At 45.2% G+C, this 143,060-nt stretch overlaps 6 protein-coding genes across 11 annotated transcripts in view; 4 read left to right on the top strand and 2 right to left on the bottom strand.

The window, feature by feature from the left end:
- Positions 1-23,500: 23,500 nt before the first annotated feature.
- junbb (JunB proto-oncogene, AP-1 transcription factor subunit b) lies at positions 23,501-25,471 on the top strand. The gene has a single exon (XM_072675146.1). It carries the CDS (start codon positions 23,870-23,872, stop codon positions 24,971-24,973), a length of 1,104 nt encoding a protein of 367 aa, XP_072531247.1. The 5' UTR covers positions 23,501-23,869; the 3' UTR covers positions 24,974-25,471.
- A 9,101-nt stretch (positions 25,472-34,572) lies between these two features.
- Positions 34,573-48,215, bottom strand: rtbdn (retbindin). Of its 2 annotated transcripts, XM_072674531.1 has the most exons (7): positions 48,044-48,215; positions 47,681-47,785; positions 45,951-46,167; positions 45,478-45,574; positions 43,808-43,936; positions 43,039-43,135; positions 34,573-37,447 (listed from the first exon to the last, which is right to left on the bottom strand). In XM_072674531.1, the coding sequence occupies exons 3-7, from the start codon at positions 46,105-46,107 to the stop codon at positions 37,112-37,114; spliced, it is 816 nt and encodes a 271-aa protein (XP_072530632.1). In that variant the 5' UTR covers positions 46,108-46,167; positions 47,681-47,785; positions 48,044-48,215; the 3' UTR covers positions 34,573-37,111. The 2 variants fall into 2 exon arrangements, with proteins under 2 accessions (XP_072530632.1, XP_072530634.1); XM_072674533.1 differs by lacking the exon at positions 47,681-47,785.
- Positions 48,216-66,794: 18,579 nt separating this feature from the next.
- mast1b (microtubule associated serine/threonine kinase 1b) lies at positions 66,795-108,455 on the top strand. Of its 3 annotated transcripts, XM_072675144.1 has the most exons (27): positions 66,795-66,930; positions 77,978-78,009; positions 83,587-83,675; positions 84,993-85,068; positions 85,981-86,050; positions 88,279-88,439; positions 89,230-89,305; positions 89,431-89,640; positions 90,726-90,827; positions 91,404-91,536; positions 91,635-91,702; positions 92,864-92,940; positions 93,093-93,301; positions 95,097-95,235; positions 96,081-96,213; positions 96,893-97,058; positions 97,675-97,776; positions 97,953-98,075; positions 98,198-98,307; positions 99,114-99,268; positions 99,464-99,711; positions 99,796-100,008; positions 100,183-100,412; positions 100,926-101,048; positions 101,142-101,278; positions 101,422-101,609; positions 101,743-108,455. In XM_072675144.1, exons 1-27 carry the CDS (start codon positions 66,892-66,894, stop codon positions 103,410-103,412), a joined length of 5,079 nt encoding a protein of 1,692 aa, XP_072531245.1. In that variant the 5' UTR covers positions 66,795-66,891; the 3' UTR covers positions 103,413-108,455. The 3 variants fall into 3 exon arrangements, with proteins under 3 accessions (XP_072531245.1, XP_072531244.1, XP_072531243.1); XM_072675143.1 differs by having other exon boundaries at positions 77,981-78,009; positions 99,464-100,008; XM_072675142.1 differs by having other exon boundaries at positions 99,464-100,008.
- A 905-nt stretch (positions 108,456-109,360) lies between these two features.
- Positions 109,361-127,912, top strand: LOC140551634 (cysteine protease atg4da-like). 3 transcript variants are annotated; one of them, XR_011979273.1, is made up of 13 exons: positions 109,361-109,451; positions 110,495-110,627; positions 112,383-112,610; positions 113,436-113,519; positions 113,652-113,825; positions 114,808-115,108; positions 115,198-115,259; positions 115,911-116,038; positions 116,808-116,886; positions 117,114-117,190; positions 117,677-117,796; positions 118,295-119,304; positions 127,889-127,912. XR_011979273.1 is itself a non-coding variant. In XM_072675141.1 (12 exons), the coding sequence occupies exons 3-12, from the start codon at positions 112,418-112,420 to the stop codon at positions 118,466-118,468; spliced, it is 1,392 nt and encodes a 463-aa protein (XP_072531242.1). In that variant the 5' UTR covers positions 109,361-109,451; positions 110,495-110,619; positions 112,383-112,417; the 3' UTR covers positions 118,469-122,115. The 3 variants fall into 3 exon arrangements, 2 of the variants coding, with proteins under 2 accessions (XP_072531242.1, XP_072531241.1); XM_072675141.1 differs by lacking the exon at positions 127,889-127,912 and having other exon boundaries at positions 110,495-110,619; positions 118,295-122,115; XM_072675140.1 differs by lacking the exon at positions 127,889-127,912 and having other exon boundaries at positions 118,295-122,115.
- Positions 123,441-126,303, bottom strand: LOC140551157 (galactosylceramide sulfotransferase). Its single transcript, XM_072674530.1, has 3 exons — positions 126,185-126,303; positions 125,214-125,507; positions 123,441-124,356 (listed from the first exon to the last, which is right to left on the bottom strand). The coding sequence occupies exons 1-3, from the start codon at positions 126,301-126,303 to the stop codon at positions 123,441-123,443; spliced, it is 1,329 nt and encodes a 442-aa protein (XP_072530631.1).
- A 14,040-nt stretch (positions 127,913-141,952) lies between the features above and the next one.
- The window catches only part of evplb (envoplakin b), a 19,632-nt gene continuing 18,524 nt past the window's right edge, over positions 141,953-143,060 (top strand). Inside the window, exon 1 of the mRNA XM_072675139.1 lies at positions 141,953-142,041. Coding sequence (XP_072531240.1) covers positions 142,007-142,041 — 35 coding nt within the window. The 5' untranslated portion in view covers positions 141,953-142,006. The remainder of the gene's footprint in view (positions 142,042-143,060) is intronic.

Below are 143,060 nucleotides of genomic sequence, written 5' to 3'. Positions count from 1 at the left end.
TGTGTAACAGTGTCTGCTAAACAAGGTTCCTTTGGTGCCAACCACAAACATCTGGTATAAGCAGGTTTCACTGCCTGATGTCACGGCGCTGGACTGATCACATCTTCCTCTCTTACTGCACTGATGTTTATCTCATACACTACATATCCAAAAGTTTGTGGACACCCCTGTAGAGAAGAAGTGCTGCCAATAGAATAGGACTCTCTGGAGCGGATAGCAAACATTAACCTATTGGCACCATGCTGCCTAATGCCAGGCATGGGCTAGAGGGAGTATAAAGCCCCCCAGCATTGAGAAGCTGTGGAGCAGTGGAAGAACTGTGCTCTCTGGAATGATGGATGGTGGTGGAGCTCCATCCAGTACTTTTGTGATGAGGTGCTCAGTTACTCCAACAAAAGCAGGATCAACTCTTTTTAATAGCCTTGATTTCAGAAGAAGCAATGAATGAGCAGGCGTCCCAATACTTTTGTCCACGTTGTGTAGCTTATTGTGGGACTCGAATAAGGACTCACTTTGGGCTCCATTTGCTTCAGATGTAGCTGTTGATTCGTTTGGTAAAAACACCGCATTTTGTACTGTAATTGGTGTGAAAGGTGCTACGGACCGCTGTCTGGACAGAAGGACCAAATTTGGGCCATAGCCCTGAACCGAAACCCTTTAGTTAGATGGTTTAGACTTTCTGACCAATTTCATGAAGTTGAGCTTGAGTTATCGTCACCCTTTAAGTCCTTAAACCCTGTACATAAGCCCACACTTCAGGTCTTACCCCTCAAAACTGCAGTTTCATTGACCCTAAGATAGAACCCTGTGGGACTCAGGGTAGTGCAAGAGTGTGCTAGAGTGCCCTAGAGTGCAGGTGCATCACCTGGCCAGGTGAGCAGTATGGGCCCATCAGATGACCCTTGTGACCCCTGGCTACTGGGTGGGAGCTGGTTAAGAGGGCAAAGCTTGACTGTTGCCAACTAACGAGCAGTACCCCCCCCCCCAAATATTGACCTTAATGACCCTTAATGAACCTTAATACATTTGATGTATTAATACTAATGTATTAATTAATACAATGAACCTTAATATATTTGACATTCATTCATTTCCCCCCAACACACACCAACACACCCACACAACCTCACCCCGTCAATCACCCACTCTCAGAATCCCCCACTCCTCCAGAACAGGTGGAGACCCGAGGCCTTTTGGACTCATCTCACTGACTTCCCTGATCTGAGGAGACACCTCACTCCTACATACTCAAACCTACCATGAGAATGTGTGTGTGTTTGAGTGCGTGTGTGTGTGTGTGTGTGTGTGTGTGTGTGGTTAAACATTTCTGGCATAGCTGATCTGCGCTGAATCAATTCCTGGAGTCATTTCAAACCTCTCTTCCCAGGCTTTGGTCTTCAGAGGTGCTTTTTAACGCCAGTCAGAGGGCAGGGAGAACTGGGATGAGCGGATTAGTCTGTACGAGTGTGTGTGAGTGTGTTTGAGAGTGTGTGTTTTTGTACTCCTTTGGTGGAGCTCTTTGGATCTGGCCATGGTGATCTTCACCACTCACTTCAACAATCGAGAGCAAACCTGATGTGCTGCACCTGACTCTAATTCTACATATTTGAAGTAGTAGACAATAAATGTTGACAAAAGTATTTGGACACTTGCTCTTCATTTGATGTTTCTTCCAAAATCAAGGGTATAAAAAGAGTGTATCTTGCTTTTGTTGGAGTAACTGTCTCTACTATCCAGGGAGAAAGCCTTATGGCTAGATTTTGGAGTAGAGCATTGCTATAAGGATTGGATGGAGCACCATCCATCATTCCAGAGAACACAGTTCTTCCACTGCTCCACAGCTCCTCAATGCTGGGGGGCTTTTACACCTCTCTAGTCCACGTCTGGCAGCATGGTTCCAATAGGTTGATGTTTAACATCTGTGTGTGTGTGTGTGTGCATTTGCACATCTATGTCAGCAATGGATGCAACTTAAAGTAGTGAAATGTGCATTCACTACAAAGGGTGTCCACAAACATTTGGACATATAGTGTAAGGATTTCCTGGGTCATCCCAGTTTTTTCACATGACTGTATATAGGAGAGCATACACAGGACCCCGACAAGCTATAAAAACAAACGTGTGTGTGTGTGTTAAAGTATGTAGAGTATATAGGCCCTGCTGTTTGATGCACTGCTGGTGTTATCTGAGCCAGGTGAGCGATGTGTGTAGGAGTGTGTGTGTGTGTATCCTACTGCATTCCAAAGTCTTTTGGAGATACAAGCCAACGAAGGATAAAAGTGAACGAGTGTGTGTGTGTGTGTGTGTGTGAGAGAGAGAGAGAGAGAGAGGAACTTCAAAGCTAGTGAGGAATGTCTTTAAGAGGAGCTCTCCAAAGACCACATCAAACAAGAGGAGACAAAAAGTAGGGGCAGGGAAAAGTGTGTGTGTGTGTGTGTGTGTGTGTGTGTGTGTGGTATCAAAACACTGCCTCTCAAAGCCACATGTAGTTTACTAATCCCTGCAGTGCCAGTTGAGGAAAAAAGCCTGTCAACTCAAATATAGAACTCACAGTGTGTGTGTGTGTGCGTGTGTGTGTGTGTGTGTGTGGACCCTCGAACACCCAGAGTGCTCTTGAACTCGCCAGCTGAGAAAGACAGACTCTGAGGGAGGGCTTGCAGCCCACACACACAAATACACACAGCATTCCTGCCAATGAACCCAATCACACACACACACACACACACACACACACACAACCAGCAAATACACAGCATTCTATATCACAGCACTTTATCTGTGTGTGTGTGTTTCTGAGCTATTGATTGGTTGTTGGTGTATACCTGTATGCCTGGGTTTAAAATATCCCCACCTTTACCTTTTCCACCTGATGTACACACACACACACACACACACACACACACACACACACACACTGCTCCACCGTACCAGCTCTGTTTATCTGCTCAAGAATTTCCAAGCATGTCTGCAGACTCCAGGTCTTATCAACCCACTCTGCCATACACTTTCAGTTCACCGCCCACACACGGGCACCACGGGGGGCCGCCGAGGCCAGGATGTTGAGTCCAGAGGGCTTCAAGTAGGCCTGGAAAAAGCACTCACTCAATCAATCAATCAATCAATCAAACTTTATTTATGTAGCACTATACATACAATGCTGGGGGGCTTTATACCCCTCTAGCCCACGCCTGACGCTATCCATGGTGCCAACAGGTTGACGTTTAGTTAACTGCTCCAGAGAGTCCTATTCTATTGGCAGTACTTCTCTACAGGGACTACGCTGTGTGTGTGTGTGTGTGTGTGTGCATTTGCACATCTGTGTCAGCAATGGGTGAAGCTTAAAGTAGCTGAATGTGTATTACCTCTCCTGAATGCAGAGCCGGCCCTAAGGCATACTCGAATTAGGCGTCTGTTTAGGGCCCCGATGCCACCAGGGGGCCCCCAAGAGCACCAAGATATTGTGATAAAAAATACATATTTTAAAAATAATTTATTTTCATAGCTGGCTCAGCAAAACTAGGTTAATCAATTCCTGCTGTTGGCGATGAAGGCCCCGGCGCTTCAGCGTATTGCGCAATATCTATCTCCCTATGAAATAATGAATCATCTGGTGCTGAGGTGGTGGGGGGGGTGGGGGGGGGAATCTGTGTAGGGCCCCATTAAGGCTGCCCTTGCTTGTGCCGGGCCTGCCTGAAAGGGTCAATCTAAGGTTCTTGAGTTAGGTGCCGTTATGTCTGCTGGTCCTTGCCCTCTGTGGGTCGGCCCTTCTGTCCACCGATCTGCCTGCTGACCTTCCTCTGGACCTTTGAGGCACCTTTGTTTCCCAGAGTGCAGTGTGAGTTGCTGTACCTACAGGCTGCTTAATCTGTAAAACCTATGTATAAGATAAGGACTCTGGGGGAGTTCCTCATGGTGCCGTTCTCGGGCCAGTTTAGTTTCACTGAATGCCTCGCTGCCTCACTGTCTTCAAGGATATTGAGGATAGCGACGTAGGGGGCAGCTTTCTGTGCTTTTGTGTGGCTCTGTCTGCCTGTCCGCCTGTCCGTCTGCTGACCTTCCTCTGGACCTGCCGTGTTCCTGACCACTGGACCTCTGCAGATTGTGCATTGTCTCCCGGTATCCTTCCTGTCTGTTTGCCTCGATCTGTCTGCCTCTCTGTCATACGGTCTCTGGCACTGGTTCGGCCCGTCTGTCCGTCCCTTTTCTGTGTCTGGGAATCTGGGAATCTGCCTCTGGGGATACCCTCATTTCCTGGCTTCTGCTTCTGATTCCTAACTTCCTGACATGCTGTGTTAATGCTCTCTCTCTCTCTCTCTCTCTCTCTCTCTCTCTTGCTCTCGCGCTCTCGCTCTCTATGTGACCCCTTTCTCCCCCAGTACTTTCTCTTTCTCTTGGGTTCTTCAGGGGTTCTTTAGTAAAACGACTTGTTCCATATATATACAGCACCATGACAACCCAAAGATCCAGCCCTCTGCCTGGTGGCAAACCTTTAGATGGTTCTTGAGAACCTGTAGAGGGTTCTTGGGAGCCAGACGCTGGTGAAGAAGGCTGTTCAGTGGAGTCTGCACAGGGTTTCACACCGTGTAAAACAGCAGATGACACTGATAACTGACCTCAGAAACGAAACCAAGCCTAAACAACCGGGCCTGCTAAGAAGACGGTCTGAGATGTTCTTAGGAGGATACGTGCAGTGGTTTCCTAAATAAGGTTAATCTGAGTCCACATCAGCTGCAGTTACTAATTCAGTGCCGTGCTGCTTCCCGTCCTTTAGACGAAACAGTATCACAAGAAGTAACTAGCCTACTGATCGGTCACTTATGGTGACAGACAATTTGATTGACTGGTGGAGCCGGTGCTGCTTCTGTGAAACTGTGGGTTTCATATGTGCGGTATGCTAATAGGTTCATGGGGAAGGCCTACTTTAGACCACAGTTTAAAAATGACAGGTTCTTCAAAGGGTTGCCATAAATTACCACTTTTTTATAGAAGGTTTTTAAAGATTAGTGTTCCTCAATAGAAACTTAAATGGCCCAAGAACAGCACCATGAGGAACTCCCCTTCAAGTCCTTTAGAAATGACAGCAGCTTTAGAGATTACACCGCTGTAGGTACTTTCATGTCCAGTTATTAATTTTTTCACACATATTCAATTTACAATTTTGAAAAACAAAAAACAAAACAAAAGTGGTTCTTTTATGGCATCACTTAAAGAACCCTTTGAAGCACCTTTATCGTTCAGAGTGCAGTGTAAGTTATTCTTCCAACCCTGCGAAGGACTCATAAGGGAGTTCCTCATGGTGCCGTTCTCAGGCCATTTAGTTCCACTGAGGAACACAAATCATTGACACACAAGGCCAGCGGGTGATGAAATCATCAAAAACTGACATTTCTTCTATGGAACAAACAACTTCAGGGAAACGGCTTCACTGCCTTCGAGGACACTGAGGTGCTGACGCGTTTGGAGAGCACCCTTTTCATCAGACCACGTTTGTTCATGGTAGAGGCGGCAGACGAGTCAAAGCTGCTTTGGTGGTGATCAGGAACGTCTGCCAGGACATCAAAAAAATTAGGGACGTAAGAGCAGCTTTCTGTGTATCACAACACCTTTCATGTTTCTAGAGATTTCATTGAAGAAAAAAAAACCTACAAAGACGTCTTCCGGGGAGAGATACGATGTGACAGCCACGCTCATGTCTGACCACAACATCCTGCTGAAACCGCCGCAGCACAGGAAGCTGCTTTAGTACCTAAGCCATGAATGAGGGGGTATGAATGTGGCCTAATATGAATATTTATGAATATTTCACGTATTTAATAAGAAATTGGTGAATCAGCTCTCTCTCTCTTTTTTGTCCTTTAATCATTCTTAGCTGTAAGTCCAAAAAACAGGCTCTATTAATTAGTTGTGACTTATATATAAACTAAGTTTATAGGGATATATACTATATGGACAAAAGTATTGGGACACAGCTCTTAACCACTGAATTCCTGCATGCCACAGGTGTATAAAATCGAGCCCCTAGTCCTGCAGTCTGCCTTTCTTACACACATCAGTGAAAGAATGGGAGGTTCTTAAGAGCTCACTGAACTCCAGCGTGGTTCTGTATGTAATAGGAGACACCGCTGCACCAACAACAACAAGTCAGCTGGTGAAATCTCATCCCAAAGCTCTTCCACCCCCGTATCCGAACCCCACTGCATGACGGATCTGGGGTTGGAAGTTCAGGTCGGCTCAGGGGCAGATGCAGGCCATAAAAGTTGAGCGAGGTAAGATTAACGGCTGTCATTAGAGACCAGCGATCTCTGAGCTGACCAATTACACACAGGTGCTCATTAAGGCTCATTAAAGATATGCTCTGATGTGGTCTGACAGGCCAGCCAGCTGCTCTGGGACTGTAGGTGATATGAGCAGAGGGGAGAGTAGAGAGGAGAGTTGCACACCGGAGGAGCGCAGGTATAGTTATAGTTCTCATGAGACAGTTACTCCAATAAAGCAGGTGTCCCAATACTTTTGTCCATTTAGCTTATCTGTATATCCATGTTAATGCCGATGGGTTTAGAATGGGATGTCAGAAAAGCTCCTGTAGATGTAATAAGTAAGTGTCCCAATACTTTTGTACTTTTGCTTTTTGTAAAGCAATTGGTGGCTAATCTGTCATGCAAGACCTTCAGTCCTGCTCCTGAAAGCCTAACCAATGGGAGAGCTCGCTTGGCTGGGGCTGTAGGTGTGCAGCCTCTTGTTGTGTTCCACTGCATTTAGCATGATCCTTAAACTGCTGCTATAAGCAACAGTTGGATTAACGAGGATAATGATCTGCTGAGGTTTTGGGCGGCGGCGGTACGCGCTGAACCGTTTGCAGCGTCCTGTATTGAGTTGACTTTGGCTCGCTTTAATCGCATGTCTCCTCGCTCACGTCTTTGATGGGCGACTGTGTGCAACAGTCACGCCTTCACGCCTTCACTGGAGCACATCTGAAAGAGTGAATCTCTGAGAAGACACAAATGACTTGGTGCTCTTTAGATTACTCAGGACATACCTAGGAAGAGCCTCAGTTGCACACACACCTCTCCCCCTACAGACGCCACAAAAAACGGGTTTGAAGAAGAGCCAATTTTCTTAGTATTTACAGTTTTGCTGCAGCGGCTTAAAAACAGTTCCTGTACAGTGCAGACAGACAGATAGATAGACAGATAGACAGATATATAGACAGACAGATAGATAGATAGACAGATAGACAGACAGACAGACAGACAGATAGATAGACAGACAGACAGACAGACAGACAGATAGATAGATAGACAGACAGACAGACAGATAGATAGATAGATAGATAGACAGATATATAGACAGACAGATAGACAGACAGACAGATAGACAGACAGACATCTAAATACATGAATAGTTAAATAGCTAGATGGCGTGCTAGTCTTATGGCCTGGGAGTGCAGCATCGTTACATGTAGAACCTTTTCTGTTCACTATAACAGTGTTCTGGATAGCGACCCAACGCTAGGTGGTCCTGGAGGAAGACTAATGTAGTCTACTGCATGTTTGCATGTGTATCATTATGCTTGTGTGTGTGTGTGTGTTTTGTGACTTTCTGACTTGCCATTGATTGACTATTTCTGTTCTCTGTCTTTGCCTGAGCTTCTGAACATCTGGCAGGACATCAGTCAGCTCTAAAGAGGTGAGATCAATGAGAGAGAGAGGAAGAGAAGGAGCGCGAGAGGAAGAGAGAGAGAGACAGAGAGAGGAAGAGGAGTCAGGGCATTTTTGGTAGCTGTGTTTACGCTCCTTTAATCACACCCTTAAACTGCATTTCAGAGCTGGAGCACGGTCAGATCTGCTGGAGGGCCGGCCCATGCTCAATACACTGCTACGGCTGCTAAAAGCAGCGGTCAGGTGAGTTCTGCTCGTTTACCGAGAGCTCGGACCACTTCACGAAGGAGGAAAGGGAAAATCCGCAGAGCCCGAGCGCATAAACAGCCTGTGTGAACAGGGCGGAACAGGGCCGCCCTCTGCGTGATTAAGCAAATACACATAACTGACTGAAAGCTGTAATTAGGCCATAATTCACTGCAATTATGCTGATCATCACAACCCTCGTCGTGATAGGCCGCTCTTTCTCTCCGGCCCAAAAACGTGCATAACCCAAAAGTCGAAGAGCCTGAAGCGCAATGACTAAGCATCAAAAAGGCACCAATCTGTCCATGGAGCTAGCCACACTAATAGATCCAATAACAGGACAAAAGTATTGGGACACCTGCTCAAGAGAGTTTCTCCTGCTTTTGTTGGAGTAACTGTCCAGCTCCAGCTGTCCAGGTGTCCAGCTCCTCAATGCTGGGGGGCTTCATACCTGGCATTAGGCAGCATGGTTCCAATAGGTTGGCATGTTTGTCCTATTCTATTAGCAGTACTTCTCTACAGGGACTAGACTAGCTGCGTCACAAATAGGCGCTTAAACTTAAAGTAACTGAATGCATTCATTAGAAGGGGTGTCCACAAACATTTGGACATGTAGTGATGGGTGGAAGGGTGGATGGATGAAGCTTTATTGAGGTGAGATCAATGAAAAGGAAATATGCAAAGGCCTCGGTTAAAGCCACTGGGGCACCGGCGCTCCCTTCTCTGCAGTGAAGCAGCAAGCTGTGCTGCAAGTGTAGCGACCCAACCAAACCACAAGTGTCTGTATGTGTGTGAGTGAGTGTGTGTGTGTGTGTGTGTGTGGTGGCTGATACCGAGAGAGAGAGAGGAGGAAAAGAAAGAGAGAGTGAGAGTCTGTGAGTGCCTGGGCGTGTGTCTCTGTGGCTGAGGCGGTCTGGGCGTTTCTAGGCCTGTGTGATGTGAGTTAGCCTGTTTTGTCTAGTGTAGAGTTTTATTTACCGGTCTTTCCAGTCCTGCTTTGCATTCACTCTAAGCCCGTCTCACAGGTCTTGCTCACAAAATATTTTACTGGCCACTTTATTAGAAACACTCTATACTGTCACATTCTGGACGTATAAACCCGGAGGAAAAGTGCTTGGGCCCCCAATTATTGCCGCTAGCTCTCATTGTCTCATTAGTGACTCAGAGGCCATGGAAATTCATTTGAACAGTCATTTGAGATTAAGTGTTAATACACTATATGGACAAAAGTATTGGGACGCCTACACATTCCACCTACTGGAGCTTTTATATAACATCCCATTCTAAACCCATAGGCATTATTAATCTGGAGCTGGACCCGCTTTGCTCTAAGCTCTACCAGCAGCAGCAGCAGGTCTGGAGCTCTGCTGCAGTTACTGAGTCAGTTGGAGACTTTTCTGCACTCTGCTCTGAGCTCAGCACTCGGCTCTGACCCCGCTCTGTAACTTTACGTGGTCTGACAGACACTCGGTGGCTGAGCTGCTCTCTGTGAGCTGTTCCTCCTAAACTCTTCCACTGTTCAATAATAACACCACTCACAGCTGATGGAGGAAGATCTAGGAGGGAGGAAATTTCACCAGCTGACTTGTTGTTGTTGGTGCAGCGGCGTCTCCTATTACATACAGAACCACGCTGGAGTTCAGTGAGCTCTTCAGAACCTCCCGTTCTTTCACTAATGTGTGGAAGAAAGGCTGACAGCAGGTCATGGGGCCTCCATGGGCATTTATGAACTTTGGGTGCCCATGACCCTGTCGCTGCTTCACCAGTTGTCCAATCTTGGAGCACTTTTGGTAGGTGCTGACCACTGCATACCGGGAACACTCCACAAGACCTGCGTGATGTTTGGAGATCTTCTGACCCAGCTTGACTTGCCCAGCCATCACAGATTCCTACGCTTTAGCATCGTTCCTGCTTCAACATCAATATCTATATATATATATATATATACACCAGTATAGCAGACTGAGGAACTGGTACTTGGTTCCTACTGTAAATTCTTTCGCTTGCACGGTTCAGCTGTTCAGCTGTACGCTAGTGAAATCCATCAGCAACAACCTTACACGGCCAATTTAACAGCCATTACTGCCAAAAGCGTGAGTGTGAAATCAGCCCTGCAGCCCTGTGTAGTGGCTTCCTGAGCAGTGCTTTAAGTAAACTGTGTTAATTCTTTACAGTAATTGCAGTGCTAAACGCAGACCGCAGACTGCGCTCCAGTGGAATACGGCTCAGCAGTTCCCACTGGGAGGCTCCTAAGCTCTATTCAGGCCACTGCGGCAGCCGTCCGTGATGACGTCTGGAAAACCATCTGAAACCTAAAGAAAAAGGGGTTCTTCCAGGGTTCTTTAGTAAGGGCTTTATGTAGATGGTTTCCAACAGAACCAAGACCAAGAGCAGTCAAAGATGTATCCGAATGATACAATTTTTACAGAACTGAAAAGTTGGAAGGAGAAGAGATGAGAAGAAAAGAGAAGAGAAGAGAAGAGAAGAGAGGAGAGGAGAAGAGAAGAGAGGAGAAGAGAGGAGAGGAGAAGAGAGGAGAGGAGAAGAGAGGAGAAGAGAAGAGAGGAGAAGAGAAGAGAGGAGAAGAGAAGAGAAGAGAAGAGAAGAGAGGAGAAGAGAGGAGAGGAGAAGAGAAGAGAGGAGAAGAGAAGAGAGGAGAAGAGAAGAGAGGAGAGGAGAGGAGAAGAGAAGAGAAGAGAAGAGAGGAGAGGAGAGGAGAAGAGAAGAGAAGAGAAGAGAAGAGAAGAGAGGAGAGGAGAGGAGAAGAGAAGAGAAGAGAAGAGAGGAGAAGAGAAGAGAGGAGAGGTCAGAAGAGAAGAGAAGAGAGGAGAAGAGAAGAGAAGAGAGGAGAGGAGAGGAGAGGAGAAGAGAGGAGAAGAGAAGAGAAAAGAAGAGAGGAGAAGAGAAGAGAAGAGAGGAGAAGAGATCAGAAGTAAACCAGTGTTTGTGAGAGCAGAGAGTCTATGTAAAGTTCTGACCCGTGGAAAAGAGCAAGGCATCGTTTTTCACACAGTAAGAAAAGCTAAAGTGCCTGTAGACAGTAGGAGCAGCTGACGCTGTGTGGGAATGACTGCACTACTCCAACCGTCAGTAGGCAGGATGGCAGGGATGCAAATGTGTGAGAGTGTGTGTGTGAGTGTGTGTGTGAGTGTGTCAGGTGGCATCATATCGCTGCAGCCTGGAGGTGTTGTTGATGTTTGTTTTAACACGCAGAGCTTCACTCTGGGGAAGATTGTGTCTGAACATGTAGACGAGAGAAGCTCCCTCTGAAACACAGAGCTGAAGACATCTCTCTCTCTCTCTCTCTCTCTCTCTCTCTCCCCCTCTCTCTCCTGTGTCTCTCTCCCCCCGCAGGCGCAGAGAAAGCTGCATAGCTGTAGTTTTTCCAGGTCACTAACAAATTCTCCAGTCGGAGGCCTGACTTTGTATATCCTCACACTCACTTCCTGCGGGCCTGCAGTAGTTTCCAGTGTGTGTGTGTGTGTGTGTGTGTGTGTGTGTGTGTGTGTGTGATCTCATCAGCTCTGTGGCTATGTGGTAACAGCGGTCAGATGTTAGTTTACCTTAGCTCTCTGCGTGCCCGTCGTCTGCTCCTGTGACTCGACGTTTACTCATCCCCTCATCACCTTAGCTCGGGGATTGCCGTGACGACGTGCGCCAAGACTGTGACCCCTCTCTTCCCCTCCCAGCTGTGGAAGGGATTCTCTGGCAAGTCCGTTTCCATGACAACCCTAATCCTGAATGCTTAGCTGGCAAGCTTGGCAACCCAGAGTGCGAGAGAGAGAGAGATGAGTTCAGGAGGTCAGTGAGAAGAGAAGAGATGAGAAGAAAAGAGAAGAGAAGAGAAGAGAAGAGAAGAAAAGAGAAGAGAAGAGAAGAGAAGAGAAGAGAAGAGAGGAGAAGAGAAGAGAAGAGAAGAGAGGAGAAGAAAAGAGAAGAGAAGAGAAGAGAAGAGAAGAGAAGAGAAGAGAGGAGAAGAGAAGAGAAGAGAAGAGAGGAGAGGAGAGGAGAGGAGAGAAGAAAAGAGAAGAGAAGAGAAGAAAAGAGAAGAGAGGAGAAGAGAGGAGAGGAGAAGAGAAGAGAGAAAAGAGGAGAAGAGAAGAGAGGAGAGGAGAGGAGAGGAGAAGAGAAGAGAGGAGAGGAGAGGAGAGGAGAGGAGAAGAGAAGAGAGGAGAGGAGAGGAGAGGAGAGGAGAGGAGAAGAGAAGAGAAGAAAAGAGAAGAGAAGAAAAGAGAAGAGAAGAGAGGAGAGGAGAAGAGAAGAGAGAAAAGAGGAGAAGAGAAGAGATGAGAAGAAAAGAGAAGAGAAGAGAGGAGAGGAGAGGAGAGGAGAAGAGAAGAGAAGAGAGGAGAGGAGAAGAGAGGAGAAGAGAAGAGAAGAGAAGAGAAGAGAGGAGAGGAGAGGAGAAGAGAAGAGAAGAGAAGAAGAGAGAAGAGAGGAGAGGAGAGGAGAGGAGAGGAGATGAGACGAAAAGAGAAGAGAAGAAGAGAAGAGAAGAGAAGAGAGGAGAGGAGAGGAGAAGAGAAGAGAGGAGAAGAGAGGAGAGGAAAGGAGAGGAGAAGAGAGGAGAGGAGAAGAGAAGAGAAGAGAAGAGTAGAGAAGAGAAGAGAAGAGAAGAGAGGAGAGGAGAGGAGAGGAGAGGAGATGAGACGAAAAGAGAAGAGAAGAGAAGAGAGGAGAGGAGAGGAGAGGAGATGAGACGAAAAGAGAAGAGAAGAGAGAAGAAGAGAAGAGAAGAGAAGAGAGGAGAGGAGAGGAGAGGAGAGGAGAGGAGAAGAGAGGAGAGGAGAAGAGAAGAGAAGAGAGGAGAAGAGAGGAGAGGAAAGGAGAGGAGAGGAGAGGAGAGGAGAAGAAAAGAGAAGAGAAGAGAAGAGAGGAGAGGAGAGGAGAAGAGAAGAGTAGAGAAGAAAAGAGAAGAGAAGAGAAGAGAGGAGAGGAGAGGAGAGGAGAAGAGAAGAGTAGAGAAGAAAAGAGAAGAGAAGAGAAGAGAGGAGAGGAGAGGAGAGGAGATGAGACGAAAAGAGAAGAGAAGAGAGGAGAAGAGAAGAGAGGAGAGGAGAGGAGAGGAGAGGAGAAAAAGAAGACATACAAATGTTCACTGCTAATCCTGGCCTGCTTTCGGGCTGAGCCTGACGTCCAGGTGGCAGAGTGATTATGGGCTCTGATCTTTTTAATAGAGCCTGGGCAGCTGTGAGAACAGCACACTTGTGAGCACATCGGTTTGAAAGGGAAATGACTCTGTGCTTAATTCCATCATAAAACCGCCATAAAACTCTGTCTGCCTCTGGAGTTCATTTTTAAAAGAACATTCTGTAGCATTTTACCTTAAAACAGCAGCTTTAGAATCTGATGCTGACGCTCCACTGACTGGAACAGGGAGAACGGCGTCTCCGTCATTCCCACTCTGGGCCGGAACGCTGCTGCTGCTACTACACTATGAAGCTTTGGCGGTGGAGCTGCAGGAGGAGAACCTCTCTCCAGAACTGTCAGGACAACGCTGCAGAACCCATAGAGTCACATTAGTGTATAATCCTGTAGTATTACTCTACCACCTCTACAGCCCACATGCTGCTCTACAAGCTCTCAGCTTGTCCAGAAATGCACGTGTACAGCTGCCTAAAGCATGATTTGTCAGCCATGAGCTACAGATCAGCCAGTCAGTCTAAACTGCTTTTTGGAGGGACACAACTGATCTATCATCTTGGTGGTCACCATGGCAATGCAGCAGTGGCTGGGTTGAGTGTATATGGCCTGCCAATGGTCAATTAAACAGTAGATAAGGGCCTTGAATAATCACACACTCACCTCAATCCATGTGGAGGTGTTCAGTGAAATCAAATAGACTTTTTTATGTGGTTTCTGACACTGCAGGACTGTGCAACGTCTCTGTCAGGGGAGGAGGGAAACATGCAGGACAACCTGACCTGCATGACCGGCTGACCTGTGTTAGGAAATAACCCTCACAGACAGGCGCGACACGGTTGGGAAAGTAATGTGGCTGGAGTGGGACACTTTTATTACCTGGTTTGAAGTGCAAAGGGGCATATTTTAGAACCCAGACATGGACAGATGGGCTTAAACACAGACAGACGGACATGAACGCAGACAGAAATGCATCATAAGCAAAGAATGCCTACATGCTCCCTCTCCATATGACTCGCAGATCCTCGGGGGAAAGTGGCGGCCTTATAGTGGCACGGAAATCAAGCCACAACTGGTGTCAAGTGCTTCTGAGGCTTCTGCACTCGATGATGGAAAGTGTGTGTCTGGCCAGAAGTGTCCAAAACGGAAAGAATATGTTAGCTAGCCACAGGAGCGCCATCATCATCATCATCATCATCAACACTGCGTATACAGCTCACTTCACTGGTGGGTTCGGATAGTAAATACAGCAGCTGTATTTGTGCTGTAGTCATGGTGATTACGCTGTAAAGAAATCAGAGCTGGTGCCAATAAACAACAGCCTGGTCAGATCGGGCTGGTTAAGATGGTTAATCTGGTTGACCAGTTTAGCGCTAGTCCAGCATAGGGTCTACAAGTATGACCTACCCGACCTGACAAAGCTGGACAACCAGCATGACCAGCATGACCAGCATGACCACGCTGGTCACCTGGCATGACCAAGCATCATGAGCAGCATAACCAGCATCACCAAGGTAGTCGAGCAGCATGACCAGTGTGACCAGCATGAACAAGCTGGTTGAGTGGCTTACCAACCTGGTCAACTAGCATGACCAGCGTGACCAAGCTAGTCCACCAGCGTGACCATGCAGCATAACCAGCATGACCAGTTGAGTAGCAGAAAGACAGAGATGGTTGACCAGTTGGACCAGCATGACCAAGCTGGTCGACTAGTATGACCATGACTAGCATGACCAAGCATCATGAGCAGCATAACCAACATCACCAAGGAGGTCGAGCAGCATGACCAGCATGACCAGCATGACCACACTGGTCAACCAGCATGACCAGCAAGAACAAGCTGGTTGACTAGCTCACCAAGCTGGTCAACTAGCATGACCATGAACAGCGTAACCAGCATCACCAAGGTTTTTAGCCTCTTCTATTTTGAGGCAGCCAACGTATTCAATCATACCAAATCTCAGCACCGTCAGGGCAGCTCGGGGTAACGTAACAGCCGGAGACAGAAAGCACGGCAAACAAAGCACAGAGCTGGGAATAGTCTCCAGTGCCATTATGTCTCATCAAGCACTGTGCAGTTAGCGCTGCGCTAATCAATCAGCGCTAGCGTGATGCTAATCGCCCTGTTTGCGGGGTCGCGGTCAGGACTTCAGAGCTATTAGAGCCTTGAGCGGCTGATGGATGGATGTATTTCTGTCCTCTCTCTGACCACAGTGGCATGAGAGCTCCCATTATGTCGGATGAAGTCAACCAGCCTGGTCAAGAGGTGACTCAGTGAGCGGTCAAGTGACCTCTTCACATTTCGCTCCAGATCTGTTCTCAGTTTGCTTGTTTACATCTTCTAGCTGAGGCGTCTTTCTCTCACCCTGTCTGCTCCAGGCTTTCTCTCTTTGTTCGGCTATGTCAGAGATTCCCAACCCTAGTCTGGGATCCACAACAAGTAGCTAGTTTGGGATGTTGAGGTGGGACAGCAGACGATTTCAGAATCATGTATTTAATCAAGCTTCGATTTGACTGCATCGATTTCCATTACCTGGAATTCTCTTCTTTCACTTCTATATGTCTCTCTCTCTCTCTCTCTCTCTCTCTCTCTTTCTCTCTCTCTCTCTCACACACACACACACACAGTGACATGAGTAGTGACATGCAACATGCAGTGGATGCTCTATAATGGGAATCATGTGGGGTTACATCACTAAACGCTTAACCTAACCCTAACCTAAACCCAACCATAACCTAACCCTGAACTGAACAAACACTTAAACTTAGCCTAATCCTTACCCTAACCTTAACCATAGCCTAACCTAAACCTAACCATAACCTAACCCTAAACTTAACCTAACCTTTACTCTAAACATAACTTATCCCTTACCCTAACCATAACCTATGCTTAACCATTACCATGACCTAAACCTAACCTAACCATAACCTAAACCCAACCATAGCTTAACCCTAAACGTAACCCTAATCTAACCCTAAACATAACCATAACCCTAAACTTAACCATAACCCTAACCCTAAACTTAACCATAACCCTAACCCTAAACTTAACCATAATATAACCCTAAACATAACCCTAACCCTAAATTTAACCATAACCTAAACCAAACCATAACCTAACCATAAACTTAACCCTAACCCTTACCCTAAACTTAACCATAACCTAAACTTGACCATAACCTAAACCAAACCATAACCTAACCATAAACTTAACCCTAACCCTTACCCTAAACTTAACCATAACCTAAACTTGACCATAACCTAAACCAAACCATAACCTAACCCTAAACTTAACCCTAACCCTTACCCTAAGCTTAACCATAACCTAAACTTGACCATAACCTAAACATGACCCTAAACTTAACCATAACCTAAACTTAACCCTAATCTATCCCTAAACCTAACCATAACCTAACCCTAAACTTAACTATAACTTGCACTTATCTTAACCCTTACCATAAACTTAACTTAACCACAACCTAACTTAACCCTAAACTTAACCCTTACCCTAATCGTCATTGAACTGTAACCTGAACCCAACCAGAGTAGACTGTGAAATCAGACGTTTCCGTTCATTCATTAATTTGCATCGCTTTTGTGCCGCAACGGCTGAAATCTTCATATTTCCAGACTAACCTGCTAACCTTCCAGACCTAACTACTGACATAATGTGAAGAATTTCCTGATATGACCCGGAATCAAATCTGTTTGAACACTGAAGACTGAAGTCATTCTGGAGATGAAACAAGGTTTTTGCATTGAAATAAATGTTCTATATTTAATAAATATACCATTCAAATACGTGTTCTATATTTAACCACCCTGTTCTTCCTCTTCTCCTCTCATTCCCTCGGCCTCCTTATTCCTGGCCTCTGGCTCTGCCTCGCTTTCTGCTGACTGTAGGGGAAACGTGTTGACAAGTCCTGGTCCCCCTCGCCTCCCTTCTTCTGTCCCTCTTTTCTGCTGACTATAGTAGAAGTCTCAAGACACTGAGGGTCATCTACAAGTCCCCCCTCGCCCCCTCCACCTCCCTGACACCGAAGCCAAATGTGAGTCAGCCACCACGTGGCCAATCCGAGGCTTGTTTTCCAGCGGAGCGGGACATCATACAGACGCTGTGGAGTGAAGGAGACACAATGGCAGGCCTATCTGTGAGAAGGAGATACAATAGGCAGTCTGTGCGAAGGTGTTGTTGAGCATGTGCGGCTATGCGGAGGTGCTGTTAGGGCACGCAGGCCTCTCCGACAGCAGGCTGGGAAAAAAAAAACATGCAATCAGGATGACGGAAATCACTGCAGGACTGCTTTTAGAGGAATAAGCTCCTGGTAAAATGGATGAGGCAAACATCTGATGGAGCTCTGGGTGAGCTCAGCTGATTCCGGGCTGGCTGTGGTATTGCTACAGCTGCTGGGAGATTAAAGGGGAAATTCCACTGAACAGCATTTCTCCATAATTGACCGGTGAAGATGTGAACATAGGCGTCCAGTGTGGGGTTTGGTCTGAAACGCTTAGTTTAGAGAAATCTACTCCTCTCCGAACTATTCACAGTGGTGGTGAATGGAACCAGGTATCTGAAGAGGCCTTTGTACCTCTACAAGCTGCCTCGCGACATGTTGGTGTCACATGAGGAGGGTTACACACACGCTGTCTAGTGTTTAAGACCTTAAAACACTGTTTTGTGGAAGTTTTGAGATGACGTTAGAGCCGAAAATGTGTTTTTATCACTGATTGGTGGAGGGACACATGCAGGGAGTGGTGTAACAAAATAGTGCCGAGAGAAAATGTAATTTTTTTAGAGTTGCCACTATTTTACCATCAACAGTATTTCATATACAGCTCTGGGGACATGCATATGTTCACCGGTGGTGGGTTTGGTTAGTAAATAAAATGACTCGTAACATGAAATTACCAGTTACACAAACTGGACAAAAGTATTGAGACACCTGCTCATTCATTCAGTCATTCATTATTCGGTCTGAAATTAAGGGTATTAAAAAGAGCTGATCCCTCTTTTGGTTGGAGGTCTACTGTCCAGGCAAGAAGACTGGCTTTCTACTAGAAGTTGGAGGAGCATTGCTGTGAGGATTTGATTGCATTGACTGTGGTCAAGAGCGTTAGTGAGGTCAGGATGTTCTCTCATCCTAAACGTATTGGGTGAAGCACCAACCATCATTCCAGAGAACACAGCGTGAGCTAGATGGGTGTTAATGTCCCCCAGCAGTGGAACAGTGACGACGGAGCTTCATCCAATACTTTAGGGACATGAGCTGAAGTAGCAGAACTAACATAACTACCATGCTGCTGAATGCAATCAAATCCTTTTCTTAGCAATGGTGCAACATCTAGTGTAAGGCTTTCCCAGAGGAGTAGAGGCTGTCACTGCAGCAGGGAAGGCCAGCCTGCCTATTAGTACCTTTGATTTGAGAAGACGTGCAGGAGGAGCAGGTGTCCACATACTTTTGGCCACACAGAAAAAGAAAAAAAAAGGTGAGAGAGAGAGAGTACTGGTATTAGGTTCAGTAGATCTTTATACTAGATGCAGATCAGGTTTCATGTCCACACACACACACATACACACACACACACACACACACACACACAAAACAAGTTCTTGTTCAAAGAGCTGGGTTCAGCACTTTGATCACACTCTGTCTCTTTATCCACGCTGTTGCAACTTCGAGGAACACCCACATGGTGTTTGTTTCAATAGCCTTGAACTCCAAATATGCACACACACACACACACACACACACACTTACGGTAAGTGTCTACCACCTGGGGGAATGTGTCTCTCAGGTGCTAATGCAGGTAACACTGTGTTCTTGCTGGCTCGTGTCCATATGACCTCAGCCGTGAAAATCAACATGTGCCAAGACAAATTCCACCCAGAGTGCTCCTGCTCACACACACACACACACACACACACACACACACACACGCACACGCACACACACACTAGTTACACATGCTGGGTATACTAGGTATACTACATGGACAAAAGTATTGGGACACCTGCTCATTCATTGCTTCTTCCTTCTAAAATCAAGAGTATTAAAAAGAGCTGATCCTGCTTTTGTTGGAGGAACTATCTTTACTGTCCAGGGCAGAAGGCTTTCTATTGGTCTTTGTAGGGAAATTGCTGTGAGGCTTTGATTGCATTCGACGATGATTGATGATCATGACCACCTCATCCCCAGCTCCCAAACTCATCCCAAAAATATTGGCCACGCCCATCTCTAGCTCACACCTGGCATTAGGCATGGTGGCAATAGGTTGGACAGTAGTGGGCCCCTGGTTCGAATCCTGATCACGCTGCAAGCCATCGGCAGCCAGGGCCCAGAGAGAGCGCAATTGGGCGCAATTGGGCCTTGCTCTCTCTAGGGTGGGTAGAGGCGCTCCCTTCAACCCCCCCCCCCCCAATCACTCTAGAATGGCCCGTGACTGGCCCGTCACTGGCATCTGCTAGCTGGTGCGTCGGAGCCGGGTATACAGCGTTTCCTTCCTTACACTAGATGTTGCACCATTGCTGAGAAAAGGATTTGATTGCATTCAGCCTCAGAAAAGGAGCAGCATGGCAGTTAGGTTCTGATGTTAGATTATTAGTTGGGACAGTAGAGACAGTAAAGATAAGCAATAACATTGGTGTATTTTATTGCACTGCATTTTGTTGCCATGTTATAAAGCGATAAGCCGCTCAAGGCCGTGCGGTACAGTGATTTTACCACTGCCCTAATCGACACCTTTCCTTATCACAGTAGGAATGTCCCACTGCAGACCTGAACCCTTCCCACATAGGTCATCGGCATTAGGTCGAAAGTCATGTTGACTTGAACGAAACACCAAGAACCGCATGTGCCTGTGACTGCAGGTTTAGCTGTAAACAACATAGGGGGAACGTCCTTGGCACAGATGTGACCTGAATGTGGCCTACACACAGGCCCTGATCCATTACATCCACCCACACGTACAGTGTTACCCTAACAAGTGTTACTATAACCATTTGGGACACAGTCCACCTCTCTAGGCCTGCCATCCAGCCTGCCTGTCTGCTTCAGCAGGTGTTCTCTTACCCATCACTGGAGCCGCAGTGGGGTATAGTTTTACAGGCCTATCTCATGGCATAAAGAGCAGCTGCTTCAACAAGCACGGCCCAAGACACCCACAAGCCTATTTTACATTAAAGGAGCCACAGAAGGCATCTACTAAGTATCTAGGCGGTTATTTGATGTATAAATAGTAAGAATGTGATTTTGTTTGGGCTGACGCGATATGGACAAAAGTATTGGGACGCCTGCTCATTGATTGTTTCTTCTGAAATTAAGGGTATTTAATGAGTTAATCTTGCTTATGTTTGAGGTAATTGTCTCGACTGTCCAGAGAGGATGACTTTTACTAGACTCTGAAGCTTTTTGCTGTAAGGATTTGATTGCTTCAAGCAACAATAGCACAGAATGTTCTAATGATCACCACCCCAACTCATCCCAGCTCCACCACCATCCATCATTCCAGAGAACACTGTTCTTCCACTGCTCCACAGCTCCACAGCTCAATGCTGCTGGGGAGCTTTATACCCCCCTCTACTATCCCACGCCTGGCATAAGGCAGCATGGTGCCAATAGGTTCATGTTTATTTATCTGCTCCAGAGAGTCCTATTCTATTGGCAGTACTTCCTCTCTACAGGCACTAGACAAGCTGTATGTGCGTGTGCCAAATGCATTCATTAGAAGGGGTGTCCACAAACATTTGGACATCTTCCTGCCTGTAATGTCAGGAGGCTAGGTTCCCATAGCGACCCGTATTCCCATAACCTGTCTGGAGTCTGGAGGTGATGAGATAGGGTGTAAATCTAAGGAGTCAAGACTGTGATGTAACAGTTTGGGGGTTTTGGGATTGGCCTGTTTTCCAGCTCTGTTTCCATGTACTTCTATGTACCGAACGTTTATTATGTTATGGTTTATATTATGGTTCCTTAAATCTACGGTGTGATTCTGAGGTGTTTGGACTAATAAACACTGACTGATACTTTGTGAGAACGGGGTGTTGTTCTCTCACTGCAAACAGATGTGTAAACATCTGTTGTTTCACAGGTGCATCGCCTGCCTGGGCCTTTTTTAACTCGTCTTGCCGGAGGTATACAGCGTGGGCACCTTCAAAAAACACAACTACAAAGTTTTCCAGCTGCAGAAAAACACTGACCCATATGGCTAGACCCGTAAAGATAAATGACCCCCCCCCCCACCCCCCCACCCCTCCTCAGAAACAAAACAAACTCAGGGTGGCAGATGAGTCAGGTAGCCGATGAAAGCAACACCGTAGAGCACACACACACACACACACACACACACACACTTGGCTCTGCTTTAAACCAAACGGGTCTGGCGAACGCAGCTCAAACGCTGGAGCCGGCCTTTGAAGAGAAAGGAGATACACTGAGAGTTAAAGCCTCTTTCTTTTCTTCGGAGCTGGATCCGATTTAAACCCAAACCCTCTGCATGTGTGGTAGGCTGCAGTGGGCAATTACGCCCCCTCTGGCCAGGATCAGGTTCACTCTGACTTATGTAAGAGGTGAAGAAGAGGTGAGTGATGACTTGGGCTACTGAACACACTGATTATCAGCTGCAATACTGACAACACCCCGGACTGTCCCTGTCACTGCACTACACATTAATCCACATCATCTTCACAGGACTGGACTACAGATATAGATCAGTCTAGAACTCGTCTCAATATTAAGCTTAAACCCAGGTTCAACTGCTGCATCATGGCCGTTGTCCTGCTGAGGGCTCAAACAAGAGTTTAGAATAAAGACAATAATGTTAAAAAAAGCATACATGCAAATTGTCTTATTATACAAATATTTATATAAAATAATAATTTAGAAAATCAAAATAATACATGTATGACAAATACAATAATAATAATGATATATAATAATAATAAGAAGAAGAAGAAGATGGCTATTTCTTGTGGTTAAAAATATAAATAATATTTGTTTTTATAACTGGTTAATAATCCTACTACTACTCCTACTATTAACATGAATAACAATGGTTGTTATGGTTAATGTTGTGGTTAATTTTTACTGAACAAAAGCAACAACAACAATAATAATAAAAGTAGTAGCAGTAATAATAATAATAATAATAATAATAATAGATGTTCTTTCCTATAGTTAAAAATAAATGTATTGTATGTAAATATTATGTTTTTATAACTGCAAAACTACTGTTGCAATTATTTTTATTTTTTATTAATAATAGTTATTATTTTACTTACTATTTTAATTTTACTTAATTTTACTTTTTATTTTATTATTTTAATAAAAATAGTAATTTATTTTGGTTTCAAATATGCAGTGGTTAATAATGCTACCACTTATACTAATACAACTACTATTAATAATAACAGTTATTGTTACGGTTATGGTCAATAATAATAATAATAATAATAATAATAATAATACCAAACCAGCTGTACTCCTGAACAACTTCTCCTTATTTTCTGGAGACAAAAAAATACCATGTATTGTTAATGTACATTAATATATATATATATATATATATATATATATATATATATATATATATATATATATATATATATATATATTGGCTCTGGCTCTAGGTTCCCGTGCTGGAGGGATGTGTGCGGGAATGCAGTGAACACCAACCGGCCTGCAGCAGCCTGAGAACCCTCTCACTGAAGAGCTGCTCGGCGGGGGGCGGGGCTTCCCGCTTTTCCCACGAAAAGGAACCGCTACGTCACTGTGCCCATATTTGGACTGCACGTTTCCGACAGGAACTGCCTGTCATGTAGTGTAGCGCTAGAAGTGACCATAGAAATAGCCATAACACTACATTTCTCTACATTTCTCTCTCTCTTTTTTTGTTTTTAAACACAGACGGGTTGATTGTGAAACCTGGACGCGCTGACCGCACTGTGACAGGTTTGACTGGACAGTGTTAATACTGGGGTCTACTTTATGCTCTGTGTCACTGTGTCAGGGAGAAGTTGGCTAGAGGTCACTGGTTGCTGGTTATGATAAGATTTATTATAATAAAATGTTTTCATATCTGGGTTTATTCATGACTTTATTTATTATTATTATTATTAATATTATTTAACATTCTTATTATCATCTTACTATCACATAATTAGCTAGGTCAGGGCTTTACGTTATGTAAATCAGTGGTAAAGGCTGAATAGAAAGTGCCCTGTGCGCATTATTATGCCCACTTCTTTTGGGGGAGCCTCGCAGCCTCGCAGCCTCGCAGCCTCTCGGCCTCTTCACGCCCAGGGGGCTTGTTTACAGTCCCAGTAGTTCCCGGCAATAGCGTCATAGCGCGTCACCGGCGGGGGCGTGGCCGCCTGTCACTGAGAGCGTTCATCCAATCAAAGCAGTTCCTCGCCCTGCGCTCGGAGTCCTGGGGTATAAAAGGGAAAGTGGCGGCCAGGATACGAATCCATACAACACAACAGCGGACTGAGTAAAGTCCCGGGCCAGCTGCTGGTTTCACTCGCCTGACTTTAAGCCCCAGCTCTTCTTCTGCACAGGCTGAAGTTTGTTTTTAAGGGAGAGGATTTTTGGAGACGCTTTGAGGAGTGTTTCATCTGAACCTTCTCCTCCTGCTGTGCTTTTATTTTGAAATCCGGACGTTTCTGCTGTACCTGCCGCTGAAGGAGCACCAACTTTATTTGTATTATTATTATTAATTATTTTTATTATTATTATTATTATTTTTAAGGACGTTTTAAGACCCTCGGTCGCTGTCAGGACCGTTTCCCAGCAAGCAGGTAACCAGCAGCTAGTGTTTATTAACGAATGTCCACAAAAATGGAGCAGCCGTTTTACCACGACGACTCTTTCCTGCTGGGCTACGGCCACTCGGACGCCGCGCTGCACGACTACAAGCTCCAGAAGCAGGCGATGGGCCTGAGCCTGGCCGAGCCGTACCGGAGCCTCAAGGCTGAGCAGCAGTATCCTGCAGGCGTGAGCTCGGACGCCGCGTCCCTCAAGCTCGCCTCGCCCGAGCTGGAGCGGCTCATCATCCAGAACAGCAACGGCGTGATCACCAGCCCGACCCCGGGCCAGTACCTCTACGGCCGGGGCATCACCGACGAGCAGGAGGGCTTCGCGGAGGGCTTCGTGAAGGCGCTGGACGAGCTGCACAAGATGCACCAGCACCCCCCGCCCAACGTGTCGATTGGTGCCGGGGGCGTGACGACATGCTCGGCTTCGGCCGCTGCTGCTGCCGCCGCTGCTGCTGCCGCTGCTGCCTCCGTCTTCGGCTCCTCCCTGCAGCCCGAGCCGCCTATCTACACCACGCTGAACGCGTACTGCCCCACGCCTAGCCTCTCCACCCCCTCCTCCGCCTCTTCCTCCGCCTCCTCCGCGTATCCCTCCGCCACCATTAGCTACCTACCGCCACACGTCCAGCACCAGCACCACCACCAGCACCACCACCAGCAGCAGCAGCAGCACCAGCACCACCAGCAGCAGGCGCCAGCGGAAGCGACGTCAGCGCACGCCTTCCAGAACCTTCTACCGGGGGCGACGGGGGTCCACCCGCACCGCTTCTCGGCTCTCAAGGAGGAACCGCAGACCGTGCCGGAGATGCACACCACCACCAGCAGCGAGCACAGCTCGCCGCCCATGTCGCCCATCGACCTGGAGAGCCAGGAGCGCATCAAGGCGGAGCGGAAGCGCCTCCGGAACCGCCTGGCGGCCACCAAGTGCCGGCGGCGAAAGCTGGAGCGCATCGCCCGGCTCGAGGACCGCGTCAAGGTCCTCAAGTCGGACAACGCGGGGCTGTCGAGCACTGCGTCCGTGCTCCGCGAGCAGGTGGCCCAGCTCAAGCAGAAAGTGCTCAGACACGTCAGCAGCGGCTGTCAGCTCATGCTGACCAGCAAGATGGAGGCGTTTTGAAGATGCGCGAGCTCCACACTGAAGAAAACGTCACGACAAATAGACACACAAAACACTGGACATTTCGTTGTCTGTGGCATCCCGAATGGCACTGGGACGATTTTTTAAAAAAAGTATTCTACTGACGTGCAGGGACTTTTATGAGCGAAATGAATGGTACTTCCTGTTGCCGCGAGCCGTGAAAGCCGTGAAACACGGAGCGAGCTGCAGCCCCAGAGGCGAGGACGCACGGCCGCTCGGGGACTGTGTGAACAGGCCAGTAGCCTACTCCATGTCGATAACACACTTTCTGGTATCAAAGGGAGACGTTTTGGGTGTTCGTAGCCTTTATATGTAAATGCATCTGATTATTGTCATGCAATACAGCATTCCTCTTAAATGTGTAAATTATTTTTTTTGTGTCAGTCAGGTTGATCCTGACTCATGTTAACAAATGTCATATGTTTACACTTTTTTATTTGTGCGCTGTTTTATTTAAGTAAAAAAATTGAAATCGAAGCGAGTGTTTTTCTATTTCTTCGTCCCTGTAAACAACTTCCGGCGTTACGTAACTAGGCCGCGTCTCAAACGGAGGCTACGCGCTCTATACGTAGCTAGTGCACTACAGCGTTACGTAGGAAGATAGCGGCTTCTACGTGCACGCAGTGCTGTCACAGCATAACAACATTTATAGGACCACAAGGATTATTTAACACGATTTGGCGCTGTAGTGGAGCCGTACTTTCAGGGCGTGATGTGCACTACATAGGGAGCACGGCGCTGTTTGGGATGTAGCCATAAGCTGGAGCTGGAACTGTCATTTGAAAGCAAAACAGTGTTCGTCATATTTCATAAACGTTTCCATAATGAAAGTAGGTTATGAATCCTGACACACACACACACTCTCACACACACTCTCTCTCACACACACACACCTGTTTCCAGGTTTAGCTAGGCCCCGTACTGATTTCATATTGGCCCAAGTTCAGCAGACCCTTCTACGCCACTGACGCTTGAGTGTGAGGTGTTTTTTTTTTTTCTCTACCTACGTAAGAGCAGCATGGCCATATGTGGGCATTTTATGGGCTCGTACGTCACATCCAGGTAATTTCACTGAGAAACACCCCCCCCTCCTTCCACCTACATTCTGCTCTTGCTTTGCTCCAAAGGACTCAGTGAGGATCAATAGGGCTGGAAAACAGCGAGGTGGGCTGTTTTAGGCCTAACACCACCTTGTGTGTGTTTTTTTTTTTTTTTTCTCTCCACAGTCTATAAAAACGGCATAAAGGAAACTCTTGAGCTTTGGAGAGAGAAGGTGTGAGCAGAGTTGGTCTGTGGTTGTTTTTCAGTGTAAGTGAATCATCCCCTTCACCAGAAACGTCCCAATATGTAAAACACGTGATTGTAGATGGTGGGGGTTCACAAAAGCCACCTCTGAAGGCCTGCGGTGATCAAATCAGGCGTTATGAGGGACCAGAGATGTGTAGAGTAGTAGTAGCCTAGTCCACATTATAAGGTTTAAAAAATAGTATATATATATATAATACATAATTAAATAATTGATCATTTTGTAGATCAGCCCAAATGACCCACTCACACATATAAATATACATAGAGCCTAACAGCTCTGACTCCACAAGGCCCCGACAGCAAGTCCTGTAAGTTGGGTGCGGTGGGTGGGGCCTAAGGCGACCATGACCCTGAAAAGCCCACAGTATGGTAAGTTGGTTGGTCCCTATGGCCATGCTGCAAGCTCCACCAGCTTAGTGAAACTAGTGAACCATTCTGCCAACCAAGCTTGTTGACTGGCATGAGCACCTTCACCACACTGGTCCACCAGTATGACCAGCTTGAAGAAAGCGGTCAGCCAGCACTAGTCAAAAAAAAACTAGTCAGTCAGTATGACCAAGCTTGGTCAGCCTCGCCATGCTGGTCCAGCAGTGTGACCAGCTTGGTCAAGCTGGTGATGCTGACAGACCTGCTAATGAGAATGTGCTTGTTTACCAGCATCATGGGCAGCTTAGAGCAGCGCTGACCTTCGAGTGTGTGTGCTCAGGTGTGAGGGGGCTTACCAGACTCTTGTTTGTCCTTTCAAATGAGCCAAACGAGATACAGTAAATATGAAGATCAAATAAAAAGGTGTGAACTGGTTTCGTCATTCATGGTCTGAGTGTGACGTGTGTCAAAGTTCAAAAGTTTGCGGACACCTCTCATTCTAATGAATGCATTCTGCTACTTTAAGTGGCACCTATTTCTGACAAAGCTGTGCAAATGCACATCCATACACACACACACACACACACACACACAGCTTGTCTAGTCCCTTTAGAGAAGTACTGCCAATAGAATAGGACTATCTGCAGCAGATCAACAACATGACCCTATCGGCACATAAAGCTGCCTAATAATGCCAGGTATGGGCTAGAGGGGGGTATAAAGGTATATAGGAGGTGGGGTGGTGATCATCCACTTGTCGCTGAATGCAATCAAATCCTCACAGCAGTGCTCTAGTAGGAAGCGAATATATAAAGTTTAGAGACAGTTACTCCAGCAAAAGGTGTCCCATTACTTTTGTCCACATTGTGCTCACGCACGTTGCTCGTCGCTCATAATCGATTGGACATGCAGGCTGTCAGCAGCTAACGGGAGCGAGTTTCCACGTGCAGGGAAATGACGAGGAGCCTTTGGAATGTCGGCAGCGTGGGCGGGTCAGCGTGCAGGCGCGCGTGGGCGTTCTGGCGTTCTGCTGGGGAGAATGGCACGAGGGGAGGGAAAACAGACGCGTCAGCCTGCAAACATGCGCGCGGGGACCCCACTTCAAAGGGGCTTAGAACCTCGAATTCAAATTCAAATTCAAATAGTTCAAGGCGTTTTTTTTTTTGTTGTTGTTCCACGAGCTGAGGCGCGAGCTGGCGTAACGGATCTGAGAGGCATTAGCAGATGTTTCCAGCCTGAGATAATCTGGCTGTCAGGGCCCTCAGCGCTGAATGGGTGGCGTGCCCCTCTCTGGAGAAGGGAGCGGGGATTTTCCAGACGTTGAGAGGGTTGTTAGAAAGCCCACTCAGCCCAGCCAGAGCTGTCCACCTGGCCTCTGACAGAAGTCCCACTTCACCCACAGCAACCCACTTCACAGCGCCGCTCTCCGAGGCCTGTTGGAGAGCAAGCTGTAGGCCTTGCCCACCAATTTGGGGTTTTTATCTGCTCTGTTTTCCACCCCTTGTTATTTTCAGTGTGTGTGTGTGAGTGTGTGTGTGTGGAAATGTCTCACACCCTCCCACTTCTGCGCCTCTATTCCAGTGGTGGACAAAAATGCAAGGCGACACCTGTGCATAGCAATAGACTCACATGATCAGCCATAACATTAAAAGTGAGGCCTGTCAAGCAAGTGGCACCTCACCCACCCCCAACTCCACCCAACTCATCCCATTCAAAAGTACTGGATGGAGCTCCACCGCCATCCATCATTCCGGAGAACACAGTTCCTCCACAGCTCCTCAATGCTGGGGGGCTTCATACCCCTCCTCTAGCCCACGCCTGGTGCTTATCTGCTCTAGTGAGTCCTATTCTATTGGCAGAAAGAGCCCAGAGCGCTCGGAGGAGGCAGCAGCTGGCAGATGCACGTGACGGCCAGCGTCACTCTGAAGTGTCTCTCAGCATCACTCCAGTTGTGCTCTCCCAGGCTCCGGCTGCTGAAGGCAGGCAGTGTTACCCGGGATGCAATCCAGCAATCCTTGGGTCATAGTGGCAGCAGCTAAGGTAGTTAGGTCCAAGGTGTTTTGGCAGCACAAGAGGGGGATGGGGGGTCTCCACTGTCTTAAAGGGGCACTCCGGCCAAAACAGGAAACCTCACCTCTACTACATATGTGGTAAGCATGCCCACTCTCCTCCTACAGCACTGCCACTGTGCTGTCTAGAGTGAGAGTTTCCAGTTTGAAGACCAGGAAACCCCCTTCTGATGAGGTGCATGAAACAGTTGAGAAAGTTCAAGCTCTTTAAGGTGGAGATTGGGTGGAGCTCAGACTGCTTGTATTGGCGTTCTTCCACTAGCTTCAAGGGATTACTTCAAAGGATCCTTAGAGAATCTATCCTGCTCTCGTTGGAGTGACTCTACTGTCTCTGCTGTCTAGGAACTGATTGCATTGCATGTTGGATGATGATCACCACCACCCCACCTCATCCATCCCCAACTCCACCCAACTCATCCCATTCAACAGTACTGGATGGAGCTCCACCACCATCCATCATTCCAGAGAACACAGTTCCTCCACTGCTCCACAGCTCCTCACAGCTGTAAGTAGCTGAATGCATTCATTAGAAGTGGTGTCCACAAATATATGGACATATTGAGTGTCCGATGTTTAGTTTTGGACTAGCTTTATAACCGATAGAAGAGAGAGGGGGGGGGGGGGTCACATCCTGTCTAAAGGTGGTTTTAATATTAATATATAGCCACTGCTTCCTGTTCTAGATACACGTTCTAGAACACCTCACAGAACGTCAGTGTAACCTTCTTTGGCAAAGAAAGAGGCCTCAGATGGGTCCAAAACTGGAGCTGGAGCCATCTGGGCCTGTTTGCTTCAGCAGAAAGCCTGGGGTCATATTCACACAAACAGAACGTGGGCTCTGGAGCGGCATTACGCCAGTACACACACACACACACACACACACACACTCACACACACACACACACACACACACACACACTCACATGGGGATTGTCTATGATGCTGTTGATGACGACAGAGTGTGATAGTGGGCACATTTCCCCCACTCACTGTTTTGCATTCAAAGCAGTTTGGCCTCTCTCTCTCTCTCTCTCTCTCTCTCTCTCTCTTTCTCTCCAACCCACATTCTGCTCTTCTCTCACTCTCCCACCTCTGTCTCTCTCTCTCTCTCTCTCTCTCTCTCTGTCTCTCTCTCTCTCTCTCTCCATCCAACCTGCCGCTCTCATCCTCTCTCTCTCTCCTTCTCTCTCTCTCTCTCTCTCTCTCTCTCTTCATCCAACCTGCCGCTCTCATCCTCTCTCTCTCTCCTTCTCTCTCTCTCTCTCTCTCTCTCTCTCTCTCTCCATCCAACCTGCCGCTCTCATCCTCTCTCTCTCTCTCTCTCTCTCTCTCCATCCAACCTGCCGCTCTCCTCCTCTCTCTCTCTCTCTCTCTCTCTCTCTCTCTCTCTCTGTCTCTCTCTCTCTCTGCATCCAACCTGCCGCTCTCCTCCTCTCTCTCTCTCTCTCTCTCTCTCTCTCTCTCTCTCTCTCTCTCTCTCTCTCCATCCAACCTGCCGCTCTCCTCCTCTCTCTCTCTCCTTCTCTCTCTCTCTCTCTCTCTCTCTCTCTCTCTCTCTCTCTCCATCCAACCTGCCGCTCTCTTCCTCTCTCTCTCTCTCTCTCTCTCTCTCTCTCTCTCTCTCTCTCTCTTTCCCTCTCTCCATCCAACCTGCCGCTCTCCTCCTCTCTCTCTCTCCTTCTCTCTCTCTCTCTCTCTCTCTCTCTCTCCATCCAACCTGCCGCTCTCCTCCTCTCTCTCTCTCCTTCTCTCTCTCTCTCTCTCTCTCTCTCTCTCTCCCGCATCCCCCTTCTTAACTTCATGAATATTCCGCCTACTCTCCCCATCCTGCTTCAAAAGCTGCAGAGTAGGATTTTCAAGCTCAACTCCGATCAAAAAAAACAAGCTCCAGCACACGAGAGGAGGAGGAGGAGGAGGAGGAGGAGGAAGAGGAGGAGGAAGAGGAGGAGGGATTTCAAATGGAATAAACTTCGTGACTTTAACGCACATCAGGATCCCATGACCCAGCTGCTATCTGCCCAGCTAACATGCCCATGTAGGGCCTGTATGGGGAGCTCAATTGGAAATTAGAGCGTTTTTGGGGTCCTCGGGTTGCAAGTTGACCCCACATATGGATGCCCACCGGTGTTCCACCAGGGTCAGTGATGGGACCATGAAGGATTTAACATGGGCCCCATCTGGGCTGGCCTAGATGGGACCCATGTAAGACAGTTGGCCCTTTTGGGTAGTGTGCAAATGTACAAAATCACACAAGCTCATACCCACCTAAAGCCCACCTGGAGCCCACCTGAAGCCCACCTGGAGCCCACCTGGACCTGCCGGGTCACTATCTGCCTGTAGCAGGATGGAAGTCGTAGACATTAAAGCACTGAATGCCTCCTTTTACTGTTTGGGAATAAAACCAATGCTCAGGGTCACACACTCGAAGACAGTGGTCAGAAAGCCTTAGTGTGAGCCAACAGCGCCATCTAGCGGCACATTTCTCAAACTGCATAAACAGTAATGAACAGTAATTACACTGTGACGTCACATATATGATATATTAGCACAAGATTTGGACTATCTTGCTGTACTACACTCGAAAACTGTCCAAATGTTTGTGGACACCCCTTCAAATGAATGCATTCAGCTACTTGAAGCTGCACTCTTTGCTGACACCGATGTGCAAATCTACACACAGCTTGTCTAGTCCCTGTAGAGAAGATGTGCTGCCAATAGAATAGGACTCTCTGGAGCAGATGAACATCATGACCCTATTGGCACCATGCTGCCCAATACTAGGCCTGGTCTAGAGGGGTATGATGCTGGGGGGCAGCAGCACTGAGCTGTGGAGCAGTGGAAGAACTGTGCTCTTGGGGATTTGGGGGCGGGTGAGTTGTTGCCAAATGCAATCAGACACTCACAGCAACCACAAGAGGGCAGTGTGAGGATAATCACCCGAGTCCGAGCACACTATTAACACTGTGTTAACTGAGCACAGTCATGAACACAGCACTGAGTACTGAACACACGAGCGGTTTGTGTGTTTATTCTTTTTGTGTTTATTAATGTTTTTGTGTTTATTAATGTTTGTGTGTTTATTAATGTTTTTTGTGTGTATCATTTTTTTGTGTGTTTATTAATGTTTTGTGTTTTTATTAAAGTTTTTGTGTGTGTGTTCATTAATGTTTTGTGTGTTTATTAAGTTTTGTGTGTTTATTCTTTTTGTGTTTATTAATGTTTTTATGTTTATTAATGTTTTTATGTTTATTAATGTTTGTGTGTTTATTAATGTTTTTATGTTTATTAATGTTTTTATGTTTATTAATGTTTTGTGTGTGTTTATTAATGTTTTTGTGTTTATTAATGTTTTTGTGTTTATTAATGTTTTGTGTTTATTAATGTTTTGTGTTTTTATTAAAGTTTTTGTGTGTGTGTTCATTAATGTTTTTGTGTTTATTAATGTTTTTTGTGTGTTTATTAAGTTTTGTGTGTTTATTCTTTTTTGTGTGTGTTTATTCTTTTTGTGTTTATTAATGTTTTTATGTTTATTAATGTTTTTATGTTTATTAATGTTTTGTGTGTGTTTATTAATGTTTTTATGTTTATTAATGTTTTTATGTTTATTAATGTTTTGTGTGTGTTTATTAATGTTTTTATGTTTATTAATGTTTTGTGTGTGTTTATTAATGTTTTTATGTTTATTAATGTTTTTGTGTTTATTAATGTTTTTGTGTGTTTATTCTTTTTTGTGTGTGTTTATTAATGTTTTATTGTTTTTATTAATGTTTGTTTTGGTGTGTGTTTATTAATGTTTGTTTTGGTGTGTGTTTATTAATGTTTTATTGTGTTTATTAATGTTTGTTTTGGTGTGTGTTTATTCATGTTTGTTTTGGTGTGTGTTTAGAATTATTATAATTATAATTATAATTATAAATGATTTTCTACCTGCTTCTGCTTTTGCCAGAAGATGTCAGTGCATTCCAGTTTTAAAGTAGAATGAATGATAATTTATTCAGTATTCAGTAGTATTAGCCAACATACATATTATATATAGCCATTTAAACAACAAATCACACTAATGGATTAACAGTTAATAATAAATAGCTGTAATACACTGTAGATCTTTCTGTGCATGTCCTCCCTGTAGTTATGCACTTAAAAAGTTAATTATATATTAAATATATATATGAATACTTTTGTTTTTATGGATATTAAGGAGATATGCACGTTTCCTCAGCAGCCAAACAACTGAATAGAGTCATCACTAAATCAAGGTACCATAAATTATTAAGATTAAAGTCCTCATCCTCTACTCCACCAAATTTCCCTCCATCACCCTCCATCTCCACTGATAATAGCACATAAAAAGCTCTCGGCAGCTCTTAGCTTGTGTTCGTACAGCGTACAGTGTTTGTGTACTCGGAGAATAACACAGACGCTGATGCCACGAAAGGTCAAACTCCTCTGATTGACGTGTGTCAAAGCCAGGCAAGGTGACAGACACGCCAGCCCTCATCACTGGGCCAAGGAGGAGAAGGGAGGGAGCAGGGGGGAGGAAGGGGGGGGGGTGTTTGACTAAAAAATTGATTATGTGTCAACATTAAAGGCTTCATATCGTACCGAGGTGCACTACTTAGCCCTAAGGCTACGTTCACATTACATTACAAGTCTGATTAATCAGTTCTGATTCTGATTGTAAGTGACTTGCAGGTGTACTGCATGAAATCTGATCCGACCGTTCAGGTCCATGTCATGTCATGCCCTCAAATCGGATGCATATCTGATCTAGGAGCATGTGTGAAAGGCCATGTTTGGACTGCTGGCAAATCGGATGTATTTCTCAAATCAGATCTGAGGAGATGACTGTCCGCACTGTTATTTGCAAGTGATTAGATTAGATTTGTGTGTCTGGTCATCACAACAAACAACAAATCTGCATGGGTGGCCGTGGTAACGACATAGGCGCCAATGAGCTGCGGAAGCAGGAGAGGTCGATGGAGGTCGCTCTGGATTTGTGGTGTTGTAAGTAAAGCAAAAAAATAAATAAAAAATCCGATCTGAGCGTCCAGACTGAGGCACATCGGTACAAATCTGATTGTAATCGCATTTCAAACCATCTGCTAATGTGGTTTGGATCTAATCGGATTTGGGCTGGCAGTCTGAACATAGTCAAAGTGACTCAAATCTGATTTGATTGAGATTAGATTAGACATGTTCACAAGGCCCTGAGACAAAAAAAAAATCAGATCTGTGTCTGATCTAATCAGATCTACCTTTAGCCAAAGACATCAGATTTGAGTCACTTTGTGTCTTGAATGAACCTATTGAAATTGCTTTGGACAAAAGTATTGGGACACCTGCTCGTTCAGTGCTGAACTGCTGAAATCAAGGGTATTAGAAAGAGTTTCTGCAGCTTTTGTTGGAGTAACTGTCTCTGCTGTCCAGAGAGGAGAATTGCTGTGAGGATTTGATTGCATTCAGCGGCAATAGCGTTAGTGAGGTCACCACCCCACCTCATCCTCAACTCCCCAGCTCAGCTCAATTTAAGTACTGGATGGAGCACCACCATCAATCATTCCAGAGATGACAGTTCTTCCACTGCTCCACAGCTCAATGCCCACGCCTGGCATTAGGCCAATAGGATCATGTTGATCTGCTCCAGGGAGTCCTATTCTATTGGCAGTAATTCTTCTGTACAGCGACTAGACAAGCTGTGTGTATTTGCACATCGGTGTCAGCAACAGGCGCAACTGAAAGTTGCTAAATGCTTTCATTAGAAGGGGTGTCCATAAATATTTGGACATATAGTGCACCGAGGACTGCAGGACCATCTTGAATAAACCACAAGACGCATTAGAAACACAGTGTTTATTCAGGGAGTCGAGGATACAGCAGTCCAGCAAAGTGTTCACATTCAGATTAAACAGGCATGCTTTGAGTCTGTCCACAGGATGTCCACTCAGGTCCATGACCACAGTCTGGCTGGACTGCATTTAAACCTGCACTGTGACAGAGCCGCCAACACAGACACACTCAAGACTCCCAGCATGCTCCCAGATCATCTCCATCGTCTTAAAGGAATGTTTCAGCAAAGAGTCAAACGTATCCCAGTTTACACGTACCTCGCTCCTGCACCACCAGCCAGGTCATGGTTGGCCTCCTAATGTTGCTTCTTTAGTTTTGCGCTAGGAAAATAAAGCTAATGCAGCTAACAAACACCCAGGGGTTTACTGAGGTGCTGCCGACTTGTTGTGGTTTAGGGTTCAGTATTATAGACTTCCTGTGAACGTGTGGCTATATTTACATTGAAGGCCTTTAGCAGATGCTCCTCTCCAGAGCCGCTTACTGAGGAGCTTCACTGTGATTTCACTCTGATTAACTCTGATTACACTGCCATCAGGTACGCAGGGGTCCATTCTTGGCTTTGTGGACCACCGAAGCGGGCAGCAGCCACAGGAAGCCAGTGTTTAGAGAGCGCAGCAGAGGAGCTGAACATGGCTGAGCTTAGAAACGTCCCTAGGAGACTCCAACACCCTCTCTGTGCACCGTCAACCACATCAAGAAAGGCCTGGTTTGAGGTGGTTCGAGGCCTCAGAGACAGTTTTTGTGACTACTGGCTTCTAGTGTTGGTTAGCGACATTAGCCTCGCAGCTCCACAGCTCCCCCGGCTAGATCTGGGGTACGTTGCTTTTCGATTTAGTGAAATATTCCTTTAATGTTTTGTAGCATAACCTTGAATTTTCAACACTACAACAGTTACAACATTGTGTTACAAACGTTCAGGCTCCGCCCTCACTCTGAAAAGCCGAACCTGTGGCATGGAGATACATGGCTATACTAGATTAGCACAATATTAAGACACTGACATCATGCATTGAGAGACTGAGAGGCTAGAGGAGACATTTGCACCTACCGGTTTGTGCTTTAGGACAACGCCATCCATCGCAACGCCTCCTCTATTTGTTACATTACTGCTATTCAACGTTTAGACAACCACAACCACAAAGCTGCTACTGATGTTAATTACCAATAAACGAGCCACGTATTTGGTGGGCGTACTACACTTCAGCATCCATTGCTGTAGGCATTGACTAGAGGTCAATGAGGCCTTCAGGTCCACAGGTTGGGCTATCCCGGATACAGCCAGCCAGTAATATCACTGGTCCTATAATGCATAGAAATGTAGCAGATCAGGATATACAGTGATCTATATAGAGTAGAGTAGAGTGGATGTACAGCAGTAGTGCTGCTAAATGCGTGAATATGGAGCAGACACCTTATAGCTGTAGTGAATGATTCCATTATGCTAACTGGTAATGCTAATTTGCCTTCTATTTATGGTTAGCAACATTAGCATTCTTAACAGATTGGCTCCTTTAAATGGCCTAAGATGCAGATGACTTGAGCAGTAGTGTCAGTGAGGCCATGATATGCCAAGGGCTGTTGTGAACTCTCTATTAGTCGTTTAGTTGGAAACTAAAGGATAAGATGAGAAACTAGAACAGTCCAATCAGAACACTTTTCTCCATAATATATTAAGGATGCGAGCTAAGATAGCTTTCCTATTGGTTAGGACTTCAGGAGCAGGGCTGAAGGCCATACACCTCACTATAATCACCAGCATAACTGGGAACTGCTAAAGGAATCAACCAATGGGCAAATCTGATTCAGTGAGGAGAACAACATCACTCTAGGTGTCTTGGAGGTTCTAGATACGGGTTGTAAATGTGAGCGGTAGTGTGAGCAGTCAGCTGCTAGAAACAGAGAACAGCATTGCTAAGAATGTCGCTATAAAAATGCTACATGCTAGCTCAGATATCCGTAACAGACCTCGGACAAAACCAAAGGGAGGTCTGTTACAAGCTTCAGGTGTCTGCGTTTAATCCAACAGTGGCCAAAAACGTTCACCAGCGGTAGCTTAGCTGTAACATACTGTTAGAACTCACATGAGGTGCTAGCAGAGATTAGCATTTCCAGTGAATATCTGGTGTTTTTTGATATTTGATATGTGAGGCCCTACTGAACTGAAGGCCTAGCTATTTTTACATTTAAATGGTTGTCCAAAAAGCTTTGTCAAATTTCAGATTACTTTCTATTGGTCCATTAATTATAAACATTCAATCGGTTCCTGAAGGGTTCTTGGGCTAAACATTTTTATGGGTTTTAAAATAGTTCTTCAATCTTGTACATTGTTTAATGGCGTTGCTCCAAAGAAACCGTATAACCACCTTTATGTATTAAGAGTGAATGTACTGTAAAGGGCAGCTGGCTTTTGTTTATGGTGTAAAACAGCAAAAAAAGATGGAAAAAGAAAAGCAATGATACGCAGGGCAGGGGTACATCAGCCCAGGATTGGGGTCCTCTGCTCGTGATCCAGAACCAGCAAACGTTTCTAGAAGCCGCTGCCGCTGCCCTCCGTGTCGTGGACGGGGACTGAGCGCTTACGCAGCACTGAATTAGCGGTACCACTCCGGGCCTGCGGGGGTGCCACGGCAGCGTGGCCGCAGGGGGCCCGGTACTGGGGCAGACCGCTTTTGGTGGTGTCCAGCTCATCTGGGTTGTCCTTCTGCGCTCTCAGGGCGGCGATGACGTCGCGGTCTGAAGGGCTGAGGGTCAAACAGCCACAGCCGTGACCTTCGACCCCGTCCTCCTCCCCGGCCTCGTCCTCCACTGTCATGAAGGCATCGCCCCAGAGACTCTCACACAGGTCCCGCCCGTGCTGGTACATCTGCCAGTTACACAAACACATACTAGCATTAGAATCATTAGAAGGAAAGTTCTGATACACGGGATTAGCTTAGTGCTAACAGTTTATCACTGCTGTAAATTTAGCCCGCGCTCTTACAGTGTCTGATTCTGAGCTTCAGATAAAACGGATAATACAGAATATCAGAATTTCTGATCTTCAGAGATCCCACCAAGCATACGGACGTTGTTTTTTGGACCTTTATTTAGCCCAAAGTCCGGATTAGTCCATCCGATTTGGTCCAAGGTTCGGACCATACTTAGACCTAATTAAGTCTAATTGTGACCTCATTTAGATTAGCTGAAAATGTTGTGTATAAACTTTACAAACTCAAACAAAACATATAAAAACAACAACATATACACATACATGCTAATGTCAACATTAGCTTCCGATAAAACACACAGAACATCTTTAATGAGCTACAGAGATGCGTTTAATCTAGAACATCCTGAACATGTTGAACAAGCACACCCGCATTAGCTTAGCGCTAGCTATGCTAATGTCTGTTACTGCGATTGCTCCCAGTCTGTGATTCCAAGCTTCAGATAAAACATACAGAACGTCTTTTCTAAGCGTCAGAGGTGTCTGTTTATCTAGAACATCCTAAAATTAAAAACTGACACCCGCATTAGCTAACAGTGCTAACAGTGGCAGTGAATTTACCACAGCTTTGTACAGTGTGTGATTCTAAACTTCAGATAAAACATACATTTTGTTACAAGCTACGGAAGTGTGTTTAATCTAGAACTGCCAGAAAGTGTTGTGAAAAAATACACTGCTTTTAGCTCAGCGCTAACGCTGGACTACTGTTGTAATGTTATATTCACCTGTTTTTTACAGTGTCTGATTTCTATGCTAATGTCTGATACGAGCTTCAGATAAAACACACAGAACATCTTTAATAAGCTTCAGAGATGTGTTTAATCTAGTACCCCAGCACTAGCTTAGCGCTAACGGTGGGTTAGCGCTCTTTACAGCGTGCAATTCATCGTCAGTGCTCATCAGTAATGCCAGTAAACAGGTAACGACCAGCGTCGTAAACAGTCCATCTGTGCTGCATTTGGGGTCATCAGACGGACAGCAGTGACCAACCCACTGGCATTTTAGCTACCGCTTCGAGCTGTCGACCGAAACGGACGACTGTGGCGCAGATTTACACCAAACAGACCCGAGCTCGCTGGCAGCAGGTCAGAGTTTGGGTCTTTTGGGTCTTTTGGGCTTTTTCACGAACGAATCCAACACTACATGAAGCTCGTCTGGCAGTAAATGCCGATTAAAGCGAGATCTGTGATTTATTAGCCCGAGTAGCGGACAGCAGCTAATCTGATTACACCCCGTCTGAGCGCAGGGCATCGGACAGACGCAGCAGTGTTTTATGGTTGGTGTTTGAGGCGTGTTCTCCGTCAGTCGGCTGGATGGAGATGTAGAGACTGACTGATGCTTTATTATGAAGAGCTGCTTTGATCTGCTTCCATTTAACAGGTTTGAAGACGGATCTTCCTGAGCCTAAGCCGCACCAGCGCCCCTCACATCCTGGCACGCTGAAAGAGATGCTGCAGGTCCATCCCTTTATCTCTCACACCCTCTCTCTCTCTCTCTCTCTCTCCCTCTCTCTCTCTCTCTCTCTCTCTCCCTCTCTCTCTCCTTTCTCTCCCTCTCTCTTTCTGTCTCTCTCTCTCTCTCTCTCTCTCTCCCTCTCTCTCTCTGTCTCTCTCTCTCTCTCTCTCTCTCTCTCTCTCTCTCTCTCTCTCTCTCTCTCTCTCTCTCTCTCTCTCTCTCTCTCTCTCTCTCTCTTTCTGTCTCTCTCTCTCTCTCTCTCTCTCTCTCTCTTGTGCGCCCAACTAAACTGAACCCTGTATCTGTGTGTGTCTACTGGCCTGAGAGAGTATGAAGTACACTCACACGCACACTCTTACTGAGGTAACACAGCATGCAACAGTACTAGCCTGAAGGGATACACACACACACACACACACACACACACACACACACAGACGCAGTGGTGTGCAGCAGTGTGAGTGTGAGTAGTGTTGTGATCCGGGCAGACAGTCACCTCAGGGTCAACCTCATACTAGATCTGCTTCATCTCACACAGCCCACCCTGCTCTTCACACACTCCCGAGGACATCATTACTGCAGCTGAGGAAGCAGGGTTCTCTCCCTCTCACACTCACTGAGCCTCCATCTCTCCGCCTCACTCCCCCTTAACACACACAAGCCTCCTCCTTCCACAAGGTCTGCGCTGTAAATCTCCTGTTCCTCCACAGCCCAAAGGGGTTCTACTGGATTAAGAACCACCACTGAACGGCACCACCTTCCTGAAATCTCTCAAGACACCTTTGCTTTGATGCTCCATCCTGCTGGACGCAGCTGTTAGAAGATGAAGGGTGGTTGTGAAGGGATGACCATGGTCAGCAACGATACTCCAACAGTCTGTGGCCTTCAAGAGATGACTGATTGGCAGAAACAATATGTCCAAATGTTTGTGGACACTCCTTCTAATAAATGCATTAAGTGACTTAAAGTTGCGCCTATTTCTGATGCAGATGTGCAAATGCACACACACAGCCTGTCTGGCCCCTGTAGAGAAGAAGTACTGCCAATAGAATAGGACTCTCTGGAGCAGATCAACATCATAAACCTATTAGCACCATGCTGCCCAATGCCAGGCTAGAGGGGGTGTAAAGCCCCCCAGCAGCATTAAGGAACCGTGGAGCAGTGGAAGAACTGTGTTCTCTGGATGGTGGTGCTCCATTCAATACTTTTGGCATGAGTTGGGAAGTTGACTGCATTAATGCTCTTGTTGCTGAATGCAATCAAATCCTCACAGCAATGCTCCACTCAAAACCTAGTAGAAAGCCGTCTTCCCTGGACAGTAGAGACAGTTACTCCAAATCATTTTAATACTCTTAATTTCAGAAGACACTGACAATGAGCAGGTGTCCCAATACTTTTGTCCATTGAGTTTATAAGCCTTCATCATTCCCCATTTTTTCCAGTAACTGGTGTGACACAGCCAATGTTAGGTTGGTGTGCTCTAGCCCTATGAGAACCAAACACCCAGGAGGCCCTGTTCCGCCCCTGTTTCCAGCTCCCTCACTGATTAGATGCAGTATATAAAGGTTCTGTTCAGAGTTCTGGCGTGTTGGAATGGACCAGTTTGGACTGGAATGGGTTTTTGTAAGAACCAGCAGGGTTCCTGGAGCTCCAGCAGGTGCGCTGGACCCTTCTGTGAGACAGAGAATCAGCTCTAAAGCAGGTTTAAAAGAGACTGCTTTATCTGTAAAGCTATGTGTGTGTGTGTGTGTGTGTGTGTGTGTGTGTGTGAGTCGAGTCAAAGTGTGTGTGTGTGTGTGTGTGTGTGTGTGTGTGTGTTTTGTTTGTTTACAAAGGACTGTCTGTGTACATTTGTCAGTGTGCCTAAAATGTCTGCTTCTGTACATCTGCTCTTAAGGCTTACTGAATTGTGTGGACATGTGTGTGAGTGTGTGCTGGTGTGTGTGTGTGTGTGTGTGAGTGAGTGTGTGTCTCTGTATACGTGTGTGTGTGTGGTGTACAATGCAAAGTGAGAACGTGTTCTCCAAAGATCTGTAACTGGCCAGTAACATTAGAATAAATACAAATAAAACAGAAACAGTATAGTGTGTGTGTTGTTTGAATAATGTTATATAGAGTTAATTACAGGTAGACACTCTCACTGACCACTGACTTTATGTTTATTTGGGTTTATTCTAATGTTATATAGAGTTAATTACAGGTAGACACTCTCACTGACCACTGACTTTATGTTTATTTGGGTTTATTCTAATGTTATATAGAGTTAATTACAGGTAGACACTCTCACTGATCACTCACCTTATGTTTATTTGGGTTTATTCTAATGTTATATAGAGTTAATTACAGGTAGACACTCTCACTGACCACTGACTATGTATATTTGGGTTTATTCTAATGTTATATAGAGTTAGTTACTGGGAGACACTCTTACAATGCTTATGTTTATATGGGTTTACAGGCAGAGACGCTCTCACTGCTGAGATACAGAGTTTTAGACTTTGAGATTTTTGCAGATATATATGCAAGTATGTGTGTGTGTGTGTGTGTGTGTGTGTGTGTTCGTTCTACCCCTCAGGATGGCCTACAGCACTGTCAGGCTGAGTATGTTGTGCTTGAAATTGTACAAATCTGGCCAAATTACAAAACCCAAAACCACCCACACACTCAAACACACACACACACACACACACACACACACACACACACACACACTCAAACACACACACACACACACACACACACACACACACACTGAGATGCCAATCAAGCCCACAGAGCTTCCCACGGCCGTGTCAGTCTCCTCGACCGTTATCTGCTGGAGTGTCGGATCCCTATAGGCGAATGTTCAACAGCACAAAGTTGTCGTCTAAACTTTCTCTCCAAAATGTGACAGTCCTTCTCTACCTGCTCTGGATCAGATACTCATGAACGTATTGGCGCCAGGCAAGACCACCTTCAACTCAATCCAATAATATACTAGTTCTTTCAGACAGGGCTTCATGCCAGCGGTGGTTCTAGCTTAGTAGTTCTAGCTTCAGTTGCAGTTGCACATCTCTGTCAGCAATGGGAAAAACCTAAAGCAGCTCAATGCTTTCATTAGAAGGGGTGTCCACAGACTTTTGGACACATAGCGTAGTCTTCTAAACCTTCAGGAAAGAGGGTCATGATGAATAAACGAGCAGGTTCTGCTCTTCCCCCGGGGGATGACCTCCTCTCACTCCCTCTGTTCGGTTCTCCTCGGTTCTCCTCTGCTCTGCTGCGCTGCAGGCTTCATTATGCATATGTACGCAGAACACACCACCACATTAACATGCCTCCACCCAGCCGCTCCACGGCGACCCACTTTACATGTTTGTTCGGAGGCCATTTTTAGCCCTCCAGAATCCCTTCCCCTCTCTCTCTCTCTCTCTCTCTCTCTCTCTCAGCCTCTCTCTGTCTCTCTATCACGCTTGTATGTATGTTAAGTCTGCCAATGGTCAGATATGGAGATAGAAACTGACAAGGACTGTGAAGAAATGTGTGAATGTGTGTGTCTATGTGTGTGTGTGTGTGTGTGTGTGTGAGAGAGAGAGTGTGTGTGTGTGTGTGTATTTCAGGCAGTGGTCCAGAGAAAGTCCCAGCTGTGTCCAAGCCCAGGGTCACTCTGCCTCTTTATAGCTTATATCAACTCCCTCTCCTCTCCTCCTCTCCTCTCTTTCCCTCTCAGCTCACAGATCACCTCCATTTTTCGGAGTCAGGAACGTCCGGAGGTCGTCCAGATCATACGACACCCCTCCCCCAGTCCTCTATCCGTAGACCACCCCCCCATCCCCCATCCCACAAGGCTGCCCCCACTGGCAGGGTGAAGGCCAGCATCCTCCTCCTCCTCCCTTGCTTCCTTCCGAGCTGCCACTAGCTGCCCTTGCGCTTGGAGGAGAGCACTAACTGGCAGCAGGGACAGCGGATACAGAACCAGTCAGGGTCACACTGGTTTCGCCTGTTTGCACACAGGTGAACTGGTGTGGGTGTGGTACCTGCTGGTAAGGTACGCAGCTGCCGGTGCAGTTGAGTCCTCTCGGGTCTCCAGCCCAGTCCCGAGCGCACGTGAGGTCAGTTTTACATGCTTCATACCTGATACAGGAGAGGGCAGAGCAGACTGGTCATTTACAGAACCTCTAGAACCATGACTTTAAAGAACCATGTAGAACCATGTTTGTAATAAATTGTGTGGAACCATCTGAAATGTTGAAGATCCTTCACTTGATATTAAGGTTCTTTACCAGTAGTAGAGGTTCCTCACACATCTTTAGTACAAACATGGTTCCTTATGGAACCAAAAGTGGTTCCCCCACATCCTGAGGCTACAACAGAACATAAACACACCCTAGTGCCGTATATTGCAAATGTTGAGGTTCATAGGAAATACACCTTGAAGAACCCTGAAGAGGTTCTTTCATTTAAAACTAAAGCAGGAGGACTCTCTTAGGGTGCTTTGAGGAACCTTCCAGGAACCATTTTTCTTCTACAAACCTTTTCTTGAAGGTTCCTTAAAGCACCTTAAGAAATTCCTCCACAGTTCTAAATTGAAGAACCTCTTAAAAGTTCTGCAAAGACAGTAGAGTCCAGAAACAAACGACTCAATTCACTGGCTTATAGCCAGTGGTGGTTCTAGCTTCAGAATGGACAAAGAAGACACCTGGAAAGATCCATCTGCTTAAGTCCAGTGTTGTAGACAACAGTGTGGGGTGTGTATGTTGTAAGCCATTCTGAACACATTATGCTCATGAGGGGGCGTGGCCTCACCAGTCTCTGCAGAAGCTTGTGCACAGAGGAACCGCCTTCAAGAAGGAGTTGCGCTGAGGGTGTGGCCAGTGAGCGGCGTGAGGAGAGCAGCGGTAGAAACAGACCACCCTCTTTAGGAAGGCGTCACAGCTGCAGAGAGAGAGAGAGAGAGAGAGAGAGAGACAGAGAGAGAGAGAGAGAGAGAGAGAGAGAGAGAGAGACAGAGAGAGAGAGAGAGAGAGAGAGAGAGAGAGAGAATACACAACATGAAAAGCTTCGTCAGATAATCTTCCTTCAGTTTGTGGTAAAAAGTTTGTCCTTCAATTTGTAATAGATACTGAATAATTCATACTGGTACCTGAATAATTAATTAATAATTCCTAATGGATTCTGAATACTTAATGGTAGATTCATACTGGTACCTGAATGATTCTTAGGTTTGAAATAATTCATAGTGGATGCTAAGTAATTATAGTAGATATTGAATCATTTGTAGTGGTTTATTCTATATCACTGAATAATTCATAATGTATACAAAATAATTCATAGTGGATACTGAATAATTCATAATAGTTACTGAATAATTCATAGTGGTTACAGAATAATTCATAGTGGTTACTGAATAATTCATAGTAGTTACTGAATAATTCATAGTAGATACTGAATAATTCATAATAGTTACTGAATAATTCATAGTGGTTACAGAATAATTCATAGTAGTTACTGAATAATTCATAGTGGATACTGAGTAATTCATAGTGGTTACTGAATAATACATTATAGTTACTGAATAATTCATAATAGATACTGAATAATTCATAATAGTTACTGAATAATTCCTAGTGTTTACTGAATACTTCATAGCGGTTACTGAATAATTCATAGTGGTTACTGAATAATTCATAGTAGATACTGAATAATTCATAGTAGTTACTGAATAATTCATAGTAGATACTGAATAATTCATAATAGTTACTGAATAATTTATAGTGAATACTGAATAATTCATAGTAGTTACTGAATAATTCATAGTGGTTACTGAATAAATTACAGTACTTGCTGAATAATAAGTGCATCCTGACGTCTGCAGATTAAGAACTAAATAATAGACTTAGAGTTTAATGGTTTAATTATTCTGTAAGAGTTCAACAGTTTAATCATGATTATTGAGAATAAGTGGACCTGGTTCAGGTCAGTGGGTAAGACTGTATGACCACAGTAGAGTTATAATCTTCTGATTAGCTTTTCACCTCTGTGTAAGCAGATTTCTGAGCCTGGATGAAAAATGTGCGTCTAATCATGTGTTTAAATGACGGGTTACATCAGTGTGACTGGAGCCTGAACGAGTGACTCACTATACTGGAGGTTTACCATTCAGGCTGGGGTGTGTGCACTGTTCACACTCTTAGAAATGATCTGATAAACATCAGACGTGTGAAGGGAATCAGATTTAGTATTAATCTCAGTTCTGTTGCCTGGCCAAAGCTTCTGATCCGGCTGAATCCGGTGCGGCAGACTTTATTTTTCTGCAGGGGTGCAATTCTGCCCTCCTGCGGAGTTTAATTCCAGCCCTAATCAAAGTACGCCTGCAGGCCAGACTGAGCCGGTCAGTGACCTCCTGCGTCACAGTCTGACCGGCTTCACTTCGCCTCTTTCCCATTCTGAAAAGAAGAGAACTGGCTGTGACTTACACGGGACTGAGAGTGCCACACCTGTCCCACGGGGTGCCGTCAACACCAGCAGGGGGCGCAGTCAAGTCTGTGATGTCCTGCTCTGAGCAACAAGCATCTGAGTTAAAAAGAAAAAGAGAGGGGGGGGGGAGGGATTGAGAGGCAATAGGTTATTGGACATAGTATCCTTGTCAGTTTGGTAACACTGAACGTCCAAATGTTTGTGGACACCCCTTCTTAGGAATGCATCTTCAGCTACTTTAAGCTTCACCCATTGCTAATCAGTGGGTGCTGTAGAGAAGTGCTGCCAATAGAATAGGACTCTTCTACAGGGACGGGACAGGGTGCAACTCTAAGTAGCTGAATGCATTCGTTAGAAGGGGCGTCCACAAACATTTGGACATATAGTCTAGGTCAGAGGCTACGTTCCTGCTCCAGGTGGTTCTACATTGGAATAATGTTCTGTGGCTGGAAATAGGAAACCGTCCACTCACTCTCCATGTACATCGTGCACTCCTTCAGATAAGGCTCCGGACTGGGCGTGGCTTTGTGTCTTCCATCCTGCAGACACGCCCCCTCTTGACACCAAGCTAGCGTAGCGAGGACGCTGGCCAGGTAGCTGAGGCCGAGCAGCAGTCTGGGAATGGCCATTCTGGACCGTTGGAGCGTCTCCAGGCGGAAGAGGTCAAGATGGAGTTATGCGTTCAGCACCTTGGACAGCACCGGAGGAATTACACAGTAGTACAGTAGTGTTTGGCGCATGAACGCATGAATGCAAAGCCCTTGATCTCGGAGGGTCTTGGTCCAGCCCAGGTGGGTCATTGTCCTGCTGAATCACACTGCAGGTAGTGATGTTTTGCATGCAGGTGAGAGCAAGTAAATCACCAAACTGGGCTGGACCAAAGCCGTCTAGGAGCAGAGTTGGGTTCAGTAAGTCCCATGTCCCATATAGGTTACACATATGATTTCATATTTGGCATGATGTGACCAATAGAAATGCTCCAAAAGGACCTAGAATCAAATCTTTTTCCATTGACAGTGGTCACACTGAGGGCCCATCCTCCTTTGATCAGAACTATTTATAGATTATTGATAAAAGTCAACAAACCATTGCATAAGACTGATCTACTGAACTTCTGAGTAATGAGAGTAATGATGGTTAATGGTGAAAATATTTATATTAAAAATAATAACCTGCTATTTAAATACTCTCTCATTCAGAGTTCAGTCCTTTACACTCATCATCTGCTGCCCTTCATCCAATTAATCCAGACTCATTACACTGTCAGTAATTAAACAGTAAGCAGTCTACGCTCCGCCAACAGGCTGAAAAGTGTTACTGCAAACTCCTCTGAGCAAAGAACAGCCCCTCCAGTCTGGACAGAAGCCCCTGCAGTTACTGAGTGTGGGACGCCTTCGTGTGTGATAAGCCTTGTTGAGGGTTAAGAGGTTAAGCAAATCGTGACGATATCCTTAACATGCTCAGAAAATATTGGCATGTTGCCAAGCCCTCCGGTCCTTTCTATTATACACACACACACACACACACACACACACCTATACAATCACAGTAATCCCGGCCACATCACGCCAACCGCACAGTCCACTTAACCCCTTAAACCCCAGGCTTCTTACACGGTGAGGTTTATTACTCAGACTGCCTGAGTTAGTCTCAAGTTCTAGGAGCAGAGAATCCAACCCTGGGCTTAATGTCATCACTGTCATGTCAAAACCTTGTATCTCCATTTTTGATGCTTTACGCTTTATGACCTAACATGAATCTGGTTCTTTATGCTGTATCAGAATTTTCTAAGGAATGGACCAATAGAAATGCTCCACAATGGGAGCATTAAACCTGATTATTATAATTGCATTTTTTTACATTGATTTCTATTGAAAGTCTAGAAGAGTTTTTGTCCTTCTCCTGTAAAGCTGCTGTTCTGGAGAGACAAGGTTGCTTTTTATATGGTAAATATTACAGATATATGAACATGCGAAACACACACACACACACACATATATATATATATATATAAACATAATACAATATTTGATCACTATCATTTAACCCCCCTTTACAGCTTGTTCACACTAAAGTGCAGCCCAGCCAGTACAAGCAAGAGTGAGCAGGTTAGACAGAGCCCAGAGCTCAGAGATCAGTACAGACAGACTCTGTAAAACCCAGCTTTTACTGAAATATGAAGTCATCAGCTGAAGCACTTACAGAAGAGCAGCAGGAGAGCGTCCCTCACTACCACACTGCAGCGTCCCTAATCTCAGCCCTGCTGTGGGTGAAGTCCCAGCCAGACCTAATGCTCTAGAATGTGCTCTTTAAGAGGCCAGAAAAACAGCAGAGCCTCATAAGAGGATAAAACACACACACACACACACACACACTCACACACACACTCACTAAACAACAACAACAACACCAACAATACAGGACTATGCTTGTTTACTGTTTCAGTGATGTTTACTCCCTCACACAACTGACCACAACAACAACAACAACAACAACAACAACAACAACAACATCTCCTGAGTAAAAGTGCAGAGAAACGAGGCTTTAAGGAAAAGTGTGACCTACCCGATTCCTGCTGCTGCTGAAAGACTCAACACACACTCACTCACTCACACACTCACACACACACACACTTCCGTTCAGCGGCTTCAGCCTCTCTCCTCCTCTTCTCTCTCTCTCTCTCTCTCTCTCTCTCTCTCTCTCTCTCTCTGTGTCTCTCTCCTCGGGGTCGCTGTCAGTAACAATCAGCCCTCCGGTTTCTCTCAGTGGCTTTAGCGAAGGACGATAACACCCCCTTTGCTCTCACACACACACACAAACACACACACGTAGACTCACACACACAAACAGACACACACACACACACATATATCTTGTCAGAACATACTGTACATATTCAATACTGGATACAGGTACAACACACACACACACACACAGTATGTTGTACCAGTATCCAGTATATTATTTAGTGTATATACATATACTTAAGTATATATACTGTATCTAATTTATATATATGTATATAAGCAACGATATATACCTACTACAGACTCTCTCTCTCTCTCTCTCTCACACACACACATACATATTCTTGGGGGATGTAGCTGTGAGCCTCTATGCCTCTTTGATGATGTGTAACTGGAGAAACCCCTGAGGGCCACCTGCACGCTGTGATGGACCTGGTTATGACCAGTTTGCCCTTGTGTCCAGATGAGTGCCGAGAGCACGCTGAGTCACCTGCACCCCATCCCATCTGATGCTGAAGGGGACGCGCAGGGTGCATCAGCGCTTGCCCTGCTCACAACACTGAATACACCTCAGTATTGTTCAGTTATTAATTCAACGAAAATTACTCATGTATTAACTACAGTTATTATTATACAATTACAATTATTCATAATGCAATATGAATTATTCAGTATCTAACATGAATTATTCATTATCTAACATGGATCATTCAGTATCTACTATGAATTATTCAGTAACCACTATGAATTATTCAGTAACTACTATGAATTATTCAGTATCAACTATGAATTATTCAGTAACCACTATGAATTACTCAGTAACTACTATTAATTATTCAGTATACACTATGAATTATTCAGTAACTACTATGAATTATTCAGTAACTACTATGAATTATTTAGTATTAACTATGAATTATTCAGTAACCACTATGAATTACTCAGTAACCACTATGAATTATTCAGTAACCACTATGAATTATTCAGTATCAACTATGAATTATTCAGTATCCACTATGAATTATTCAGGATCTACTATGAGTTATTCAGAATCCACTATGAGTTATTCAGTAACCACTATGAATTATTCAGTATCTACTATGAATTATTCAGTATCCACTATGAATTATTCAGTATCTACTATGAATTATTCAGTAACCACTATGAATTATTCTGTATCCACTATGAATTATTCAGGATCTACTATGAATTATTCAGAATCCACTATGAATTATTCAGGATCTACTATGAGTTATTCTGAATCCACTATGAATTATTCAGTAACCACTATGAATTATTCAGTATCTACTATGAATTATTCAGTATCCACTATGAATTATTCAGTATCTACTATGAATTATTCAGTAACCACTATGAATTATTCTGTATCCACTATGAATTATTCAGGATCTACTATGAGTTATTCAGAATCCACTATGAATTATTCAGTAACCACTATGAATTATTCAGTAACCACTATGAATTATTCAGTATCTACTATGAATTATTCAGTATCAACTATGACTGTAGTATGTACGTGTAGTGTTCAGGGTGAGGAAGTGGATAGTGGACCCTGGGGGTTTCATTTAGAGCTCATTAGAGACTCTAATCTGAAAGAAATGAAAAAGACTTTATTTTGTTGGGCCTGTTCGCTCTGAACAGCGCTGTCCTCTGAAGGGGGGATTTTCTTTTGGCGGGGGTTGTGTTGTTTTTGTGCAGCTTGTTTTTTTCCCAGGCAGTGCATCTTGGAGAGCTCGGGCTCTAATCTGACTGCCTAAACACCCGTCTCGCGGCGTAATCCTGCCCGCCACGCAGCGCATTAAGACGGTTTTGGGAGCAGACAGAGAACGACCTACATACAAGGTTAGCGACAGCTCTGGAGAAACAGTCTAAAGCAAACGAGCCACTCTGAGCCGAACTGTTCTCAACCTTGAGACGTTTGACTTTTTTAGTTTATTAGATGAATTTAATAATTACAAGTAATCAGTTTACAGCATGCAGTAATAAGCTCCATTCCAGCCTCCTGATTCCCCAGTTTATGGGGAATTCCAGCCGCCTAGGCCACTTGTCTTGTACTGTTCTACTGTGCAGCATTGTACCCCTCAGCCTCTCCACTTTGACAGGATTCAGGATCTACAGACTAATACACCGAACAGCCATAACATTAGAACCACTGCCAGGTGATGTGAATAAGACTGATGATCTGGTTCCAGTGGCTCCTGTCAAGAGGTGGGATCTACACATATATATATGTATCAGAGGAGACATGTGTTAAGTCCTTAGCTCCTAGTTTCGGGAGCATTGCTAGTGCTAGCGGGAGCTATGAACGGGCTAAGCTAGGCTATGTCAGGATTTGCGACTAGCATGGGATCTCGCCAGCCAATACAAGCAGATCTCATTGAGTTTCTTTCCCGAGCCCTCCCCAAAAAGTAAAGCGTAAAATGGCCTTGTTAGATTCCGAGGTAAAATAACAGGGTGGTAAATAGGCTTGCTAAAAGACGGCAGAGCAATTTTCACCCCAACCGAAGTCACACGCTTACTATCTCTGCTTACTATACCAGCCCAAACGCTCGGTAAATGAATCCTGCAGCTCAACTTTAAACATCTAAACACTCGAAACCAGTCCAGAGGGGTCCAGAGAGACGGCCCGAGTTTTGTCCCACTGAGTCGAGGCCAAACTATGCAGACCGACTGGTTTCGTAACCGGGATTGCGCTGCTGACCCGGAGGTGCCCAGCACTCTATCGGGGCATTTTATTTTCGGGGTGAGCAGAGCTGGGGGAGGCAAATCGGAAAACGTTATGCTTTGGTCATTGGAATGGGAACAATGAGGTCCTTTGTGCCGGAGCTATTCGGGGAGAGATGAGATGAATTCGGAGAGCGGGACAAAGGCCGGCTGCCGCTGCCACTGAATGTGCCCTTGTTTTGATTTACCCCGAGAAGTAACCCGAATTGTTATTAGCCCGCACTGGCAAGAACTAATTGGCATCCACTGTTTGGAAGAGCTTGCCCTCAGATCCAGCCCACTTACCCACTCGCTGGCCTTTTGTCTCTCAACAATGAAGAGAAACAGAAGGCCAAAGCTCTCCCCACATGGCCCCTGACCCTGCCACAGGCCTACTGCCGCCCAAAATGCTTCGAGAGACCACGTCCTTCGTCTGTGTGGGTTTATTTACCCTAAAACAGCCTGTTTGTTGTGTTTATTTATTTATTTGATTTGTTTGTTTGTTGTTTGCTTAATGTGCCTTTAAGACTGATGCATGCCAACTGAAACTGGGCGGACTACGCTGCTGGAAGGTGATTGGAGAACAGACAGTCGTATGTAAATGTGTTCGTGGCTGTGACATCACAACCATGACTGCTTCAAAACAACTCTTTCTTCACTTTAATTCCCACACATGAACCAGATATGAGCAATGAATGAGCGAAGAGCTGTCAGTCATGCAGCTTATCCGACTCTTGCTCTTTCACTAGGCTCAGTTCTCCTCACATGACCCTAAAGAGCCCAAAGAATGGCCTGAAGATGTAGATGGACGTATTTCGGACTACCCTACCCCATAATGAGCTTCTCACCGGGCCTGCCCGCCTGCCAGACGAATTTTGCCAGAAGATATTTCTGTATTTCCTCCTCCTCCTCCTCCTCATCATCATCATCATCATCATCATACTTTAGCGACACCTGGTGTCAGAGTGAGGCAGTGCAGTTGGTCTCACTGGTACTTTGATTAAGGCTGAAGGACCTATTCAGGATTATTTAGCATTAGCCAGTTCTAATCCTGAATAGCTCAATATGTGCACGATGTGTCCAAAAGTTTGTGGACACAAATGGGTCCCGCTGCTTTAAGATGGACCCAGTGCTGACACAGATGTGCAAATGCACATACACACACATACACACAGCTTGTCTAGTCCCTGGAGAGAAGAAATACTGCCAATAGAATAGAACTCTCTGGAGCAGATAAACCAAACATGAACCTATTAGCGCCGTGCCTAATCCCAGGTGTGGGTTAGAGGGGTATGAAACCCCCCCAGCGCTGAGCTGTGGAAGAACTGTGTGTTCTCTGGAATGAAAAAAATTTGGGATGAATGAGGTTGGGTGGTGATCATCATCCAACATCCTGACCTCACTAATGCTCTTGTCACTGAATGCAATCAAATCCTCACAGCAGTGCTCCTCCAAAATCTAGTAGAAAGCCTTCTTCCCTGGGCAGTAGAGACAGGTTTTCCAACAAAAACAACAGTTTCTCCAGCAGGTGTCCCAATACTTTTGTCCATATAGTTTGTATAATACAACCATATGGGACATATGACCTTTTATGGTCTTATATGTAATTTTATACAGTAGTGCATGGTTGTGAGTGTATGTGAGTGTGTGTGTGTGTGTGTGTGTGAGTGTGTGTTTGATCATTGCCTCAGCCCTGCTGTTGTTTAGAGCTGGGCTGTGGAGACGTGCGGAGCTGTATTCTCAAATGTCACAGCGCTGCTGACTGGCATTCAATCTAATAAAGGTGTGTTCTGCACAATGATGACATTTGAGGCTCTCTCAGGAGAACGTCGTGAGCAGAGAGAGAAAAAAAATCTGGGTATTTTATTACCAGTGGCACTTTGGGTCAGGTCCGCTGTCAATCATCCTTCCTGTTTTTACCCCAAAGACTAAAGCAAATGGTTTCGCAGTGCACCACAATCACCAGAGCGCCTACAAACCACAGCAGCAGCCTGAGTCTCTGAGGCAGTTTATTACAGGTGTATCACAGTGACAGAAATATGAGACGCATTTGCTATGTTACATGCTCTGAGACGGCCAGGTAACCTTACTGTATAAATGGTACAGTGGTACAGTACCCACACAGTCAAACATCTGGAAATTACAGCTGTAAACAAAAGAACAATATGAAAAATGAATCCCTCGACCTACTGATCTGAAATTCTCTGCTCTACGGATAGAAAAGGAGAAGAACGGCAGGCGGCCAATGTCCACATAGAAAAATAAGAGGAAAGAAAACACCACTGGCTGAGGCTGTGCAGTCTGCCTCCGAAACCCTTCCAGCCAATGGCCCTGATGTTAACCAGGTGTTTCAATCACCTTCAGCTGCAGAAATGTGCAGATACGTGGTTTTCTCGCTGACGTCCTCTGAAGGTGCTCGTATTGTCCCAGCAGGGATCAGTCACTAACATGTCCCTTCCAGTTCGTGGGCTCAAGGGTAACTTGGCAGTAGAATCAGACACTCTTGAGCAGTCGTACATGAGGGATTAAGGGCTGGAGAGAGGACGCTCATGAACACTATTGGGAAGAGTGGAAGATCCACTGATCATCTGTGGGATGAGTTGGGGTAATGAAGCTCCTTTTAAGGCCTATGGGATGAGATGGAATGATGAAGCGTCTTAGAGGAACTTTGGGATAAGTTGAAGCTCCATTAAAGACCATTGGGAAGAGTGGAAGATCCACTGATCATCTGTGGGATGAGTTGGAATGACAAAGCTCATTTGAAGACCTTTGGGATGAGTTGAAGCTCAATTGAACACTAACCAGGAAGAGTGGAAGATCCACTGATTATCTGTGGGATGAGTTGGGGTGATGAAGTGTCTTTGAAGATCTTTGGGATGAGCTGGAATGATGAAGCGTCTTCGAGGACCTTTGGGATGAGTTGAAGCTCCAGTGATCATCAGTGGGATGAGTTGGGGGGATGAAGCTCCTTTTAAGGCCTTTGGGATGAGCCAGAGTGATGAAATGTCTTTGAAGATCTTTGGGATGAGCTGGAATGATGAAGCTCCATTAAAGACTATTGGGATGAGTAGAAGCTCCATTGAACATCTGTGGGATGAGTTGGGGTGGTGAAGCTCCGTTTAAGGCCTTTGGGATGAGCCGGAATGATGATGCCTCTTTGAAGATCTTTGGGATGAGTTGAAGCTCTATTGAACACTACTAGGAAGAGTGGAAGCTCCAATGATCTTCTGTGGGATGAGTTGGGGTGACAAAGCTCTTTTTAAGGCCTTTGGGATGAGCCAGAGTGATGAAGCTTTTTTGAGGACCTATGGGATGCACTGAAGCTCCATTAAAGACTCTTGGGAAAGGTTGAAGCTCCATTGATTATCGTTGGGATGATTTGGAGTGTTGAAGCTCCTTTGAGAACCTTTGGGAAAAGCTAAAGCTCCACTGAACGATTGAGCTATTGAATTGGAGCCTCATTTGTGATCCAGAAATAATCATCCAGCATCATCATCTGGCATCACTGATGTTCTTGCAACTGAATGGAATCGAATTCCAGCAGAGATGCTCCAGCCTGGCAGCAAAGGGAGACCAGCTCCCTCTTCAGATCCTTGAGTTTAGAAGACATGTTGGTCAAGCATGCATCTGGAAACTTCATCTGGACATTGGCGTGTGAAGGCACTTTGCACTGCTGAGTCTGCTCAGTTCTCGTTGGGTTTCGACTTCATTTCTTGCATCTTCTTCCCGCAGTTCATGGCCATGGTGGCCACGGCGTACGAGGAAAGTATGACTATGGTGCTTCCCACGAAGTGTGAGGAAGCTCCCCGTGGGCTGACCCGCAGAGGCCTGCGGACGAACTGGGCCTCCTGGATGGCAACGGTTGGTGCGATTGGTTCCATGTCCTGCTGGATGTTGGGTATACCCCACTTAGCTTGGCCAAGTGATGATAGAGACCAGGTGTCTGCTTGCTTCTCGAGTGGTGGAGTGAATTGTGGAGACTCCACCTGCAGTTCCTCTTATAAAAGGAGGCCAGGTGTGTCCCCATGACGCGTCAAATCCTTCATGGTCAGCGCCAGATTGCGTCAATGAGGTTGGAAATAGATGGGCGGTGCGTGGACAGGTCGCTGGGCCAAGGAGGATAAAACTCTTATCTCATTAGAAGCTGCCAAAGAGTCGAGATTAAACCGCAGTGAGCTGTGAGGTCCCATGACATCACAGGGCTGGTGTGGATGATTGTTAAAAAATTAGCCACCGTTTAAAAGCAGTCAGCGGCATCAATAACAAGGGCAGGGAGGGCTTGAGATGGAGCCCATGTAGAGACCAGGAAAGCGCTTCACTGCAAATGTAGACAACAACAATGACAACATACACTATATGGACAAAAGTATTGGGACACTTTCTTCTGAAATCAAGGGTATTAAAAAAGAGTTTATAGTAAGTAGTCTCTACTGTCCAGGGAAGAAGGCTTTCTTCTATATTCTGGAGGAGCATTGCTGTGAGGATTTGATTGAATTCAACAATAAGAGCGTTAGTAAGAATCCCAAAAGTACTGGATGGAGCTCCCCATCCATCATTCCAGAGAACACAGTTCTTCCACTGCTCCACAGCTCCTCAATGCTGGGGGGCTTTATACCCCTCTAGCCCACACCTGTCATAAGGCAGCATGGCGCCAATAGGTTCATGATTGGTTTATCTGCTCCAGGGAGTCCTATTCTATAGGCAGTACTTCTTCTCTACAGGGACTAGACCAGCTGTGTGTGTGTGTGTGTGCATTTGCACATCTGTGTCAGCAATGGGTGCAACTTAAAGCAGCTCTGTGCATTTATTTGAAGGATTACATCACCAGATGCTTCTCATGGTTATCGCCAGGAAGTACTAGAACCCTGACCACCCATTATAGGCAGTCTGTAAACAGGTCATTAGAGGCTGTCAACAAGGCCTGAGCTAAGTGCAGTAAGCAGAGGGCCCATGACATCATCGGGATGACACGGGGATTACTGAAATATGAATCACCGTTTAAAGAAGTCATAAGGGGCTCGTGACCGAGCCAACGTAGAGGGAAAAACAGCTTTGCACTGCCGGTCTGTCACATCAGCTTAAGGTTCGTTTGATTCTTCAAGGGTTTTACAACTCGTCTCAGAGAAGGGTGGAATTACCTGCCAATTGTTTTGTCAGTTTATTTTTAATAAGTCCTAACTGTGTTTAAATATTACACACTACTAACCAGAAGGACTTCCTAAAGGGGGGCTTTGGCCTGTTGCTTAGTCTGGTACTATTCAACATTACTATTACATTAAACAGTTACTTTATCAGTAACTATGAATTATTCAGTATTTACTATAAATTATTCAGTAACTACTAACGTTGTTCAGTATCCACTAGAAATGATCTAGTATCCACTATGAATCATACACCATCTACTATGAATTATTCAGCATCTACTATAAATTATTCAGTATCCACTATGAATTATTCAGTATCCACTATGAATTATTCAGTATCCACTATGTATTATTCAGTATCCACTATGAGTTATTCAGTATCTACTATAGTTGTTCAGTATCCACTATGTATTATTCAGCATCCACTATGAGTTATTCAGTATCCACTATGAATTATTCACTACCCACTATGAATTATTCACTATCCACTATGAATTATTTTGGGTGAGGAATACAGGTGTGGACCCACATGTGATTAATCATGTGATAATTGATGATCACATCCCAGTGTTGTAATTACTCTTCTGTGACCTCTCAGGTCTCTCTAGCCATTGAGTTAAAAGTACAGACCTGAGAGGTCACACCTACTATTGCATACATACACACACACACACACACACTGCACATGCTGACCCTTTGCCTGGACGTAATTGAATTATGTGGACACATTCATCGTGGCCACACTGAGCCTCCACCTGTCTCTGTTTTTGACTACACTGTTTCAGCACTGACCTCCACTGTCCCCTTACACAAAGAGTCTGGACATTTACTAATAAATAATAATAATAATAATAATAATAATAATAAAATATCCAACCAAAGAAACGAACGTTTGGAGTCTGGACCCTTCTAAATGAGGGTGGACATTCATGGATGGAGTCTGGACAGTCAGATGGAGTTGTGTGTGAGTCTAGTACACTTAAGCTGTGTTAGTGCTAGAACATGTGTCAGCCAGGAACAGGCCATGCTTTGACCTCTTGGTGGTGGACACCAGCCTGTGTTTGGGTCTGGCCCGGGAACCTGATTACAACAGCTCCTGATCTGACGGCCAAACAGCTTATAGCCGGTCAGCCGTCCCAGCTAGGCTGAAAATAGACCTCCCTGCTGGCCTCAGTACTGTTATCTCCTCTCTCTATCTCTCTCTCTCTCTCTCTTTCCCTAATCTTTCTCATCAAAATATTACGTATGAGTATGTACATCATGCCATAACATTAGTACCACTTCTAGGTGAAATGGTTCCAGTGGCTTCTGTTAAAGGGTGGATCTACATAGGCATACATTAGGCAGTAAGTGAACAGTCAGTTCTTGAAGGTGATGAAGTGGACAAGCGTAAGAATCTGAGACACTTGACAAGAACCAAACTATGATGTTCTAGATAGACGACTGGGTCAGAACATCTCCCAAACATCAGGCAGGTCTTGTGGGGTGTTCCCGGTGTGCAGTGGTCACCACCTACCAAAGGTGTTCCAAGAAAGGACAACCAGCAACAAGGTTGATGCTCATGTGAGATCCCACAGGACACCTTCAGAGGTCTTGTGGAGTCCATGCCTTGACGGCTTGGAAGCTGTTTTTGCAGCAGAAGGGGACTGACGCATTATTAGGCACCTGTGTCACATTATTGCATATTGATTATTGATTATTGCAGCTTAATCTGCATTAGTTTGGGTAAAGCCTGTTATTGCTGCTCTAATCCTGCAGATGGCGATAGTGCATCAGTCTACTTACAATCTGCCACACATGATTGACTTTAGAGGCAGTTTACCTACAATCAGCCCCACAGAATTAACCTTAGAGGCAGTTTACCTACAATCTGCCCCACAGAATTGACCTTAGAGGCAGTCTACTTACAATCTGCCACACATGATTGACTTTAGAGGCAGTTTACCTATAATCTGCCCCACAGAATTGACCTTAGAGGCAGTCTACTTACAATCTGCCACACGATTGACTTTAGAGGCAGTTTACCTACAATCAGCCCCACAGAATTAACCTTAGAGGCAGTTTACCTACAATCAGCCCCACAGAATTAACCTTAGAGGCAGTTTACCTACAATCTGCCCCACAGAATTGACCTTAGAGGCAGTCTACTTACAATCTGCCCCACATGATTGACTTTAGAGGCAGTTTACCTATAATCTGCCCCACAGAATTGACCTTAGAGGCAGTCTACTTACAATCTGCCACACATGATTGACTTTAGAGGCAGTTTACCTATAATCTGCCCCACAGAATTGACCTTAGAGGCAGTCTACTTACAATCTGCCACACATGATTGACTTTAGAGGCAGTCTACTTACTTACTCTTATTAATGCTCTGATCCTGCAGATGGCGATAGTGCATCAGTTTTGCCCTCATTTCAGCACTCAGTAGTGGAGTTTCCTGCCGCAGAGGAGCACAGCAGCTCAATCCCACTCTGAGATGAAGTTCCTGGGATGAAACCATGGTGTTCTCACCTGCTGTGATCTCCCTCAGGTTAAAGCAGAGGTTCAGGGGACAGGAGCTGGCAGTGTTTAGTCCGGCTAGCCCAGTTCCAGTCAAAACGGGGGTGTGTGTAGTGTCTCTGATCAGCAAAAGTCTTCAGAATCAGCCACTCGGGACATGAGTTGTAGTTGTAAAACCAGAAGGGGGCAGTATTTGCCTTATAATACTGCCACCTAAGGTGACCCCACATGAAGGCCAGACTGTGTCACAATGGGTTTTCATTTAGACATGGATAGTGAGGCCTTCCCATTGCTTCAGTGTTAGAACTTACTGATATTGATACACTATATTGACAAAAGTATTGGGACACCTGCTCTTCTGAAATGAAGGGCATTAAAAATAAGAGTTTCTTCTGCTTTTGTTGGAGTAACTCTCTACTGTCTACTGTCATTTTAGAGGAGCATTGCTGTGAGAATTTGATTTGGTTGGATGGAGTTGGTTGAATTCATCAGTTTAAATTATTTCACACAATAGCTTTGGTTACAGGCGGCTTCTAAATGGACACAGGCTGATGTGAGGCTAATGAAATAACTGCTGCCTGTAACCAGTGTGTCTGTATAACTTTACACAGACTGTCTGAGCTCATTATTTACCTTTAGAAAAATCATCTGTTTGATGAATTTTCTAAATCAGGGTTGGTACAGCGATCATGCCTGCAGCGAGGAGATAAGGGAAGGTTGCTCTCGTTCAGGAACACTCTAAATCAACAGTGAATGTAATTGATCACTGCGATTTTAGCAGCCCGAAAGTGCTTTCCGTAGACTCTCAGGGTCTCTTTTTTTGGAGTAAGCAGATGAACGGACGACTGAGCTACGTTATATCATATATAATAAAGATTAACTCTACATTACATGGCTTTTGTGTCGCACACTGAAAATAATACATTATATTTTATTGACAGTTTACCTGTAGGCTCAATCCTGTAAGGCAGACCATAGGTAGTCTGCCTGAAAATCTGCCTCTCAGGTCAGACCTATAGGCCAGATTGTAAGTAGACTGCCTTTAAGGCCAATCCAGTGGGACAAATTGTAAGAAACTGCCTCTAGGGTCCATCCTATGGGGCGGATTGTAAGTAGACTGCCTCTAAGGTCAATCCTGTCGGGCAGATTGTAGGTAGACTGTCTCTAAGGTCAATCCTGTCGGGCAGATTGTAAGTAGACTACCTCTAAAGTCAATCCTGTGGGGCAGATTGTAAGTAGACTGCCTCTAAGGTCAATCCTGTGGGACAAATTGTAAGAAACTGCCTCTAATGTCAATCCTGTGGGGCAGATTGTAAGTAGACTTCCTCTGAGGTCAATCCTATGGGGCAGATTGTAAGTAGACTACCTCTAAAGTCAATCCTGTGGGGCAGATTGTAAGTAGACTGCCTCTAAGGTCAATCCTGTGGGACAAATTGTAAGAAACTGCCTCTAATGTCAATCCTGTTGGGCAGATTGTAGGTAAACTGCCTCTAAGGTAAATCCTTTGGGGCAGATTGTAAGTAGACTGCCTCTAAGGTCAATTCTGAGTGGCAGATTGTAAGTAGACTGCCTCTAAGGTCAAGCCTGTGGGGCAGATTGTAGGTAGACTGCCTCTAAGGTCAATCCTATGGGGCAGATTATACATAGTCTGCCTATAAGGTTGATTCTATGGGACAGGGTAAGTGCTGCATTCATTATGCTGAATTTCATTTACCTCGGAAGTTGGATGTCTCTCTTTCTGTCTCTCTCTCTCTCTCTCTCTCTCTCTCTCTCTCTCCCCATTCCTCTTCCATCTTTGGAATTGTCTGCATGACTGAGCTGCACACACACTCGTGCTGGCCCACAATCACACGCGTGTCTCAGACGTCCGGAGCCTCGTCTGTTCTGCTGTAGAGCCGATTCTCCAGAGACTGAATGAGCTTGTGTGTGTGTGTGTGTGTGTGTGTGTGTGTGTGTGTGTGTGCACATGTGAAGGAACAGTGCCGTCAGAGCCGTGACCTACTTTAGGCAGGGGGGCATGAGTAGTGTGTGACGTGGTGATGAGTGCACTGGAGCAAACTACTCACATACACACACACACACACACACACACACACACACACTGTAGCCATGCGGATCCAATAGAGTAACACACACTGATCTCCACACACACAAACACACACACACACCCACACACACACAGGCAAAGCCAAAGACAGCAGTGCCATGTTAGATCTGCATGATTTGAAAGATGATGAAGTGACTCTAAGTGAATCAAATGAATCAAGTGAATCAGGTGAATCAAATCTTCTCCAAACTACTGAACTCAGTGAATCAGTTTTGGGGTAACTTGTTTTTATTGATGTGCAACCACCTCTCACACTTTCTATACCAATTATTATTTATTAATAATCATTATGTCAAATTAATTCATATTTTAAGCATATATATATATATATGTGTGTGTGTGAGTGTGTGTGTGTGTGTGCAATTTAAAGATCCTGACCGGGTGCATTGTTTCACATCCTGAAATATAGGACACGTCTGGGAAAAAGAGGACGTTTGGTCACTCTACTCAAGAGTGATCTCTAAAAATACCCCCAACACAGAACCACACTCAGCAGCAGTGAATACGGCACCTTGTTCCTACAGCCGTCAGCACAGCTGGACACAGTAAGCAGAAAGACCGGCCTAATGTGCAGACAGTAACAGGTACAGTCAGGTAAGTTGGCTATCCCACCACATTAGCTGATGTACCCTGCTCTTTGATTATATGATATTATATAAGTTATTCCACACCATGATTATTATATTATGATTAAGAATATATTGCACACCTGAGCAGTACATCAGTCTTATGCAGTGGTTTGGTGACTTTTATTAATAATTAATTAATAGTTCTGATCAGAGGAGGATGGGTCGGGTCCCCCTTGTGAGTCTTGTGAGGTTCCTCCCAAGGTTTCTTCCTCCAGCCCGGAGGGAGTTTCTTTGCCACTGTGGTCTTTGGCTGCTAACTGGGGGTCTTAGGTTTTCATGTCTTCTTAGATCATTGATTTCTCGTCTAACTGTCTTCTTACTAATTACTGATTTTGTAAACGTGCCATACAAATCAATTTGAGGTTTAGCACCATGGCAACTACCTCCTCAGCTGCTGTATGTTTAGCTAAATTAAATTAAATCAAATCAGGTTTATTGTCACGTCACATTACACAGGTAACTCAGCCTCATCAACACTGCAGGCCACCGGCTAGCTAGCTTTCTGGCTCTCAACTCAAACATCTCATTTGGATGTACGCCAACAACTCAAAATAGTTGAGTTTTGTGAGTTATTGGGTTAAAACACACATGGGATGATAATAATAACGCTAATAATGTTAACGATGATGATGGTGATGATGATGATGCCAGCTCAGTGAGGCCCGTCTCTTGTCTCACTGACGTATTTCTGTGTTTTTTTGAACGTATGTCATTCATAAACCAGATTATCTTCCTGGATAACTGCTCCAGCAGAGCCGGGCTGCCTGGGTTCATACGCACTGACTCACAATCGTCACTGAATAACGCAGTAAAGGCAGCGCTGCAGACGGCCGAGGCTATTTTGGTGTGTGGCTCAGTCCCTATCACACATTGACAGCTTGTGTGTGGAGTTTAGACTGAGAGGAGTATCTCTCTCTCTCTCTCTCTCTCTCTCTCTCTCTTTTTCCCTGTCTCTCTTACTTACCACCTACTTACTGCTCTTTCTCTTTTCTCAGAGATGGGAGAGGAGATTTTACACACACATATACACACACGTTTATATGGGCCCATTAGGAAGTGCAAAAAGTGCCGTAATCCATCTGTTAGCATCGTGGAATCTGCATGTGTAAATCACTCGCCGCCGTTTTATAGATGTAGGACGCCAGAATGCACTGAAAACGAACTTGATGTGAGTGTGTGATGGCTTCGGCTAGCGTTCAGCATAATGCTAACGAATAGGTATAGCCGGGCCATGCTAACGACCCGGTACTATGGCTGGACGAGGCTCTCAGGCGGGAGGTGCTAAGGCCTTGGGAGCAAAGTTGGATGACCTCATTAGCCGGGCCATGCTAACACTACTGTACTGTTGTTGGACGAGGCCAGCAGGCGGGAGGTGCTAACACCTTGAGAGCGAAGTTGGATGACCCTGTCAGCCGGGCCACGCTAACGACACAGTACTATGCTTGGACGAGGCCAGCGGTTGGGCAGTGCTAACACCTTGGGAGCAAAGTTGGATGACCCCGTCAGCCGGGCCATGCTAATGCCACTGTGCTATGGTTGGACGAGGCCAGCAGGTGCGAGGTCCGACAGGCCCGTTCAGCCAGGCCATGCTAGCGATGTTGAAGGCCGGTAGCCGACTCAAGTGTGCTAAGCTTTATTATGGAACAGTGCACAAAAGCGTACTTGTCACAATACTGATGATCAGCGCTGTTCTTCTACCTTAAAATTTATGCTTTTCAATGTTTCTTAGAAACTCTTTTTTTTACATAACGGAGGAGGGTAACGTGTAAGTACCGATTCAGCATGTTTAAATAATGGAAATCTTGTCCAGTAAGACTCTCACTCCAACATATAAATCTCATCTCCAGTTTCAGCCCAGTACTAATAAACCCCTCAGCTCTTCAGTGCAGCAGGCCTTGTTGAACTGTAAGGCACTGATGCCACTTTTCCTAAACTTAATAAGCTAAAGCATTATAATTACTGTAAGAGCTCTCCAGTGCTTAAGCAGCCTGAAAAAGCCCCTCCACAGCGGCCCCCCACAGCGGGCAGGGGTGACAGGGCTCCTCATCTGTACCCCTCATCTGTACTCACACGAAAGGGCCGGAAATGCAGAGCACTGAAGCAAAGCAAGCTCCAGCTGTGCAGCTGCTCCAGCCAGTCCACAGCTATCAGCGTCTGTGTGTGTGTGTGTGTGTGTGTGTGTGTGTGTGTGTGTGTGTGTGTGTCAGGAGAATGGTTTGACTGTGTGCTGTGTGAAAGTGTTGCTAAGCAGTTCATGTACTGTTCTAGGTGGATGCTGTGGCATTTAAGGTGGTTACCAGGGTGCTGCTGTTGGTTGGTTGCTATGGTATCTCTGCTGCTTGCTGTTTGGTTACTGTGGTATTGGAGGTAAATTAGCATATTGCTAGGTGGTTGTTATGACATATCTTGTGGTTGCTAGTTGGTTGCTATGGTATCCACTGGTTGCTATGTTGTTACTATGGTATTAGAGGTGATTGCTTGGTGGTCTTTATGATAACTCACATGGTTGCTAAGAATTGCTAGATGGTTGCTGGGGTATTCCGGGTGGTTGCTAGGGTTTTGCTAGTTGCTATGGTATCTCTTCTGGCTGTTGTGTGGGTACTATGCCATTGGAGGTGATTGCTAGGGTATGGCTACATGATACAGTATGTCGTACTGCTGCTAGGTGGTTACTATGGTATTTCAGGTGGTTGCTCAGGTATTACTAGATGCTTGCTACATTGTCTCTGCTGGTTGTTCTGTGGTTACCATGGTTTTGGAGGTGATTGCTAGAGAACTGGCAAGTGACTTTAATAATATCTCTAATGGCTTGTTTGGTGGTTGCTATGGTACACTACAGTACTGTAGGTGATTGCTGGGATATTGCTAGGTGGTTATTATGATATCCTTAATGGATGCTATGGGTTGCTAGATGGTTGCTGTGGTATCTCATGCGGATGCTATGGTACACTACAGTTCTGTAGGTGATTGCTGGGGTATTGCTAGGTGGTTATTATGATATCCTTAATGGATGCTATGGGTTGCTAGGTGGTTCCTGTGGTATCCCATGCGGATGCTATGGTACACTACAGTTCTGTAGGTGATTGCTGGGGTATTGCTAGGTGGTTATTATGATATCTCTCATGGATGCGATGGGTTGCTAGGTGGTTCCTGTGGTATCCCATGCGGATGCTATGGTACATTACAGTTCTGAAGGTGATTGCTGGGGTATTGCTAGGTGGTTATTGTGATATCTGTCATGGATGTGATGGGTTGCTAGGTGGTTCCTGTGGTATCCCATGTGGTTGCTATGGTAAAATGAGAAGGATGTACAAACCTTCCAGTCTTCATTCTGTAAATTGTCTTTCATTCTTGATGGCCAGAACTTTCTTATCATAATCCATCTCTCTCTCTCTCTCTCTCTCTCTCTCTCTCTCTCTCTCTCTCTCTCTTACTCTCTCTCTCTCTCTCTCTCTCTCTCTCTTACTCTCTCTCTCTCTCTCTCTCTCTCTCTCTCTCTCGCTCTCTCTCTCTCTCTCTGTACGACTCATGTAGAGCTTAATCAGACACTGTGTTTATTGACTGCCCCTGCTGGGCCTGGCATGCGCTATGATGATGATGTCACCCGTGTAAAAGAGCGTGGGTGAAGAGGCCATATGTTGTGGAAAAACAGCCGGAAAACAGCCATAATCCTCCAGCGATGAACATTCCTCAACATTCCTCAACATTCCTCATCACTTCCCAATCCAGAGACCCTGTCCTGCTCCCTCTCCTTTAGCATGGAATGTCACGGCCACTCTCTGGAGCTCTGCTCTTTTCCTACACTTTTCTTGCTCACCATCTAAGGGTCACAGACTGTCTGGCCGTCCGTTTTGGCAGAAGCCGAATCGCAGAGGAACGGTCTCCTGAGTGCCGCCCCAATTCCTAACCCTGATGTAATCTGGCCCAAGGATTGACACAGGGAATATGGTGCAACGGCTGGAGACATACGTGTATTCATCTCCCTAGAACTCTTTAGGGCTTTTTTTTGTTTCTGGTACGTTATCGACCCCCTTCTCGCCGGGCTGCTTTCTACAGTAGTTGCTGATGTAAAGAAGACAGCAGAGTACAAAAAGTGGACAAAAGTATTGGGACACCTGCTCATAAACACCTTGTTTATTCCAAAATCTCCAAAATAATAAAATATTTCATCCTGCTTTTGTTGGACTAACTGTCTCTACTAACTTTCTGCTAGATTTTGGTGGAACACTGCTGTGAGGATTTGACTGCATTCAGCGAGAAGACCATTGGTGAGGTAGGACCCCACCTCATCCTCCATAACTCTCAGCTCATCCCAAAAGTACTGAACGGAGCACCACCATCCATCCGTCCTTCCACTGCTCCACAGCTCAATGCTGGGGGGCTTTATACCCCTCCAGCCCAGTCCTGGCAGCATAGTGTGTGTGTGTGTGTGCATTTGCACATCTGTGCAAATAAGCAATTAGTACAACTTTCATTAGAAGAAGTGTCCACAAACATTTGGACATACAGTGTATTATCACATGGCCTCAATATATATTATCTTGTGGCCACGCCTTATTAAAAACCACCACGTCTCCACAGAATCCAGCTGTGGCTTGAGAATGAATGGATCATCGTCTCCAGGGAGAAAACACACACACACACACACACACACGGACACACACACACGCACACACACACACACACACACACACACACGGACTCACACACGCGCGCACACGCACGCGCGCACACGCAGACAGCAGCCTCTGTTTCGATTGGCTGCTTCCCCAGATCATAAAAGCAGCGGGAAGGTCCCCGGCCAATCAGGCGCGTTCGAGGGGAGCGCGAGGAGGCAGTGGACGCTTCATCCGCGAGCACGTAGCGCGCGCTGTCTTATTGCTGTAACGGCCGTAACGGAAAACAGACGCGTTAAAACGCCGCTAAAATAAGAGCGATTAACGTTAAAACGCGGGTTACTGCCGCCCGACGTACGACGCGGAGCCACCGGCGACCGGAGCGAGGCTAACCGGGAGGTGACGGTCACTTAGCCGGGCTAGCCGCGTCTCCGCTGTTCCGTTATTGTTTATCGGATGTCTGTAAGTTATCGACGCGGAATATCGCTGCCTTTCCGACGGTTTCTGGGGCTTTTCTGGACGAAAACCGCGACAAAATAACTGGCTAGCTAGCTACCTCAGTCGAGGGCGAACTGAAGCCATAAACGGGAGACTCCGCCGGTAACGGCACCGGTAACGTTAGCTAACGTCCGTCCAGCCGTGATGGTGTGGTTTCGCGTGCCGAGTAGCTAGCTAACTTAGCTCACTAGCTAGCTAGCACGCACCGCTAGCTCACCCCGTCCCTGTTTCCGTGCCTCGTGCTAGGATGGGACAGACTGGCACCGTGAAGCTCCGCGCTGCTCTCCGTGTGCTGCCTCCGGTCGACGCTACGGCAGCTGGCTGCGGATTTCTGGCCTGATCCCGAGCTCTCCCCGCCCCCAGTTTGGCCTTAAGACTGTCCCCGGAGCGGGCGCGGTAGAGCCGGAGGTGAACCCAGGCGAGCCGGGACCTGCAGAGCGGCGGAGATGGACGATACCGGGATTATCCGGCGCAGGAGGCTGCAGGTGAGATCCAGTCAAACGGACACGGGAGGAGGGAGGTGTTGGGGTGGGGTGGAGGATGGGGTGGAGGGCTTGTGTTGGGCCACACTGCAGTATGAGCTAGTGTTCAGCTAGCCAGCTACCCTTTTGTCACTGCAATGGCTATCTAGCTATCTAGCTCCTAGAACCAGGGTCTAGATCCAGACCTGCAGGGGAACCGTATGCTGTGTTAGATCGGCTCTGTTCCCTTTGCTTGGGATGATTTTGGTCCAAAACAAAGCCATACTGCTCCGAACCAAACAAACGAATGACTGAAGTGGAACTGAGGGATCTGCAGACGGGATATTGAGGAGGACCTGTTTCTCAAGTACTCTAGGTTCCCTACTAGAGAACTGCGTTGGAACCTCATACAACATCTATAATACAAGCATTTATACTACATCTGTAGGTTTGAGGTTTGAGTCTTGCCCAGGGGCTCCCACATGGTGTGGTAGCTCACTGGCTGGTAGCTAGTCCATGTTCTTCTCTGTTTGGGATCCTCTTGGTCTCCAGAAGCTCCAGGAGCAAACCAGAAGCTGAACCAACACAACATAAGGCTGGGCGATATGGGAAAAATGCTACATCACGATATTTAAAGACATTTCCCGGTACACAATACGTCAGTAGCTACAGATTCCTAAAAACTACTATTCAGATCTTCTATCTTCTATTCAACATCTGCTGCTCTTCATCTAATTAACCCAGTCTAAGCACTAATAATTAACCCAGTCTAAGCACTAATAATATCTTCGCTATGCTTAGAAAAGCATATTAACATAATTGATCACAATACGATAAAATATCGTCATATGGCCCAGCTCTACAGTTGGCCCAAACACTCCGTTCCCTGCCCGAAGAACTGTATATGTATATCTGTATATCTGCCAGCATTAGGGCTGGTTAGGTAGGCTCTGTTCTTCTCTGTTTGGTCTAAAGTGAGGCGTTAAAGCCCCAAAGTTAGAGAAGTGAGAGCCGATGAAGCGAATCAGAAGCTGGACCAGCACAGCAGACATTCGTTTAAGGACAACACTGGGACTGTGAGCTAAATATGAGTGATTGAGGTGGAACTGAGATGTTGTAGATAGCTGGATGTGTTATTGAAGCACTTCAGGATAGATTTCGTACAGCGTCTGATTGGAGTCGCTGTTGTATTCTTGCGATGTCCCGTCCAGGATTACCGACACTAATACATATAATAACAATATTGATATGACTCTGGTATTAATTCGTTCAAATTCAAAACCCAAGTACGGCATATTTGGTTGCAATTGGATACTGGAATCAGTATTGGGATAGAAATACACTATACGGACAAAAGTATTGGGACACCTGCTCATTCATTTAATCCATTAAAACATTAAAAATTGTACCCAAGGACCCAGAAGACTCTTAAGTAGTTACTACTCATCTTCAGGGATTTCCAGTGCGGGCCAATTCGCAAAGGCCACCGTTGCACTCTATCTGTCACATCACATTCGGTGCAGTGCTGTCAGTGGACAGGGCTAATGAGAGAAGACAAGGCATTAGAACATCACTTTTAAGCTCATTCAGTATCAAGAGAGTTAAAGGGAAGATGCCATGGCATTGTAATGTGTGGTAATAGTGTATGAATGGTGTGCTAATATGAACCTAATGGCCTGGACATGACACAGGCCTAGCCTCACGCAGTGTGATAGTGTCAGTAGGGGTTCTTCATGTAAGGCTTCTTTTCGGTCTGTGTTTGTTATTCATTAATTAAAGCCAACGAGATCAGTGAATCAGTAGAGGTGTTTATTGGAAGGCCCTTCTCCCCCCTGAGGAGCCGTGATGAGGTGAATCCCTGGAAATGATGCCAATTAAAGGTGTAGTGGATCAGTGTTGGAACCTTATTGGCCTTATTGAACAGGCCAAATATCTGTCAAATGCGACCCGTCCACAGTCGATACTGCTTCCTAGTCATGCTCCATTCAGAGACTCGTGCATGTATGTTGTCTACACTGGTCATAGTGAAATGGACCAGCATGAAGAATTTGCATTTGCAGGACTTTATAAAAGGAGCTGCCTTTATTGTTGGATGTGCTGCAGTGGTTTTCTACTGGAGGGAGAAGAATACCATCATATTGGCTGTTATTGTTATTGTTCTATTCAATAAATAGACAGTGTTTTACTATGTTACGTCACATATCAAATAAACACATCATCAGCATTCGGAAATTTACATATTAAAATCAGGATTGGAATACGCTATAGGGACAAAAGTATTGGCACACCTGCTCTTTCACTGTTTCTTCTTGTGATCAAGGGTATTAAAGAATTTATCCTGCTTTTGTTGGAGTAACTCTACTCTACTGTACAGAGAAGAAGCCTGTCTATTAGATTTTGGAGGAGCACTGCTGTGAGAAATTGATTGCATTCTGCGACAAGACCATTAGTAAGGTCAGGATATTGGATGTTCACCACCCCACCTCACCTCACCCCCAACTCTCCATCTCAGCATCCCAAAAGAATTGGATGGAGCACCAATCATCATTCCAGAGAACACCTGACGTTGTGCATGGGACCTAAAGGTTGGTGTTTATCTGGTGTTCTATTCTATTGGCGAACACTACAACTAAGTAAAGTAGCTGAATGCATTCATTAGAAGAGTGTCCACAAACATTTGGACATACAGCTTGCTGTAGGGCTACCTACGTGTGGTAGATACACAAGTGAGTATGTGTGTTTCAGATACGGGGAAAGAGCTGTCGTGTTGGCGCTTGAATAATACTCCTCTAACGGCTTATTCCGTCCCTTGGGTCTCTCCCTTCCATCTGATGCAGAATCTCTTTCTCTCTCACACACACACACACTCATATACACACACACACACACACACACAGTGTAGAGAAGAAGAGGCAGTTAACACCCCCTGCCAGGCTGCTCTGCTGCTACCATATGGTGCAACACCTAGTCTCTTGGGAGCAAATGTCAGAGGTCACTCTGGAGAGATTCTGGGGGGGAGGTGAGCTTCTCTCTTCTCCAGGTTAGTTAATGCGTTCTCCAGTCAGCCGTGCTGATGAGCTACCTCCCTGAAACACAAGCAATAGCACAATTACTCCCTAGCCAAGTGGGCAGTGTGGTATAAAAGGGCTATAACCATCATAGCTGGGAGAAATAATGTATATCATAAAATACAGCACGGTTCTCAAAAGCATCGTAATTGCCTTAAAACCCCCAATCGAGCCACAGCCGAGAGGCAGGTAAACACAGCCTTTATTCGTTTATACAGCAGTGTGGCTGTGTGTGTTAGCCACGTGCAAGCCGTACCCGAGGTCCTGATGGTGGGCCTTAATCTTTACGCTACCAGGCTAAGAGCTCTGTTACAAGCTCAGGTCATAAGTGCTCTAGCTTCCAAAAATGATCTTCAGAGAATTCAGGAGACCAGACTCTGAGGGCAACGTCCGATTGGGCGTCAGGCTGAAGATGCACAAGCGCTCTTAATGCAGACTAGCAACGTGCAGCTAGATACATTGACCCATCCTGCTCAATCAGTACCAGGCCCTGACATTTCTGCAGTGATGCTGCAATGTAAAGGCCGTAATGGAGCGAGTGGACGTGTGTCCTCACTATTAGTTTAATTGCTACAGGAGCCTCTCTGCCTCTCTGCTTCTTACTTGGACATCATTAAAGTCGTTGGCTTCAGAACTGTCGATCTGCATTGCTTGCAGTTCTTTTGGCCAAGCTGAAAGAGCGGGCGAGATATAGAGAGAGAGAGAAAGAGAGAGAGGCAGGACAGAGCGATAAGTCACCACTTGTTTGGATGGCAGTTGTGCCATGCTGGCAGAGAGAGCCCTGCTAGATAAACTGCGTGGCTGTCGGCCCCAGCATGGCTCGGCAAGCCTCTGCTCTCTAAATGATGGCTCTGCACCAGGCACCGGGCACCCGGCCCAGCTCATACCATTTTGCTAATGCTTTCACGTCTTTTCTGTCCATCCCGCCATCTCTGCACTTCTCAGGTGGGAGGTCCTGATGGGCATGACGTCGGAGCTGGCCATTTTGAGCTGGACGTTGCTTCACAGTCTGGTCAGCTTAGCATCACTGATAACAAGCTGTCATAGGCCCACAGTGAGGGTTAGGATGGAGGTCTTCCTCTCTCTCTCTCGCTCTCTCTCGCTCTCTCTCTGTCTCTCTTGCATTGTGTTTCTTTGGCATGTGCAATTTTGCCAAAGCAACCTGCATTGCCAGGCAGCCAACAAGGAAAGACATAGCCGGATCTCCAGCTATGTTGCACCAGCTAACAGACTCCTGTGCTGGTCAGCATCGCTTAAGAGTGAGCGCATCAGACCGCTGAGCCACTCGGGAGCTCGAACCCGAGTCCTGTAGTTTGTAATGGCAAAACATCGGATTGGTGCTGGTAACTGAAGGTGGTGATCTAGGCGACCTGTGACTGTTCGACCTAGGCCTTCAGTTCAGGCCACAAATGTCAAAACCCAACCCAACCCAACTAGCACCATAATGCAAAGGTTTGCTAGCCATACTATGAGATTCTAGGTGTCTGTTAGCGAAAAGCTTGGGTTTTGCCTGTACAGAGCTGCTGCTGCTGCTGCTGCTGCTGTTTGTCTTGGAGAAGAGAGTCCGAACACTTTTGTTTTCCGTCCCTCAGCGGCTGTGTTTAGCTTAACGTCCGTGGAGTAGCAATAAGAGGCTCACAGCACACTTTTTTGGTCCACCCTGGCTTTCCACTGTATGATTTGTACTAAGAGAAAAATGTCAGCCTTCTCAACAGAGCTCTGAAGTGCAAATAGTGATCCATTTCGGTCACAGGCACGGAAAACATTAGGCCTTCTTCTCTAAGTGCTTAGAATGCCCTGATGGTTCTCCTCTTGCTGTAGTTTGGGAAGAGACTGTAGGACTGTAGGAAAGGGGAGAACTTTGGCTTTCAGCTGGAAGACCAGATATAAGACTGAGAGATAAGACTGAGGACAGGCTGGAGGTGAGGTAGTGAAGTGAAAATGAATAGGACTTCTATTGTCTATTGTTTTACTATTGTTCTACTGTCATTTCAGAAATTTCAGTTGTTCCTCTTCATGGATGGTGGCAAAAGAAGCCATACAGAAATAGCGCAGCAGAGGAGATGAGGGACATTGTTCAGAGCTGGAAGATCTGTAGAGGATTCTCTCCATTTGTATCTCTATCTCTGTCTCTGTCCTGTCTCTCGTTATTCTCTCTGTGCCTTTCTCCTCTCTGTCTTCTCTTTGTCTCCCTCGCAGTCTCACTGAGGTTCAGTCCCAGGTAGTAGTGGTCTTTAACCCTTGTCAGTCCTCCCCCGCAGGCTAAGGAGCAGGATGTTTACGGCAGGAGACAGGATTATCAGGCTCTTATCGGTGCTCTGCTGAGTGCTCCTGCAGGTCATGTGACTGCCCTCTCCATCTAAAACCATTACAGTGTGGTCACCAGAGGCTCTATAGACATGCCTGTCGTCTGTGGTCTGCGAATGAGATGTCTTACTGTAGATCCATCCATTATATTCCTTTTCCAGAATCTAGTTGGGAACAGCTCCTCAGTCAGCTCCAGGCAGTCAGGTTTACTTTCAATAAGACGTCAGCCCAGAGTTCGCTAAACGTTAACCCAGGCTGTCTCTTCCTGATCACACGTCACATGCGCACACTTTTCACGTGGAAATGTGTTCACACACAGCTCTCAGCACACAGAAAGCCAAACCCAACAGCCTGCTCTGTTAGAAAAGTAAACTGGACACTGAAGGGTCTGTGTGTGCAAGCTTGACTGCTCTCTGATCAGCGAGCAGCTGGGCCGCCTCATTTAGCTCCATCTGGACTCACACTGATTTGTTTTCTGGACTTTTCTGTCGTTAGTTTCCGGGGTGCTTTCAGAGCAGAGGGAATAGAGGAGGGTTTGGGGAAGGAGGGGGAGGTTTGGGGAGGGTTGGGGAAGGAGGGGGACACGTAGTGGAGCTATAATTAAATGTCTTGGAGATTGTGAGTCACAGCGGGCTGCACAGCAGACAGGGTGTGCGTCATTTCTGTCATCATGAAAAGAAAAAGAGAAGATTAGCTGTTGTTTTTTCTACACACAGGGTTTATTGGGTCACACAAGCCTTTTTTTAACATGCTTTAGAGTAAATGAAATTTGGGGAATTAAAACGTAATTTAATTTGAATAAGGGCCTGCTTTATTTTAGTTAAGGAAGAAAGCTTGCTGCAGTTTTATGTGAAATAGCTCACACTCACATTTTACAGAATTGTTGCCTTGTTTACTGAGATCCCAACAAACACTAAAACACACCACCCCAGACGTCCTGGTCTTTGTCTAGACGTCCTGTGGCAAACTTACGAGTTTCTTCCTTGCTCACCTCCCATTGAGATCAGGCTTGTTTGGTGTCCTGATGGTAGATGCTGTACTTTTACATCACCTCTGGTACAAGATCTACCTGTAGATCCTGTGATGACGTTTAAGGACTGTTGGACACTTCTTTGCTCATCTTGTGGTCTGCTCTTGGACTTGCTCTGAACTTGCTAGGACAGTCTGACCTGGCCATGTTGATTTTAAATGTTCTTCGCTATTAAGATGAATCAGTCAATGTTTTTGGGGCCAGTACCCCTCATTACCCCTCCTCCTCGCTCTCAGCTGTCCTCCATTACAAGCACAAGCCTCCAACCGTACAGTTTAGCTCTGGACTATTGCTGAAAAATGGCAGAAACAGCAAAGCTGTGGCAATTAAAATAGGATTTATTGATATTTAGTGAAAATTATTCTAGTCTTGGGCCTCTTCGCTCGCCCCTCCTCCCTGCGCTGCTCTTGAGTAAACAGAGCCGGCTGCTGAAGGAGACGTGTGTGTGGGTTTTAGCTGTTTTTCTGGGCTGGATTGGTTGCTGAGAGTTGATGACAGGTTGAGGGCACTGTGCTTTTTAGGTAGGGTAGGCCCTGCTGTTTGCTATGATATGTGTGCCATGTGTGTATGTTACTTGGATCCTGAGTTATGGAGCCTAAATGACCTAATTATCTGATACCCGATCCAGCTAATTTTGTTAGTGCCAGGGCTGATATCTGATCGGTGCATCCCTAATTTAAAACACTGTTGAAGTCCAGTATCCCTTATGAATCTGCAGTGTGTGTCGCATTTAAAGCCTAGCAGTCATAATTATACAGTGGTTTTAATCCAGTATGAATCTGCGGTGTGTGTAGGTACAGATTACAGTTTGGTAAGGTGAAATGTTTGACTAATCCTGATGCTGATTTGAGGTCATATCGTCCAGCACTACACGTATATAATGGAATCTTTATGGAAAATGGGAAAGCGTAGTAGTAGCTGTCCGTGGTGCTGAAGCATAATGCCGAAGGAGATCATTCACAGCTTGGTGACAAACGGGCCTGTTTTAGATGGATCACCAGATCACAGCAGACTGTAATTTTTCTTTTGCAGCTTTCAGAGCCACTGAATAGAATAAATAAAAGGATAATTAATGATCCACTTTTGATTTCAGAGCCAAGACCAGGTCACCTGGGTCATATCTGCCTTCTGCTGTAAAATGAAAATGCTTGTAGGCTGCAGGGTTATGATAAACGTCTGATTGTCTGGACTGATATTGGTTTTATGATTAATTTTATGTGCTATGATTAACAGACATGGCACAATGGATTACCAGCCCTTTCAGCAGTTTGTCAGATTGCTTATAGAGCATTCAACATTTGATTGATTGGAACATTTGATTGGCCAGCATGCTCACAGTGCACTCAACTGAGATTTCCTCTAAAGCAGTCCGTAACTGGGGTGCTGGGTTCATTACGTAGAGGTGTTTCAACCATATTCACTGGTACAAGCCTCAGTGAGTCTTAGTGTGTGTAGTACTCTTGCATCACTCTTAAAGGCATGGGTATGAGGGGATATTAGGCTTTCAGTCCAGTAGATAAGAAGATGTTGTCAGGAACGCCTTGACTGTTGTGAGCTTCCAGTCCAATGACCTTCTCCAGTCACCCGTACAATTGGCTACAGGTGCTAATTCTTTAGTGTTTATCTGAAGCCTGGGGTCTAACGGTTTCCAATACGTGTATGTGAACACCCACTGACCCTGCAGGGAAGGCATTGACCAAAGAGGATCATCCTGACACAGATGCACATATAGGCAGACATTGGGCCACGGAGGCCTAACAGCTGTGCCTGGCAATCGATGCTAATGATATTCTGACAGAGTCCCCTTTGAATTGACTGTATCCGAGGTGAGAGAGAGAGAGAGAGAGAGAGAGAGATATGAGCTTTAACTCTAATGTTATGATCTGATGATTTACTGTAATGTCATTGTTATTGTTATTGTATATTAAAAGTAATAAAGTTTGTGGACACCCTTCTAAAGAATGCATTCAGCTACTTTAAGCTGCACCCATTGCTGACACAGATGTGCAAATGCGCACACACACACACACACACACTCACAGCTTGTGTAGTTCCTGTAGAGATTGGCACCATGCCTAATGCCAGGTGTGGGCTAGAGGGGTATAAAGCCCCCCAGCTACTACTGCAACTACTGTGTTCTCTGGAATAATGGTGGTGCTCCATCCAATGCTGTTGGGATGAGTTGGGGACAACATCCTGACCTCACTCGCTGAATGCAATCAAATCCTCACAGCAATGCTCCTCCAAAATCTAGTAGAAAGCCTTCTTCCCTGGACAGTAGAGACAGTTACTCCAACAGAAGCAGGATCAGCTCTTTTTTGATTTCAGAAGAAGCAATGAATGAGCAAGTGTCCCAATACTTTTGTTCATATATAGGATATAAGCATCACATTTAAATTACAGGCTTATGAGACATTATTATGAGTTCTCTTTCGCTCGCTCTCTCTCTGTCTGTCTATATGTGTGTGTGTGTGTGTGTGTGTGTGTGTGTGTGTTTATGGGAGTAACTGGCAGACTGAACTGCTGCTTGCTTCATTTTCCACATTGATCTCACAGTGATTCTGTCTGATAGGACGATAGGATGAACCATTACAGATGGTTTTAAGCTACGTTTTCTATCTCAGGATCGGCTAAATTATCATCTGATCTCCAGTTACACATTTGGGGCCCTATCTTACACCCTGCGCATGGCACAACGCAATGCTCATTGTTATCTTCCCCCCCCCCCCCCCCCCCCCCGCCAACAGTCTAGTTTCCTGCCTTCCGTCTGCGTCGTATAAACAGCAACGATGGGCGTGGGTGTGGTGGTCTCGAAATGAGGTGTGTTCAGGTTGATTTCTGCCATATTTCTCTCTTGGCAACGGAAAATGCAGGTGCACCACTGACTGAAAACAGCCCAGACAGACGTCAACAGTCAGACCTTCGTTGCTATCTTGGCAGTGAATTGTCAACACAGACACTTGGCCAAAAGTCAGACCGCATCTGTCTCTTACAGGGAATAACAAGCGACACGCTGATTGGTTTATTACACGTTACGCCCAAAACACTTAATTAACATTTAATGTTAATGTTAACGGTTGGCTTTCCTGTCGTTGTGATAGCAAATGATCGCTAAAATAGAGCTCTTGGACTTACAATGGGCCAGTACCGATACATAGCCGGCCGATCCCTCCATCTCTACACTCGATGCTGTAGACTTAATCAGCACGTCACCCTACCACGGCCATGAAACTTGTCAGTTGCTTTTGGATTGTATTTTAGATGCTTTTTGATGCGTCAGGTTTAAAAAAAAAAAAAAAACACTCCTGTAACGCAGTGTGACGGAGGCTGAACAATAGAGAGCCCAGACAATGCGGCACTGATGGTACTTGGCGCTGCTGATTTGTTTATCAGGGCAGAGAATGGAGGAATAATGGGGTCTTAGTATTCCGTCTCACAGCTAGACACAAAGACAGAGATAAACACACACAGAGAGAGAGAGAGAGAGAGAGATGGAGGGAAAGAGAGAGAGATGGAGGGAGACCGCAGGCAAAAGAATGGACTGGGCTCTCTGTCCGTTCCACCTTAAACCATCTCGCAGCATCACAGTTCTGTCTTTCAGCCGACTGAAATGGATGGAAATGGTGATGTGATGTACTGTATTTGGATCACGTGGAAATGTTGTTCACATCTGAATCAGTTCAGTTCAGTGCGTCATTTTTTCCACCCTCTCTCTCTCTCTCTCTCTCTCTCTCTCTCGCTCTCTCGCTCTGTCTCTCTCTCTTTTTCGCTCGGTCTGTCCTAAGGGAGCTTGTTTAGTGTTCTTCTAGAATGATGAGTCTAGTTTGGAGCCCCAGGGAACAAGGAGTGGCCGTAATCTTCAGAGACGGAGGCAGAGCGAGGACTACAAAGCACTGGCACAAATTCCCTCTCTCTCTCTCTCTCACTCTCGCTCGCTCGCTCGCTCACACAGCCTCACACACACTCAGTTACGGGTCCAATAAAACATGGCTGTGTTTTGTTTCCTTCATCTTCGCGAAGGGTGGACATCAAGGTGGACAGATGGAGGTTTAAATCTATCACCACAACTCTAAATCTGTCGTGTGTTCTGATCTGAGACATCCTGAGACATGTCCAACCTCCCCGTGTCTCCGCTCCCTGTCCTCTGCTTTATTCCCCTCCACCACACGAGCGCTCACTAGCTCACGGCTCTTTGAGGACATGACTAGGTCGGGATGCACCTGGACAAACTTAAAAAGGGGCTACGTAAAGTGTCTGGAAGGTTCTCATCATCATTCCCCGGCCTTACAGCTCTTCTTTACCCTCTGCATTGCTGCCCGTCATATAAGCTACGAACAAGATGAGTCTGTAACCATGACGACGGTGCTCTGATTGGTCAGCCTGGTTTTAACGATCTGTCGCTTTCGGCGTTTTTTTCCCTTCACCGTTTGAGGGGCGTATATGTATGCGAATGTGCTGCTTGCGATTTGGGTTTCTATGGCTGGCGTGTGTATGTATTAGCATTAGCCTCCACTCGGTTCTGAATGGGTGCATCCATCGTTTCCCACATGACAGCTTGAAGAACGTGGTTCTGTGTGAAGTCTGTGTGTTTTAACTGCCTACCTGATCTTCCTTTTCTCTCTCTTTTCTCTCCTCTGCTCCCTCGTCTGCTGACGCTTACGGCCAGAAGGATCTCCCACTGCCTCGTAAAAACAGCAGGTGAGTTCCCTGCCCTGTCACTGTGTTCATGTGCTCTGTGCTCGTTAAAATAAAAAGTTCTTCAAAGGGTTCTTTGAGGGATGCCATAGGAGGTTTTACCCCTCCAGCAGAGGCTCGCTGCTGGGCCCGGTGACCTTAGGGTTGCTCGCAGCTTCTCCAGAGCATCCCCTTCTATCGGGCAGTGTATTTCAGTGGAGATTATACAAGCTGTGCCATTACGAATGGTGTCTGGGTACGTCTGGACCTGTGGATATTTTCCATCTACCTGCTCAGCTACAGATCCGAGCCCAGCCCAGCCCAGCCCAGCGTTATCCTCCTTAGAGCTGCTGGAAACGGACTGCAGTGAGTGAGTGAGTGACTGGGCTTAGAAAGCAGTTGGTGTCGTGGTGCTGCTGGATGTTTGGGCTGTGATGTGTCTAATCCCGTAAGCAGGAGCAGCAGGGCTTAAGAGGTGTTAGGGGCCGATAACAAGCATATTCTGAATGGATTCTGTGGGTGTGAAGCAGACGTGCTCGCAGACGGCGTCCAGGTCTGGGTGAGCGGGCGGCTCTGTCCACGGTGCTGAAACGCACTGACAAGTGAAGAGCATGAATACTGAATATACTGTTTACTGAGTGCAGCTCTCTCTCTCTCTCTCTCTCTCTCTCTCTCTCTCTCTCTCTCTCTCTCTCTCTCTCTTACGAAAGCACCCCTCCTCCACCCGCTGCCGAAGTGCTCATACATTGCCCTTGAGAATATTCCCAGAATTCCCCACTCTTTTATTTTTCAGTCTGGGCTGTCAGACAGTCAGCCTAACCTTTCCCACCTCCCTCATATTTACATCTCTCTCTCGCTCTCTCTCTTTTTCCCTCTTTCTCTCTCTTTCTCGCTCTCTCTCTCTCTCTCACACACACACACACACACACACACACAGTCGACATGTACGGTCACACACACTGTTCGGTGCTGTGTGTGCGGTCGGAGCTGGAGGTCTGGTGACAGGGCAGTTAATAGGCAGTGTGTTAATATTTGACTGTGAGCTGTTGGAGATCAGAACCATGGAGAGCAGCGTGTTCCGACGGACCAAGAGGTAGAGTTTATCTTCTGGATCTGCCTACGTCTAACTCTCTCTCTCTCTCCCTCTCTCTCTCTCTCTCTCTCTCACTCTCTCGCTCTCTTTCTCGACTTGTTTTGTTTTGTTACAGAGTCGGCCAGTGTGTTAGCACATATGGTCGTCTGTGTGTGTGTGTGTGTGTGAGTGTGTGTGACCTCTGTGACGCCTCTGTAGTGGGTTGAGTAAACGCTGTTTGTAGCACATTTCTGTTTGAATGAGGCGTTTGTGCTGGAATGAAGCCGAGTAACCTCAGGACTTAGGAAGGACTTCGGCGGACAGCATTTAGAGTTTAGATACAGTCATGTGCAAAAGTTTAGACACCCTCGGTCAGACGACAGGTGCTGCTGAGGTTCTAAGTGCAGATAAGAGAACAAATCCTCTACAGGACACTTAAAATATGCAATTTTCTGCTCGTTGTAGAGCACAGCTTCTGTGTATCTGCTGCACTGAACACACTGGCCTACTGTGAAACTTCTGAAACCTGTCTAATAGTGATTGTCTTGTTTTTTATATCTAAATTGTACATTATTATTATTATTATATTATAATTATATTCATAATTTATATTCCTTCATATTAGTTTATTCAAACATGTTGCTTTGTGAAAGAACTGTGGGTAAAGTGTTCTTTCACAATACTTAGTATTGGGTATTGCCTTTTAAGGTTCCCGATCCTCAGGTTTGCTGTTGCAGAGCGCAATCTGGCGTCCGCTAGGCACCTTTAATAGACATGATCCTCAGCTGCTGGAGACGAAGCTCTCATTTTTTAAAATCTACGCTTGTTTTATTTCTGTGAGTAAAACAAGGCAGCACAGCTTCAGATCTGATTGGTTTGGGCCGTTAGACAGCATTAACAGACTTGGATTGGGGTAAAAAGATTGGGACATCCCTAATATTTAATGATATTTCATACTATGAGCAGTGTGTAAATGATAAAGTAAAGCCAGAAGATTGTCATTCAGTGTTGCATCTAATTAGACACGCCTAGTGAAGCTTATTGCACTGAAATGTGGCGCTCCGTGAGTTTAAGCACTGGCGATACGTCACACTGCCTGCCTCTGATTATACTGTGGTTTATTGGGGAGCAAGGCTGTTAATGCAGCGTGTTGTTCCAGAATGTTCTGGATGCACTGTTTCTTTAAGAGCTACGCAGGCATCAGCCTGGTAGAGGTAATCCCCAGTGACTCCATTCTCACCTGCCACACCTGTGTAAGTGTGTGTGTGTGTGTGTGTGTGTGTGTTTGTTTGGTGTACTGACTGATTTACAGTACAGAAACCAGGAGGGACTACAGAGTTGGGGTTGGGAAGCTAACAGACTAACAGGTTTATGTGAAAGTAGACGTGAGATACACCGTGTCTAATGCCAGATGTGGGTTAGAGGGGTTTAAAAAGCCCCCCAGCAGCATTGAACTGTGCAGCACTGGAACTATTGTTCTCTGGAATGATGGATGGTGCTCCATTCAATACATCTGGGATGAGTTGGGGAGTTGGGGAAGGATGAGGTGGGGTGGTGATAATTATCCCACATCCTGACCTCACTAACACTCTTGTTGCTGAATGCAGTCAAATCCTCACAGCAATCCTTCTCCAAAATCTAGTAGAAAGCCTTCCTCTCTGGACAGTAGAGACAGTTACTCCAACAAAAGCAGGATCAGCTTTTTAATACCCTAGATTTCAGAAGAAACAATAAATGAGCAGGTGTCCCAATACTTTTGTCCTTTTACACATAACATTTCTTTTGTTTTTGCAGTGTGTTAAATTAAGCTACTAAACAGTAATGGTGCCTCAGACTGTGCAGACGTTTGTCTCTGTGGAGGATGTGACCTATTTACATCTTTTCAGAACACATGGAGTTTGACCAGGGATGCCTAAACTTTTGCATACAACCGTATGTTTTTCTTCAGTACGCCCTATTATCGCTTGATGACAGTAATGGCCCTTCAGGGGGGTTCAGAGTCAGCTGAACACTCACTCAGACACAGGCACTTAGTAATTACCATTTGAGGCAGTGGGGGAGCTTTAAGCCTCCTGTAACTGTCATGTTACTCCAAAGGTCGCCCTCCAGACTCTGAGTGGTCGACCTGTGATGATGTTTACAGCCAGGCTTGTAGAAAGACGGCCAGTTTGGCTGTTAAGCAGTGTAAGCCTGTGTTAGCGTTAGCCCTGAGTCATGCAAAGTGGCAGCGTTACCTTTAATTTGTTTGTGCAGAGTTAGAGGATACATCACTTCGACAAGCCTTCATTTGAATAACGCTAAAATGAAAGTAATTAATTAAGCAGAATTATGTGAGAATTGGTGTTTTCGCCCCTGGGCTCCCCCTGCAGGTGTGGAGTGTATTTTATGTTTACCCCACTGCCGTAAATACAGATCACGTCTCACGGTCAGCTGTACACATGGATTTCTGGACAAGCTGAGAGCTCCAGAAGCTTGATCTGAAGGTGGAGCAGCATGTGGGCTGAGGCGGTGGAGTAACACTACAGGATTTTACACTAATATGACCCTATGGGTTCTGCAGCGTTACACAGCAGTAGTTCTGGAAAGAGGTTCTCCTCCTGCAGCTCCTCCACCAAACCTCCATAGTGCAGTAGCAGTGTTCCGGCCCGGAGCGGGAATGACGGAGACGCCGTTCTTGTTGCTATGATATAGGTGATGGTTGCTTGGGTAAGGGGTTGCTAGGCGCTTGCTAAGGTGTTGCTGAGTTATAGGTATTGTTTGCTAAGGTGTTGCTTGGTGGTTACTATGCTAATGGGTTGGTTGCTAAGCTGTAGTTCTAATACGTCTGGCAAATAGAGCCATGTCCACAGATGTTTGGACAAAATGTGGGGTGCCAAAAGTGCCTTTCCCCCAGAAGCTCATCCAGTACGTTTGGCTAATAGAGCCGCGTCCACAAACTTTTGGCCAACATGTAGGGTGCCCAAATGCTCCTCCAATCACAGAAAGTGCTGGAGAGTAAGGAAGGGCATTCAGTACGTTTGGGATGCTGAGGTGGGGAGTTGGGGACGGATGAGGTGGGGTGGTGATCATCCAACATCCTGACCGCACTAACGCTCTCCTCGCCGAATGCAATCAAATCCAGACAGACCGAGATTTTCTTAAGCACTTGGGACGCAGAGTCCCCCGCGAGCCGTGAGATAAACGGCCCCTAACCCTTTGACATTCCCACAGTGCCTCAGGGAGAGAGGCGGGGAGAGAGAGAGAGAGTAAACAGATGAGGGAGGAGGAGAAGAGAAGGAAGAGAGGGAAATGGAGATGAGGAATGGATGAAGATGGAGGAGAGATGAAAGGGCTGAGGAGGATGAGAGGTAGGACCGAAAAGAAGGAGACAGATGAGGGAGGAGGAGCAGAGGGGGTTGATGCAGAGAGAGCGAGATGATGATACTGATGTTGATGAGGATGAGGAGGATGGTTTCGCTCAGGGATGCTCAGTAAACATGCCCCAGATCTATCACTGCTCATATACTACATGTACATGCACACACACACACACACACAGACAGTCAGTGAACACCGGTGGAAAGTGTGTCCTACAGCTCCATGTTGTTCTCAGTCTTGCTCCTGCAGATCTTCCCAGTTCTGACACAGTACATCAGGTGGTCCTTCAGCCCTTCAGGAGCTGATTGAGGTGGAGCAGAGCAGACGTCAGGTCCGTCAGGTCCTCCAGTCCTCAGGTGTGGGGTTGAGAAGCAGTGGTTTGGTGTGAGTGGGTGTTTCTGCTAGAAATCATGCTTAATGTGATGATGGACATGAGCTTACAGTAAGAAGGTGTGTGAAGGGCCTGTGAAGGGCCTCACTCAGGGGCCCAACAGTGGCAGCTTGCCGCGCCCAGGTATCCAACCCACAACCATGTCATCAAAAGCTCGGTGCTCTGAGCCACCACTGCCCTCCAGGGTAGGTCTCTTGTGGAAAGATGTGCTATAATCATTCCATATTCTTCCATAGTCTCTCTCTCCTGCTCTCTCTCTCTCTTACACACACAACATAAACACAGGGAGACAAAGGCTGCTTAGTTTTACACTAAGTTAGACAAAGCCTTTTTTCAATTATGTACGGACACAGTCTCTCTCTCTCTCTCTCTGACGTACACACACACACAAGCCTTCTTACACACACTGATCACGCACTTGCCAGTCATTGTTATCACAGCCGCACACAAGCGGCAGCAGTTCTCCTTTTCTTCTTTTCTCTGAATCGAAGGATTAAAAGAGAGTGGAGGGCGCCAGAGCCTCAGTGTGTTATATAACTCTTTTAAAGCTCTCTCTCTCTCTCTCTCCCTCTCTCTCTCACTCTCTCTCTCTCTCTGTCTCTCTCTCTGCACTGAGCCTCTGTGATGCCCCTCTGCATCTCAGTCACGGCTCCGTATCCCAGTGAGGGAGGGCTGGGCTGCTTCAGCACAGCAATATGATACAGTCATGCGTATTTCCTCATTCCTCCTAATGTTTCTTTGTGTGTGTGTGTGTGTTTGTGTGTGTTTGTGTGTGATGCAGCTGCCGCACCAGTAACAGGAAGAGCCTGATCCTCACCTCAACATCGCCCACTTTGCCCCGCCCACACTCTCCTCTACCTGGACACATTGGTGAGTGGACAGCACGCACACTGTACTGTCACACACTTGTATACACACTCTCCCAAGCACTCACACCGCACATACACTCAGTGTGTGCTTGGCTGGGTGGTGGTGCTGCATTTTTGTGCATTTCATGCACAAACATTACGGTACTTCAGGCTGACAAACAAACCCACTTCGTTTTAAGTAACGGCAGCTAGAAGACACCAGAGGGACTGCTCTGCTAGAACACAGCGGTAAAAACGAAGGATCGGACTTTATGTATAAGCAACATTAAGGTTATGCTGATGCTCCACTCACTGTATCCGTGAGAATGGTCACTCCGGGCCGGAACGCTGCTACTGCACTACAGAGCTTTGGTGGAGCTGCCGTCTCAGTCCACATGCTTCTTTACCTTCAGATGGAGCTTCTGTGTCGCTCAGCTTCTCAACAAATGCATTTCTGCAGCTGTCCACAAGGGGCCGCTCAAAGTGTGATTTTAAAAAAGCTCAGAGAACCGATCAGCTAAAATATTAAAAAAGCCTGGATTGTCTCCAAATCCTGATCCACTGATTGCTGCAGCCTGGTTTCAGTAGTAATTTATGTTGCTGCAGATATTTTTACAAATGTAAACTGGAATGATAGCCTGGTTCAGACCAGACTTTTAGGCTCCATTCACACCTGGCATTAACCTGCGACCTGGGTGATGTGATACGAATAAAGACGAATAAAGGTGATACTCTGGTGGATGGTGCGCAAGTGAAACTAGGTCCCTTGTTGTTATTATTATTATTATTATTATTATTTAGGAGAGAACTTGGGCGAAGTGTATTAAGTATTATGGTCTCCATATTGAATTGTGTTTAGGAGTGTCTGAGCTTAGAGGCGTCTTTGAATTTTAGTCTATTCAAAATAGCTAATGTTATTCTTGAGTAAATAGCGAAGCTCTTTTGTAAATGTAAAATTATTAATAGACGCCATGCCCCTCCTCTCCTCCTGCAGCGCAAATAATGTGAGGAGCAGCATTAAAAACACCAGGTGTAAACAGCTATGCATTTTGGTAATCATTTGTCAATGCCAGGTGTGAAAGGGGCCATGTGAATGTTACAGCTAGCCCCTGTCTGATCCACTTAACCCTATTAGATCCACCATTGACCCTGACCCTGCTTTCACCTGCATTGTTTATAAGCAGAGAAGTCTGCAAGCAAATTAGTTGTAGTAGAGATGTTCAGGCTGATTGTATTAAAAATTGTAATTTTACTTAAATATTTTTTTATTCAAATAAATTCTCTTCTCTACAAAGTCTCTCCATTTCAAAATGATCTGTTTCTCTTCCTGTCTGCACAGGAAGTAGCCCTCTGGACAGCCCGCGCAACTTCTCTCCCAGCACTCCTGCTCACTTCTCCTTTGCTTCCTCAAGACGGTAAATACACGCAGACACACACACACACACACACGTTTAACATGCAAGCTGCTGTAAAAATCCTAGAAAGTCACTGATAACGTTGAGGATTTAGAACATATGTGTCTGAAGGTTCTCCACTCAAGCTTTCTAATGAAGGCCAATGTTTGTGGTCTGTGTGCACACGTGTGGACATTAGAGCTCTTACCCTAGAGCCCCCAACAGGGCTGCAAACTTGTGTACTGGGAACGGATGTTTAGTGTACACTATATTGACAGAAGTATTGGGACACATGCCCATTCATTGTTTCAATTAACAAGGGTTTGTCCAGCTTTTGATAGAGTAACTGTCTCTACTGTCCAGGTAAGAAGGCTTTCTGCTAGATGTTGAAGGATTTAATTGCATTTAGAGACAAGAGCAGATGTTGGTGAGGTCCGAATGTTGGATGATCACACCCCCACCTTATCTCCAACTCCACAAATCATCCAAAAAAAAAGTATTAAATGGAGCACCAACGTTCATTCCGGAAAACACTGTTCCCCCACTGCTCCACAGCTCAATGCTGGGGAGCTTTGTACCCCTCTAGCCCACGCCTGGCATTCGGCAACATGGTGACAATAGGTTCATGTTATTGGCTCCACTGCTCTCTATCGCAATGGGGGCAACTTGGAGAAGCTAAGTAAATTCATTAGAAGGGGTGTCCACAAACATTTGGATATGTAGTGTAGTTGTTGGAGCTGGCACTGGTGATACATTGACTCTGAAGGCTATGTGAGAGCTAGCGTGCCTTTACTGCTCACTTAATTGCTATCTAATGTGATGCTGACAGAGCTGTTTTCATCTAGCTCTCTCTCTCTCTCTCTCTCTCTCTCTCTCTCTCCCTCTCTCCCTCTCTCTCACTCCCTCTCTTTCTCCACTTCTCTGTAACTGTAGGGATGGGCGCCGTTGGTCTCTGGCTTCTCTTCCTTCTTCTGGGTATGGCACCAATACACCCAGCTCAACGGTACCTATCCTGCCTTTTCTCTTAACACACAAACACACACACGCTCATCCACTCAACTCGGTGAACCCGATTTTCTCTTTTCGGTTAACACACTCTCTTACCCTAACCTCTGTACTCAGAACTTACACTGCACTTCTCCTGATGTCCATCACATGGTTTTAGTGGCTCTCCCAGGAGCCTCACTGTCTCCCACTGTCTCTGAGTGTGTTACACAACCCATATCTACACACCCAGGATGACTGCGGGAGAAAGAGACAGAGTGGACAGGGTATGGTGGAGAGGGAGGGAGGGAAAGAGAGAGAGAGAGAGAGAGAGAGGGAGAGAGAGAGAGAGAGAGAACGTACACCATCCTGCCTGTAGGCTATGTGAGCTAGATCGCCCGATTCTCCATCACCACCATCAGAAACACTCTTCTTTGAGCAGTGCCATAGAAGAACCACTTTTGGCTCCATAATATAGAGTTATGTGTGTGAAGGGCTGCTTCTGGACCCAAAAGTGGTTCATCTATGGCATCACTTCATTTGAAGCACTTTTATTTTTAGGAGTGTTGATCTCAGGCTACAGGATGGAGAAGAATGTCGCTCCGTGCGGCGCAGAGAGACATGCACAGCGTTTCTTCTCCTCCTCTCCCACAGCTGCTGTTTTCGTTTTAGGAGGCATGATGATGATGAAGATGATGATGCAACGTGCTGCAAGCACTCTGAGTACACCAGCAGAAACTATTTTAGTGTCCAAACCACTGAATGCATTAACTTCCCCTAAAAAGAAGGGAGACGGATAAACGAAGAGAGGTTTCACAAGAACCAAAGCTTGTCCAAATCCAAGATTTTCAGTGTTGTATTAGAAATGGCTCCATGTTTTCTTTTCTGGAACCAAGATTGAAATCTTGAGCTTCAGCTGAGACCGAAACTGCTAAATGAGCTGTATTAATTGAACAATGTTATTTAAAGCGCTTCACTTCAGACCAGAACCTAACAGTAGGTTTTACTCCCGAAAAAACTATCGGTCAATACTTCAGATCTGATCTTTGTGTTTCTATGAATAATCCAGCTCTACAACATGGGTAAGATGTGCTAATCCTCAACAGTTAATCCTAGTAAAACCACTATTTTAGTACCTCTTTCTGTAATCAGACTCAATTCTAATCTGATCTGCTTTGATTGGAGCAACTTTTTAAACGACTGGTTTAAACTTTGCAGTGTTTAATATCTTACAATCCAGTCTGACTGACCTACCAGACCATTCAGCTCTGCAGTCTAATCACGTAGTGTGTTTATTAGCTTTAGCATTAGTGTTAACCTCCTCCTTGGTTCTGAATGAGCTGGTTTAGAGCCAACAAAAGGAGCATGGTTCCCTCACTGGTAGAACAGAGCATTTCCACCTCAGTTTGGTTTCCAACCAACGGTAATTCCGGTAAATATGATTGGAGCAACGTTGGATCTTCCCAAATGGAGATAATGGGCTAAAATATCTGTCGTTGTTCAGTTACAACCAAACTAGGAGTTTTTTTGGCAATGTGGAGAAAAATGGCAGAAAACAGACCTTTATTGGAAGAGTGATGAGTTTAGATCCTCCTCTTGTGACAGATTAACTAACTAGCTCTTTACCTGCTGCTCTGGAAGCCGTCTGCTGTTTACAGTGAGGCTCTGAGATAACGCTCTCAATTTTCCTGTTCCCCGAACTTTCCGTTCCACCTTAAATAACGCATCAGTGACTCTCTGATATAACGTAGCGTAAGTGTGCTCCCTTCCCTTTCCATCCCATTTCTGATCATATCAACCTGATGTCAGGACTCATCTGCACTGATCTACTGATATTCCATCTCCACATTCTCCACACACACACACACACACTACTGTGAAAACACTTATTATTGATTACTCATTATTTATTTGCATACTGTATTCATGCACCTGCACGATCAAATCTCCTCTACAAGCTCTACACACTACTCACACACACATGAACACACATGCTTAATGCCACTTATAAGCCTGTCCAGTGCTTACAGTGTTTCATCTGTGGCTTTAAGTGCTTCACCTGCAGCAGTCGTGCTTTATCAGTCAGGTGAAAGTGAATTAATGAAGTGCTCGATTAATCGTGAGCCAGTGGGTCTGCTTTAATTGTTCTCGTTCTCTTTCAACAACTCTCTGGATTTGTGAACAGTTTAAAGTATTTCACTCCCTCTCTCCTTCCCTCCCTCCCTCTCCATCTCCCTCCTCCCTCAGTCTTCCAGTTCCTCTCAGGAGCGTCTACACCAGCTGCCCTTCCAGCCCACCATGGACGAGCTGCACTTCTTGTCCAAACACTTTGGCAGCACGGAGAGCATCACGGACGACGACGGGGGGCGCTGCTCACCGCATGTGCGCCCGCGCTCCCGCAGCCTCAGGTACACACCTGGGGGGAAAAAAACAGACCCATGCACATCACCGTAGTTCCGAACTACTACAGAAAAAGCAGCATGTGGCTCTTGAGACGTAGCTGGCTCATAATGCCACAGCCGCCCGTGGTCAGGAGTTCACTGGGGGTGTGTTGTGGGCAGTGAGTCCCACAGCATTTTTATGAAGACCAAAAAGTGAGCATCGTTCAGCTTTAACGTCCATTCCAGTCCGTTCTAAAAGGTTACAGGGTTGAATGTGACGGGGTTGTGCTAAAATGGCTAATGCCTACCTGTTCTAGCATCGTACAACGCTGTTGTACACAATGCCTCACTTCAGATACTTCTGTACTTGGCACTGTGCCAGATGAGGAACGATAATATTTTCTCTGTGTGAACCGTGCGGCCCGAGAGGCTTTAATGATGTCATTTCCTCAAAATAATGTCAAAGATCAAACCATGATTTGTTCCAAATTCAAAATATTAACCATATGTCTGGGGACTTGAAGGGCACCGAATCCTGAGAATGGCCCAGATAGCAAATGGGAATTGGGCATGGTCAATGCTTATTTTGTATAGAAAGCTAGGATCCCAGGATCCAGAGGGGCCGTCCTCTAGTGGTCCTCATTTGGACACCCCCATTAGGAGAGTAGGTCGTGGTGTGTCCTATAGGCTTTCTTGCCCTGTTGGTACTCATGGTTGACATTAGCAAAGAATGGCCTTCAAGGAGGAACACAGCTCACCTTTTGGGACAGGCCTGCAATCCTTAATCAGTCTGTGCTGGATTTTTTTTTCTGTGCAGTCCGGGCCGCTCTCCATCCTGCTACGACAATGAGATAGTGATGATGAACCATGTGTACAAAGAGCGCTTCCCAAAGGTGAGAAACACCGGAGATTCCTGCAGACTCGAGTTTGAGGTCTGTGTGTTGTTGGTTGTCTCCATGCTCTGATCTCAGTTCTGCTGTTACAGCTCCGCTCTTGCTGTTTGCTCTCTCTCTCTCAGGCCACAGCTCAGATGGAGGGCAGGTTGGCAGAGTTCATACAGACATACTATCCGGAGAACGTGCTTCCTCTGGCCGATGGGGTCCTGAGCTTTATCCATCACCAAATCATCGAACTGTCCCGGGACTGCCTGACCAAGTCGCAAGAAGGCCTCATTACAACCGTCTACTTCTACGAGCTCCAGGAGAACCTGGAGAAGCTGTTGAATGATGTGAGTGCATGTGGATGTTCAAATGTAGAGTGTTTGTGTATGGCGGGGCGCTTATCTGCAAACTCCACACTTAGGCAAACATACAGACCCTGAGAGATGTCTGAGAGCGCCAGACTTGCACTGGATCCCAAATCAGAGCTTATTAACATTTATTTTCTCAATATCTGGAGTTGGCAGATACTAGTGCATATTTACAAACGCAATCTATACAAACATAAGTACATACTGTCTCTCTCTCACACACACACACACACACACACACACACAGAATATATGATGTGATGTGATTTGATATGAAGTACAGTGTCTCTGAACTCGCATAATCGGATAATCTCCTTGACTGCCTCACTGTCCTCTTATTTTATGGGTGAGGATCTGATTACAGGAGTTATGACTGAGGATGATCTGATAATCTGATTATGAGTTAGACCAAGGATAAAGATCAGCTTTATCTCTCTGTCTGTCTGTCTGTCTGTTTATCTATGTATATCTGGCTGTCTATCAGTCAGTCTGTCCATCTATTTGATTGTCTGTCTATCTCTTCATCTATCCGTCTGTCTCCATTCTTTTAAACATCTCTTTCTGTCTATCCGTCAGCCTGTCCATCTGTCTGTCTCTCTGTCTGTCTATCTATTCATTTATCTATCTCTATCTCTTGTTTCTCATCTCCGATAGTTATGTGTATCTGTCTGTCTGTCTACCTGTCTTTCCGTTTATCTATATGTCTGTCTGTCTGTCTGTGTTGTTATTCGTCCATCATCTCTCATAGTTGTCTGTCTGTTTAAGAATATGTCCTTTCTCGCGCTCCCGTCTCTCTCTCTCTCTCTCTTTCGACTCTCTCCCGTCTCTGACCCTGCAGGTATATCAGTCCTCACTCCTGTCTTGTCTTTTGTCTGAGTGTTTGTGCTCTATCCTGGCCCTTGAGCTCTCTCTTGCTCTTCATCTCCAGCTTTTGTTCTCCCCCGCCCCGTCACTATCTCTCTCCCTCTACATTTATTTAGTTCTGGAAGAGGTAAACAAGAGGTCATGCGTCTGAATAAATTGCTTTGTCTGACCCCCCCACCCCACCCTCCCTCCTTTCTCAGGCTTACGAGAGGTCGGAGAGTTCTGAGCTGACTTTTGTCATCGAGCTGGTGAAGAAGCTCCTCATCATCATCTCTCGCCCTGCACGTCTCTTAGAGTGTCTGGTGAGGCTTTTTTTTTTTCTTTCTTTTCTTTGATTGGTTCACATTGAAGCTCAGTCTGGTTACACCACAAATCTAATTTCCTCTGCTGTTCTGAACTTGTGAACAGCAGCTTTATGAACTTCAGGTTACTGTGCAGAAACAACCACTGAGCCACTAGAGATAGACAGAAGCAGGCGGAGGGGACCAGACTGTGATTACATTTGCATATATATTGAAAGTCCTATTTGCCCTGCGAGCGTGTTACAGCTCTCGGCCCACCTTCCTGGAGCGGCAGGCCTCTCCGAGTCATGTCGGTGGTTCTTAGCAGCAGGGCATAATTTAAAAGTTTTGAGCCTTTCTGTCCAACTATGGCATTTAGCTAAATGAAAAATCCATAATCCCCATTTTCTATCGATGTTCCCCCACACGCCCAATTATGTCCGCTGAAAACAAATTAGGATGAAAGCTGCTCTATCCAGTGTATCAAAACCCTGAGAGCTTCTCCGGTCTGGGGAGTCATCTACTGCAGTCTGAGCCTGTTGATCTCAACAGGATGTGCGTCATGCTGAAGTGTCCCCCCCCCCTTATTTCTTGTAGGAGTTTAACCCAGAGGAATTCTATCACTTGCTGGAGGCAGCCGAGGACCACGCCAAAGAGGGACACTTAATGAAAACGGACATCCCGCGCTACATCGTCAGCCAGCTCGGACTGACCAAAGACCCTCTGGAGGGTGAGAGAGGAAGGAGTGGTTCAGAAATCATGACCTGTAAACGTAACTCAATTCACATGTCATTCAGTAACTCTGACTCCCGGCCTTTGGTCTTGTAGAAATGGTCAACCTGGACAGTTATGACAGCGAGGGTCCTCTCACGCCTGAGACAGATGACTCTACAGAGGTATGACCACGCATTTGACTTGTGCTCTCAAACTATAAATGGGTCAAGAACTGGTACATTGACATCATAAACAAGTATAAGTTCTTCACACACACACACACATCGTGTTGTACAAAAATGGTTCCTTACGGAACTAAAGTGGTTCTTCAATGGGTTAACTCTAATTACCCCCCTCCACTAATAAAAATTGAACGGTAGCATTTTACTGCAGGGCACAGTTCATAAGCCTTTCATGACAGCTGACATAAGCCTACTTCAATAAATCAACAATTTATAATCTAAATAATCAATAATTGATAATCAAATAATCTGGAGCCCTACTGTGAAATAATTAAGACTTTCTTAAATGAATATAAAATTAATAAATCTTTTTTTATTGCATTTACAAACTTTCTTATGAATTACTTTATGAAGATTAACTATCAATTAAGGGTTTCATGGTGTGATAACCATCTCAGAAAATACTGAGGTTTTACGGTGACACAGTATGTGGTATTTCTCAATTCTTTCTCTTGTTGCTTTATTATTATTATTATTATTTTATTATTGTTAATATTATCATTGATAATAATGTAAACATCTCCATTTTGAAAATGAATAACTAAGAAAGCTGCTCATGCGGTGAAGCTCTATTTGATTTTTGATTTTATTTCCAGCTAATAATTATTCTCATTTTGGGTTAATCTGCTGATTATATTCTTCATTAATTGATTAATTGATTTATTGATTGATTTTTTTTTAATGTTAACAAATTGGTGGGAGTCTCTGGTTGGTTGCCTTAAGCAAATGCACACAGTATGAGAACCATCTGTTTTCATACCACAGAACCCGGTATACTACTGCAATCCTACTTAATCCTCCTTGCTCCAGAGTAATGGATCTCTTTCTCATCTAAATATCCAGAAATGTCAGAAACCTGTTAAACATCCCCCGTCTGGCTGACCGCACCTGAAGCTAAAATTAGCTGAAACGTCTCAGTTTGAAGCCACTGCTATATTCAGCTACTCACACTTTTTTTTTGAAGCAACCAAATAAACTCTCAGAAGCTCAGAGAATAGATGGAGGAGGTGTATTAATAAAGAATTTCATTTTATGTGTAAATTGTGCAGAATGCAGCTGTAGCAGATTTGCTGAACAAGAATGTGTCTCAATTTTTGTCAGGGAAAGATGAGGGTCATGAAGCCGCCTGGTGAAGCTGACTTCCAGACCATCAAACTCATCAGCAATGGCGCATACGGGTGAGAAACGACTCCCCTGACCACACCGGCTGCTAATAAGCTGATCACAAAGAATCGTCTCTGAATAGGAGCTGAAGGTCATGTATTGCGTGGTGAAGTGTTGGCCTGCCTGGAGATGAATGAATTTAACGGTGTTGCTTATTTGTCCTCAGAGCGGTGTACCTGGTGCGCCACCTGGAAACACGCCAGCGTTTCGCTATGAAGAAGATCAACAAGCAGAACCTGATCCTGAGGAACCAGATCCAGCAGGCGTTTGTGGAGAGAGACATCCTCACCTTTGCTGAAAACCCTTTCGTGGTCAGCATGTTCTGCTCCTTTGAGACGCGCAGACACCTCTGCATGGTCATGGAGTATGTGGAAGGTACTATATGTCAACACACACACTTGCACACTTACTTAAGTACATACTGGTTTTAAATTCAGATATGCGTCCACTCCAGTGGATATGCATGCCATTCGTTTGCTTAGGCTATATGTCCAAATGTTTGTGGACACCCATTTGGAATTGATACAGCCATCTACTTTGTTGCACCTATTGCTGACACACACATTGCATGTCTAGTCCCTGTAGAGAAGTACTACCAATAGAATAGGACACTCTGGGGCACATGAACCTGTTGGCACCATGCTGCCTAATGCCAGGCATGGGCTAGAGGGGGGTACAAAGCCCCCCAGCATTGAGGAGCTGTGGAGCAGTGGAAGAACTGTGTTCTCTGGAATGAGGGATGGTGGAGCTCCATCCAGTACTGTTGGGATACTGAGTTAGGAGTTAGGGATGAGGTGGGGTGGTGATTAGACCTCACTACCACTCTTGTTGCTGAATGCGATCAAATCCTCACAGCAATTCTCCTCCAATATCTATTAGAGGGCCTTTAGTCCCTCGGCAGTAGAGACAGTCACTCCAACAGAAGCAGGATCTACTGTTTTTAATAGATTTTAGAAGAAACAATTAATGTGAGTGGGTGTCCCAATACTTTTGTCTGTATAGTGTATCTCTTTATTGTGTTCTTTAGAGATTTTTAAGAGCATTTTATTTGGATTTAGAAAAGAGTGATGTCTTTCCACAGAGCTTTCAGCTACATCTCAAACAGATGTCCGATGTTTTATGACTGAGCGAAAGACAAGCCATTAAAGAGCACCTGCTATCACTGACTTCTCTGCACTGTCCGCCTCTCTTTTGAGATGCTACTAAGGGGACTTTGAGGGGGTGGCAGTAATGGTAGCCTCCATCTGTGCAAGTCTAAAGAGTCAATAGAAAGTTCTGAAAGGCTTGGAGTACATTACTCACTTCTTAAACAGGAGAGTGAAGGTTTTATGACTGTGGGGCCAGATGTGCAGCGTGTGGCTGAACTGCTGGGTTTGATTTAGGGACCAGGGCTAGGACCTCTCCACACGTCTTCTAAAATACAACCGTTACACCTCATTAGCATAAAGCTTCTCTCCAAAGTCCACAAAAAAAACCCAGCTGTAACCGCAATACCACAGTTCAGTGGAGGAAGCACATTCAGCCCAACAGAATACTTCAACCAAAAATGCTTATGTTGCTAATAAGAAATGTATGTCAGTGGATCGTCAGCCAGAATAATGCTTAAGAGCTTTGATTGATTAATACCAGTAATGTTGCCAAGGGGTGGAAAATGTCTGACAAATTTCCAGTAAATTACCAATTACCATCTTCCCATGGGAACTTTAGCTCGGGAACTTTGGAAATATTCCAAAATGTAAACTTTCCATGAACATTTTGGGAACTTTGGGGAAATTATGGGTATAAAAATATTGGATACTTTAAAGTAACTTTGTCATACGCTATCATCAGTGTACTGTTTTTTTTTTTTTTTTTTTTTTTTTTTTTTTGTCAACAGCAGAAATGAAGGAATAATAATACAAATTTATCTTGGGAATTAACTGGAATTATTGGTAATTAAATGGGAATATTCAAAGTTAAAGGTGAGCAACTTGCATATAGTTGGCAAAAATATACTGAAGCAAAATAATTGACTAAAATAATTAGATATGTTATCAAAAAAAGCTGCTCATCAATCCCAGGCACATTACACACTGCAGGGCTCGATCACATGTACAGCATATGTCCAAATGATTTCTAGAAACCTTAAAAAATTTCCTGCTGTTATATTGTGCTGTTTCTGTGCTGACAGGAGGAGACTGTGCCACGCTGCTGAAGCACATCGGAGCATTGCCTGTGGAGATGGCTCGCATGTACTTTGCCGAGACTGTTCTTGCTCTCGAGTACATCCACAACTATGGGGTGGTGCACCGTGACCTCAAACCTGACAAGTAAGACAAGCCCACCTAGTTTGGAGTGTGCACGTCCTAAGGCCTTATTGATTGGCAGTATGTGATAAACATTGAGTTTGAAGTACGTAATATCAGTTCGTTTTTGATTATTTGTATCTTTTTTTAGATGCAAAGCACATCATAGTGTTGGCTTGGAACTTGAGTTGCACACATGCCTGCAAACAGTGTCTCACTCAGGCTTTATCAGCTGTGAGATTCTCAACAGCAGGACTCAGTAGTTAGCTGAGTTAGTTGTTGGTGCTTTGCATTAATGACACTGTGCTTATCCTTATATATTAACTTATATTTCATATCTATTTAAATTGTGTTCATATTCATTTACAATTTCTGTTATTTATTTTATTATCTTTATCAAACTGATGCAAATCTGTAATTATAATTGTACTTATTTACATTTTATTACAAAAACAGACCCTGGCAATTTTAAATGTGCATTGACCTCTAGTACACAACAGCATTTTCTGTACCTGGAGCATTTCTGCTTAACCAGTGAAGCAGAAACTGTGTCAGTTGCGTGATTAACATACAACACCACAGCTGACTGTTTGCTTCATAGAATCTGTAATATCCCTGTTGGATTGTCCTTTGTTTCTGATAAAGGTTAATTGAATTGTTACCCTCATTTCCACTAAATCTGATTATGCATACTGACACAAAACACACCGCTACCATAAATAGCTGAAGTAGGCAGCTGCCATAGATCTGAACTGTAGGCCGTAAGGTGGATTGGTCTCTGGATGAACTCTCAGTGATGAGCTAAATAACCTAACTACGTATATGCTCTTTCTCTCTCCTCTCCTGCCCCATTTCTGCATGTATCACAGTCTGCTGATCACATCTATGGGCCACATCAAGCTGACTGATTTTGGCCTGTCTAAGATGGGTCTGATGAGTCTCACTACAAACCTGTATGAAGGCCACATAGAGAAGGACACCAGAGAGTTCCTGGACAAACAGGTACATATAGAAGCACCACCTATCTTTAGGCAAATCACATCCAGCAGTGTTGAATGAGCAGCTCCGGAGCGAGTGGCCGCCCCTGCCAGTAGCTTTGTGATGATTTTGAGCGTCAGAACTAATCATTCAACATGAGAACCTGACCTCAGTAATTCTTTTGTGGGGGTACATGCAATCAGCTCCTCACAGCAATGTTCCAACATCTAGAGTAAAGCTTTCCCAGAAGAGTAGAAGCTGTTACTACCTGTTAATACTCACATATTCAGTAACCTCAGAAGGAACGCTGTGTAAGTTATACAGATGCTCATGTAATTAGCAGTCAAATTTTCCGCTGCCCAGATGTCCTTGTGGAAAATACCACATCGCTTAATCCAGCGGATCGGCTTACTGTCCTCGAATTGAGTCAGATGTGTTTAGCATCGAAGCAGCACTAAACTAGGAGTGCCTAAAAGGCACTGATGAGATTAGTGTGCATCCTTGCTCTCAAGCACACCTAGACCTTTTTGTGCAGGGGAGGGTAATTGCATAATTTGATTTGTGGAGTCGGTGTTAAATAAGGGAAACATCTGGACCGTTTGACCCAGCAGTGACCTTTAATACGTCACTACTCTACTCTGCCTGTCAGTAGGACAGGGTACAGGACAGACAGAACCCTGAACCTGTGCCATTTGCCCCTCAGGTATGTGGCACCCCTGAATACATTGCCCCGGAGGTGATTCTGCGGCAGGGTTATGGGAAGCCTGTGGACTGGTGGGCCATGGGCATTATCTTGTACGAGTTCTTGGTGGGGTGTGTACCTTTTTTCGGGGACACACCTGAGGAGCTGTTTGGACAGGTGATCACAGGTAAGATTCTGAAATGTCTCACACACGAGCCAATAGAAACTTCTATTGTATTTTTGGAAGTTTTAGTTGAAAGTCATTTCCCTCAGCAGTGAGAGGGTTCTACTGTAGAAGCTCCAGATCTCATTAGATCAGATGCAGGTGAACATGAATCCAGTAGATCTTGTCGGTGAGCTAGTCTGAAGAACAGAGCTCGGTTCCTCCAGGTTTCTCCTGGACGTCCCCCAGTCCAGCCAGCACAGTGTGGAGGATGTGTTCAATCAACTCCATCAGCAGCAGCAGCAGCAGCAGCTCACCTGATTTACCATCATTAAGCCCTGATTTACCACCAAACCAGGTGTTGATCTGAGGAGAACTCTAAATAATACTAGACTCCATGAGGAGAACTTTGGAGATGTTCTAAGGATGAACACAGTGATGGAGAACCACCACCACTTTCTGTAGGAATGTTATTAGTGTTTATGCTCAGTTAACACACATATATATATGAGAATAAACACTTACTGCTCAGATAAGCAGCTTTTCACATTTCTGCAGGACTGTACATGTATTCAGATCATTTACATCTTGTCAAGCTTTTGTTATTGTAATTATATGCACTCATTGACTGTTTATGTAGATGACATTGTGTGGCCCGACGGTGACGAAGCGCTCCCTGCGGATGCCCAGCACCTCATCTCTTCTCTGTTGCAGACAAACCCACTGGTCAGACTGGGCACAGGTATGCAGTGCTACATTCTACTAAGCTGACTAAATGAAACTAGACTGGCCGAGCCTACTCTGACTTGGATGCAGTTGGACTCAATTACTTATTAGGCAAAGCACATAGCTCAGTATTCAGCAACTTAGTGTGTGTGTGTGTGTGTGTGTGTGTGTGTGTGTGTGTGTGTGGTGCAGGGGGTGCATTTGAAGTGAAGCAGCATCCATTCTTTTCTGAGCTGGACTGGAACAGCTTGCTGAGGCAGAAGGCTGAGTTCATACCTCATCTGGAGTCTGAGGAGGACACCAGCTACTTCGACAGTAAGTAGTCGTGTGTGTGTGTGTGTGTGTGTGTGTGTGTGTGTGTGTGTGTGTGTGTGTGTGTGTGTGTGTGTGTGTGTAAGGTAAGTGTGCCCATGTTTTAACTTCTTTCTCTCTTTCAGCACGTTCGGAGCGGTACCATCATGTCCACTCCTTTGATGAAGACGACACTAATGATGATGAGCCTGTAGAGATTCGCCGCTTCTCGTCCTGCTCCCCTCGTTTCAGCAAGGTTACCTTGCTCTCTAGTTCTTTCTATCTGCAACCATTTCTGTCCTTTTGTTACTGCCTTTGCACTGTATGTCCAAATGTTTGTGGACACCCCTTCTAATGAATGCATTCAGCTACTTACATGTGCAAATACATGTAGAAACAAATGACATACATGTGCAAATATGGACACAGTCACAGCTTGTCTAGCCCCTGTAGAGAAGAAGTACTGCCAATAGAATAGGACTCTCTGGAGCAGATATGCATGAACCTATTGGCACCATGCTGCCTAATAATGCCAGGTGTGGGCTAAAGGGGTTTGAAGCCCCCCAGCATTGAGCTGTGGAGCAGTGGAGGAACTGTGAATTCAGCAAAAAGAGCATTAGTGAGGTCAGGCTGTTGGATGGAGCACCACCATCATTCCAGAGAACAATCAAATCCTCATAGCAATGCTCCAGATCCAAAATCTAGTAGAAAGCCTTCTTCCCTGGACGGTAGAGGCAGTTACTCCAAAAACAGCAGGGTCAGCTTTTTTTAATACCCTTGACTTCAGAAAAAAACAATGAATGGTCAGGTGTCCCAATACTTACTATACTACCGTGTATCAGTACGCTTCGGGTCCATTTCTGACGCATCTCGCACACTTCTGCTGGTTTTTAGGCAGAAACAGTAGAAAATGCAGGATTTGCAGGATTGTATATGCAGTATTATTGCTTAATGTATAATCAAGGCCACAACAATAAGCTTCTGGTGTAAAATGGGCTTCAGTCTCCCCTCGTACTTTCAGCTGGAGCTCATGTTATTATGCTATCTATGTCTGAACTGCAGGTGTATAGCAGTATGGAGCACCTGTCCCAGCTGGAGCACAAGCCGGTAGTGACTCGAAGAGAGCCTAAAGGTCAGCGGGAGGACCGCAAGAAAAGAGAGAGCCTGGGCAGCTTCACGTTGAGAGATAAAACATGGAGGACCGGCTCACCTGAGATGTGAGAGACGATATAAAACAACTGAATCCCAGAATTAATTTGATTGTTTTTTATGTTAACTATGTTAACTTTAGATTTCACACACATTTGGTATCCCTGGTTTGTGAATTTTGCATTTATTTATTGATGTCACAAGCCTGTTGTAGTATAATTCATCTGTTTTAAAAATGGCTTTATTCATTCTCTTTTCTGTAGGAAGCGGCTGTCGTGCTCAGAGTCCTCTTTCACGGAGTCCGACTCTAGTCCGCCCTCCGGAGCCCGCCGCCGTTTTTCTGCTCTAATGGACACTCATCGCTTTGTCTCTCCGCTGGAGGGTGAGGCAGAGACACCGACACGGCAGCCCCCAGTCAAAGCCAGGGGAACGTCACTGGAGGGCGCTACCTTGCCAACCAGTTCAGGCCCAGCAGAGTCCAGCAGTGTTGTAACCGGGGCACTTGGAGCAGGTTCGTGGAGTTCTACCAAAATCAGACTTCAGTGCAGAATGTCACTCCCTCTCACTCTCTCTCTGTATCTCCACTTCATTCCAGATAAACTGCTGAAGCCAGCTGATGCTGCCCCGCCATCAGCGCCACTTCACGTTCCGGACCTGTTTGGGCCGAGAGCTACAAGTGACCTGGTTCTCAGACGAGCACGTCATCACCAGCTCTCTGCTGATGGGGAGAAACGCACTCAGACACGCACTGGCACCAAGGTCATAAAGTCTGCCTCCGCCACCGCCCTGTCTGTCATCATACCAGCAGGTAAAACCTCCAAACATCATGGAGAAGACCTGAGATACTAGATTACCCAGAGAAAGGCTTCAATTCCGACTTTCCGACTTTATTAACCATCTTTCTTAGTGTTTTTGTTTTATTATATTTTTTCTCCCACGCTTTCATTTATTTCTCTTGTTTCCTTTCTTTTCCCCCTCATAGTAGAGCAGCATGGAACGTCCCCGTTGGCCAGCCCAATGTCTCCTCGCTCCATTTCCTCCAATCCGTCCTCAAGAGACTCCTCCCCAAGTCGAGACTATTCCCCCTCTGTCAGCGTGCTGCGATCACCAATTACCATCCAGCGCTCGGGCAAGAGATACGGCTTCACCCTTCGTGCCATCCGAGTCTACATGGGAGACAGCAACGTCTACAGCGTTCACCACATGGTCTGGGTGAGGTCTTTTTCTGGACATGTCTGTTAAAATTCTGTTGGCAGGTTAATCTGAGGATGTTTCAAGGTAAGATTAGAGTCTGAAAAGCAAGTGTTTTAGTTCTGCATTTTTACTTTAAAGCATTTGATGTAGAATAATCATGGTTCTACAGCGCAAGAAAAACACTAGCATTTGATCTTTTGAATTAATTCAATTTATTTATTTAATTTATTTAGGGTCACTGACGCGAGACCCAATTTTAATCTGAGGGGCTTTGGGGCTCTTTAAAATTGCCTTGGCCTCCCCAGTGCAGTTCAGTGGTGGCTCAGTGGTTAGAGCTATTGATGACAGGCTTGTGGGTTCGATACCCGGGCCTGTTGGGCCCTTGAGTAAGGCCCTTTACCCTCTCTGCACCTTTACCTGTTATACAGTCCTATAATCAGCAAAACCCAATCCTACTTTAGAACCCCTATAAATATCAATCCTTCTGTCAGTAAATTATATTTGATTGATGTTGCTGTGTTCCAATTATAGCATGTGGAGTGTGGTGGCCCCGCCCAGGAGGCCGGTCTGTGTGCTGGTGACCTCATTACTCATGTGAACGGAGAGTCTGTCCATGGTTTGGTTCATACAGAAGTGGTGGAACTTATTCTAAAGGTACGGGGACCAGTGGATGATGAAAATAGAAGTTTGCTTGTTAGTTTATTTATTTGATTAATGTTTAATTGTGCTTTTTCTGTGTTTTCTCAGAGTGGAAATAAGGTAACCGTGACAACAACTCCATTTGAGAACACCTCCATTAAGGTTGGGCCTGCACGCAAGGCCAGCTACAAGGCCAAGATGGCCCGCCGGAACAAGAGGTCCATAGCCAAAGAGGGGCAAGAGAGGTAGGATGTCCTTCTTCTGTGTTTATCCGATCCAGCCTTTGCTTTAATTAATGAGAGTGGTTCACATTTATCATCATTTATATATAATATGAATATATGTTATATGCCGGTCATTTACCCTACCACCCCCGCTCTCCCTGCAGTAAGAAGAGGAGCTCTCTGTTCCGTAAGATCACTAAGCAGTCAAACCTGTTGCACACCAGCCGCAGTCTTTCGTCTCTGAACCGCTCTCTGTCGTCTGGAGACAGTCTTCCTGGCTCCCCGACCCATGGCCTCTCAGCTCGTTCTCCCACACAGACCTACCGTTCTCCACCGGACTCTGCCTATCTCGGTCAGTTCCGTCAACAGGTTTATTGCCAATGATTTATATTCATGTAACTACACAACCCGCTGTAGGGACAGTTTCACAGGTGTATTTTGGGTACCGACCCTCATAACAATCTTTTCAACTCTCTCCTCATCAGGCACGTCTTCCCAGAGCAGCTCTCCAGCCTCCTCCACGCCGAACTCCCCCGCTGCATCACAGCACATGCGTCCGAGCTCTCTGCACGGCCTCTCCCCCAAACTGCACCGCCAGTACCGCTCATCCCGCTGCAAATCAGCTGGGAACATCCCCCTGTCCCCGCTGGCACACACGCCGTCCCCGACCACGTCCTCGCCGCCCGCCATCGCTGGCCACTCCGTCGGCAGCTCCAACACCACACAGACCTTTCCCGCAAAGCTGCACTCCTCTCCACCAATCACACGGCCCCGGCCCAAGAGCGCGGAGCCCCCTCGCTCGCCCCTCCTCCAGCGCGTGCAGTCAGCCGAGAAACTGGGCCCACCTCCTCCGCCCTCATTTCCCTCATCATCGTCGCTGTCAGGGTCTGTCACATGTCCAGAGAAAAAGGGAAGCCTCAGTGTAGCCATGAGGAAGCACAGCCTGGATGTGGCGCATGCTGAATACCGCCGCGAGTCCTTCCACTGTGAGCACGCCCTGCAGAGCCTGCTGGAGATCGAAGGAGAGAACTCCCCGGTGCCGCCCACTCCTCCGGCTGCCGAGTCGCCCACGCACAAGCCCGCAGGATCACGCCGTGATAATGCACTGCAAATGCCCAGCCGGGCAGGATGGCTGGGGTCTTCCTCAGCATCGCTGAGCGATAAAGACAAACGGTCTGAGAAAGCAGAATCAAAGACTGCCAGTAAATTAGAACCAGCGAAGGTAACAGTTAGCCTGGATGGCGCTGCAGCTCAGACCTGTGAGTCTGCAAAGCAAGACTACAAAGTAACGTCAAAGTCACCGGCAACTCAAGCCTCCATTTCTGCATCGGCAAAGGCAGCAGAGAAGGAGCCGGCTGCCTCTGGAGGTAAAGCTCTGGGGGCCCCCCCTTTACTGAAACTGGAGACTGTTAGCGTGGGCTGTGATCCAAAAACACCTGAGCGGACCCCCACTGCGCCAAGTGCAGGTGCGCAGGAGCTAAAACACCAGGCTGTCCAGACAACGGTTTCTAAAGGACAGGAAAAAGGCAAAGCGTGGTGGGAGAGAGATGCCACATCCAAGACGGGAGCTGTGGAGGTGGGGAAGTTTGGGAAGAGCACCCAGACTGTAGACGTTGGTATAAAGGTACCGAACGGAGGAGGTGAAAAGGGAGGCGCAGACAGTAAAGGTAAAGCTTCAGCACCTCAACACAGCAGCACAGCGACAGAAGCAGGTCCTGCCCAGACCAAGACAAAGATGGAGAAAGCTCTGGCTCCGTCTCCGGCTCCTTCTCCATCTCCGTCCGGCTTAGCCCGAGCTCTCCGAGACGAGAGGTCCCATCTGGAAGTTTTGGAGGAGAATCCAGCTTCCCCCTCACCTACCGCCCCGTCTCCCAGCGCCAGCAAATCGCGCGCCATCTCTCCTGGCGACAGGTCGAGCTTCGTCACTCAGCTCACTAGCGTGGCCAAAACTGTGCTCGGACCCATGAAGCTAGGATCCCAGGATGGCGGCAAAGGGAAGGACTCGGGCTCCAAATCGAGTGAGGATAAGCGCGCAGGGACGCTTGGGAAGTCTGAGGCTTCATCTGGGGGGCGGCGTGCACCCACAGGAACGTGGCCTGGACCTGGATCCTCCAAATCGGAAAAATCCTCGAAAAGCTCTTCCAAGCATTCCTGAACTTCCTGTTTTTTGGGAAATGTTAGAACTTTACAACTGGGAGTGTCATGCAGCGAGCAAGTGTGACACGACTGAGACTTTCACAGCCACCAAATCAACAAGATCCACTGATCACTGAAAAAAAAAAAAAGTCCACGAAAAGGTGCTTCACAACTGTCGTCGTCGAACTCGTGTTTGTGTATAGATGGTGTTTTATGTAGGTGTGACGCCACGTTTGTATATAGGTCTGTGTAGGTGCATGAGATTAGAAATATGTGACTAAAAGAAACGCAAAGAATTTCGAGACGAAAAACTAAGCAAAGACCTAATGCTCGTGAATATCGTGCACATCCGACCGTCCACCCAGTCTGTACAGCAACAGCAAGTTAGTCAAGCCATGTGTCACATCAACGTTCTCGACTGTGATGGAGGGCAGAAGCGGTCCCTCATGACCGCCAACGAGTCATCCCTGTTTCAGCCGCCGTGGGGGGTGAACGTTTCAACGTTGTGGAGGTGTATTGTTTAAATGCGACCCTTTAACACTTTGGAAGGTTGAGCGAAGCTTCAGCGAAGGCGTGCAGAACCGAACTTTGATCTCTGCCCTTTAGAACAACCTGGAACGTTATTCTGAAGCTTATCTGCAGTTCCTAAGCGAAGTCATGCATCACTAAATTACTATACTTTTACTGAGCTGCTGATGACTGCATGGTAGACTGTGAATGCAAGGAACTTTGCGTGAATGTATGAGTGTGTGTGTGTGTGTGTGTGTGTGTGTGTTGTGTTGTTGTGTTTTAAGGGCTTGGACTTGACTGAGCTCAGATGGGAATATTGACTTGCACAATGAGCAGTACTGTGGAAAAGACTGCACACTGACTACTGTCATATCAGAATTTGCACTGGAGGCACCGAGCAAAAGGAGAGAGAGCGTGCGAGAGAGAGAGAGAAAAAAAACAGTCCTCCGAGAAAAACACAATGGCCTAGAGGAAACGACCAGAAAGCTCTGGAAGAAAGGGGCTGGTTAGTAAAGCTGCAGAAAGGTGTGGGTGAGAATGTCTTACAAAAAAAAAACTGCAAAAAATGATATCTTGGCAAGTGAATGATCTTAAATGGAGCCTAAACACACATACAGTCACCGAGCACTTTATCAGGAACCTGTACACCTCCTCATTCAGTGGTGAAGGTCTTCTGGACATGCTTCAGGCTCTTTAACACCGATTAATCTTCTCTTGAATGCCACAGCCTATTTAAGTATGCCTGTTGACCCTGTGCATCCCTTCGTGGCCACAATGAATTCACTCACCTTTTAACAGACACTTCATAATAGCATGACGATACAGCAGGTCACGAAGCGGAGGTCGTCTCAAGCTGGTTTCATAACCATGAGCATCAGTAAGTTCAGCGTTCTTCAGTGCTGGATCCAGTAGAACATCTTTGGGATGTGGTAGACTGGAGACTCGGAGGAGAAAGTTCTTCTGGAAGATCTGCATCGTGTCAACGTGGACCAGGATTTTGAACCAGTAATGTTTCCAGCATCTTGTGAAAAATCCATGACCTGAAGAGTTCAGGCTGTTTTGAAAGCAAAGTCAGGTCCAACCTAGTAAAGTGTTTCTGATGAAGTGCTCACGCAAAAAGCTCAGAGATCTCAAGAGTGGCAGCCTTCCATGAGGAAAAGGTGTCATTCCAGGTCATTTTGGAGCTTTTCTATTGGTCCATTCTCTTTGGACGCAATTTAAAGAACATCAAAAGAGATTGTTCTAAGAATATTATATCATTATTTAACACATTTAAGACCAGTTTGAAGTCATGTTATCTGAAGTCTTTTACTCCATAATATTCTATAATCTGCCTATTGATATATAGATTGAATTGATTGATTATAAATGAAATACGACACTTTGACCCCGTTTACACCTGGTCACTCCATGTGACTAGTATCTGGATTCTATCTTGATAAGATTGCAGCACATGCGTTTACGCTGGGTAGTCTGATGCGCTCCGGTTGGTCTGACTGAAACCAGATGGCCGTGTGGGGTGGAATATGCACATCTGCTTGTAGCGTGGCAGCTATTACTGATGTTTGGGTTCGTACTGGGGTGGGTTTTGGTTGTCCAGTGCGTCTTGGAGAGACGGATACGTCTAATGGGTCTCGGACCTCCTCCTGAAGTGGGTTAAATGATGGAATTTTTGTATCTGGTGTAACTCTGGAGTCTTGGGTGCGTTCACACTTGTAGTTTTACATGGCTGGGCCTGATCCGGATCTATGTTTTAAAATGCTGATTAATGAAGTGACCAGGTGTAAACGGGGTCTTTCTGTAGCTGAAAATAACTTCAACAAGTGTTGAAAAGTCTGGAAACGAGTTAATTACTCTTATTATTATTCTTAAAACAATCTGATTACACACAATCACACATGTTCCATATTTCTATCATATGTGGCGTCATTCCACTTGCCAACATGCAGTTCTTTTGCAGTGTAGAAAGCGTGTGAGTGAATGCGGGCCTGGTTTGGAGAAGAGGAAGGTCTTGGCTACGCTGTACGTCGTTGGTGGGAGGGGGAGCTCAGTCTGATGATGCGTCACTGTCGAATGCACTGTTAATAAGGGTCAGTGAAGGCGAACACCTCTCCCACATATGCAAAGAGCTTTGTAAAGTGTGACGACGTCTCCTGGTACGAGGTGGAGATGTGTGTTTCATTCCATGTAGCTGTGAGTAACCGAGGTCCGTTCGGGGGCTTTTCTTTCAGACTTGTCAGGTCGAGATCTTTATTTCCATACTTCATTTTATACAAGTGTACCGATGTTTGTCTGTCTGTGTGAGTCGACGTAACCGTCAGCAGTTAGCGAGTAGCGAATGACGCTTGAAGATTTCTTTACTTTTAGATTGTCTAATCAGTCAAATCTCCGTCCACGTCCAGCGTTCGGCCGTCTGGCAGTGGAGTCCTGCAGTAGCCCTGCACTGCGAGCTGTAGAGTTGCTGTGGTCAAACATTTGAGAGATTTCCAGAGTGGAATTGGGTAGGTTAGAGCAGGGAGGTACACTAAAGTTCAGAGGTTGGATTTACAAAAGCTTTTCCTATAAGACGTTCCTAAGATTGGACCTCCTCATTCACCAGTATCTTCTTCAGAATGTTCTTCAATTTGTCTTTGTGATTGGAGAAAAGTCCAATCTAAAAGCCTGTCCGATTCGTTCGTTTTTAAAGTGCAGAATTGTTCACAGCTCGGCTCTTATACTGATGGCTCCCACTTAAGTCCTCATAAGCTCAACAAACCCCTAATAAGAAAACACTGCTGAATGTCAGAAGCTGTGAGTGGGTTATAATATTTTTTAAGATGATGTTCTTAAGTATGATTCTCCCCCCAAAAAACCCTCAAATAATACTTAACACTTATCATGAATGCATTATTAGTTTTTGATTATTCAGTTAAATTTGTGCAAAATAAAAGAAGCTAAATTAAACTAGTGTTCAAAAGATTTCAGTGAACAAAAGCTGCAAGTTTTCTTTGGGGTGGAGGGATGTTGGGAAGCCCTTATTGTCCTTGTGTAAAAATTGATGGTACTTTTTTTAAGATTTTAGAAGATTTCCACCTTAAATCCTGTAAAATCAGAAAATCAAAAAATTCAGCTATCTAAACGGATCGTTTTAGAGGCTGACTTTCCGATCCTTACAGTTTGAGGCCTGTTTTTAAGATCTTAAAGTTTTTTTGTTCGTTGTTTTCTGGGAGAATTTTCTCAGAATTGAAAAATAAAGGTTAAAATGAGAAAATTCTTAAGATTTTGAAAGAATAACTAACTTTTTTTTTTCCTTCATTTAGAATCAGGTAAATAAGTAAAATCATCGTTTTTAAGACTCCTTCGCCCCAGGAGTTGATCATCCCCAATGTTGCCGTATTAGCAAAGATGGCAAATTCAGGTCCAGGAAGTGAAATAAACCCCCCCAGGATTCTGCCTGGGCAGCCCTGGAGGCTTTCCACGGTCAGGACCGGAATTTGCCCCCAGTGTTTCAGTGCTGCACACTAGAATCGTTTACTGCCGGCCTCGGAGCGTCTCGGTCTGTAGAAGTTGTGCTTTGGCAGTGTGGTAGAAACCTTCACGAACACGATCTTCTTCACGCGAGTCCGTCAGTCCGTCTGTCTGTCCCCTCATCCTGGTCCGTGGTGGTGTGTTTGATGAACTCCTGTTGTAGAATAGAGACTGTCGTCCGTGAACTGTCTTGTGGAACAGATCCACTCCTAGCTGGGTGTCACTGTTGCCGTCTCTGTGTCTAGATCCCGTAGGCATAGAACCCTTTTGCCTGAGGCAGTTTCTCTCCCTCTCTGATATTCAAGAATTTAAATCACTGTAAAGAATGCACTTTATTTATCCATTCAGTAGAGGTCCAGGCAGCCAAGGTGCCGGGCCGGGCGTCTACTCTGTATGGTAGGAGTGTTGTGGTTTATTTTTGTTCGTTTGTTTCTTCCTTTGTTTTATTCAACAAATATGCAGTTCCACAAATCTCAGCAAGACTGATGGTGGCGAGTTGAGCGGCTTGATTTTCATTTTCTTAAAAGTTTACATTCATATATTTTTTTTTTTTTTTTTTTTTTTTTTTTTTAAATCAAATCTGTTAATTTTTCCTTGCAGTGCTCACTTTCTCACACGGGTCCTAATTCACTGATACTCGCTGGTACGTGTGAAAGACCTTCTCACATGTCAGCAGATTTGACACTTGCGTGTAATTCAGTGTTTTCCACTTTGCAAACCAAGAGAATCTGCTCTACGACTACAGCAGTGCCACCTGTAGGCCAAAGTGCTTGGACCCCAGTGATTGCTGCTGCTTGCAGCTATGGTAGTTTGTTTATTTCCTGGTTGTCGTTTATCTGTTTGTTTTTTTTACTTTTGTGAAAAGCATGTTCATATCATGTTCCAATCTTAAAAAAACGATCCGTAACATCTGTCTTCTTTAATATTCATCCGTTTTGTTTTTTTTAATCAACGAATGTCTTTTTTTACTTTGTTGTTTATTTATTTGTTGATATGACTTTCTTTCTCCTCAGGCAATGTTGTGAACCAATGCAAAAAGGCTAAAGTGCAGTAATAAAAGTAATAAAAAAAAATTAAAATATTAGAGGAGTTTCACCTCATTATTTAAAAGCTTTTTGTTCACACATTAAACACGTTTATAAAGAAGAAGCCAGTTCTATACATTTACTCTTGCTCTGTGTAGTTTAGTAGAATAACAGCTGGTTCACCTCACTGTGGACACTTCTCCAACGTCAGCTGTGTCTCTGTGGTCATTGGTTGAGGGTCTCAAGATCCTCCCTAATAAAAATAATAATAATAACAATAACAATAATGACCTATGGGAAACAGCACCTCCAAATAATGATACTAATAATAATATAAATGTGTAAATAGCAAAAATCAAAAACACATGAACTCAAAATATACCGTTTCCCACATGTCTTTGTTTATTTATTTATTAATTATTAAGAAGGAGCTGTTTCCCATATGTTATTATTATTATTATTATTATTATTATTATTATAAGTAGTAGTATAATCATTATTATTATTATTAGGGAGATCCTGTTTCCCACAGCTCATTGTTTATTTATTTGTTTATTTGGAAGGAGCTGTTTCCCACATGTTTATTATTATTATTATTATTATTATGAAGGAGGGGCGGGTTCCCACAGGTCATTATTATTATTATTATTATGAAGGAGGAGCTGTTTCCCACTGGTTTATTATTATTATTATTATTATTATAAGTAGTAGTATAATCGTTATTATTATTATTATTAGGGAGATCCTGTTTCCCACAGCTCATTGTTTATTTATTTGTTTATTTGGAAGGAGCTGTTTCCCACATGTTTATTATTATCATTATTATTATTATTATTAGGGAGGAGCTTGAGACCCTCAACCAATGAGCATAGAGACGCAGTTGGCGTTGCCAAGGCAGGACCCGAGTAAACAGGAAGTGTGTGAGTGACGCGTGTTTGCGTGTTTCAGAGCCGGATTTAGTGTCGAAAATAAACTCCTGAAGTTCAGAGAGGTGTTTTATAACACCTGAAAACACGGTAAGCGTTTCACCCCCCCCCCCCCCCAAACACACACACACACACACACACACACACACACTCCACTACAGTGAAAGCCCTGCAGGGCTGGAGCTAGCTGTTAGCATTAGCCTACTTTAGCTTTGCGAGCGAGGTCAGTAAACAAAGCCTAACTGCGTGTAGTGTTACTGGACTGGTGTTACTGGACTAGTGTTACTGGACTGGTGTTACTGGACTAGTGTTACTGGACTGGTGTTACTGGACTGGTGTTAGTGGACTAGTGTTACTGGACTGGTGTTACTGGACTGGTGTTACTGGACTGGTGTTACTGGACTAGTGTTACTGGACTGGTGTTACTGGACTGGTGTTACTGGACTGGTGTTACTGGACTAGTGTTACTGGACTGGTGTTAGTGGACTAGTGTTACTGGACTGGTGTTACTGGACTAGTGTTAGTGGACTGGTGTTACTGGACTAGTGTTACTGGACTGGTGTTACTGGACTGGTGTTACTGGACTAGTGTTACTGGACTGGTGTTACTGGACTAGTGTTACTGGACTAGTGTTACTGGACTGGTGTTAGTGGACTGGTGTTACTGGACTGGTGTTAGTGGACTAGTGTTACTGGACTGGTGTTACTGGACTGGTGTTAGTGGACTAGTGTTACTGGACTGGTGTTAGTGGACTGGTGTTAGTGGACTGGTGTTACTGGACTGGTGTTAGTGGACTGGTGTTACTGGACTGGTGTTACTGGACTGGTGTTACTGGACTAGTGTTACTGGACTAGTGTTAGTGGACTGGTGTTACTGGACTAGTGTTACTGGACTGGTGTTAGTGGACTGGTGTTAGTGGACTAGTGTTACTGGACTGGTGTTACTGGACTGGTGTTAGTGGACTGGTGTTACTGGACTGGTGTTACTGGACTGGTGTTAGTGGACTGGTGTTAGTGGACTAGTGTTAGTGGACTAGTGTTAGTGGACTGGTGTTTAGTGGACTGGTGTTTAGTGGACTGGTGTTAGTGGACTGGTGTTAGTGGACTAATGCTGGGTCTGTTTTCGCTGGTAAGCTCTATTGGACCCTGTGCCGGAGCTCCGTCTCCTTCACCCTGCTCCACTGCAGAGAGCTGCCAGGGTCCGAGTTCATTCACTGAAAAGACTCCTGACCACATTTGGACCCCACGGAGCCCCTGAGGTACCGAGGTAGGAAAAACAACATGTAGAGACTTAAAACTTTCCCTTCATTAAAAAATGATCCCCAGTTTATTCATTATTTTCCTCGGGACAAATTTTCTCTTTGATTTAAAGGGATGATTAATTTATAAAACCAAGGAAACGATTTAGCAAATAAAGAAAATGATTTATTAAATCAAGGGAATTATTGACTAAACTGAGGGAATGATTTAAGTTTCTAATTATTATTATTATTATTATTATTATTATTATTATTATTATTATTTTCCACTGTTGAGCTCAATCAGCTGCCAATTTAATTCCAGTGCTTGTGAATATTTCCGCATTACTGAAACACAGAATTACTGATGTTTACCCTGGAAATGACTTCTGGGGCTCAGCTTTATCTGTCAGTATAAACTTAGAAAGGTATAGCTCTCATCATACTAACAGTGAAGGCCTTTTAAGGATGCCAGAGTCTAACAGCAGCCCCGTTTATTTAAGGGGGAACTGAACACTGGAGTATGACACTAACCCAGTTAGATCTGGTGGTGTGGTTAAACCATAGGCTAATTCTGCTGTGAGAGCTCCCGAGCTATAAAGAGCTTTAAGCCTTCTGAGTCCTGGACTGGGGTTACGGCTCTTTCTCTCGTTCAGGAACAGGTTCAGGCTGGTTTCCGTGTTCTGGTTTGTGGTCTGATGAGTGTCACATGCAGTGCTTTCACTCGAGGAGGAGGTTAATGGTCTTGCTGAGGCCTTGTTTGTAAGCGTCGCTACAGGCTGAAAGAGCAGTGGATCCAGGCCAGGTGGAGATATTAATAACCCCTGAATATATAATATGTGAAATGCTTGAACCACATGGGGTGTTGGTGATTTACTGCATGTCCAAATGTTTGTGGACACCCCTTCTGATGAATGCATTCAGCTACTTTAGGCTGCACCCATTGATGATACATATGTGCAAATGCACACACACAGCTTGTCTAGTCCCTGTAGAAAAGTACTACTGAAAAACAAATGCTGCCTAATGCCAGGCGTGGGCTAGTAGAGGGGTATAAAGCCCCCCAGCATTGAGCTGTGGAGCCGTGGAATGATGGATGGTGGTGGAGCTTTATCCAGTACTTTTGAAAGGGATGAGTTGTGGAGTTGGCGATGGATGAGGTGGGGTGGTGATCATCATCATCATCCAACATCTTGACCTCACTAATGCTGAAAGCAATCAAATCCTCACAGCAATGCTCCTCCTCCTCCTAGTGGACTAGTGTTACTGGACTGGTGTTAGTGGACTAGTGTTACTGGACTGGTGTTAGTGGACTGGTGTTAGTGGACTGGTGTTAGTGGACTGGTGTTAGTGGACTGGTGTTACTGGACTAGTGTTACTGGACTAGTGTGGTGATCATCATCATCATCCAACATCTTGACCTCACTAACGCTGAAAGCAATCAAATCCTCACAGCAATGCTCCTCCTCCAAAATCTAGTAGAAAACCTAAAAAAAAAAAGTAGAGTAAACAGGTGTCCCAATACTTTTGTCCATATAATGTATATAGAGTCTGGAAAGCTGTATGCAGGTACAGTAGTGCTATGGAACAACCTACCAGTTAAAGAGTAAAAGTCGTCAAGAACCGTGTTGGTGAACGAAACTAGGCGTCGGTTGCCATGACGACAACCAGTGAACCCACACTTCCGAGGCTTTACAGACGTCTGATTCCTTTCACCACCACTCACTGTGAACAGCTCTGACTAAGCAAAGTTGGCGTGATCTGATGCTGCCGTTTCTCCTCAGGTTGCTATGTTGGCGTTTAGCTGGGGGCCGAGAACATGAGTGCTGGCTTTTCCAACAAAGGGGATCTCTCAGATGATTTGGCGTCATTCGAGGTCCTCTCACACCCTGGACCATCCGATTTTTTCGTTCTCGCAGCATTCGAGTCCTCGCAGCACGTGGAGGCAGCCCAGGACAATGCCAAGCTCAAACGCAGGCTCTTGTCTGCATGGAACAACATAAAGTATGGAGGTATGAGGAGCTGAGGGTGTGTACTGTTCAATGAGGGCTTCAGCCCCCTACACCCCCCATCCCCCCACCCCCGGTTCGTAGCTCCACCTAGCACTAGCAATGCTCCCGTCACTAGGAGGGTAAGGACTTAACACACAGGAAGCCAGCTCCACCGCACCAGCTAACAGGCGCCTGTGCCGACCACCATCGCTTAAGAGCGCCATCTACCCAACCGGAGAAAGAGTGCGGCCAGTTGTGCTCTCTCAGACTCTGGCTGCTGATGGTAAAGAACCCCCCCTGCCCCCCCCAGTGCATTAGACCACCCAATTCGGAGCTCGGAATTATAATCCTTTAGCACTTTAGGGAGTTGTTAATGAGTATCTGTCTGGAGGCGGGGCTTATTGGGAAAAGCTGCCAATTAAAGGCTTTTCTGCGTCAGAAGTCACCATGGCGACCAGTGGGAGCATTAACATTTGGAAGGTTGCCACCCACCTCTACATAATCCTCACTGTTTCGGCGTAGTTACAGACTCAGCTCAACTGCATTATTCAACCACTAGGGGGCGCACCAGCCAGGCTGCCAGCAAAAGTGTCATTTAACAGCTTGGAAGCGTCACTTGTTTTACCCAAGTGCTACAAGAAGTACACTATGTGTCCAAAAGTTTGTGGACACCCCTTCTGATGAATGCATTCAGCTCCTTTACTTCTAACGTTCACCAATTTCTGACACAGATGTGCAAATGCACACACACAGCTTGTCTAGTCCCTGTAGTGCAGAAGTACTGCCAATAGGATAGGACTCTGTGGAGCAGAATGCAGTTAGACTGGTATGTGTTTCTGTTTGTAGGTTTATCACTAAAGTCCAAGCCTCGCCTCAGTAAGAGCACCCCCGTGTGGCTGCTGGGACGCACATACAGTCTCAGCTCTGAAGGTACGGCTGACACTCCGAGAGACAGAAACTCTGATCATCCTCTGTATTAAAGGTGCAGTCAGCTTAGCAGAGTTCTAACTAATACAAACGTGTGTGTGTGTGTGTGTGTGTGTGTGTGTGTGTGTGTGTCAGGTGAACGAGAGGAGTTTCGGCGGGCGTTCTCCTCTCTGTTGTGGCTGACTTATAGGAGAAGGTTTCCTCCTCTGAGCGGCTCCTCTCTGACCTCAGACTGCGGCTGGGGCTGCATGCTCCGCTCTGCACAGATGCTGCTCGCACAGGGACTCCACATACACATGATGCCAGGAGGTACACACACATACAAACACACACACACACACATACACAAAATACACATATACAGCGCTGCGCAGAAGTCTCCCTCTCTCTGCCTGTGCCCTAAAGGCTGCTATTTCCCCCTGTGGCTGAAATAACCTCAGTTAGACTTTTCCTTTGATCTCTAACATCGACTGGGGGAAGTCTGTCCCACTCCTCCATGCAGAATTTTTCCATCTGTGTGATGCTTGAGGGGTTTCTGACATGCACAACCCGTTTGAATCATCCTACAGAATCTCAATAAGATCCGACCCTTGACTTGGCCATTCCAGAACTCTCCATCTTTTGCTATTGAGACATTCCTTGGTGGACAGTTTTGGGTCATTGTCATGTTGCATGATCCACCTTTGCTACAGCTTCAGTTTTCCCTACAATACTGAGCACCCTCTGATTCAATATTGAATTTATACTGGATTCTGTGATTGATTGGCTTGTCAGGCCCTGCTGCTCCTCCATGTTTTACCGTTGGTATGAGGTTCTTGTGCCCAAATGCTCTGCCCAAAGCCCATTGTTCCAGAAGTCCTGGTCTTGGTCTTTTTTTTTTGACAGTAAGTGTTTGTTGGGTCTCGTTCTGATGGTAGATGCTGTACTTTAATATGTCAGCTGTGGCATAAGAGCTACTTGTAGGTCCCGTGATGACATTGTAGGACATCTTGAGGGTTCTGCTCTTGGGCTGAACTTGCTGGGAGATGGCCTGGCCTGGTCATGTTGGTCAGCTGTTTGACTTGTAAATGGTTTAGTGGACAGTGGAACGGCTTTTAAACCCCTTCCCAGACTCCTCTGCATCTCCTCAGAAAGCTCTCTGGATCTGGCCATGATGGTGGTCATCTTCACCCCTCACTTCAACCATCAGTCAAGAGCAGACCAGACTAAACGTCTGAGGTTTAAATAAGACAGACTCCTCCAGAATAATCCTCTCTAACTGTGTATATATTTTCTCTACCCCCTCTCTCAGGCTGGACGTGGCCAGGTGCTCGTCACCAAATCAAAGACGACCTGGAGGTCAAGTCCATGCATGCTGGGCTGGGGTCAAGGCGGGCCAGTGACCCAGGCAGGCCACTGAGGAGACGCAGTGAGGGCGGCATGCTGGACGCCGGTGAGGACCGAGAGGAGAGCGCACACCGCCGCCTGGTGGCCTTGTTTGGTGACACCCTCTCCGCTCCGTTCAGCATTCACCAGCTGGTGGAGCTGGGCAGACCCTCAGGGAAACGGGCGGGGGATTGGTACGGCCCGTCCACTGCAGCGCACATACTCTGGTATGAACACAAACGCACCAAAAAAGGGTCAAAGGAAGAAAATCTGACATTCACCTACTAATTGTTCTGGTACGTGTGTTTGTTTGCAGCAAGGCTGTAGCAGCGTCTCAACTCACAGATCTGACCGTGTACGTAGCACAGGACTGCACCGGTGAGTCGTCCAGCCTTCATGTCCCACTGTAGGCCTGCTGTAGGGTCGCTCGTTTTTTTAAAAAATCCAGTCTCTCCAGCCTCAGATATATAAAATCAACCCCCTAGCCCTGCAGTCTGCCTTTCTTCCACACATCAGTGAAAGAACGGGAGGTTCTGAAGAGCTCACTGAACTCCAGAGTGGTTCTGTATGTAATAGGAGACACCGCTGCACCAACAACAACAAGTCAGCTGGTGAAATTTCCTCCCTCCTAGATCTTCCTCCATCAGCTGTGAGTGGTGTTATTATTGAACAGTGGAAGAGTTTAGGAGGAACAGCTCACAGAGAGCAGCTCAGTATCCACCGAGTGTCTGTCAGACCACGTAAAGTTACAGAGCGGGGTCAGGGCCGAGTGCTGAGCTCAGAGCAGAGTGCAGAAAAGTCTCCAGACCTGCTGCTGCTGGTTGAGCTTAAAACAAAGAGGACCAGCTCCAGATTAATAATGCCTATAGGTTTATAATTGGAGCGTCCTAAAAGCTCCTGTAGGTGAAACATGTAGGTGTCCCAATACTTTTGTCCTCTTAATACTTTTTATATGGAATGACCACTCCAAATACAGTATTACAGAAATGTCATGTATAACTCCTGTGTTTATCGTATTCTGTCTTGCAGTGTATGTAGGAGATGTGGTGAGGCTGTTTGAGGGGTCTCAATCTGGGGGTAATAGGTCTGTTATTATACTGGTACCTGTAAGGCTTGGTGGAGACGCACTCAATCCTGCCTACATCGAGTATGTGAAGGTATGGCAGCACCGTATGTATTGTTTGCTTTTGCAGTGCTAGTTAGTCTTTAAGCTGGTCACACAAGCTCCTGGGAACACCTGGAAAGTTTTTGACCGACAGCCCTGGCCAACAAGATTTTCTAACGTTACCATGACAACACACAGCCTTGAGACAGAGAAGCTGAGCACCCGCCCTACCCCTGGTATGCCCTGTTGTCCTTCCTGTCCAGTGCCTGACCCTTCTTTGCTTCTCCACTTCTGTGGGCGTCTACATGCTGTGCCGGTAGGGTGGAGTATGGGTGGGCGGCGGGCTGCGTCGGGACCCCCTGTCTGTCCTGACGACGGGCCATGCAGGGCTCTAGCTTTAGTTTTCCAGGTTCGAAGGAAGGGGTGGAGCCATGTTAGCCTTGTGATTGGTCAGGGGTATGCTGACGTAACCTGATCCAATTTTAGGACCGCCCAATCCACATGGAGAGGAGAGCAATACTAGTGAGGTACAGGGGAAGATCTTCATAAGGCATACTTTGTACCTGGGGGCCTCGAGGAGCCAGATGAAGTTCATTAGAAAGAAAAGCCAGATTTAGGTTCCTCAAGTCACCAGCTAAATTGAAAAATTAGGAACTATCAGCTGAACTGTCAGACTCCTCAAACCTTGTGCTGTCCCTCATCAACAGTCATAAGACACCCCGCCTGTGAACTTCACAAAACTCAGGATTTGAGGAAGATCTAGAGACGTTCTCCAGCTCTCTGTTGATCCATCCAACCCTTTCTCTTGCTCTGCCTTTTAGAAACTACTTCAGCTGGAATGCTGCATTGGGGTCATGGGAGGAAAGCCAAAGCACTCGTTATATTTCGTTGGCTTCCAAGGTGAGTGAGCCGCCTCGGCCCAGCCCATGTTTATCATGCTGATTTCCTATCATCCATCCTGTCATATGTAGATCATGCTAATGCAGGGTTTTGATAGTTTGGTCAAACTTCATCTGTATCTGGGAGCAGCTTAGGTCTGTCTGGTCATTATTAATATGACCGTGTTGGTCATGGGGAGCTGGCTGATTCAGTCCACAACTGTGAACCTTGGTTCACTCTCTGTGCAGGTGAAAAGCTGCTGTATCTGGATCCTCATTTATGTCAGCCTGCTGTAGATGTCCGTCAGGAGCGCTTCCCTTTGGAGGTACGGAAATGTGGACACCCCTTCTAATGAATGCATTCTGCTGTTTTAGGGTTCACCCATTGCTCACACAGACAGCTTGTGTAGTCCCTGTAGAGAAGAAGAACTGCCAAAAGCCTTCCTCCCTGGACAGTAAAGACAGTTACTACAACAAAAGCAGGCAAAACTCTCTTTAGTGCCCCCTTGATTTCGACCAGGTGTCCCAATACTTTTGTTCATATAGTGTATATCGCAGCAGTATTACTACTTTATATCTCACTGTCTGCTGCCACCTTGTGGACAGTGGTACACATGACTCTTAATTCACTGGATAAAATGGTGCATTATGAGTGCTGAACCCCCCCCAACCACATCACCCCACCCCCACCCCAATTTTTACCATGGCTGAAATCTGGCAACCCTGATTGCCACTGTCCTCTCTCTCTCTCTCTCTCTCTCTCTTTCTCTTTCTCCGTCTCCATCTCTCTCTCTCCTTCTCCTTGTCTGCAGTCGTTTCACTGCAAGGCTGCGAAGAAGACATCCTTTCACCGCATGGACCCCAGCTGCTCTCTGGGATTCTACGCTAGGAACAGAAGGGACTTTGACGCTCTTCGTGCTGACGTCACCAGGGTAAGCAAGCTTAGGAATGGCCATCACTGTACACTGTGAGAAGTAGAAGATCCTTGAGGAACCTTTAGATGTTCTTATAGTTTGAAACAGTGGAGAAACCTCTTCTGTGCTGCTTCTAAAAGAAAGGGATTCCTTGAAGGTTCCTCAAAGCACCCTAAGAGGTTCCTCCACAGTTTCAAACAGTTCCTCCAGGATCCTATACTGGAAACAGTGCATATAGCAACTTTACAGGAGAAGGAAAAAGCCTTCCTAACTTTTAATGGAAGTCAATGTAAATAGATTCATTTTGGAGCGTTTCTATTGGTCCGTTCATCATGAAATTCTGATACATTGTAAAGAAAAACATCAAACAAAAACGGAGATACAAGTTTTTTTTGTGACAGCATTTTTTTTCTTTTTCTTATTAGGCTAGCTGTGCTCTTATGAGTCACTTTACATAGATTCCACACTTGCGTTGGAACGGTCATCCCTCACAATGTCCATCTATTTCTCTCTCAGGCTCTGACATCATCTGATGACACGTATCCCATCTTCACATTCGTTGAGGGCAGCAGACAGAAGGACAACGGGCAAGGATTGTGGACCCCTGACACTGTAGTGTCCGCTGCGGCCAAAGACAAACCGAAAGGAAGGACCAAGCCCACCGGCATGGACGATTTTGTGCTGCTCTGAGCTGCTCTGAGTCTCAGCTGCCACAGCTGTATTGGTTCCATCAGCAGGTTTCATTGGTCTAATAAGAGCATTAAAGGGACATTCCAGCAAGACTTGGTAAAAAATATAATCTGATGATCTTAAAACATCCAATCCTGAAGACCTATAGCGTGAGGTGGGTTTTTACTACAGAGGTAGCCCTCATTATGTTTTAGCAGGTGAAGGAAGCCAGAACATGGTTGGATCAAATCCGCCCAAGCGTTTCTTTTCCCTCTCAAAAGTTCTAACCGTCTTCCAGATATCTCATCAGAAGGTTTCAGAGTCTTGCCAGAGTTTTTCGGAATCTGCTCTGTGAGGTTTGGAAGGTGTTGGACACCATAGGAATGTTTGGACGTTGGCCATCCACCATCCATCCTTGTCCACTGGACTTCACTCTTTCCCTGGTCCTGGACACCATCTTAAGACCAGTTCCATCACTTTTAGCAGCTCAAGTGAAGTTTTTAAACAGCAAGCTGTGCCGTGACCTCGAGGGCGACCACACAGACTGTTGATCTCCGTCCAGCACACATCCTGCTGCACCGCGGTCTGCGGTCTTCCTCAAAGGCCTTTAGATATTAAGACTACACTACGGTTGTCGTGCCCATTTTTGTTGTTTTCCACTTTTCGACACACTGTAAATCTGGTAGTGGGTCTTATCAATGTGTCAGAATTTCACGATGAGCGGACCAATAGAAATGCTCTGAATTGACCTGGAATCAGACCTTTTTACTTTGACTTCCATTGAACGTTAAGAAGGTCTTTTTCTGGGCTTCGGACCTCGGCCTGAGATCACTGCAAGCTGACCATGAGCCAAAGCAGTGAGTACTTCAACATGCTTAATGTTTCAAAACCATTACATTTAGATTTGAGGCTCAATCTGGGATTTAGTGGTAAATTACTCTGTTTATCACGACAGGTCAGTCATTTACTCCGCTAACAAGCAAGCTAGCAATAATAACAAAACATTACAAGCAGTTAATCACAGAAAAATAGGAAACTTATGTAAACTATGTTCTTGAAGCTTTCGCACGTAAATAGTTTGTTAGGTAGTCTACAGGCTGGCTAATTAGCTCACTAAGGCTAGCCTAGCCAAGGGCTAGTGTGCTCTGACTAGGCTGAGGGGGTTAAGATGAACAGTTAAAGGGTCAGTTGGCCAGCAGACTTACGACTTACGCCCAGACATCACTGCAAACTGACAGTGAGCTAAAGCCGTCAATGAACCATAGCGGTGAGTCCTTCGCAATGCTTCACATTTTAAGCTACATTAGATTCCCCCTGTTCAAACCGTGTGGTAAATTACTCCATCACTCCTACATGACCGCTAGTACCTCATTATTTTGCTCTGATAGCTTGCTAGTTAGCTAGTTAGCAAGCTGAAGAGTACGCAGCTAGCAACAACAGAATGTAAATAAAGGCAAAAAACGTTACAGGCTAGATAATTAGCCTTGCTCTGACTAAGACACTCTAGGCCTCAGGGATCAGGTGAACAGGTAAAGGGTCAGTTGGGCAGCAGACCTTTCCCAGCTGACACTGATTGATTGATCTGTAGTGATTGATCTTGCTAGTTATTAAGCTAAAGTGCTACGCAGCTAGCAACAACAAGAAAAGAATCAATAACTATGAACTTTGATTTAGGAAAAGCAACCGTGACGTGGCCTGCAGGCTAGCAGATTCGCATACGAAGGCAAGCCTAGCTGAGGGCTAGTGTGATTGAAATGGGGAATCTGGAGTGGGCCACACTACCGAACCTCCTCAGTGGCAGCATCCAAAGGGTTCTAATGACACCACTTACTGTACCGTACCGTACTGTGCTGACCGGGCCGGGCCTGGCCTGTTAGCAGCACCGGCTGGATTAATGAGTCCGTATTACTGTCTTCATTCAGGTCGTTCTCACGCTGCCCTTCCGGCTCTTCTGAATGCCATGTGTTTAAGTAGGTCCTGATCCTCTGCCTGGATTCTTAATCTCGTTCGTCCTCTTAGCTCTTAGCAAGCTGTGCCGTGACCTCGAGGCCGACCACATAGGCTGTTGATCCCCGTCCAGCACACGTCCTGCTGCACCGCGGTCTGCGGTCTTCCTCAAAGGCCTTTAGATAGTAAGACTACACTGCGGCTGTCGTGCCCATTTTTGTTGTTTTCCACATTTCGACACACTGTGAATCTGGTAGTGGGTCTTAACATCGTTTTAGAATTTCACGATAAACGGAATGACCTGGAATCAGACCTGTTTACATTGACTTCCATTGAACGTTAAGAAGGTCTTTTTACAAAGATACAAAGATGCACCGGTCGTAGTCACTAATTGAAAGTAGCGACAGCAGTGAATTTGCCACCATGCACAAAGCTTGACCGGTGCTCTTGTAGAGAGAGTATGGATCGGTCAGTAGTGAAGGCCTATGGAACATGTATCTAAAGCCATAATTGTTCATCTTATTGTCCAGCTCTTATCGTTCTTATACACAACCCTTCAAAAACATTTAAAGTCACTCAAATAAAAAATCTTTTTTTAATATTATAATGCAGTAATAGTGTGAGTAGAATGTAGCTATAAAAATTGCTAATAAGTAATATTTTTCCAGGATGTATTTTTATATGTGAAATATTCAGAACAAGAGTTTTGTGATTAGAAAATTCTTTGATGCTGAATAATAAGCTGTATTTAACTGCATTTGCATGATTGTTTTAGTCTGCTGTGATTTTTGAAACCTGTGAAGCTCATGTTATACATTTTTTTTTTTATTATTATTATTATTTTTTATTAACTTCATGCTTTAGTAAAAGTTTAACCTTTTTTTTAACTTACATTTCTACTTAAAAATCTTTTTTTTTTGTTCTACAAAACATTGTTTTAGACAGTACAAGTTCAAAAGGTACGCCTCTAAAATGATCAGTTCATTGGTTGAATTACTAAAATTAATGTCTAACTTAACAGAATTAAAAGTTAAGATTAAAGAAAGTTAGGCTTAAAGGACTGTTCATGTTTACAGAAAGGAAATTCCACGTTTCAACCCTTAGTTTGATTCAGTTTCTCCTCCAGTTTTCCTCCAGTTTATGATGAGCTGTGAAATACAGAATAAAAAAATGATGTTACAAATGACCTTAACCTAAAAAGAAACATGAGTGACTTTAGGAAATCTTAATAAAATAATAAAGACCTACTTAAGAGAATATTTAAGATTTTTTTTTAAATAAAAAAACATATTTTAGAAAATTACATTTTAGAAGGTTCTCAGTGTTTACCTGAAGATCCCTGGTCATTTTTGGGAGAGTCTTGGGAGAGTTTTTGTGAATCTGGCCCCTGGTTTCTATAAAACCGGGTCTCCAAACTTGCCCGAGCTTGAGTTTGAGCAGGACCAGCACTAAACTGCCCAGTGTTCTGGTGGAGGATGAGTTTTGCGCTGTTGCTGTAAGATCAGGTCCAGCTGAATGTGATGAGGATGATTGTCTGAGCTGATTGCTGAAGCTGCTGTGAGAGCTGGACTGTGAGTTTCTGTGTTTGTGTTTTAATTTTATTAGAAACAGTAGTTTTAGGTTTGTGAGTGTGTTCTGTTGACGGCTCGGTTTTGTAAAAGTTTTTCACTGTAATTTTTTTCTCTTCGAAAAAGCAATAAATCATCCGTTTGAAATGAAAACATTGGACCTGTAAACCACGTTTATCTTGACCTGCTGGACTGAGCCTAACACTGTGACTGACCACTGCTGCAGGATGATGGTAATGAATGGGGATAAGCTGATAAGGACATCCATAGATCCTCATCCAGAGGGTCCTTTCTGCAGTATTATGAGCATTCAGCGGGGGCTTCGGCTCTAATGTGTTCTTGGTGAAGGAGAAACGCAGCTCTGGACTTTCTGTTGGGATGGAGATTAAGCCCAGTTCGATAAGCAGCCGAGGAGAGACTTCTGAGCCCACTGTGAGACTTCTGAGAGGTGAAGGTAATGCTAATTGTAATTAATTATAGAAAAAAGGGACAAACTGTACGCTCAGACTTTTAATTAAAGTTAGTAACGAGACATTGATTAAAGGAAGGCCTGATTTGTGTTGCAGGCCTCATGGTAGAACTTCCATGATCCATTTTCTATTTGCCAGTCCGTAATCACTTACAGCAGTGTTGCCCTGGAGGCTACGAGGCTCATCAGACTAACAAGTATAGGAACACACCAAAGCACCACTGCCAACTGCCGTCCTGCAGGGAATAGAGGATCGTTACCCTTTTCTAAAAGGTTGTTCTTGTATTTAAAGAACCACATTTTGGCGTCTAAGTGGTTCTTTGAGTTGTCATGGTTCTGTAGATTAGCTCTGCATTCTAGAACCCTTGAGGAACCCTTGGGGAACCCTTGAGGAACCCTTGTTTCAAAGTGTTGCATAGCTAAAAACAGCAGACGTTGCTTTTCGTCACCTGAATTTGGCCCAAGTACACCATATGTCCAAATGTTTGTGGACACCCCTTCTAATTAATGCGTTCAGCTACTGTAAGTTGTACCCGTTGCTGACACTGTTGTGCAAAAGCACATACACACAGATATAGCTTTAGAAAACATTGCCAATAGAATAGGACTCTCAACATGAACCTATTGGCACCATGCTGCCTAATACCAGGCGTGGGCTAGAGGAGGGGTATAAAGCTCCCCAGTATTGAGGAGCTGTGGAGCAGGAACTGTGTTCTCTGGAATGATGGATAGTGCCCCATCCCATATATTTGAGATCAGATGGGGATGATGGTTTGGATGACTATTATCCAACAGCCTGACCTCACTCGCTGAATGCAATCAAATCCTCACAAGGAGCAATACTGCTTCAAAATTATCAGTAGAAGGTTGTCTTCTCTGGACAGTAGAGACAGTTACTCCAACAAAAGCAGGAGAAACTCTTTTTAATATGCTTGATTTCAGAAGAAACAGTGAAGGAGCAGGCGTCCCAATACTTTTGTCCACAACAGTTGTGAATGTTTGGCCTGTGTTAGTCTGCAGGGACGGCTCTCATGTCCCTGCCATACTGCTGAAAGTACAGATGAGAGTGATACTGCAGTTCTGGCAGGACTAGCCTCACACAGAAGCCCTGATCCTCCAAGCTGAGGTTCCTCTGCACCTCGTATCCCAGTATCGTGGCCGTATCGGTCTGCCAGGGCCGCACCAGGTCCTCCAGCTCACTAGGGGGCACCGCGGACCTGGACACGCACTTGTGCCTGATCTTCTCTGTCGAAGCCCTGAGCTCAGCTACCCCTGTTTTGAGCCGGTCCAGGCCATAGTGCTCGGCCTTCACCCAGAACTCCTGCAGAAAGAAGTCGTAGAGGAGCGAGTCCAGCGCGTTCCACGATCGCAGCTTGGCTCGGCTGTCGTCGTCCAGCGTAGCGACTTCGCTGGCGCGCCTTGCGTTCATCCGAACGTAGGCCAAATCTTGCGGCTCCAGCCCCAGCAGCGCCCCGAGGAGAACCAGCGACTCGTCGAAGTGTTCTGCGATCATCACCAGATCGAAGGCCTCCTCCAGATGGTACAGGTCTTCCGGCCAGGAAGCGTTCCACTCCTCGTTGTTTAAGCCCATGTCAAAGCTCATGGGGTTCTTGGCCAGACCGTTCCCGGGCTCCTTCGGATCCCAGAGGCTTTCTGGATCCTCCAAGAAGATGGACAGCGCAGTCCTGCCCTGGTTCTCAGCCCTAGCAGCTACTTGCTTGGCCCTGGAGAAGGCAGGTACAGTGGAGGTGTAGTAGCTGAAGACGGACTCGAAGGTCCTCATAGGCTCTCGCAGGATTGTGATGAGGATGGTGTTCAGCGGCATCACCTTCCTCAGCTGGCTCAGATCCAGCCGCATGTGACTGCACAGCAGGTCGAACTGAGACAAATCTTCTGGAAGCTCATCCACAAACTCTGCTCTGAACCTGAAACCACACAAACGCACAGGCTTCAACATGTCCGGTCGCAAACTCTCTTGATTGCTCATGGGCTCCCCCTATGGGCGGAGAGTGTAGTGTAATGCACTGCAGTGAAATAAAAAAAAAAAGTACTTTGAGCGCCCCCTTGTGGCACACATGCATTTTACAGGCTGAGAGGTACTGAGCCAGCACTGAAAATGGAAAGAAGCATGTGGGCTGAGACGGGGTAGAGTAATACTACAGGATTTACACAGTTCTAGAGAAAGCTCCACCAGAGCTCCACCAGTGCTCCACAGTGCCAGAGTGGGAATGACAGGATGATGGAGACCCTAGACTGTTTTTGAATGTAGGCGTTTGATCAAGGGTCACAGAGGTCACCCCTCTATTATATCCCAGTGGCGTGTCTAGATTACATGTTGTACTGGGGCAAACACACAGTTTAGAGGGGCACAGCTAATTAATAATACATTTATTATTATAATGTTTATAATTTCAATAATATATATTTTTTACGATATTAGTAATATAGGCCCAGGAGGGTATAAGGTACAGCCTAAATACGCCCCTGTGTTCTGGATGTTCTGAATGATATGGAAAGACTGTAAAAGAACACTATGGCCATGCAGAGAAACTGTATATCCCATAATAGTCAGCATTATGTCAAATGTTTAAGCCTACAGTAAAACTGCGGTGCTACTACAGTCACCTGTCAATCATTTCCAGTATCTGAACCCACACCACCTTTCATTCTGACTCCTGCCACACAGCGCGCGAAACCAGTCAGTCCTGCTGCCACTGTGGCACACACTCCTGACTGCTGACATTTAGGAGAGCTGTAAGGGAGGGCGGCTGCGTCGGCCTACCTCTCAGGGTAGCTGAACTGGTAGGTGAAGTAAGGGAAGGCGAAAGTGGCTTTCTCTTTTTCTCCAAGTCGGAACAGCAGGTTCTGCACCGTGCTGCTGCCGGTCTTGTGTGTTTTGAGGAAGGCTATCGGTGGAGGTCTCCTCCTCTTCTTCCCGGCCGGGTTACTGCGCTCAGCAGGGGGCTCCGGCCGGGCCTTTGCGGCCTCCTCATGGCTGCCGGCGTGTGCTGGCGTGGGCTTGTGATCGTGGCCTTTCTGCGCTCTCCTTTCTCCCGCCGGCCGCACGTTACGAGTCCTGCGAAGAGAAGATTTACTCAGATTTAGGCCGTCAGGTGTCTTCGTTAGGTTTGCACTGGAGCAGTGAGTCTTACATTCAGCCATAACATTAAAACCAGCAGCTTAATATTATGTTGGTCCCCCTCGTCTTGCCAAAATAGCTCTGACCCATTAAGACATGGACTCCACAAGACCTCTGAAGGTGACCTGTGATAGCTGGAACACCAAGACATTAGCAGCAGATCCTCCTGAAGGGCCTGAGGATGGGGCCTCCATGAGCGTCAGTGTTTTCAGGCCAAGTGCCCAAACTTAACAATCCATCCCCAACCCATCCACAACTCATCCCAAAAGTATTGGTTGGAGCTCCACCATCCATCATTCCAGAGAACACAGTTCCTCCACTGCTCCACAGCTCAATGCTGGGGGGCTTTATACCCCCCTCTAGCCCACACCTGGCATTAGGCAGCATGGTGCCAATAGGCTCATCTAGCTTATCTACTCCAGAGAGTCCTATTCTATTGACCGTAATCTATCTTCTAGGGACTAGACAAGCTGTGTGTGAGAGCAGCAATGGGTGCAACTTAAAGTAGCTGAATGCATTCATTAGAAAGAGTGTCCGCAAACATTTGGACACCTTGTTAATGCCTCCTGATGTTTCTAACAACTATGTGAAGTTTCTTGGCTTTGGTTGCTCACCTGGTGTTCTGAAGAGACTGCGTGGCCAGAAGCATGAGGATGACGGTCACCGCCAGGGTCACCAAAAGCCCCATCACTCGATGTCTCCAAAGCTGAGTGGACAGCCATCGCAGGGTCATCTCTTCAACCCAGCGCCCCTAAACAGCTGCGTGTTCATCCCCAAAACTCCATCCCATCTGCTCTGGCTTCTTCTCGCCTTCCATTCTCCTGATCCCTGAACCATTTAGCTTCTGGACTTCTCTGCTCCTAGATGTCCTCGATGTCCAAGACAGGGACAGGGACAGGGACAGGGTGTTTTGTTCTCTCCCTTCCTCTCTATCAGATCCGCTCTCCTCATTCTCTGCTGCCTGGGTAAAATGCGATCAGTAGGATGTCAGGACACCAGCCTGAAGGCCTTAGCTCACCTCCCTAAGCCTCTCAGTCACTTGGAGGGAAGGACGCCGCCCACACAGACCACAGAGAGTGATTTCTTCCCCCCTCGTCTTAAATCTTCTTAAAGGATAGAGGTTTTTAGGACACTCTCTTTTTTCCCTTCTTCTCCCATACTGGTTATGTCTTTCAATTAAACCGAGGTGAAAAGGACCCACTACAGCAAAATCCAGCCTCACCAAGCTTAAATCACTACGTAAAAAAAGACCCACTGCTGCCTCCATGTGGAGAAAGGTATAGATGTTAAACAGGCTTATGCTGCTATTGTATATTATTTTAGTGAATATACTCCGTGTAGCACCTTCGTCAACTAAAAGGCAACCATGACATGCAGGGCCGGCCCAAGCCTTTATGGGGCCCTAAGCAGATTTTCATTTGGGCCCCACCCCCCAACCCATACCACCACCTCAGCACCAGACACTTCATTAACATCATTAACACGTCCACTATCATTAGCATCAGTTGTAATGAGCTTAAATCAGACTGGCTATTGTTTTGAACTTTACAGGAGGAGCAAAATCTCCAAAATATTCATATTAATTTTCTCTTTTAAAGACTGAGGGGTGTGTTCAGGAACCGTGTTCAGGAACATCAGCAGACAAGACCCTGCATTTACAGTGAACAACTTAACCCCTGACATTTCTTTTGTTCTTAAACTTTGAACAGACGTAAGGTGGGAGCGATTTGCCAAGAGAGAGATATTGCGCAATACGCTGAAGCACCCTAGCCTCGTATTGGTGTGCCAGCTATGTTATGCTTAATATATTTTTATATTTATTATTTATTTATCATGAAATCCTGGTACTTTTCGGGGCCCCCTGGTGGCGTTGGGGCCCTAACAGCCGCATAATTCGAGTAATGGGCCTTGGGCTGGCTCTGTATGACACTGTTGACCATCTCAAGAGTGAGGGTGTTATTATTATCTGTACAAACAACATTAATAAATACAAACAAACACAAACAGACTGATCTTATGAAATATCCCAACACCATCCATCCATTCATCCACCTTCAGTTCAGTTTTACTTTTTTAACATACGCCGTACAACTAGCATATTAATACATACAGAGATAATAACACGTATATATCTATAATAGCTAATATCAACTGAGCAGGAGGTAGTAATTATTATATTAATAAATTATTTGTTCAATAAAATGTCCCCTGTGTGTGTTGGGGGTGGTGTAGTCTTAACAGCCGCGGTCCGGGTTCAGAGTCCGAATAGCCTGTGGGAAGAACCTCCTCCTCATCCTCTCTGTGTTTGCCTTCAACAGAGAGAACAGCTCCTTTACGGTCTCAGCATCGGCCCAGCACCGCTTGCTGTAGATGGTCTGAAGGTCAGGGAGCTCAAGCTGAAGCGCTGATGGGCCGTCTTCTCCAGGGAGTTGATGTGGCACATCCTGCGAGATGTGATCTCCAAGGTACTTGAAATCGTCCACTCTTGATCCAGGTGGGTCTTGGCTCCTCTCCTGCTTCTTGCTGCAGTAAACCATCAGCTCCTTAGTCAGGATGAGTATCCTGACACCAGTTCACCAGGTGTTTAATCCCCTGCAGGTAGGCCCTCTTATCAATGTCAGAGATCAGACCCACAGCATCTGCCATGGATGGGTTAGAGTGAGGATCCCTTTTGGCACTTCTGGACATTCTCCCCTAGGGGTCACAGGTGAGCTTCTGTTCACCAAACAGACTGAAAAGACTGGACTAATACTGTGGTGCTAATCTTCTCAACAAGTAAATGCATGCCTCAGTGCTTCCCCCTACTGACCAGTGAGTTCAGAATGGAGACTGTGTGAACGTTTGCTATTGAAGATAAAAGGCTGGACATGACTGAAGGGTTCTTTAGATCTTTTGGCAGTTGAAGTATCATTCTCTTCCTCTACAGATTCGTCCTTGATGTTCTTATAGATCTTTTATTGGTTCAGGGCTGAGCTGTAGCAACACTCTGGACCAGCCTGCCGTAGCTGAGTCTGGGGTGCCATGCTATAAAACCCCTGGAGCTGGTTTGAGGTGGAAAAATCAAGACATGAAGGTGTAAAGTGGTCTGAACTTGGGGTTTTACTGACTCACTGACCCAGTACCTTTATAGATTATTGTTGTTTTTTATGCGTTATGTAATATCTATAATAATTTTACTGTAGTTAACTTAATTTTAACCAATCAAAATCATGCAAAGCTCAAGAAATCAATGCCCATCACCCAACAGTTTAGTGATACATTTTAATAACACAATTTTCTTCTAGAAAGTTCTAGACAGTTCCATTCACATTTATACATTTTTTGTAATGAAATGCGCAAATACTCAAACCAAAACAGTGCAAAGTGACCAAAAGCTGTTTCTCTATACCTTTAAAAACACCCACCAGGCCACACTACAGTTCAATTTCCATTATGTTTCATAATTAAATGGTTAAAATGTTTACAAAGTTAACAAAGACTGGTTTGGTTCTGCCCCGTCAGAATTGTTCACAGTGGTGGTGAATGGAGCCAGACGTCTGCAGAGTTTGCTGCCTCTTAAAGCTCCCTCACAAAGTCTTATCAACCATGAAATGAGTGTTAATTTGCTGTCTGAAGCCGGAGACATTGTTTTACCATGGTTTCAAGAAGTAGTGGTTTGAAATTTCATTTCTATTTGTTTTGCGATCATAACGGCCCCTGGTTCCATTCACCACAACTGTAAAAAAAAATCAGAATCGGCAATTTTTCTCTGCAACAAACCATTTCTCACCAACTCTGATAATCTGTTCACATCTCAGCCACTGAATTATTCAGCAGTTCTGAAACATTGTTGAATTTCCCCTTTAAATCAATACAGTTCAAAAACAGGCTAAATATTAAATGCATAAAAAAACAAGTGAATTATCCCAAATATTAAGTGTCTGATTAATAAGCGAGGTGCGACCGAGTGAAGAGGGATGTTACCCGAGGCATCGAGTGAAGAGGTGATTCCTCAGACCAGGGTGGAAGGAACCGAGAGGTGGTGCACGGCTTCAGGGGCGAGGATGCTGATGCAGTGGGACATCTCCAGGTTCTGCTAGCGTGGATCTCGGGGCTGCCATGAGCTCAGAAGTAGAAGACCTGAAGACGTTGGTGTGTAAGGAGTTCTGCATCGTGGAGCAGAGATAAGGTGGAGCTGAACCCCAAAGCTCTGCATCGTTGCCTCTACAGGGAACTGGTGACGTGGTGAGTGGAGAGCTGTCACCACAGAGAACTTGTGCACCAGCAGGATGAGCAGAGGCGAAATGGCTCATGAGGGAAGGGAAGGACAACAAGGAAGAGGTTTGTAGTAATTAAGGCTAAAAAAAAAGAAAAGCTTGAGCTAGACGTTAGGCCGCCTCTTAAAGGTAGACTTTTGATGAATGATCATCCAGCACGTTTTTGTCTCTTTCTCTCCCAGTTTGATGCTGCGAATTAAAGATGCATGTATCTGCCACTGTACAGCGAAATGTGTCCTCCGCATTCGACCCATCTGTGGTAGTGAACACACACACACACACACTAGTGAACTAAGGGCAGTGAGCACACACACACCCAGAGCGGTGGGCAGCCAACTCCAGCACCCAGGGAGCAGAAAGGATCAAGGGCTTTGCTCAAGGGGCCAACAGTGGCAGCTTGCTGACCTCGGGTATCGAACCCACAACCCTGTTATCAAGCTCTAACCGCTGAGCCACCACCCCGTTCACCCCCCCCCCCCCCAATCACTAGCAATGCTTCTGACAGTCTCCTCTGATACGTGTAAATCCACCAACCACCTCTTTTCAACCGGCCACTGATGCAGCATCGCAGATGGAGCCTGGGGGCGGAGAGCCATCTACCCACCCGGCGAGAGCACAGCCAATTGTGCTCTCTCAGATTGCTGCTGATGGCAAAGCGGTGTAGTTATCGGGATTCAAATTCTCAAAATTTTTGTAGAAAGAAACAAAATAACAGATAAAAACCTGGATTTAAATAAACAGTTTTGCACCCTGACCCGAGGATCACCGGTTTAAATCCCAGGTCATACTGCCTGCCATCAGCAGCCGGAGCCTGAGAGAGCACAACTGGCCTCTGGGCAGATGGCTCTCACTTCCTCCGAAGTGGTCCTCACTCCTGGATGGTCCTCACCTCTCCAGTGTCGAGAGCAGGATGTGATATGGGGAGAGAGCACTCTGTTGAGCTTCATCACAGTGACGGGTTTCACAGATCTCGCGCTCCCTCTTCCTCCTCCACCTCAGTGTCAGGGCAGATTCAGGGCAAAGTAACTGGTTAGCCCTGACTGATTCTCTCTCTCTCTGTCTATGTGCTGTGTTTGTGTGTGTGTGTGTGTGTGTGTGTGTGTGTGTGTGTGTGTGTCAGTGTGACTGGCTGACTTTAATTGCACATCTAATCTGGTAACAATTGGACTGTTCATGACTTAAGAGCATTAATCCAGTTCTTAAAGGTCAGTGTTATTTACACCTTTTACGTTTTACGTGCTTTTCATGCTTATAATAGTCCAAATATAATACAGCTCTGTATCACAGCTCTGTATCACAGCTCTGTATCACAGCTCTTCAGTACAGCTCTGTATCACAGCTCTGTATCACAGCTCTGTATCACAGCTCTTCAGTACAGCTCTGTATCACAGCTCTGTATCACAGCTCTGTATCACAGCTCTTCAGTACAGCTCTGTATCACAGCTCTGTATCACAGCTCTGTATCACAGCTCTGCAATACAGTTCTGTATCACAGCTCTGTATCACAGCTCTGTAGTACAGCTCTGCAATACAGTTCTGTATCACAGCTCTGTATCACAGCTCTGTATCACAGCTCTTCAGTACAGCTCTGTATCACAGCTCTTCAGTACAGCTCTGTATCACAGCTCTGTAGTACAGCTCTGTATCACAGCTCTGTAGTACAGCTCTGTATCACAGCTCTTCAGTACAGCTCTGTATCACAGCTCTGTAGTACAGCTCTGTAGTGCAGCTCTGTAGTGCAGCTCTGTAGTGCAGCTCTGTATCACAGCTCTGTATCACAGCTCTGTATCACAGCTCTTCAGTACAGCTCTGTATCACAGCTCTGTATCACAGCTCTGTATCACAGCTCTGTATCACAGCTCTTCAGTACAGCTCTGTATCACAGCTCTGTATCACAGCTCTGTATCACAGCTCTTCAGTACAGCTCTGTATCACAGCTCTGTATCACAGCTCTGTATCACAGCTCTGCAATACAGTTCTGTATCACAGCTCTGTATCACAGCTCTGTAGTACAGCTCTGCAATACAGTTCTGTATCACAGCTCTGTATCACAGCTCTGTATCACAGCTCTGTATCACAGCTCTGTATCACAGCTCTTCAGTACAGCTCTGTATCACAGCTCTGTATCACAGCTCTTCAGTACAGCTCTGTATCACAACTCTGTAGTACAGCTCTGTATCACAGCTCTTCAGTACAGCTCTGTATCACAGCTCTGTAGTACAGCTCTGTAGTGCAGCTCTGTATCACAGCTCTGTATCACAGCTCTGTATCACAGCTCTTCAGTACAGCTCTGTATCACAGCTCTGTATCACAGCTCTGTATCACAGCTCTTCAGTACAGCTCTGTATCACAGCTCTGTAGTACAGCTCTGTATCACAGCTCTTCAGTACAGCTCTGTATCACAGCTCTGTAGTACAGCTCTGTATCACAGCTCTTCAGTACAGCTCTGTATCACAGCTCTGTAGTACAGCTCTGTATCACAGCTCTGTATCACAGCTCTGTATCACAGCTCTGTATCACAGCTCTTCAGTACAGCTCTGTATCACAGCTCTGTAGTACAGCTCTGTATCACAGCTCTTCAGTACAGCTCTGTATCACAGCTCTGTAGTACAGCTCTGTATCACAGCTCTGTATCACAGCTCTTTGTAGTTACTTTCATTCAAACGCATGACAAGATTCAGATCAGGTCAGCAGAGACACGCATGCCTCTCTTTTTTTTTTTAAATAGCACTCGATGACTGGAAGACATCTCTACCAGTGAATTTGGGAGAGGCAGCACACACTCACGGCACGAACAGGACGAGTCTATTGGTGCGTCTCAGTTGTAGCCGAAATATCTCAGGAATTTGAGGTGTATTCTGTCAGTGATGGATGCTGTCTGACTTGCACGGACAGACATGGTGTTATCAGAGGGCTTAGACCCGCCCACTGTCACTTATTCAGGCTTCCTGAACCCTGCACTGTCAGCCAGTAAGACCACCACACATTTGAGAAGAGTACCTCTACAGTGGTTAGAATGTCCAATATTCATACATACGTGGTTTACAACATGACCGAAGGTCCATCCCCACCTCCACCCCAAATGTATTGGATGGAGATCCACCACAATCATTTCAGAGAACACACAGTTCTTCCTCAATGCTGGGGGGCTTTATACCCCTCTATAGCTCACGCCTGGCATTAGGCAACAACCAATAGGTTGCACATCTATATCAGCAATAGGTGCAACTTAAAGTAGCAGAATGCATTGATTACAAGGGGTGTCCACAAACATTTAGACATATAGGGTACGTTGTAGTTAATGGTAAAACCATTGGAAGGTCAGATGCCCAGTTGTGGTCCCTTGGTGATTTTTAATGCCCCCTTCCCTAACTAATCCTGCCACCGCGTCCTGAGCCGTGAGGTTGGCTTGAGCCGGCTGGATCTGGGTGGGACGTGGTTTGCATATTTCCAGGGTCAAACTTTTCGCTACAAATATGATCAGAATTCACTGCAATTCAAACACACGCCAACCCTCAGTGAAAGTGAACAATGCCATCATTCCTGACTGCTGCGACGACCAGCCTGACAGCCAACCAGCCGTGCGATTGAGCGAGTGTGTGTGTGTGTGTGTGGGTGTGTGTTGATTTGCATGTTAGACTCTTCTTACATCAGAGACGACTGAATGATTTTTTTTCCACACACACACACACAGATAGGCATCACTTGTAATTATAGCCCCACATAGATAACATAGATAAGCTAGAGCCACACCCCGGCCCTCGGCCTGTTTTTATGGCTCAGGCTGTTCCTCAGACCGGCTGTAAAACGCAAGCCTTCTCAAACACTGGCCCGGAGCCAGACCTGTAAACGAGGACACTGGATTTGCTTGATTCTGATTGATCATTAAACCAACTGATTTTGATTCATGTGGAAACACTGTAAGCATATCAATCAATAAATCCGACTCTCATATTAGTATCATATCATAGATATACCACGATCAGCCATACCATGAAATCCACCTGCCTAATATTGACCATGTCCCCCTTGTGGCGCCACCACAGAGCTGACCGTTTAAAGCATGGACTCCACAAGACCTCTGAATGTGTCCTGCTGTGGTATCTAGAACACCAAGACTAATGGTTCTAGCAGCAGGTTCTTCCTTAAGTGCTGTAAGTGGTGAGGTTGCACCAGTTCACCGGTTGTTTTTCCTTGGGGTACTTTCAGTAGGTTCTCACCACTGCGTACTGGGAACCCCCCACAAGACCTGCCTGGTGTTTGGGAGATGTTCTGACCCAGTCGTCTGGTTCTTAGGCTTGTCCAGTTTTCCTGTTTCAACACCTTCAAGGACTGACTGTTTACTTGCTGCCGCTGTAGAGGAAGATAAGCAATGTTTGTCACTTCACCTGTCTAGTAGTGGTACTAATGTTATGGCTTGTTTGCCGTTTTTCACTTTTCTCCATATTGTGAATCTGGCAGATGTTCTTTACATTGTGTGAGAATGTTGTGATGAAATAACCTGAAATAACATATTTTAACATTGCCTTTTTATTGAAAGTTCAGAAGGTCTTGTCATTCTCCTGTAAACTTGCTGTTTTGGAGATATGCTAATGCTCACTATGTGCACAAGTTTCCAATGCAGCTACTTTAAGCTGTACCCAGTGCTAACCCAAGCAGGTATTCAACAAGTGAAACCTGAAGCTGCCGCAGAACATCAGTAAACCTGGTCTTTAGGTTGAAGTGTATGTGTTTGGGTCTGCACAAAAAACCAGCCACATTCTGCAGAAGGTAAGCTTCGAACAGTTAAGTGTATGAATGTGCACTGTGGACATTCCACTCCTCTACATGCTGCCTCTCCCAGATTCACTGGAAGAGATGGCTGTCAGTCACCCGGAGCTATTAAAAATAACTAGTACGTTCCTAAAGTTCCTAAAGGGTTTACATCAAGATTTTGACTAGGCAATTTTAAAATGTTTAACCCCTGTGAGGTAGTTTTGCTTGGTGCTCTGGATCATTGTCTTGTTGCATGACCCAACTACACTTCAGCTTTATCTTACAAACAGATTACCATACATTATCTTTAAGAATTGTCTGATCCTCTGATTCCATTAATGGTAACAAGGCGTTCAGGTCCTGATGCAACAAAGCATCCACCACCACCACCCCCATGCTTCACAGTTTCCTACTTTAAAAAGCAGTGGTAAGTTTTACATAACTAGTCCAAAAACTCCAGCTCCATCACATTCATGGCCCATTTTAGTTGAGGCTAGCAGTTTTTTGAATGTGGTTCTTGGTAAAAAACAAACAAACAAACAAACAAAACTAATAAATAAATACAAATAAACAAATAAACAAATAAAAAATAATAATAATATGATATAATATAATATATTATTACTATTAATGTCAATAATAATAATAATAACAATAATAACAGGTTAATGAAATAATTTTTATTTCTTGTGGTTAAACACATACATATTTATTATTATTATTATAGTTATAGTTATAGTTATATATATATATAATTTATATATTTATTTTTACATTTTGTATTTTTCCCTCATATACATACACACAGCCCTCTGTATGACCTCTATCTCTGAAATGTACTAAACAAATAAACTTGCCTTGCCTAGTCCTCTTACCCTTTAGCACACTAGAAAAGTGTGTGAATAATGTGGGGGACTACAAAGGCCTACACAAACTCGTATGCGCCGATGGTCCTCTGATTGTTCAGCCATCGCGAGTGGGTGTAGAAACTGGTTGTTTTTCTGTAGAGGAGCTGAGATTACTGGAAACGCATCCTAATCGCTCTGACCTTCTGCTAATTACAGCCACACAGATTTTACATCACCACTATGGTATGTGATACCTGCATTCATGAGAAGTCCTTCAAGCATCTGGAGAGTGATTCATACAGACTGAATATATATTCAATATATTTTTTTAATAGACAGTTATGAGATTTCTGTTTTTTGGTGTTGGCTTGTCCGCAGGCCGCTCAGTAGTCCCTCTGTTTGGACATTTGGACAGTCCCAAGCTTAAAACACGTATGAGAAGTCTGTTGGGTTGGGCAATAACAGTCAAACCAGATGGCATCTATACTAAACCCGGACCACAGAGCCACCCACAGGCTGGATAGGCCTAACAGTGGAGTGGTCCACTGACATGCGCAAGATCCCCTACACCACCACTGTGCCTGATACACTCGTAAACCCACTAGCGCCTGACGCTGGCGACCAAGGAACCTCCCTTGGTGGACATCAGGGGTGAGGGAGCTGAACCTCGGATTCAGAATGTAAATGAAAGATGTAAACAAAAAACATCCTCTAAAATCGTACATATCTAAGAAGTGAAGGCTTCGTGAAGGCCTCTGTAGGTGCCGAACCACATGTGCCACCTAAAGAAAGATCTAGGAAGATCAACAGGTCAGCAGAAATTGATCATTGGTGATCATTGTTTTTGGAGCAACAACAAAAAAGGTCAATCTAATAAAGAGAAAAGGCTTGGGGTTGGTTTAGTTGGTTAGCTGGTCGCTAACCTACAGCATATTATTATTATAATTATTATTATTATTATTATTATTATTATTTTTAATTAGCAGTAGTAGTCGTAGCATGTGCAAGCAGGGTGAATTCATCTCAGATCAGATCAGATCTGTCCTTTTGTGACCCCTGTTTTCATTCCTTTAGTACCTGTGGACATGTGTGTGTGTGTGTATGTGTGGGGGTGTGTATGTGTGTGCTAAGTTCCTGTGGAAGGTGTGGTGCAGACACACCTGTGCAAAGTATTACAGTGACCAGAATGCCTGCAGGCATCCTTAAGGGACAGCCTGAACTCCATGCAGACAGCCCTTCAGTGCATAGTAGGCGCCTGTGAGTGCTCCGGCTATGAGAGGGCACGCTACACACTGGTCATTAGGCCTTTATTTAGTGTCCAGAACATGTTTTTCTTCTACTTTAGTCCAGACCTTGTTCGTCTCTGCTGTTTTTTTGTTGTGTGCATAGCTTACATTGTGATTTTTACAGTGCACAAATTCTGCAAATGCCTGGCGAACTTGGGTCAAATGACACGTGCAGTTGAGTTTGTAGGTTTACAGAAGTGAACACGTAACACAACTCTGCATATCTGAGTGTTTATTAGCTTCATTTTTATACTAGGGGGAAGACATACCTAAAGGGATGGTGGTACAAATGTTACATTTGGCAAAGGAATGAAATTGGTGTCAGAAAGGGGCAGAAAAGAAGGTGGCATATGTAAGTTAAGAACAGGGCTGCTGAAGGCCTCTGAACGTCCTGCTAGTGATCATGATGGACTACAGCTGGTAGCTCCTCTGTACTCGCGGAACAAAGGAAGCAATCGTTGGATTGACCATATACACAGTACAGTAGGGAGGGGGTGTACATTCTGAGATAAAAAAGAAGGCTTTCTACTAGATTTTAGAGGATCAGCATTGCTGTGAGGATTTGATTGCATTCAGCGACAAAAGCACCCTACCTCATCATCCCCAACTCATCTTAAGAGTAGCGGAATGTCATTATTCCAGAGAACACCTCCTTTATACCCCTCTAGCCCACGCCTGGCATTAGGCAGCATTACTGGGTGCCAGTAGGTTCATGTTTGATATATCCTAGTCCTATTCTATTGGCAGTACTTCTCTACAGGGAATAAACAAGTTCACTCGCTCACTAGCTACATTCACATGCACCCCAATGGTCCAATATTAGTCTGACTCAGAGCCGCATGTAAACAGGACAGTCCGGATCAGACGCACTCATGACATTTCCAGTTTCTAGGGAACGTGAGGAGGACAGATGTTTGGCTGGTTTCGCTTCAGTGCTGGTTTTAAACGTCCTCACAAACATCCAGTCCCCAGGCCAGTCCCAGCACAATTCACTCATTTATTCACTCGTTCATTTACTCGTTCATTGATTCACTCATTCATTTACTCATTCATTGATTCACTCATTCATTCACTCATTTACCCATTTATTCACTTGTTCATTTACTCAATCATTTATTCTCTCATTAATTCAATCGTTCATTTACTCATTCACCAATTCACTCATTCATTGATTTACACATTCATTAATTTGTTTATTGATACACTCATTCATTTACTCATTCGTTTATTCACACATTCATTCACTTGTTTATTCACTTATTCACTCATTCACTCGTTCGTTTACTCATTATTTATTCACTCATTCATTCACTCAGCCATTCACCCGTTCGTTTACTCATTATTTATTCACTCATTCATTGATTCACACAGTCATTCTTTTGTTTGTTGATTCACTTATTTATTTACTCGTTCGTTTATTCATTCATTCACTCACTCATTTATTGACATATTCATTAATTCACTCATTCATTCACTTATTCGTCAATTTACTTGTACATTCATTCCTTCTTTGAGTCACACATACTTTTTAACTTATTTATTTTTTACACATTCATTTATTTACTCATTTATTTACTAATTCATTCACACATTTTTCAATTCACTTATTCATTTACTCACTCATTCATTCAGTCACTCATTCATTGACTCAGTCCATCACTACTCCCAGCAGATCTCAGTCACTTCAGACACTACAGAGTTTGTGACATAAGTCTAGAGACAGGTTGCCCTCGGCAACCAGCAACAGCTGTCTCTAATGGCCTGTTATGCAGACATGCATACAAGTCTGTGTAGTGGCTGCAGTGCTGCTCCACCTTCATCCAGAAAGCAGGATGCAGCTCTGCTCCACATACAGCACTGCTGCGTCCTCTTCTCTCTCTCTCTCACTCTCTCTCCCTCCCTCTCTCTCTCTCTCTCTCTCTCTCTCTCTCTCTCCCTCTCTCTCTCTCTCGTTCACTCACACTCTCACAGATAAGCTTGTCTGGAACTCTGGAGCTCTTTCTGTTATCAGTGTTCAGATCCTTTCAACCCTAAAGGCCCGTATGTGGGCGAAAACCTCAGCTGACCTATTAGTTATAGAGCAGATTCTGAATAGTTAGTACTTATGAAGTAATTAAGTATGAGTAATTAGCAGGTATGTACTCACTAATACATTCTGAATATTAGTCGATACTAAATAATTAGTAGTTATTAATAATCAGTACTTATTGAATAATTAGTAAATGATTACTGGGGCTGAATCATTTTTAGTAGGTACTAAATTAGTGGGTACTGAATTTAGTACTTTTTGAATAATTAGTAATTACTAAATAATTGCCACTTAATAGGTACTGAATAATTACTAGGTATTAAATGCATAGGTCTTGAATAATTACAAAATTGAATAATTAAAATGTACTTAATCATTAGAATGTACTGAACTACTCAACTAATTATGACATACTAAATTAGTAGGGGTTGATAATTACTTCTTATGGAATAATAAGTGAATAATCAATAATTGGTATTTACTGAATAATTACTAGGTACTAAATTATTAGACCCTGAATATTTTCCACAAAGGAATAATTAGTATGTACTGAATAGTGGGAGTTCAATCAATCAATCAATCACATTTTATTTATTTAGCACTTTTCAGACTTTTCAAAATTGAAATTCAAGGTGCTTTACAAGTGACTGACGAAATAAGGATAGGATCAATAAAAAGCATAAAAATAATAACAATAGAATTAAATATTTTATAGAAAAACAATACGTAAATAATTAAGATGATAAAAGTTAAATAATAAAACAAAATCAAACAAAATTAATAAATAATAAAATAAAATAGTAGAAAAAATAAAACATAAATATTGCAGATAATAAAAGTAGTAAAGATAATAAAGTCAGACTGAATAAACAGGTTTTTTAGATTTCATGTGTCTCTCTCTCCCTCTCTCTCTCTCTCTCTCCTCTCTCTCTCTCCCTCTCTCTCCTCTCTCTCTCTCCCTCTCTCTCTCTCTCTCTCTCTCTCTCTATCTCTCTCTCTTTTAATCTGTATTCATCTCCTGAGCTTTTCTTCATTTGCTTATTAGGCGTGCCTGTTGACCCACAAGGAGAGTCAGAGGCCTTAGCAGTTCTCAGTGCACTGATTACACTGGTTGAACTGGTAAACACTGGTAAAATAACAGGTATAGGGTATGTGGGAGTCATGCCTGTTGCTTGTTGACTATCCTACAGCAGGGAAGTCCAGATCCTGGGAGATCTGAGGAGCTTTAGCTCTTGTATTATATGGGACTGGTCAATCTGCTTCCAGTGGCTCCTGCAGGTGATGGTGATGTGGTTCAGATGGAAAATTTCAGATGCTACAATCGAAGAATCTGAGACACTTTATGAAGAACCAAACTGTGATGTTCTGGACGACTGGATCAGAACATCTCCAAAACATCAACAGCAGCAGGGCTTGTGGGGTGTTCTTGGCAAGCAGTGGTCAGTACCGACCAAAAGGGACTCCAAGAAAAGCCCAAGGCTCACTGATGCTCATGGAGGCCCCGTCCACCTCACAACTTACAGCACTTAAAGGATCTTCTGCTTGCTACGTCTTGGTGTTCCAGATACCACAGCGAGACACGGTCGGAGGTCTCGACGGGTCAGAGGTGTTTTGGTCGCCCAAGGCGGACACACCAAACTCTACGACTTGAGCAGAATTTTTAACAGCTTATGATGCTGGATACAAAACCATACAAGGTAAAGAGCTCCTCCTCAGTCATTCAGTTAGTACAGACCAGTAGAGCAGGTCAGTCTGCAAGGTTTGAAACACTGCCCCCTACATGAAGCAGTGTGTCATCACACAGACATGCAGCAAATTGGTTCAGGCTTGGTTTTGTGTTCCAGAGTAATTAGCCCAAATGAATGTGAGCTAATGAGGGCGATTTTCTGGAAGCTCCGCCGGAGATCTGTTAATTAGCAGCTAGCTCGGAAGATCAGAATTAAGCAAATTACGACTGGAGGAGACGGGGGGAGAGAGAGAGAGAATGAGGAGGAGGAAGAAGAGGAGGAGGAGAGCAGAAGAAAGAAGGAAGGACAGGCCCATCATTGTTTAACTAGCTCTGCTGCATTCCAGTACCAGTCCCAGCCTCTTTCACACTGATCTGGGCACAGCTGCACTGTACAAGTACTGTGGATTTGGATTTTGGTGTTTTGGTACCACTGGTAGACCAGCGGGTGGTTCCTCACAGCCTGTAGCCCGAAAGGCTGGTTGCTGAATTTGGGAGTCTCCATCCTTTACCACATTCATCATTGATTATTTTCTAATCACTGAGCCACTATTGATCAGGGACACTGTATGTCCAAATGTTTGTGGACACCCCTTCTAAGGAATGAATTCAGCCACAGATGTGCAAATGCACACAAACAGCTTGTCTAGTCCCTGTAGAGAAGAAGTACTGCCAATAGAAAAGAACTCTCTGGAGCAGATATACATGAACCTATTGGCATCATGCCAAGTAATGCCAGGCATGGGCTAGAGGTGTATAAAGCCCCCCAGCATTGAGCTGTGGAGCAGTGGAAGACCTGTGTTCTCTGGAATGATGGATGGTGGTGGAGCTCCATCCAGTACCTTTTGAAGGAGGTGGGGTGGTTGAGCTCCATCCAGTACCTTTGGAAGGAGGTGGGGTGGTGATCATCATCCAACATCCTGACCTCACTAATGCTTTTGTCATTATATACAATCAAATCCACACAACAATGCTGCTCCAAAATCTAGTAGAAAGTCTTCCCTCCTGGACAGTAGAGACAACAAAAGCAGGATCAGCTCTTTTTAATACCCCCAGTGAATGAACAGGTGTCCCAATACTTTTGTCCATGTGGTGTATATTTTGGCTGTTTTTTTATATGAATCTGGCAGTTGCTCTTTACATTGTATCAGAATTTCCTGATGAACGGACCAATAGAAACGCTCCAAAATGACCTGGAATCAAATCTATTTACATTGACTTCCATTGGAAGTTCAGCAGATTTTCTCCTCTCCTGTAAAGCCTGAGATACATGGTTATAGAATCTGTACGGTAGAGACAGGCAGATCAGAGGAGAGAGAGAGAGAGAGAGAGAGAGAGAGAAGAGTGGAACAGGTATTCCCAGTCCATTCCACCTTTGCTGAATGAGAAGCACCTGTTTCAGTAGGCGGAGCCAGACAGGTGAAGGTGCCTTAACTAGAGTGGAGAGACCAGCTCTCGAGAGAACAGCAGAGAGAGGGAGAGATATAGAGAGAGAGAGCCTGGGACTGCACTGACACTCTCATCCAGACGCCCAGCATGTTCAAGAAGAGCAGTCCGCTGAAGACCAGCCAGTGAGTGCAGCTGTGTGTGTGTGTGTGTGTGTGTGTGTGTGTGTGTATTTATTTGTGTGTTGTGTGTCTTTTGACTTCCTAATTAGGCGATGCTGCTTAAAAAGTCGTATCCTAGACTGTGTTGTACTGCATATACCCGCTGCTGAGTTGCATAATTATCAGGAGTTATTTTAAACCGTGTAATCTGATTGGTTGAAAAGTGTTATATTTATGGTTTATATATTATTATACATAATACACTGTTTACACCTGTTAAACATTAAACACTAATAATTATTATTCTAAACACTTATCATTCAGTATCCACTATGAATTATTCAGAATCTACTATGAATTATTCAGAATCTACTGTTAATTATTCAGAATCTACTGTTAATTATTCAGAATCTACTGTTAATTATTCTCTACTATGGGTTTTTCAGCATATATGATTTTTCCAGTAATTACTATAAATTATTCAGTATTTACTATAAATTATTAATTATACAACTATGAATTATTCAGTAACTACCATAAATGATTAAGTAGCCACTAGGAATTATTCAGCATTTACTTTAAAATATTAAGTGCCTACTATTAATTAATGCATACAATTATTTATTCAGTAAGCTCTACACTTTACTCAGTATCTACTATTAATTATTCAACATTCACTATGAATTATTCAGTATTTGTGATTTTTTTCTGTATTTACGCTGAAAGAAACAGTATCTACTGGGAACCATTCAGTACCTACCATTAATTATTCAGTATATATATATATATATATATATATATATATATATATACTGTAAATTATGAAAAATTCACTATAATTATATAGTTTCCACTGTGAATTATTCAGTATCCATTATTTACAATTTAATATCTAATATGAATTGTTAGTATCGACCACAAATAATTCAGTATTATCTAAATAATACTATACATTATTTAGGATCTACTATGAATTATTCAGTATCTATTAATAAATCATTATCTAATATTAATTATTCCGTATGTGCTTATAAATAATTAAA

The sequence above is a fragment of the Salminus brasiliensis genome, chromosome 3, assembly GCF_030463535.1.
Source record: "Salminus brasiliensis chromosome 3, fSalBra1.hap2, whole genome shotgun sequence".
Classification (NCBI taxonomy): domain Eukaryota; kingdom Metazoa; phylum Chordata; class Actinopteri; order Characiformes; family Bryconidae; genus Salminus; species Salminus brasiliensis.
This window is presented reverse-complemented; position numbering and strand designations above follow the sequence as displayed.

Excerpts from the sequence above, each read along its gene's own strand:
- junbb (XM_072675146.1), top strand. The coding sequence starts at position 23,870 with ATGTCCACAAAAATGGAGCAGCCGTTTTACCACGACGACTCTTTCCTG.
- rtbdn (XM_072674531.1), bottom strand. The coding sequence starts at position 46,107 with ATGGCCATTCCCAGACTGCTGCTCGGCCTCAGCTACCTGGCCAGCGTC. Across the intron at positions 45,575-45,950 it reads GTGCACGATGTACATGGAGA|ATGCTTGTTGCTCAGAGCAG; the intron begins GTGAGTGGACGG and ends TTTTTAACTCAG. Across the intron at positions 43,136-43,807 it reads ACAAGCTTCTGCAGAGACTG|GTATGAAGCATGTAAAACTG; the intron begins GTGAGGCCACGC and ends CTCCTGTATCAG.
- mast1b (XM_072675142.1), top strand. The coding sequence starts at position 66,892 with ATGGACGATACCGGGATTATCCGGCGCAGGAGGCTGCAG. Across the intron at positions 86,051-88,278 it reads CCAATACACCCAGCTCAACG|TCTTCCAGTTCCTCTCAGGA; the intron begins GTACCTATCCTG and ends CTCCTCCCTCAG. Across the intron at positions 100,413-100,925 it reads GCGTTCACCACATGGTCTGG|CATGTGGAGTGTGGTGGCCC; the intron begins GTGAGGTCTTTT and ends TTCCAATTATAG.
- LOC140551634 (XM_072675141.1), top strand. The coding sequence starts at position 112,418 with ATGAGTGCTGGCTTTTCCAACAAAGGGGATCTCTCAGATGATTTGGCG. Across the intron at positions 112,611-113,435 it reads GAACAACATAAAGTATGGAG|GTTTATCACTAAAGTCCAAG; the intron begins GTATGAGGAGCT and ends TTCTGTTTGTAG. Across the intron at positions 117,191-117,676 it reads AGGAGCGCTTCCCTTTGGAG|TCGTTTCACTGCAAGGCTGC; the intron begins GTACGGAAATGT and ends CCTTGTCTGCAG.
- LOC140551157 (XM_072674530.1), bottom strand. The coding sequence starts at position 126,303 with ATGACCCTGCGATGGCTGTCCACTCAGCTTTGGAGACATCGAGTGATG. Across the intron at positions 125,508-126,184 it reads CAGTCTCTTCAGAACACCAG|GACTCGTAACGTGCGGCCGG; the intron begins GTGAGCAACCAA and ends TTCTCTTCGCAG. Across the intron at positions 124,357-125,213 it reads CAGTTCAGCTACCCTGAGAG|GTTCAGAGCAGAGTTTGTGG; the intron begins GTAGGCCGACGC and ends GTGTGGTTTCAG.